This window comes from Kogia breviceps, chromosome 3, assembly GCF_026419965.1.
Source record: "Kogia breviceps isolate mKogBre1 chromosome 3, mKogBre1 haplotype 1, whole genome shotgun sequence".
Classification (NCBI taxonomy): Eukaryota; Metazoa; Chordata; class Mammalia; order Artiodactyla; family Physeteridae; genus Kogia; species Kogia breviceps.
In genome coordinates this window covers 185,843,541-185,965,436 of record NC_081312.1, presented here as the reverse complement: position 1 = coordinate 185,965,436, position 121,896 = coordinate 185,843,541, and the positions used below count along the sequence as shown (strand labels likewise).

Genomic DNA, 121,896 nt, shown 5'->3' with positions numbered 1-121,896 from the left:
GATAGATGATAGATACATAGGTGATACATGACAGATAGATAGATGATTGATAGACAAATACATAGATGATAGATAATAGATAGATGACTGATAGATACATAAATAGACAGGTACATACATAGATATAGATCGACAGACATAGAGAGATGATAGATAGGTAGGTAGATGATAGATAGATAGACATAGAGAGATAGATAGACAGGTACATACATAGATAGATAGACATAGAGAGATAGAGAGACAGATAATAGATGATTGATAGATACATAAATAGATACATACATAGATAGATGATAGATACATAGGTGATAGAGAGATCGATGATAGATAGATAGAGGCATTTTCTGCCTCTCTAGGGTGGAAACTAAGTCACACTGGATTTAATTTAGAAAAAGTAAAGAAATGTGATAGTTCTTGTGACTTGGGTACCATGGCACTTAGTTATGGATGTGACAAAGCTGATATATGTACAGGAAAATACCTTATGTTTGAATAATGTTTTATTGTCATATACAAGTTCTCATGCTCTACTTACGATCTGATTGTACCTACAAAGGGACCCATTAGTTTGGGTACAAAGCAGAGACAGAGTAATGCCAGCAGAAATTGAGGAAGATACCTAAAGAGCCCCAGACATAGTGACACCCTCACACAGAGAGATGTTTGTGTTTTCTGACTCTTACAGTGGAGAAAAATATTTTCTTATCTAGACATCTGCCTTGTTATAAGTATCTTCTTATTTATAAAGGCAAAACTTGTTTTTTTTCACTTTAAAATTGTCATTCCTGCCATATTGATCCAATTAAGTGAGCACATGACATTTTTACTTACACACACACACACACACACACACATACAAACACACACACAAATCCAGGAAAAGAGATGCCCACTTTATACTAAGTTGCTTTGAATTTTTCTTTAATATAGTACTTTTAAGGCTCTTTTCAAATTTAAAATATTATATTATTCTTGTCAAGCAAAGTAGACCAGTTTCTTAATATGGGCTTGGTGATCAATTCACTAGTAGCTAAAGCATTAAAACTACAGTTGTCTCATTCCTAGATGTCCCTCTCTTTAAATAAATTTGGGCCATTTATTTAAAAGCACAGAGCCTGGTACATGGTCAGTCCTCATTTAATGAATGACTACTGACGGTTATACAAAAGAACTTTTCTAAGAAACAAGAACTGAAGAAAATGAGGGCTCGTGGCCATTTAAGTGTGGCTCGTTTATTTTTATGTTTATTTTTTAGAGGTTACATACTGAATAAAATTCAGAAATAATAAGTGTACAATTCAATGAGTTTTAACCTATACCTATAGCCATATGCCCACCACACAGTTACGACGTATATTACAGAATATCTCTATCGCCCAGAAGTTTCCCTTGTACTGCACTGTGGTCAGTCCCCCCGCCCCCTCCCCAGCTTGGGCCCTGGTGCCAGCGGTTCCTTTGCCTTTACAGACATAGACTCACGTAAATAGAATAACATATTCTTTTGTGTCTGGCATTTTTATTTAACACAATGTCTTTGAGATTCATCCATACTGTTGTACCAGTAGTTCAAACATTTTGTATCCCTCCTCAGTGCACATTTTTTTTTTTTTTTTTTTTTTTTTTTTGCGGTACGCGGGCCTCTCACTGTCGTGGCCTCTCCCGTTGCGGAGCACAGGCTCCGGACGCGCAGGCCTGGCGGCCATGGCTCACGGGCCCAGCCGCTCCGCGGCACGTGGGATCTTCCCGGACCAGGGCACGAACCCGTGTCTCCTGCATCGGCAGGCGGACCCTCAACCACTGCGCCACCGGGGAAGCCCCTCAGTGCACATTTTTATGGATAGATCACAAGTTATTTGTCTGTTCACCTGTTGACAGACATTTGAGTTGTTTCCAGTGTCTGTTCACCATCGATTAGACAGCTATAAACTTAGGAGCACAATTCTCACATTTTCATTTATCTTGGATAAATACCTTGAAATGGGGCTGGATTTGATGGTGAGTATATCCTAAACTTCATAAGAAACTGCCAAACTGATGTGCAAAGTGGCTGTACAATTTTACATTCTCAGCAGTAATGTACACAAGTTCTGCTTCCCTTCCGTTCTCATCCCCAAATGGTAGTGGCCACATTTCAGCCCTTCTATTGTTTATGTTCTAGCGTCTGATCTAAGGAAGCTTGGACTCACCCAAAGTCACAGAGATTTTTCTCTTTTGATTTCTTCTGGAAGTTTTCTAGTTTTAGCTTTCGCATGTAGAACTGTGATCCATTTTGAGTGAAATTTTTGTAGAGGGTGAGGCAAGAGTCGAAGTTCTTCTCTTTCCACGTAGACAGCCAACTGTTCCAGCACTGTTTGTGCGAAGAGTATCTTTCCCCTACTGAGTTACCATGGTATCCCTGGTATCATCACAACATCATCTTTTTCACGAAGTCCAATCTGATCTCCTTCTGGCCAGTCTTTCCTCACTGACGACTATCCTTCCCCTACAGTCAGGGTTGGGCTAAAAAAATAACAACAACAAAAGTCAGGAGTTTGGGATTAACATATACACACGACTATATACAAAACAGATAACCAACAAGGACCTACCGTATTGCACGAGGAACTCTACTCGGTATCTTGTAATAACATAGAATGGGAAAGAATCTTTAAAAGATTTATTATATATCTGAATATATAATATATGTGTATATATACATATATATGTACATCTGAATCACTTTGTTGTACAACTGCAACTAACACAACATCGTATATCAGCTATATTTCAATAAAACTAAAAAAAACAAAATCCCCATAAAGCTTCTGTAGTGGATTCCGTGACCCATCACTCAGCTCCCTCGTTAGGATGGAGTCTCTCGCTCCAGCTGCAGGATGTGTGGTTGGGGGAATGGCTCCAGCTGTGTCCCTCACCAGGAGCTGCTCTCACCTATGGGAATCAGCCTGGCCCAAGCCTCGTCTCCTCCCTGGGGACAGCTCCCATCCAGTGACTTCTCAGGGCAAGTAAGAAGGTCTGGCCACCTGGTGGGACAGCTCAAGATGGGGCAACTCTGAACGGCCCTTTCAGCTCCCAATCCCCCCATGGGATCAGCTGCAGCCCCTGGTGCGTCTGCATGGCCACCCATATCCCCCCTTCCCCCTCCCCTCCCCCTCCCCTCCCCCCTCCCCCTCCCCTCCCCTCCCCCCTCCCCTCCCCCCTCCCCCTCCCCCCTCCCCCCTCCCCTCCCTCCTCCCCTCCCCTCCCCCCTCCCCTCCCCTCCCCCCCTCCCCCCTCCCCTCCCCCCTCCCCTCCCCTCCCCCCTCCCCCTCCCCTCCCCCTCCCCCCCTCCCCTCCCCTCCCCCCTCCCCCCTCCCCCTCCCCTTCCCCCTCCTCCCCTCCCCCTCCCCCTCCCCTCCCCCTCCCCCTCCCCTCCCCCTCCCCCTCCCTCCTTCCCTTCACTCTCTAACAGGTACTGTTCCCAAAGTACTCCTCATCTGAATGCTGCATGCAGATCTCAGGGCTTCAGTGACTGTATCTTAGGGGAGTCCACTTTTGACCATCTTAAAGCTGATTATATTATCTCTCTGCTTAAAATCCTTTGCCTACAGACTAAGGTAATCACTCCTGCATTTGGCCTACAAAGGCTTTCATAGGCTGGCTCCAAGCCTCTCTCTGTCCTTGCCTTCCTCTGTCGCCACAGTACTATGCAGCCCTTGATCTGAGAATTTACCATCTAACCTTGAAACTTATTTGTTTACCTATCTGACCCTCCTACTAAATTGTGAGTTCCTCTAGGCAAAGACTGAATTCTGGGTCCATGTGCCGTCTTCAGTGTGGGTTATAGATGTTCAACACATTTTTGGTGAATGGATGAATAATAAATACAAACATAAGCCGGGCACTATAAAAAAAAGTACTAAACACTTGGAAATTTTTGCTATACTTCTTTCCTGATATCTTATACCTAGAATATCACGTATCTTCTTTAGCAGAGTCTATGATTTGTTTAAAATCTTTTCTGCATTCTGGACTACCATGTTGGCCAGTAAAACAAACCCTAGGCAAACACTTCAGGTGTTTGAGGTGAAATGAGATCCAAAGCTCAGATCTGTACAGTTAGTTATGTCTTTAAACCAGATCTTGGGGAGGAATGGGGGGCGAAAATGCCAATAATGTCGAGAGAGAGAAAGTGCTGATTAAAAACTGGATTGGCTGGTGAGAGACTGGAAATTTTCTTCCCGTTCCCAAGAGGCTTATTTTTTATCTTTCTTTTTCACATGGTAAAGTGGCAAATTAAATTGCAAAGTTAATTCTCATCACTAAGGAAGGGATTCCAAATGTATTAATTAAGGATTGCTGAGCATTTAAATTTTATTCATGAGAATGAAAACTTTAAAATAATTAAACAATTATTTGTTCTCTTTTACAGATTTATGTTATTATAAAATACTACAATTTAACATCGAGTGTTCAGGCTCTAGTTTCCAGAGACTTGGGTGACTATTTTAAAACGAGAGCTGTGTTTATTGATACATTTGATTTTATGAATTATGATACTGGAGTTCCCTTGAGAGATGATGTTCTCTTTTCTTCCAAGATGAAGTCCTTAACAGGATGAGATCTTATCTTGCAGGAAACCATGAATTCACTGTGGAGAAGAGTGATTTGGATTTGCTCTGGTAGAACATAAAGTACATTCTGAATGCTTTACTGTCTCTTTCAGTGATTTATCTTATGCATGAAAATAATCTTTAGCCTTGTTCAAAACAGATGAATCTATCTTTATAGAAACTGAACAGTCGTTCTGCAAGAAAACCTATAGGAAAAACAAAATGATTTCTTTTTGGCAAGGTAAACAGTATTGTATCTCTGACTGAGAATCACGGTATTTAAAGCTGAGGTCAAAATTCTTATTTTAGACAGTGAGGTAGCCATTGGAAGAGTTGTCTTCTTTAAATTATTGTCTTCTTTACAAGGAAATGTTGAGATTATAAATTCTACATTGTGAAAATGGAATCCGAAAATAAAATTCGAAACAATTGAAAACTAAATATGTTTCTTTTCCCCAATTTGCCTCACCTTTTAAAGTTGAGTTTGGATTCCCTCTGCTACTCCCAGTCAATAAGCTACTCTAACTCCCAGATAATATTAAAAATATAACTGGGCTTCCCTGGTGGCGCAGTGGTTGAGGGTCCGCCTGCCGATGCAGGGGACGCGGGTTCGAGCCCCGGTCTGGGCGGATCCCACGTGCCGCGGAGCGACTGGGCCCGTGAGCCACAACTACTGAGCCTGCGCGTCCAGAGTCTGTGCTCCGCAACAAGAGAGGCCCGCGCACCGCGATGAAGAGTGGCCCCCGCTCGCCACAACTAGAGAAAAGCCCTCGCACAGAAACGAAGACCCAACACAGCCATAAATAAATAAATATTAAAAATATAACTGCCTAGAAAGGAAACAACGTGGGAAGTTAGGGGGCTTCAAGCAAAACTAAATCTTAGTGCTTCATCAAATGACACCGATAATCAGAGGGGTTATGGAATGAAATCATGGGGGTTTTGTGAACAAAAGGAAAGCTTTAGCTTTTTACATATGACAGAGAAAACGCGTATAGGCCCACGTTGTCCTGTCGTCACCTTGACGGACAGAGATCGTTATTAACAAGAGTGTAATACAGGCATCCAGAGAGTCTGGAATTCTGTCTCTGTTCAGATTGCGATCCTGCCAGTGGCCAGCAGCTGTTTTAAATTTAAGAGGACAGGAGTGAGGTAGCGACATTTTGTAAGAAATAAATGAGACCTCAGTGCACACCAATTGCTGGTAAATTCAGAAAATGACAAACATTCTTCCTTGAGCAAGAAAGTTAGATCAGAAACACACCTGCAAAGATTTATCTTCAAAACAGCAAAGATGTTGCTGTGAAACTGAAATATTCTATTTTCACCTTTCCCCCCCAGTTTTTCCTTCAGGATGGTCTCCTGACTTCAGTTGCTCTCATAAAAATCTGAGAATTTTTGATGAAAATAAAACAAAACTCAGAACTTCACAGCTCAAAAGTGTCCACTTCAGTTTTAAAACCTAAGTCAATTTCCATTAACATTTGCTCAACAGAATTTTCTTCTTTTGGTCTATACTTTTTTTTTTTCTGTGAAAATAGTATCAACATTTTAAAAAGAATGAAACAAACAAAAAAACATTAAAAAGCAATCAAAAAGTGTACAGAAAACTGAACAGTTCTTAAGCCACCCAATAAAGGGGCTGCTAACACCAGAAAAAAATAGATAGCATGTCTTATGCTTTATCCTATGACTGGCATTCCAGAGAGTTGGTGAAAAACTTTGAACAAACCTCTTCTTTAAGTCAATTGTGTGAAGTTTTAAATGACCAACTTTCTAGTGTTTCTAAATATCATGTAATTGATGTGAATGAGAAAATCCGTATTTCTTAATAAACCTAATTTATAGAAAAACAAATTCCCCCAGGTTGCCATTTTCATTTCCTGAAAGAGATCCTCGTGTCTGTCCCTTGACACACTATAAACTATATGCATTTCTTATTTCCTTGTCTTTAAATCATAATTCAGGAAAACCTATGAAAAGAAGAATCTATGTTCAGAGGTAAAGTGAAAACTGAGATAAAATATAGGATAGTAATGGAGACTATACTTGATATAATTAAACTGTAGTTCTATGCCATAATTTGCTTCTCAAATTAGATGATCATCAAAATAGCTCTTTATATTTGTAGTTTTCAAAACTGTGTAGCATTTTTGCCACTATCAGGTGGATGATACACACACACACGCATGCACACGCGCGCGCACACACGCGCACACACACAGAAACCGCATAGGCTGAGATAAGTGAATTGAACTGATAAAATGAATTTTACGTCACTTGAATAAAGTTAGACTTTATTTAAAAGGCTACATAATGAATTAAAATAGAGCATCTTTTCAAATAAATCCAGCCCAGTTAAAAAGATATATATGTGTATACACACACACACACACACACACACACACACATATATGTCATTCCTCCTCATGAAAATTAGAGTTATAAACTTTACGGTATTAGGGAAGGTGAAAAAATAAATAATAGTAAAATAATTTCTATTACCATGGCTTATATTACTGCTTCCAAACATGATGAAAGATCCTTCGTGATTGTGATCATAAATGCCCAGTCATTACCCCCAAACTCCATAAAATCATAACCTAGAATTAAATCAACAAGAGCAAAACAAATAAGGAAAAATTCCTCAGGGAGCCAGTGCAGCTGTACTCCTCTCCTTATGGTAGGTTGGTTTTTTTTCCTATTGCTTTGGGATTGCAAAAAAAAGTTTGTCCCACAATGTTATTTCTATATAAAATGTGGGTCTGCGTGTGGGTCCTTATGTCGCACAATCCTTGGTGGTAGAAGATAACATCTTTACTTACCCTCTGCCAGTATTTTCCTGTGCACACAGAAGGTCCTTAAAATACAATTGAAAAAAACATACAAATAAATAATAACACATTTTGTCCTCAAACTTAATCTCAATGACACAGCAACAGCTGCTTTGAAGGGAAGGATTCAAGCAAAGCTAAACCACAGAAAACAGTTACTAAAACTTTAGCTAGTGCCTTGAAGAGGCCGCGATAACCTTTGATGTCCAGTTCAAGTCTTAAATCTGTGGGAGCAAAATGGCTTAGAAGCCCTGAAGCCCTAAACCGTGGAAATCCAATTTTGACTTAAATAAAAAACATTTTGTTGAAAATGGTTTCATACATTAAGAATTCTTGATGCATATCTTTTACTAATTTGTCTTTAATCTTCTGGAAAAAGGAATAATTTTGATATAATCTACATCACAGAACATAATGCAGTAACTCAAAAATATACAAAAGTAATTATTGCTATTAACAAAATGTTGGAGAATTTTTAAACTCTATGAAGAGACATTTAAGGAGACAGGATAAGCAACAATTCTTAAAACGTTAGAGTTCTGAAATGCATGCATATGCCCAGAAAAGTCTAGTTTAATATTAAATGTATCCATTTTTATGTATTTTGATTACTTACAAATATTTTTAAATGTGTGAAATCAGAATTTATATTACAGAATAAATGCTAATTTTCACAAAGTAGACTTACTTTAGGTCTATTAAGTGTGTTTAATCATTCAACAAACATCAGTCACATGCTCTTGCATGATACTGAGATACTGACTGCATAGTAAGACATTGATTTTCAAGGATCTTTCAGTTCGATAGAGGTGATAAGATAGTAGGAACAAGTAATAACAATACAAGAGATAAAACTCTAAATATTGTTCAATTTCAGTTATAAATATAAGTTCTAAATAAACATTTGGCAATGTAATTTTGAGCCATGACCAACTAGGTTTGCTAAGTGAATTTATATCTATAAAATGCCTGGAGCATGTGTAGTAAGTGCCACAAATGTGTTAACTATTAGCTATTTATTCCAGAAATATGGAACACGATGATTCAACCTTATGAAAAATGTCTAGTTTCTTACATTAACAAGAAAGAAAAAATGCATTTGTCAATATATACAAGAAACACACTTGATAAACTTCAATAACAATCAAACAAAAACCAAAACCCAGTAGCTATAGTGCTAAGAGGCAAATGGGTAAAGCATCATCATTAAAATCAGAAAATGAATAGGGATCGCTACTTTATCAGTCAGGGGTCAGTCAAGAGGCAGACACCACACCAGTTATTTTAGCAGAGAAAATTTAATATAAAGAAGTATTACCTAGGTGTCAACTTCACAAGGTAGCTTAAAAACAAAAAGAGAACTTGGGATCACAGAGGTAACAATTGCAGAAAGCAGCTACCACTATATATGATGGAGTGGGATCAAAAAGAGAAGTTGGGGGCTTCCCTGGTGGCGCAGTGGTTGAGGGTCCGCCTGCCGACGCAGGGGACGCAGGTTCGAGCCCTGGCCCGGGAGGATCCCACGTGCCGCGGAGCGGCTGGGCCCGTGAGCCGTGGCCGCTGAGCCTGCGCGTCCGGAGCCTGTGCTCCACAACGGGAGGGGCCACAGCGGTGAGAGGCCCGCGTACGGCAGAGAGAAGTTGGAGTTATTAAAACTTAGAAGCTTAGAGAAAGGCCTCGTGGAAATGAAACTCAGATGCCATGTATCTCTGAGTTGGGGGTGCAAAGAGGCGGTTCCTAAACATGTTAGAAAACTGTTCACGGGATTGTCCCACTGCTGTGGGAAGGAGCCTCTCTGTCAAGACGAAGCAGCATTGGCGGGCGGACACTCATCGAACAGGGAGCAAATAAGGAGTGACCCGAGAGCCAACAGTCCCTGCTTCCTTCTCCTTCCTGGGAGCTCTCTGCCAGTGAACTCTTTATCAGCACAGCTGAACAGGGAGCCACCTTGCAAAGCAAAAACACGGTTTGCTAACTTCCAGCCCCAGCATCACAAGCGAAGCAGCAAAGGGTAGGTTTGGAATGACGAGTGGTGTGTCTGCTGTCACCATCACTGTTCAAAAATTAGAAACCTATGCAAAAATTAGAAACTATGCAAAAATTAGAAACTATGCAAAAATTAGAAACTATGCAAAAATTAGAGACTATGCAAAAATTAGAAACTATGCAAAAATTAGAGACTCAGGCTAATGCTGAAGGGAAGAAAACAAAATAATAACAATCAACATAAATAGTGGGGGAGGGCAGAGAGAAGTCACTGTATTTGCAGAAGATGTTGTTATCCTTAGAGAACTCAAGAAACTATACTAAATTATGTTTTTCAATAGGACACTAAGGTATGGTGGCAAGATGTAAGATAAATATACAGATATCAATGGATTTTTCTCTGTACTTGTTGCATCAGTTAACTTTGTTCTGTAGCAAAACAACCCTGATACAATAGCAAACATTTATTTCTCACTGACATTCCATGAGGCCCGAGGGTTGGTGGTGGGAGATATTCTCCCATGAGCCTCTTGTGTCCCTCTGTGTCCTGCTGGGTATGCTAAGCCTTTAACACCCTGATCATGTTTTTACCCAGCCGTTCCTCAGGGTGGAGTTTGCAGGGAGCAGCCTTGAGGGAGAAGGTAGTACCAACCTCTGGGGCAAAGAGCAGGCTTGCTTACTGCTTGCTATGACACGATGGGATTTCAAGTTCACTGTCCCTCTCCTGTGATGCAAGCGACTTTGTGTTCAGGCATGTATCCGGGCCCCACCCTGGGAATGAAGACCCGGGGGGCCAACACACGTGCTGACACTCACTCTGGCTGCTGTCTTTTGTCTCTGGTCCAGGAGTTGGGTCTTCTGTCAGCACCCATGCAATGGGCAGATGAACGTCTTAACTTGAAAGTAAAGTAAAATATGACGCCCTTCACAGATCTTGATGGTTGGCAGCTACTCTGCTCCAAGCTACGGGTTGGCTGCAGGTCGGCTTCACGAGCATTCTTGTTCCAGGATCTAGGCTGAAGAAGTAGCCCCAACCTGGCCATGTTCAGGCCAGAGAGCATGGGCTCAAGAGGACAAGTGTTATCACACATTTGAATTCCAAGCTTCGATCTGCTGTGTTTATGTCATATATTCATTGGCCAAAGCAAGTCGCATGGCCAACACAAATGGGGATAGGATGGATGGATGTTTCATCTCTAAGAAGGTACTGCAAAGGACATCCAACAAGCAGACCCCTCTTACCATGGAGGAAGTAGATAATGACCAATAATACAATCTACCGTACTAGTGTTAACCACTTAAACATAAATGGAAAATAAAAGCTTTTTCATGACAGTAAGAAACTCTGAAAAATAAATAAATAAATAAATTTAACAAAGAATTACAATAGCTACATGAAAACCTCTTTTTCCTCTTGAAAGATGTAAAATAAAACCTCAGTAACGGAGTTCCCTGGTGCCCTAGTGGTTAGGATTCTGGGCTTTCACTGCCGTGGCCCAGGTTCAAGCCCTGGTCAGGGAACTGAGATCCCACAAGCTGTGTAGCCAAAAAACGAACAAACAAAACAAACAAAAAACACCCTAAAAACACCTCAATAAATGAAAACTTATGTTACTAGATGGAAATACAGTATGATTAGAAAATTCCTTCCCCATGTTAATACATTTTACTGCAAAGTGAATCAGAATCTTAAGTTTTTGGTGTTCTTTAAAATGAAAATGAATAATTTGTCTGTATAGTCTAGGGGGATTCCCCCATGGGAAGCTGGTAAGTGATAAAGCAACGTTGCCGAAAAATGTGCAATACGACACTATTTTTATAAGGTAAAAACACTATGTATTTGTGTGTTAATATAAATATGTATCTGCAGGAGCACGAAGAAGAGGGCGGGTACGTAAGTTGATTTACCTCAGAAGGATGAATTGGTAAGAGAAGGGGAAACGTTCTTTTTCTTTTTATATCTCTGTATTGTTTGATAACGGACTGAGCCCAACAGCAAATAAAGTCAGAGCATCATAAAGCTATTTTAAATCTTGTCTAAGTCTCCATTAAACAGTGGCATGTTTTAGGCCGACATGGGTAGACACACAAAACGAGCAAATATTTCGCTTCCTGGGCTCAGGTATGAGGGGAAACTAGGGGGTCGTCTTCCGCCATCAGCATCACTTTATTCTTCAAAACCAGCCTGGCGCTCTTGGAGACACTCCTCGTTAAAAAAGAACAATTTTTTCTATAAGGCAACTGAAGACGCCAGCCAAAACACAAATCGGATGAGCCTCACTCGTACGTCAAGGTTGGAAGCAGCTTATCGCAGACAACAAGCGCTCAACTGTTTTGTGCCTAAGTACACTGACCAAAGGAACTGTGTCGTCCCCACATGGGTATCATGGCATTATTTATTTTTTTAATTTAATTTTTATTTTTAATACTGGAGTCGAGTTGATTTACAATGTCGTGTTAGTTTCAGGTGTGCAGCAAAGTGAATCAGTTACACACATACATATATCCACTCTTCTTCAGATTCTTTTCCCATATAAGTTATTACAGAATACTGAGCAGAGTTCCCCGTGCTCCACAGTAGGTCCTTGTTGATTATCTATGTTATATATAGTCGTGGGTATATGTTAATCCCAAACTCCTCATTTATCATGGCATTTAAATTGGATTCACACAAACCTTATTTTTATACGGGTAGATCTTATTACTAGAGTGCAATTCTCTGTGGTATATAACATTACACAATATTAGAACATATTAAGAAAAACTGTAATGGCTGTAAAGATTTTGTATAAAGTATCCCTTTTAATCACTGGAGGACCAAACTTCAAAACGCTGGAGAAATTCTCAGGGAACAATTCATTCTGAGTGCTCCCAAAAGTTTCTTTGAGAGGATATTTCAAAGCTATTACAGAATTTTTTTCTCGAATTCTACAGTCGGGCATTAGAAAGTCTTACCTGCTGATGCCACATTTTCAAGTTTTGCAAAAGATCAAATCCTGGCTTTTTCCTCCCCTTAGTCTGATGCATCTTAGGACTGTCCTCAAGAACATTGTGCTACACCGTATCTTGATGCGTGACTTGTGGTTAAAGATGGTGTGGAAGTAAAGAAGCTGTTTCTCAAGCCTCTGGGGCTACAACCAAACCAATGATATCTTTGAAGCCCTTTCAAAATTCTTCTGAACAAATGAGCTTAAAAACATTGATAGGAATGTGCAGGGATGATGTAACATTGGATTCACCGTGAAGAATTCAGCAGGGAAAAAAATCAGATTTATTCACTGGTGAGCATCTAAAACCCTGCCCAGCAGTCTATGTGGACTACGCATGTCATTATCAAGGCAGCCAACCCCACGAAAAGTGCTAGAGTACACGCCTTCCTTTGTGAATATCTGAATGTTCGCGACGAAGTTCTTATGTTCCATCCTGAAGTTTATTAGCTATCAAAAGAGAAGATATTTGGCTAAAGAATGCAGGGGTCCTTATCTTTAGAACATCAAGGAAACGACTATTTCAAACTTTCAAAATGAATAACTTTCATGGGGGTTTGCCGTATTTGGCAGATATATTTGGAACTTTGTATGTGGAATCTGAAATTTTAAGCACTAAACACCAATGTTAAAGTGTGTTAAGTATGCTTCAGGCAGTGATAACTAAAATCCAGCTCTAGAGAGAACACATTATGGGTAAAAAATAGTCCCTCTCTTTCTTCTTTTTAAAAAAAATAAATTTATTTATTTATTTTTATTTGTTTATTTTTGGCTGTGTTGGGTCTTCGTTGCTGCGCGCGGGCTTTCTCTAGTTGTGGCGAGCTGGGGCTACTCTTGGTTGCGGTGCGCGGGCTCCTCATAGCGGTGGCTTCTCTTGTGGCGGAGCACGGGCTGTAGGCACGTGGGCTCAGTAGTTGTGGCTCATGGGCTCTAGAGCGCGGGCTCAGTAGTTGTGGCTCACAGGCTCAGTTGCTCTGCGGCGTGTGGGATCTTCCCAGACCAGGGCTTGAACGCATGTTCCCCTGCATTGGCAGGCGGATTCTTAACCACTGCGCCACCAGGGAAGCCCTTCTCTTTCTGACTTGATCCTTGAAAGTAATTTCAGGGGTGGGGGGGTAAGGTAAAATAACATCTAGTCTGCCTGCAAGATAAATTCAGGTAATATTTTCCTGATATTATGGCAGAAAACTCCATTTGGAAGGTTAGGAGGAAATTTTTCCTGACTTACGTTTCATATTTGCCAAACAATCCCCAGGAGAAGATTTGGGAAATCAAATTTGATTGTGTTGTAACTTCCAAAAATAATTTGGAAAAATTGGGGGTAAGACAAGTTTTCATTTTACCCCAAATAAGTGAGCTGTCCTTGTACACCCCTATCCAATTTTCATGACTGTATGTGTGAAACTCTTCTCTTTTTTAGTCTTTCTATTTGTGCTTGTGAAAACAAAGTAGCGTGACAGGCTTGATGTTAAAAGTGGCCTGTGTTGTGTTCCTGCTTCCAAAATCCCTTCCAAGCTCTTGCTTCCAAAGAAAGCTTGAGAGCAGGCTCCACAGTCACATAAAATCACAGAACTAAGATGAAAACTGTAGGTCTCTTAAGTTAAAAATTAAGTCTTTCTTCTAAAATACAATCACCTTTATGTATTGTAACTGTGACCTTTAATCAATTCTACCATTTAAAATGGACTTAAAGGAAACCATGGATTTGAACACAGAGTAGGTTAAAATGATTCTTGCCTCATTTTTTGCTGCTGCGGGAAATGGACCCTTATCCGTAACAATATATAGAGCTGATTGCAATTCCCTTTATGCTTCTGTGCCTTCTCAGATTGTGATTTCCTAAAATTCACTTTTCCTCGATTTATTAGCTAAGCAATTAATTCCCTGTCCTTCAAATCTCTGATTAAGGAAGTCCCTTGCTCTGGAGAGCCTGGTCCACATGGAGGGCCCTTTGCTCCGTTCTCCACCCGCTCCGTGTGGACCTTTTATCCTGACGCCTTCCACACAAGCTGCACCGCGTGCAGCCCAGGACCACATCGTATCTGATTTTAGACGGGCAGCCCCTCGCTGAGTGCCTGTTGCATATGCCAGTCTCTCCATGGACGTTTTGGTTGTCCAATATGTGTAGATAAATACATGCAGATATACATGTCAGAGAGAGTAGCCAGCGAAGAGTCAACGATTAGCTAGGTAGCGGGGATAGTGGGCGGTCAGGAGACCTTTACAGAAGAGGTGACAGCAAATAGGATTCTACAACTGAAGAGGCTGTGCCACATAGAGGGGTAAGTTGAAGGAAGCATGAGAGGAGAGACTCTTAGACAGGGAAAGGGTTAGGATAGGAAGGAAGGGAGGGTAGAAGGAAGGAAAGGGAAAAAGGAAAGATAGAAGGAAGGGTTGATACATGGATGGATGGACGGAAGGATAGAATGAGGGAGGGTGGATATTAAGCAAAGAGGCGAAGAAGTATGAGGAGGCCTAAGGCGACGGGGAAGGAGGGGACGGTGTTGACCTGGAGGGTACATGCTTCCTTCAAGAGGGGAGCCATTACCAGGCTTTTGTAGATTCTGCTCACGCAGGAATTTGGAGCCTAATATTAGCATATCTTTTTCTTTAAGAGAAGCTAGGAATCAGATATGAAATCTCCCACTTTTTAGATCTTGGTAAGAAACTGAAAGTCTTAACACAGGCTAGAAACACGCACCCTTGGGCTCAGTCTGCCAGCAACTTGTTTTGTGCCCGTAACAAGAAGCACGTAGACTGTGGTGAGCGAGTCGTCTTTCACCCCAGGTCAGTGGCCAGGTGGTGGTACGAGAGTTGCGTCGAAACACCCATGTTACCTCTGTGGCGTTCCCCGGCGAACCACGTGTCCTCATCGTGAAGGTCCCGTCGCTGGGAGAGCGCTGCTGGGTCTGTGGAGCGGCCCGAGGAATTCCACGCTCCTGAGTGGAGTGGAAAGTTCGGGAAAGACCACTCCCGATGGATTCATTTCATGCTACAAATGCACGACCGAAAGAGAAGGTGAAGGGGGAGCCACAAAGGCCCCACGGCCAGGAATTTGGGGGGAACACATACATTCAGGGCACCTGAGGAGAAGAAAAGGAAGAAGGTGGTGAGGAAAAGAGCTGAGGGAGGAAAGCCAATGAGGTCGCTTGTCACAGAGAAGCTCAGGTTATCCAGTGCCCTTGTTTCTATTAATAAAATGGCATGAAAGGTCATTTCAACGCCCATTAAATGATTTCTTCAGCCTTCTTTTGCGTGCAGGTTCAAGACAAACAATGCAGCTTAAGAAAGGAGGTGCGAGGCCGTTGCACATCTGCTTTGCTTTAACCTTTCTCCACAGGAAAAACAGTCCTGACGACTTGGCCCGTTTTTTAAACTTGGAATTGTCTTACATGGAGCTGAGAAGCCCTCACACGCAACGAGATTAATCTCGTGGCATTGAAAGCTTTGGAAACCTGGCATGGAATTTTCTTCTCAGACTGGAGATGCACCTAAGAAAGGGCTACAATGAGTAAACAGATATGGGGAAATGTGTAACCTCGTTAGCAATCCAGGAGACGCAGATAAAAGCCGCAACGATAACCTTCAGAGCCCGGGATGATGCTGGCTCCGAGAGCTGCTGCCGTGTTAGTATCTCTGCTCCGAGAGCTGCTGCCGTGTTAGTATCTCTGCTCCGAGAGCTGCTGCCCTGTTAGTATCTCTGCTCCGAGAGCTGCTGCCGTGTTAGTATCTCTGCTCCGAGAGCTGCTGCCGTGTTAGTATCTCTGCTCCGAGAGCTGCTGCCGTGTTAGTATCTCTGCTCCGAGAGCTGCTGCCGTGTTAGTATCTCTGCTCTGAAACACTGTTGGAGGTTAGTACAGTCGGGACAATTTCTCCAAAAAAATAATCTGGCAATGCATTTCAAGAGCCACAAAATACTCTGGTTCTGTAGTTTTTGCAGTTGAATTTGGAATCTCTACAATTAGAAAAAAACTACAGGTATAAATGTTTTTGTGTCACCTTTATTTACATGATATTCAGTGTGCTGTATTTCCATGATTATTCATTAGTTCAGGAGATTTTCTGAGGTTCGTGTCCCTAGAAGCGGAGCCTGAGACGGGGATTGTTTTGCAGTGATTCAGTGAGAGTGTTTGCAGGTAAAACCTGCAAGGGATCCAAGGGTCCGGGATGGGGCTGAGGAAGAAGCCAGGTGAACACGCAGATTCAGCTTGAAGTCCGACCTCAACCTGAGCCCAACGGGGAGCTCCGGAGCGTGAACAGTCCCACCGGCTGTCCCACCGTGAACAAGGGGCTGCCCTTTTGCACAGTGCAGGTCATTGGCTGAGGGTAATGACCTCGGGGGAGGGTGGGACCGTCCCTGCCTTTCCAGGTGAGGCAGCTCCTATCAACTCTGGAGGAGGGTTCGGCTCACAGCACCTAGAGGATGGATACCCCAGCCTGGGGCTGGGGGCCTGGACTCTGGCGAGCACGTCTCTCCTCTCCGGGTTGGAGATTATAATTGGTGTGTAGAACCCAGCTCAGCTCATCACGTCTAGTACTCCTTGAGGGCAGATCTCCTGGACCCCACGCAGGTTTCGTCACCGAACCCTAGTTTGTTTTCTTCTGGGAACAACATACCCCTTTATCTGCAAGTGGTTCTTCCACTGGGAGCTCCAAAACCCCACCCCCTCCCCTCCACCCCATCTTCTACCCCTATTCCAGCCATAGGTGAGTAGCTGAAGAGACTGACAAAGGCAGGAAAGAGACATTGGCAGATGTGAGGCAGAAGTGGGGCTCCCACAGGTTCAAAAGTTGGCGACTATGTCTGTTTTTCTCGTTGGGGCCAACGCGACGTATCACAGTAACAGAGCGCATGAGTCAGAAGGTTGTCCGGTCCCCCTGGGGAGCCTCTGTCCTGTTCTGGTTCAGCCTTTGGAGTGTGTGTCTTTTCGTCCAAAAGTGTGCTCCCCTATAAAAGCCTCTGAGTGACACCAGGCGCGCAGAATCTGGCTGGTCTTTTGTATACAGTCTTCTCAGCTTTAGTTTCCACTGCCAATCTTTTTGTTTATCTTCCATGCAATTTTAAAGAGAAATTGGGAGGATTCTCCAAGCTATATGGAATGGCCAGACTTCTGCCAAGTTAATTCAGAAGAGTTTTTAAAAGGAAAAGAAAAAGTGTTTGCACATTTGAGAACTTTTTTGAGAATGCCTTCGAAGTGATGTCTTTTTGCTAAAGACTTCCTGTTTAAACCAGATAGTCTTATTTCTACATACACTTGAGAAATAAATGATAAATATGCAAATGCAAAAGGAATAAGTGAAAAGCACTGAGGCTTTTCCACAAGAAGTCTTAAAAATACTCAAAAGACAAGGGGATCTAATGGAGGAATAGGAGCCAAAGATTACAGAGAAGCAGAAAAATTCAGGAAGAACTGAAGTGGTCAAGGGCGGAAGTTTTGAGTTCAAATCTCTGTTCTACTCCTGAACATCTGCAACTTTGGACAAGGTTACCTTTCCAAGCCTCAGTTGCTTCAACTGGATAATGAGAATGACGTTTCCTTCCTCTCTGGGCCAGCATGGTGACGGCTGGGGATATTTGCCCTGCAGGCTCTGCAGTCAGAACGCCTGGCTTTCGGTTGTGGCTTCACCACGCCCCAGCTGTTTGACCTTAGGCTCAATAAGCATTTTCAGTTTCCTTTCCTGAAAAAATGAGTGTAATGAGAGTACTTATCTTCCAGGGGATGATTGGAGAATTCAATGAGTTAAAACTACTGAAATGCTTAGAAGAATACTTGGCACATAACAAGCCTTCAGACAACATTGGCTGCTTCAATATCCTGTGATAAACCGTAATGGGAAAGAATAGGAAAAAGAATACGTGTGTCTAACTGAGTCACTCTGCTGTGTACAGCAGCAATTAATGCAACATTGTAAATCAGCTCTACTCCAATAAAATGAATTTAAACAACAACATTGGTTGCAATGCATTAGATATTATTATGATTTTTAAATTAACTAATATATATAAAGAAAATGATAAGTGGTCAATAAAGGTTAAAGCAAGGATTTGATCGGTACGGATTTCACAGCAAGTGTATATTATATATGAACAGCAGCTAAATGTTTCTGATTTCATGTCATCATCACTAAGGACAAATAACTCACACATCGCCTGACAAGGTAACTGAGGCCTTCTGTGCAAAATATTGACAGATCTGTCTAAGTTCATTATTAATATGGTGTATCTTCTTTCTTCATTTCTTTTTCCAAGAATATAACATATCCCTTATCTTAGCATGATGGATCATACTGACAAAACCGAAAACGAACCAGCCACTAAGGAACAGGCTTTAATCAAATTAGCCCTCCTCTCCAAGAAAGAAGGAAAGTGGGAGAGGGAGAGAAAGTCAGAGACAGAGAGGGAGAGAGACTGTGAGAGTGAATGAATAGGATACAAAAATAAAATGGTTTCATAAAGACATCAACATGTAACTTAGAAACTGAAGGCTACATGGTGTCTACACCTGATCTTAGAAACTAGTCAACACTGAATCCAGGCTACCTTGGATGAAAGGGCATTAGAACAGCATCTCATTTCCAGGCAAATGAACCTCTACGTTATCTTTTTGGTAACTTCAAGGCTTCAAGTAAGGACTTGCAATCCGTTTACAGAGATCGTAGAGACACATCGAAATTAAGTGTTGAAATGTGTCTTCCAGGTAAAGATAAGACAGGTGTTTCGGCTCTAAGGTGATGTGTTTCCTTACAAAGCTTTGTGCTCTGCAAAATGATTTACTGAAGGAACTGAGTTTATGAAGAAAGAAGATTACAGCAGGCCATTCTAAACTATGCACCCTTGTAATCAGAGCAGTATCAAAACAAAAATTGGTTCCTGGAATAATAATCTCCAGAGCCCAGTTAGGCAGCTCTCAGGGAGTCTAGAAAATGCCACAGCAAACGAGTGAGTGACATCCCGGGCGACGTTTACATCAGAGCAGAGCTGGCAGGGCTGCGGCAGCGCAGATCGGGGAGGCTGTGGGCTGCTGTGAAGGTGGGCGACCCAGGATCCGCTACTGCCCCAAGGCGAGGGCCACAGAGGCTGTGCCTCGCTTCTAGGGGAGGGTCTCCCAGAGGCCCACGATGTCTATTTCCTTAAAGGTACAGGTTATAGGTTCCTCGTGCTAGGGTGGTAATCAGGCTGTTTAATTTTTCCTTCTCTGCTAAAGGTTATCATTCTATTGCTGTGGTAACAGTGCCCCTTGCCCAGGAAGAGATCATGAACCCATGCCGTCTCCGGGTGCCGCTAACCTCCTTTCCTAGCGATCAACTGCATGGGAGAGTTAACTTGCACTGTGGGTCATCTAATGTGATCAAGATGGTATTAAACTGGATCCCTTTTTTAGAAAAATTACAAAGCAACTTGCTAAGAAGCAGGTTGCTTCTGGCTATGGGAAAGAGAGCTACCGTTTGAATTAAAGTGCTGGGGATCTCGGGGGGAAACTGAGACATAAGCACAGTGAGTGAGGTAGATGAAGGCCAAATCACAATAATAAGGCTTAATGCTCAGACGATGTCTAATCCTGTCAGCCCTCGGTATCTGTGGGTTCCCCATACACAGACTCAACCAACCACGGATCAAAAATATTCAGAAAAAGAAGTTCCAGAAGGTTCCAAAAGGCAAACCTGGAATTTGCTGTGTCGGTAACTATTGACAGAGCACTTACATGGTGATTTAAAATGTACAGGAGGATGTGCGTAGGTTATAGGCAAATACTACCTCATTTTATACAAGGGACTGGAGTATCCGTGGATTTTGGTATTGGCAGGGCTTGTGAAACCGGGCCCCCAGGGACGATGAGAGATCCCTGCACGAAGGGATCTTTCCGGGGATCTCTGGGAGTCCTAAAACCCATCATTAGCATTTTCCCAATTTCCTCCTCTCCTGGGGAGGTTGGGAGGGGGCGGGGGACGGAGCATGAAAGGAGTAAATAGCAGATGGAGATAGGAAGGACTGTTGGAGAGAGACAAGGAGGACCCCCCCCCCCCCAATTTGAACATCAAGGTAAGGGGCCTCTGAAGAGCCAGGAGCGTCCAGACCACCATGCCCGCCTCGGCTCCGGTTACAAGCCGAGGAGCCCGAGGGGCAAAGCGGCTCGGGAGCCTGTGCGCTTAGCATCTGTGGGTCTCCGTCAGCTCTTTCTACCTCCGTCCGTTTCCAGCTGTTTCCAGCTTCCAAAGGGTGAACGGATTGCGGTTGACTTCAGGAGCTTGAGAGCAGGAGGGTATTTGTGGCTGATCCCAAGGCTCAGAAGCCAGAGAAGGATGAGAACCTTGACCCCCAAGAAACGGGTGGGTGCAGAGTGGAGATCAAAGCCATGGGGCGAACCCAAGAAGCCTTGGGGGAAAAAGAATTCGGTGACCTCGGGCAGAGAAGCAGCCCAGGGGACTGCGGTCCGGAGGCTGCGCGCCTACAGAGCCCTCGCCCCCCTCCAGGGGCTGCCCCTTCCCTCGGAGGCGCTCACTGCACCCGGGGAGTGAGGGAGCCCTGCTCCCAGTGTCCAGGACGTGTGGGGCGGCTGAGGGGGTCTCTGCTCTGGGAAGAGAGCCTCTGGACTCCCACGTTAGAACCGGCAGGCATAGTCTCCCAGAGGAAGTTTCCGGGTGTATAAGCACAAATAACGTAAGGGTAGAGACATGCCGGGCACCACTTCTAGCTCAGTGCAGGAAGCGGTGAGGCCGAAGGGAAAGACTGCAACTCCCGCTTATCGGAGGTGATTCCTGAGCCGCCAGGCGCGACGTTTGGCCCACACTGGTGCTCAGGCAGCCTGGAGCCTGGACGAAGGAAGAGCCAGCCCGGGCCTAGGACGGCAGGCGCGCACTCGGGTAACGGGAGCCGGCGCACGGCTGGCCTTTGGGCCGGCATCTCTCCGGGAGAATCTCCTCCGGCCACGGGCACTGGGCTCACCTGGACAAGGCAGACCCCGAGGCGCTTCCCCAGATCTAAGCCGGCACCCCTGGCGGCGAGGCCCGGGAATGAGCATAGTAACAGCCGCGCCAAGACTTTCACATTCTTCTGCGTGTTAATGACGGAGAACCCCTGGTTTAGCTTGTGTTCTCTAGAAATCTGGGCGCCTGGATGATAAATGGGAACAACTGTCCAATTATTTTCCAGAACTCTGAAGACTCTACATACACTTGAGAAATAAATGATAAATATGCAAATGCAAAAGGAATAAGTGAAAAGCACTGAGGCTTTTCCACGTGAAGTCTTAAAGATATTCAAAAGACAAGGGGATCTAATGGAGGAATAGGAGCCAAAGATTACAGAGAAGCAGAAAAATTCAGGAAGAACTGAAGTGGTCAAGGGCGGAAGTTTTGAGTTCAAATCTCTGTTCTACTCCTGAACATCTGCAGCTTTGGACAAGGTTCCCTTTCCAAGCCTCAGTTGCTTCAACTGGATAATGAGAATGACGTTTCCTTCCTCTCTGGGCCAGCATGGTGACGGCTGGGGATATTTGCCCTGCAGGCTCTGCAGTCAGAACGCCTGGCTTTAGGTTGTGGCTGAAATGATTTTCCACGAACAGGCCATGCATAGGGTCATAACCGAACAGATCTCATCCCAGTTACCACGCCCCTAACGCGCACAATCGCCATTGTGCTGCTTGGTAATTAGGCGTCACTGTGAATGTTTCCCTAAATGATTGCGATTCATGTGGTTTTAAAACGTGTCAAGCCAGCATTTCTGCCATCAGCAGGGGAGAGCGGCAGGAGCTGCCGGAAGGAGAACATCAACTCTTACGAGCACAGGATCCAGCTTGGGTGCGCCGTCCCTGCAGCTGGGACGCCCACGATAGGAGAGGTCATCGCTTCCTTTCCCGTCTGGAAGGTGGAGCCAGCCCCAGTCTCGGCCTCCTGTGCCGTGTGGGTGTTCTCGGAAGCCCTAGCTCCCCGGGCCCTTCTCAGAAGCCCAGCGCGCTGACCACTGAACTTCCCAGGGCCTGCTCGTCTCTTCCCTGGGCTACCTGGGCTGGGGAGGAGAGTTGGGTCGTCTGCCATCTTGAGCAGAGCACAGCGCGAAGATAGATGTGCAAGATTCACGTCCCAGGACAGAAGAGCCACAGGCTGTCCGGTCCAGGCCTCTCATCTTGCCGGAGAGAACGAAGCCTCTGCGGATCAGAGGGACTCACCTGAGGGCACAGGACTCATTCAGGGCGGCCCTGCACCCGGACTCTGGGTCCTAACTCCTAACGCAGTGCTGCTTCTTTTGCATCTATCCCTGAGCTGGTGTGGCTCTGGCTGGGCTGAGCATCTGACTCACAAGAGTTGTGTACCAGGCGCAGCTGGGCCTGGGAATAGCTTTCTGCTCCTTCGCACAGCACCAGATGGCTCCTCTTAGGCGTCACTCCATTTTACTGGCGTATTAACATCACAACTTGGGATCAGCGTTGGTGGCGGGACCGTAAGCCCTTGGGAAAGCAACATGGCAGAGCTCTTACTTTCCGTTCACGGTCTACTGGACATCATTTTTTGGACTCCTATTTGTTATTTTCTAGCAAATGTTCTTAGTGCGGCCAAGGGGACCAAAAATAAATTCCAACACAACTTGTGGTAACTCTGAGAAGCTGAGGTCATGCAGCTTGGAAGTACAGTGAGGTCCTGGGGACAGACGTGGCTACACTCAGCCTGGTTACATTGCTCTGTGCTGAGGTCACCAACAGGGCTGGGGACTCTTCCTAAGAGACGAGACGAAGTCCCTGCCCAGAAGGACTGTTCCCAGAGAAGTTTCTGTATTGTGCAGAAGCGTCCTCAAGCCTATCAGAACTTTCCACTTAAGAACAGCCATGCCCCATAACAGTCTAAAGGTGGGGGAAAAAATCATCAAAGCCCTTCTTATTTCTCCACCTAGTTACCAAATAGCAATGAAAAGCAAAGCAAGGCTTGTGTTTTAAAAAGGCACTTCTGTTCTTCTTCACAAGTGATCTTCTTTTCAGCCTAAGTGGATGTGAAGATGTCAACCTGGCAGGTGATACAGGCCCTTTACCAGAGTTTATCCTCAGCCCGAAAAAGCTCCCAGAGACATCACACAGGTGTGCTTACCTTCCGTCAAGTGATGCTCTATTGTTCTATGGGGAAAAAACCTTTCAAGTGCCTGTGGTCTTTAGCCAAGGACGAGCAATTTGGCAAGTTTGCCAGGACAGGCTGCTAGATAATTCTTCTGAGAGAATGGTGGAAATCTTTGACTCTGCAGGTCTTGTCCAAGAAATCCGCAAGGGTCCCACGTCACTATGAACTCCCCATTTTTCTTTTTGGAACAAGTAAATCATTCTGTCAAGAATAGATCCTATGGTTGCAGGGAGGAGAGAAAAAATTTTCTAGTAGAAATTCAGTCATCACTTCACTTCTCTGCAAGAACGAAGTGGGGAAAGGTGTTAGTGGCATATAACCAACGATAATAGCTTCAGCTATGTGAACCTCTTTATATATCTTGGAATTTTTGAAGCTGAGGTTGTCTGTGCCAAGATACACTTGGGCAATACAACCTGAGAAAACAAAGTTTTAAATAAAGCACTCTGCCATCCTTTTCTAATGACACATGCAATTTTTGTAATAGACCGAGCTTACGTCTTTCCTTCCAGCTTGGGAGAAGGCAACATCATCTGAGTCTGGCCCCAAATCAGGAAGAAAGCTGGGCCTGGCTTCACCCCTGGGTTCTCCGTGGCAGCTGGTCCAAGAGGCAGACGGAGAAACCATACATCACCCCCTTAAGCTGAGAGTTTTGGGGAATCTGTTCCCGTTCCCTTGGTTTCTAAATATAAATATGTGCGAAGATTTGAGCTGGGAATGGGCAATGCTCTTAAGTCATTCTGGACCCCAAGGAAGGTGGGATGAGCTCTCCTTCATCTGCAGAAATTACCTGGGAAACTCCAAGTCATCTTTCTGTAGGCTGATCACAGTAAGAGCTCCATTTTCTCCACGAGAGCCAAACTCAAAGTTAATATGATTTTCTACCAGTTTCAACATTCTAATTAAATACCTGGCTTTATTTTTTTGGAAGAAAGAAAGCAGAACCTTCATTTCAGTCATAGAAATAACCGTATCTTTGGCTTGTATTAAAGGCTGTTGGTCTCCCAAGCTCTGTTTGAAATTCACAACATGGGAATTTACAGAATTTTCATAAAAGCAATTGAAGTTACAGTGTCTCCATGAACTCCCAGGGTGTACTTCTATTAACAAAAGCTGTTTTGCTTTACTCACACCTGCTCGGTTCTCCATGGGGGCTCAAGCGATACACATTCCAATCGAGCAGCGTCAATAAAATCAAATAAAAATTAAGTTCCAGGGGATGGAATGGAGATACACAACATTACCACACAAAGTCCATTTGAAAAGAAGCTGAATTATTGGAACTGGTTTTCTAAGCAGAAAACGGTTACAGAAAAATAGATTTTTCAACTGTAAATCATATAGTTTTGACTTGGTGGAATTCTCTTTCTGCAATTCTAACACGTCTTCTTTCTCTTTCTGTGTGTGGGGGGGCGGTTGAGGGAAGGGAAGAGAAAGGAACAGGGACGGAGAACATTTGAAAGAGGTAGAAGAGGGACTTCCCTGGTGGCGCAGTGGTTAAGAATCCGCCTGCCAATGCAGGGGACATGGGTTCGAGCCCTCGTCTGGGAAGATCCCACTTGCCTGTATGCATGCCACAACTACTGAACCTGCGTGCCACAACTACTGAAGCCCGTGCACCTAGAGCCCAGCCCGTGCTCCGCAACAAGAGAAGCCACCGCAATGAGAAGCCCACGCACCGCAACGAAGGGTAGCCCCCGCTCGCCGCAACTAGAGAGAGCCCGCGCGCAGCAACGAAGACCCAACGCAGCCAAAAATAAATAAATAAAGAAAGAAAGAAAGAAAAAGAAAGAGGTAGGAGAAAAGAGCTAGCGAAATAGGAGTTTCTTTTTTCTCTTTGAATGATCCTGGAAAGAATTACAGAGCTGTCACAAAGTCTGCCTAAGTGAGTGTGTTTATACTCATTAGATTATGGTCTTAAGAAAAGAAAACTCATGTTTCCTTACCCAAAGTGCATAAATCCCACTTGTCTTAAGAGGCCTTCTCTCCGTTGGGAAACAAGGTAAGAACTTAATTCCCCGAACTGCCAACACGTTCATTTTCAAACACAGCATGAGCGTGGCTAAGGTTTGTCCTGAGAATCACAGAACATCCGAAGCGTTTGGCATTAACAGTGTCCCTTCCACGAACACACACACTCGCGCGGAGCACACAGAAGCACAGGTGAGAGGCGCGGTCCCCGCCTTGAAAGAGCTCCCTCCTTTGGGGGAGCAGGAATGTGACAGATACATGCGTGAGCGGAGCAGTGGTTTTGTGAGAGGGAAAAGTGCCTTGTTTTTCACAACCTTCTGGCTGTTTTTGAAGGAAGGGGGGATCCCAAAGCGACCGTTTAGGGGGAGGTGATGGGTGTCAAGATGCAGGGCTGGGGAAAGAGCTGTTGCTCTGCCCGGGAAGGGGGCATATTGGAGGGCGGGGGGTGCGGGGAGATCCCGGAAGCAGGAGATGCTGGCCCAGAGGTGTGAAGGGCAAGAAAGGAGAGCAAGGTGAGGCCGCCTGTGGCTGAAGAGAAGCTCTGGAAGGGCACCAGAGATGCACGATGGGGACTTTTCTTGATTTTTAAAAAATTGAAGTATAGTTTATTTGTATCATTTTTTTAAAGATTCCACATATAAGCAATATTATATGATGTCTGTCTCTGTCTGACTTCCTTCACTCAGTGTGATCATCTCTAGGTCCATCCATGTTGCTGCAATGGCATTATTTCATTCTTGTTTATGGCTGGGACACATACAGACTGAAAGCGAGGGGATGGGAAAAGATATTCCATGCAAATGGAAATCAAAAGAAAGCTGGAGCAGCACTTCTCATATCAGACAAAATAGACTTTAAAATAAAGACTGTTACAAGAGACAAGGAAGCACACTACCTAACAGTCAGGGGAGCAATCCAAGAAGAAGATATAACAATTGTAAATGTATATGCACCCAACATAGGAGCACCTCAATATAAGGCAAATGTTACTGATTTTTCGTTCATTCATTCATTCAAACGCCTTTCTTAAGCACTGCTGTGCACCAGGCTCTGTTAGATGCTGGAGACAAGGCAGACACCGGCCCTCAAGAGCCCTCCGTGAAGGGTCTCACTGCCTTGTGGAGGGCATTTTCTCCTGAAGAGGGGAGGGAAGGACTCTGAGATGTTGTCAAGGCTGGCACGGGGTCGGGGCACAGAGGTGCCAGGGAGCACGGCCACGCCTGCCCTCCTCACATGTCAGAGGGGTGTCTGCGAAGGATAAACCCAGCGTGCTGGCTCTGATCTGTTGTCATTGACTTGATGCCCGAGAGTTGAAAGCATCGAAGTGTAGGAAGACCGTGCACATCTGTCAGGAATGTGGGGGGAAGGGACAGTTTGCTTTGGAGGGGGTTAGTGACTTCTCAACGTGTTAAGGTGACTTTACCTAATTAGCTTGTTCTTTCACCTTGGTTTGGAACAGTCTTAGGAGTTTAATCCTCCAGAGCAGCTGTTCTCGACAGAGGTGTCCCCAATAAATTGGAGTGAGTTTGGAGGGGCGCTATAATTTCTTACTAAAATTACCAAAAGTGGGCAAATGAAGCCAACAAAATGTTTAAAGTGAATATAATAAAAATGTGGATACTTAAAAACAGCACCCGCCCCTGAAAATAACAACTCAATCTTCTCTACCACTGTAACATGTGACAGTTCAATGTTTGTGTTTGCATGCATAACCCAGTGAGTGTTCCCAGCTTGGTAGCTATAATTCCACTCCTTTCTGTCCCTTTCAAGAAGGAAATGCAAGTGAATACGAGAGAGATTATTGTAGGTGTGATTCTCCTTAAGGCTACTTCTGGGCTCAGTGGGAAGAGTGTGTGGTTGATTGGTAATGTCTGTCTTGGATACAGGAAGGGAGTGTGGCAGTGCATTTCCAGGTATTTGCCTTTTTGAGTGAGATCATTTCTATGAGTTCCATGGTGTTGCAGCTCTTTAGTGTGCTTTGTGTTCTAGTCACCTATATTGTCGTCATCTGGAAAACTCTATCTTACACAGTTTTGATTAACTCATCTCACCTAGCCCAGCCCCATCCTGCACCAAAGGGGCTCAGTAGATGTTGTTAGAATTCAACTGACTTTATATACCATTTAGCTCAGTGCTTCTAACCTGGGTGCTCTCTTAAAATTATGGGATGATTTTACAAAGGCAATGCCCACGGCAACCCCTGTGCATATAACACTCAGTACAGACAAGGTACACAAAATATTTTTCTCAGTAATTGTCCTAATAGGAAAGAATACATTTTGATCAGTAGTAAAGCTGTATTCAACCAGAAATTTGGGGGAATTGATTTTTTTTCAGAGCCAGTTCTTTTAGGAACCCATCGAGCACACATGGCCACTTTCCTGACTTGGGAAACACGGTCCAAAGGGCCAAAGGGAAGCTGGGCAAGCACCTCATAGTCCTTACACTAAAGATTATTTGGATGGGGGAGATTGGGTCAAAATTGTACGCATGCAGGTGGCCACCAAAAGTTGCTCTTAAATACATACATACATACATACATACATACATACATAAATAAGCAACCAAGCTGGGCTCTCAGAGAATTTTGCTGATAATGACCTCTTTATGAAAAAACAGGTAAAGAAAAATAAATGGAATAATTGAGCATTCTGGTAAGCCAGGAGCAGATAATTCTAGGCTTTTCTATATCTAGTTGCCCAAACATGGATAAGAAATTAGAACCCTGAACTACTGAACATCTGATGTAACATTTAGTCTTTCATGGCTTGCCGGTCCCATGCCTGGATCAATTGATTTAAAAATCTCACTTCCTGGTATTTATGGTTCCTTAAAGCTTCCTTCTTTTAGCATTTGGAAACAGCCAGTAACCACCTTGAAGAAGGCAGCTCCACTTGTTCTGTAAACTTACCTCCAGCTTGAAGAATTGTATAAAGCAAGCAAATAAATAAAAATAACTACTACTGCAAGATGTTTGAAGGAAATTCTTCTTTTGAGAGGTAGCCTAATGTCAGGGTTGAGAGCATGGAATCTGGAGCCCAATTACCTAGGTTCAAATCCAGCTCCGACATTTACAAGCTGTGACCTTGGGCATGTCTTTAGCCTCTGTGCTTCCCTTTCCTCACCTGTAAATGAGGATAATCTCAGAAAATATTGCATATCCTGGTATGTGGACAGTATGCCTGGAAAGTCACTATAAGGCATGGCTGGGGCACTGCATCACCTGATGTGAAGTCATTAAAATCATCCTTAAGTTGTCCTTTTCTAAGCAACCAATTAAAAGTTCTCCCTGAATAGTGGACTGACTGCTCAACATGCAAAGATCTACCATGTGTTACTGTTCTTTAATTATAGATGAACGACATCATTGCTAATTATCAGAGAAATGCAAATCAAAACTACAGTGAGGTATCACCTCACACCGGTCAGAATGGCCATCATCAAACAATCTACAAACAATAAATGCTGGAGAGGGTGTGGAGAAAAGGGAACCCTCTTGCGCTGTTGGTGGGAATGTAAAGTGGTGCAGCCACTATGGAGAACAGTATGGAAGTTCCTCAAAAAACTAAAAATAGAACTACATATGACCCAGCTAACCTACTCCGGGCCAAATATCTGGACAAAACTATAATTCGAAAAGATACATGCACCCCAATATTCATAGCAGCACTGTTCACAATAGCCATGTGAAGACATGGAAGCAACCTAAGTGTCCATCAACAGATGAATGGATAAAGAAGATGTGGTATATATATATATATAATGGAATACTACTCAGCCATAAAAAAGAATGAAATAATACCATTTGCATGGATGGAGGTAGAGATTATCATACTAAGCAGAGTAAGTCAGAGAAAGACAAATACCGTATGATACCACTTTTATGTGCAATCTAAAATATGACACAAATGGACTTATCTATGAAACAGAAACAGACTCACAGACGTAGAGAACAGACTTGTGGTTGCCAAGGGGGAGGGGTGGGGGAGGGGTGGATTAGGAGTTTGGGGTTAGCAAAGGCAAACTATTATATAGAGAATGGATACACAACAAGGTCCTACTGTAGAGCACAGGGAACTCTATTCAATATCCTGTGATAAACCATCATGGAAAAGAATATGAAAAAAGAATGTATATATGTGTATAACTGAATCACTTTTCTGTACAGCAGAAATGAACACATAGTAAATCAACTATACATCAAAAATTTTTTAAAAAATTATAGATGAGTGCGGTCCGGTGCCCACCACATCCACACCGAGAGGGTCAATTCTCATATACACATGGCCTTTCCAGGTACACGATCCACAGTTATGTTTCACTGATGACCAAATTCTAAAGTCTGAATGTCAGCCAGTTCTTTAAAGTGGCTCCAAAATTCTTTCATACAAAGGTGATGTGCGTCTAGTGTCCATTCCCGGAAGCAGAGTGGACCCGGACGGCAGGCACTCCGGCTTGAGACCTGGCACCAGGGAGAGGCTGGACCCCGGGCCCCAGCAGCCGTGAGGCGCTGTGGCAAAGGGACCAGTAAACAGTGCAGCTAAGGAAGGAAGCCGGAGGTCAGCCTGACGGCAGCAGTCTCAGACCACAGGTCAGAGGAGCAGGAAACAGGTCTAGGGCTGTGACCTGGACAGTCAGGACCAGGTGGGGAAGGGAAGTGGCCAGCAAGATGGGCCGAGGCAAATAGTCCAGGCTGCAGCCTGGGGGCACAGCGAGGACGCCGGGCGCCTTTTGGATCAGCGCCGACAGCACGAGGTGGGGGCGGGCCTTGCAGTTTAACGGATTTGCAGATGACTCTGCTTGAGGGATTCTGAGGTGCAGTATTTATGCTATTTAATAACCTGGGTTGGGAGGGACTTCTCATTTCTTCAGAAACTTCACACAGACCTTTTGAAGTTTGAGATTGAAGGAAACGGGCTCAAAACTTAACCTCCAACCCCTTCCCTTCTCCAGGCTTCCACACATCAATGAAGGATGCCTCTGGGGACAAAACTCCCTTAAAGTGACATCACGTGAGCGACGGCGGCATAAGTCACGTGAGCGACAGTGCTGGACATCACGCAGCTGATCACGTGAGCGACGGCGGCATAAGTCACGTGAGCGACGGCGGCATCAGTCACGTGAGCGACAGTGGCGGGCATCGCGCAGCCGAACGGCCGAAGTTCGCTCCGCTCACAAGGCTGCTGTCGTACAAGGCGGAAGTCGCGCACGCCAACCTCCTGCCCATCCAGGACCTTTATTCTTGCCTGCAGCCCTTGAGCCGCTTTGTGGCCAGCAGCGCCCTGCTTTCGAAACCACTCACCTTATGACGAGTAGCAGCGACAGCTATGCCCACGTATTGAGTCGCAGGTTGTGCGAATAGATGATGGGATCCTTGCAACAGTCCGCAGGGTAAATGGCATCATTATCCCCGTTTTATGGATGAGGAAACTGAGGCTCCTAAAGGTGAAGCCACTTGCACAAGGGCACCGGCAATGGGCAGATCTGGAATTAAATCCAAGTCTGTGGCACCACAGCCCGGGCTTTTGACCGCTCTGCTGAGGTTCTAATGAGAGTGGGTTACAGCTGCTGGTGGATTCATTACACCCGGGGAATGTAAGTTTTAGGCCCTGCTCTCAGGGTTTATATTTCAATACAGATGTAATTTATAATTTTAATTTATAAAACATAAAACTGTAAAATATTTATATTTAATATATTTTAAATTCCTATGTTTTTTGGTGATATGCGGGCCTCTCACTGTTGTGGCCTCTCCCGTTGCGAAGCACAGGCTCCGGATGCGCAGGCTCAGCGGCCATGGCTCACGGGCCCACCCGCTCCGCGGCATGTGGGATCCTCCCGGACCGGGGCACGAACCCGTGTGCCCTGCATCGGCAGGCGGACTCTCAACCACTGCGCCACCAGGGAAGCCCTAAATTCCTATGTTTTATCTTCAGTTGTGGAACAAAAGTTTAGGTCCCAAATTATTTTGTTATTTTTTCATTGAAAGTATAGTTGACTTACAACGTTGTGTTCATTGCTGCTGTACAGCAAAGTGACTCAGTTATACACACATAAATTCTTTTTCGTATTCTTTGCCATGATGGTTTATCACAGGACACTGACTATAGTCCCCTGGGCTCTACAGTAGGACCTTGTTGTTGATCCGTCCTCTATATACCAGTTTGCATCTGCTGACCCCACACTCCCAGTCCGTCCCTCCCCCCCTCCCCCTCCCCCTCCCCCTCCCCCTTGGCGAGCACAGGTCCGTTCTCTAGGTCTGTGTGCTGGTTACTGTTTTGGGTCCCAAATTAAAAGGATGGGAGGCAGGAGGGAGAGGGCTGGGTGACAGAGGGGGTGAGGCTGTCTAAGGCCAGGTGTGCTGCAGGGGGGTTGGTTATCCTTTTAGGACCACCGGAGTGAGTGCTCTTAAAAGGTTGGGAGGCTCCGATCCACTTCTTCCGGAGTCTGGGAGGAGGAGCAGCTCTGGGCTGCCCGGGCCCCTGCCAAAACTATTTTCAGAGCCTGCACGTATTCGGCCATCGTTCTCATCGACGTGCCCTGTGGCCTGGAGCACGCCGTTCCACCCCAGCCCCGAAACCTCAGACAGACTCGAGCTCCGTGCGTGGCCTCCTGCTCGCCATCCGCTGCCCTCCCTCTGGACCCTCCCCCTTCCTCATCTGGCCCACGTGATGCTGCTGGGAAGAAAGACGGCAAATGCATTGCATTTACTATCCAAACACGCTACACATCTTAACTCGTTCGATTCTATTTCCTGAGCATTCCAGAATTTTTTTTCTAAATAATCCTCTTTGCTCTCATCCCAAAGGACGTTCTTAAGTTCCTTCTATCTTTTCTTACTTCTGATGACCATGTTTTTGACAACCTGGCGTGTCGCTAGAACGCGGCCTTTCTGTCAACAGAGGCGCATGGCTGGGCTTCCTCCGGAATCGGCGTCACCCCTGCCTTGCTCCTCTGCCCTCCCACCCACCTCCAAGAGCCCTGCTCTAGGGCATTTGCCGCTCTTTCCAGGCCTCTGAGGCGCTTGCCTGTGAATTTACTTCTATTTTCTTCCACGACCCTTCTTTCCTATCGACCCCATATTTGCAGAATTGTGACCGTCCCGCAGAATTGGCTTTAAACGTTGCTTCTCCTACTTCTTTATCTTAAAGGCATAAAGTCATCAGCTCTGAAACTCGATGCCGGCCACAAACTCGGCCTCCTCTCCCTTCTCCCTGGCTCAGCTGCGGACCAGCATGTAAATTGGGAAGGACCGTAAAATAGCGAGTGACAGCTGCACAGCCCACACGCTGTCACTCCTGTCACACTGAGGAAGGTCTGTGGCTGGTCTTCTCTGCTTCCTTCCATCCCCTTCGAGAAAAAAGAAAACCACTCGGCAGACTTCCATCGACCTTGCCTGGCCCGCGGACAAAACAAAGAAAATCTCTTTACAACACACCATTAAGTCACCGTGGTTTTGATAAATATGAGGTGTGCTGAAATCAGAGATCATAAACTTGGGAACCGAGAAGAGACTGCCTGGATTTAGTAGAACAAGCTGCTACAAGAAATCTGTCTTCTTAAAGTTAATTAAAGGAAGTAGAAATGGTCACGTGTTAGCAGAATCTAGCCCTCCAAGGAACAGTTTGTGAATATAAATGTAGAAATGCGTGTACAATTTGTAGGTATTTTGTGTATGGATATACAGTGTGTCTGCATTTATATACGACATCTTCTGGTTCAGAGGACCTAAAGAGACATTTCTCCAAAGAAGATGTACAGATGGCCAAGAGGCACGTGAAAAGATGCTCAACATCGCTAATTATTAGAGAAACGCAAATCAAAACCACAAAGAGGTATCACCTCACGCTGGTCAGAATGACCATCATTACAAAGTCTACAAATAACAAATGCTGGCGAGGGTGTGGAGAAAAGGGAACCCTCCTACATTGTTGGTAGAAATGTAAATTGGTGCAGCGACTATGGAGAACACTACGGAGATTCCTCAAAAAAGTAAAAACAGAGCCGCCATATGATCCAGCAAGCCCACTCCTGGGCATAAGTCTGGACAAAACTCTAATTCAAAAAGACACATGCACCCCAATGTTCACTGCAGCACTGTTCACAATAGCCAGGACATGGAAGCAACCTAAGTGTCCATCAACGGATGAATGGATAAAGAAGATGTGGCACATATATACAATGGAATATTACTCAGCCATGAAAAGAAATGAAATTGAGTTATTTGTAGTGAGGTGGATGGACCTACAGTCTGTCATACAGAGTGAAGTAAGTCAGAAAGAGAAAGGCAAATACCATACACTACCAATTATATGTGCAATCTAACATATGACACAAGTGAACTTATCTATGAAAGAGAAACAGACTCACAGACATAGAGAGCAGACTTGTGGTCGCCAAGGAGGAGGGGGGTGGGGGAGGGGTGGAGTGGGAGTTTGGGGTCAGCAGACGCAAACGATTATATAGAGAGACTGGATCAACAGCAAGGTCCTACTGTAGAGCACAGGGAACTATATTCAGTGTCCTGTGATAAACCATCATGGAAATGCATGTGGAAAAGAACGTACGTGGGACTTCCCTGGTGGCGCAGTGGTTAAGACTCCATACTCCCAATGCAGGGGCCCTGGGTTTGATCCCTGGTCAGGGAACAAGATCCCATGTGCATGCCACAACTATGGAACCCGCGAGCCACAACTAAGACCCAGCACAACCAAATAAATAAATATATATATTTTCTCTTAAAAAGGAGAAGAATGAACATATGTGTATAACTGGGTCACTTTGCTGTACAGCAGAAATTAACACCACCTTGTAAGTCGACTATGTTTCAGTTAAAACAAAACCCAAACAAAAACCCCAAAACAACACAAACAAAAAAATGCAGGCAGCGTAGTAACACCCCAAGCAAAGCTTAAGGCACGGCTTGGTTGTTAAGCCACTGGCCCCCATCTTGGAACCCCCACTGCTTTGTGCTGCTGGAGCTGGAACTCGGCACACTCAGCTTCTGCTCCGCTGGGTGCCTCCCGATGAGGCTCCACCAACAGGGGGCACTAGAGGGAGATCGGGGGGGGGGGCGGGGAGGAAGAGCAGGCGCCTTCCTGCGTGTGCTTCCGGCGGGCCAGTCCTGCACCAGGGCCCCTCCCCCCGGACCTGGACGCTGGCAGTTGAGTCCGTCAGCAGCTGGTCCCTGTCTCTGGCCCTTTCCCCACAGCCAGCTGCAGCCCCATCACTCCTCCCCTCAGAGCTTTGAGCCCTGGCCCTGCGGCTGTCCGTCCCCTCCAGGAGGTCCCAGTTCTGCAGCCCCTCCCCCAAGCCTCTAGGTCTGATGACACCCACTGCTTCCCTTTGTTCCTCCAGCCCCTGGGGACGGAGGCTGCTTCCTGCACTTACTACTCCTCTCTTCTTTCAGGGTCTGCCTTATGCATTTGGAGTTCTCTAATACCTGTTTAACCAATTTCTTATATTAAATTCTCTCTGCTACATAGTGTTGTTTCTAGTTTCCTGACTAGTTCAGAAAATTAGGAAATCAAATTGTATGTATACAGAAACAAGCGTATGGAGCTATGGAAAAGCCGACGGGGAACAGGAGAAAGTAACAGAAGGAAATTTGCCGAAATCCTAACACGTGGCTGGCTGTCTTAGAGAGTTAGTTAGTCTTATGGTGATTTTTTTTCTCCCTTCATTCCTACTTTTGAGACTTGTTTTGGTAAGGTGGCTACATGACTTTCGGAGTAAAAATATATATCTTTATATATTTCAAAAAAGAGGATTTGATGCCCGATAAAAGCCTATGTAGTCTGAAGAGAGATGGGTCTATAAAACCAGGTAAATTATAATCTGGGTAATGAACAGCCATTGCCAATGTGACCACAGTTCCACCGCGGGTGTCTTTTGAAAAAGAGAAGTGGTGTCACAGCTCTCCAAGGGGGGAAAATGGTACAGTTCAGAGATAACAAAATGAGAAGATTGATGTGAGTCTCCAGCAAATTCTACAACAGCCTATTGCATAGATGAGAACGCTGGGAGAAAGCTTGGGCTAACAGACACCGTATCATGCCAGATTCACCTCATTTCCTTCTTTGTTGGGTTATTATATGGGTTGATCATGTATTCACTTATTTATTCATTCGCTCATTCATCCGACAGGCATTAATTACTTAAATGTTCCACGAACTATGCTCCAGGAACTGTCCTGGCAATGAAGACAGAAATACAAGCTTCTCGTAGGAGAGAAAGGTACATGACATTCAGATGCTGTCGTCAACATATGTCCTAGAAAATAAACTGTTCCACTTTAAGCTTTTTATTTTACCTAATAATATGCAAAAGAGATATCTGTATTTTATACCTGGGCCTCACACACCAGTGCCCCCCAGCCCCTACTTCTGGTGGGGGATGGATTTCGGGGCCTGGGAAGGATGAGGGAGAGGGTTTGGGGTAAGGCCGGATTGGCACGGGTGGGGTGAGGGACGGTTCAGGGGTGGGAGGGTGTTAGGCACCATCTGGCAGCCACAACACATAAAACCAGGCAGCATATGTTTTTCACACTTGCTCATCACAGCACGGACCATCAATCGTTCTCAATGAGATGTCTGCTCACTCTCTTGACTTCACATGGAAATTGAAGGGTCCACGTATCAAATGCTCTGATTCCCCCCTAAAGCTGCAGTGGCCAAATGCATTCACTTCCTAGTAATAAACAGATTGAGCTGATTAGTAATGGAAGCCATTCCATTCTCCATATGGACACTCCTGCTCTTTTTGGTATTCTTTCCGATTTGATTGTCCTTAGTAAGTACACATAGGACATCAGAGGGAGGGAATGACTTGTCCACAGTAGGATCTTCTATTCTCAAATCTAAACTTAAATAAATTTCTAACTGTCCTTTGGGTACTCCCTGTTGTGTACACATGTCTTGGTTAAAATTCTAAAACTCCACTATGATGAGGGTTGAGAAGACAGGACTAAAATATTTTAGGGGTTAACCCAGATATGGATGTTCATATATCTTTATTCTTTTTTCTCTCTGATGATAAAGAGGGTGTACCCATACAAATTACAAGCCGATGGGAATGAATAAAGTAGAAAGTGAAAGTTTCCCACAATTAGCAATGGGGGGTGTTGGAGAAGAAATAAGAGAGGGGGGTTTCGTTGACCGTGATCCTTGGTAATTAACAGTGATTTCACTTTCCGGCTACAATAATTGGGATGATCAAAATGCTCTGCTTCAGGACAGGCAAGGCCCCCAAGCAAATCTTTGTAATAAAATGTGGTAAAGACTCCAGTGGAACAATAGCCAAGACATGGAAGCAACCTAAATGTCCATGAGCAGAGAGAATGGATAAAGAAGATGTGGCAGATACATACCATGGAAGACTACTCAGTCATAAAAAAGAATGAAATAATCCCATTTGCAGCAATATGGATGCAACTAGAGATTATCTTACTAAGTGAAGTAAGCCAGACAGGGAAAGACAAGAATCATATGATATCGCTTATATGTGGAATCTAAAATATGACACAGAGGAACTTTTCTACGAAACAAAAACAGACTCATAGACATAGAGAGCATACTTGTGGTTGCCAAAGGGGAGGGAAGGGCTGGGAGTTGGAGGTTAGCAGATGCAAACTATTATATAGAGAATGGATAAACAACAAGGTCCTACTGTAGAGCACAGGGAACTATATTCAACGTCCTGTGATAAACCATAATGGAAAAGAATATGAAAAAGAATATATATACGTGTGTATAAATGAATCACTTTGCTGTACAGCAGAAATTGACACAACATTGTAAATCAACTATACTTCAATTTAAAAAAACAAAACACTCTCATGGAAGATCAAGAAGAAAACAGTGAGCATCAGGGCAGGGGTGAAGAGGGATGTTTTGGGGACGTGAGGCTAAAGGCTGGTGTTAACTCATAGCTCCAGGTTACCATCCTTAGCCCTAAACAACAACCAATTAATTTATACTCTGCCATATTTCAAAACTATAAACTGAGGTATTAAAATGTATATAATACTGGAAGAGAAAATGAAAATAAGTTGTGAGCAGGGGGCAAGAGATTTAGGGTAAGAAAAATAAGATTAACCCATGAGTAAGTTTTGGTCCAAAATCAATATTTGTTGAAATAATACACAACAACCATTTGTAGGAGTTCCTATACATTTGCCAAACGTGGACCACAGCTTGGCCCCAAGCTTTCAGGTGCGCACATACGAACAAAGAGAATTCTGATCACACTGTCAATCACTTAATTACTGTACTTCATTAATTACTTAAATGTACCAACGAACTAGCTATGTAAAACACAACTCTTCACAGTACTGAGTGAGAAAGAATTTTGTCCCGTGGATCTTCATAAAGAAGGCACTGAGTAATACACGATGTGTCCCAGTGGCCTTTAAAAGTTCAAAAGGCTTACTTCACTCTGTATGACAGGCTCTAGATCTATCCACCTCGCTGTAAATAACTCAATTTCGTTCCTTTTTTATGGCTGAGTAATATTCCATTGTATATATGTGCCACATCTTCTTTATCCATTCTTCTGTCGATGGACACTTAGGTTGCTTCCATGTCCTGGCTATCGTAAATAGCGCTGCAGTGAACGTTGTGGTACATGTCTCTTTCTGAATTATGGTTCTCACGATGAGCTTTGTGAAGATGTTTCTATATCAACTGCCAAGGAGATGAAGTCAAAATACCATCACCCAATTCAGGAAAAGAAACTTTAGGGGAAAATAAAAACTATGTGGTTTGAGTATATAACTTATTCTCAATGTTCTATTCATTCATTTTTTTAGAACAAATATGTGTGGAGACTCCGCCGTGTTCCCGGCAATGGCAGCCGTGGAAAAGTACTGCTTGGATCGCCTGGCGTGCGGGGACCCAGCTGCTTCTCTTGCAGACTCACCACCACATTCGCACCAAGGCCACCGTCCCCCGAGCTGCTCCCGATCCAGTGACAGCGCACAGTAGAGAGGACCAGATAGAAAGAGTCCCTGCCCTATGGGAGATGACGCTACCGTGTAAGCCACGCTAAGAATTTGGAACTTTAGCCCTCAAAATGTTTTTATGTTTCATTTTGTTTTTAAATGCCCACAGCCTTAAAATAGGAGACTTTAAGCCGAGGAGTGTCACCATCAGGTTGATGGAGTTTGTCTGAGTCAGAAGGCTTGACAATGGATAAAGTTGAACAGGTGGCGGGAACGGAGCCAGCCCCGGGGCCCCATCTGTCTGAAGGCGGGGGCTCTTCCCTGAGTGTTACGGTTAGTCTAAGCTTTTGAATCACCCGCACTGTAGGGGGCAAATGCTGCTGAGACAGAGTCAGAAAACAGAGGTGGGAGGTGAGGAGTTCCTCCCTTTTTTTTTTTTTTCTGGAATCCATCGAGTTTGGGTGCAGCTGATCTGGATTTGTAAAGGTAGAGCAAGAAGAGGCTTCCAGACAGCCAGCAGGACGAAGTAGCTGCGGTGCGCCTCCTGTTCGTTCCTCGGGCAGCTCCGCCCCACAACCCCGGCCTCGGGCTTTGGACATCCTGCTTCCTCGCCTGGACAGCTCATCTTCCTTCCGGTCTGGCTAACTGGGGCTGATCTTTAAGTCCCAACAGCAATGTCCTTGACCCCAAGAACCCACTAGCTAGGCTGGGTCACGTGCACAAAATGTCCCCTATCACTGTTCACTTAGCTCACTTTATTTTTTATTCATTTTATTTTTCTTTTCCATAAAGGTTTATCACAGGATGTTGAATATAGTCCCCTGTGCTCTACAGTAGGACCTTGTTGTTGATCCATTCTCTGTATAATAGTTTACATCTACTAACCCCAGCCTCTCACTCCATCCTTCCCCCACACCCTCTCCATCTTGGCGACCGCAAGTCTGTTCTCTATGTCTGTGAGTCTGTTTCTGTTTCATAGATAAGTTCATTTGTGCCATATTTTAGATTCCACATATAAATGATATCATATGGTATTTGTTTTTCTCTGTCTGACTTACTTCATTTACTATGATCATCTCTAGGTCCATCCGTGTTGCTGCAAATGGCATTATTTCACTCCTTTTTCATGGCTGAGTAGTATTCCGTTGTATATATGTACCACGTCTTCTGTATCAATTCATCTGTTGATGGACTTTTAGGTTGTGTCCATGTCTTGACTATTGTCAGTAGTGCTGCTATGAACATGGGGTGCATGTATGTTTTTGAATCATAGTTTCGTCCGGATGTATATGCTCAGGAGTGGGATCACTTAGCTCGCTTTAGCAAGCTTGCTTGAAGGGTCACCATCTACGGTTGGACAGGTCACACCTCACAGTGGGGCCCATTTATCACATAGTCTGTGGGAATTATGTCCCCTGACGTTGGCCAGTGCACACCCTGCACAGCTGTACAGCTTCACCCTGATTTGCTTGTTTTGTACGCCTTCCCCCACTAGACTGGCGACTCCAGAAAGTCCCAGACCACATCTCTTAGCACTGTTGCTGGTAACGATTAAGCTAACAGATCTATCCTTGTTAATGCAGATCACGGTGAAATGGAATCTCCCCACTTGGATTTACTATACCTAAATTTTTCCCACACAATGTGTTTGTGATCAGATTTAAATTACTAAGGTCCTCAGTGACATCTCTGCCTTTTTGTTTCACGGGCTGTGGCATTAACGCGACCAGATTTCCCGCCCCTCCTATTTCCTAACAACCTTCGACAAACTTCTCCCTGGAAGGGCGAGCCTCACCGTTGCAGGGATGGATGTGAGCTGAGACGCGTTTTAAGGGCTCAGAAATCTGCTGACCGAGGATGAAAGGAGGGAGTTGAGGACGAGTCAGAAGGAGTTCCACCCCCGGCGTCGGCGTCCATCTCCGTGGCCCCTGCCCTCCCCACCTGCAGGGAGGCTAGCAAATGGAGTTCTGCCGTCGGGCGCATTGCTGGTAAGAAGGGAGGGTGGATCTGAAGAGGGCCCAGCAGTCCTGACACAGACTCGAAAGGGCGACTCTACTCGAACGCTGGGCTGAAGGCAAATGGCCACCTTCTCCCCACCCAGCTCGGAATGTCTCCATGTGAGACGAAGGCCATTGGCCGGGGGGGCCTTCTGTGCTGGCCTCTGGGGTTGAATAAAGGCCAGGTATTCTCCACATCTATTCTGCCAGAGGTTCTGCACACAGTTCAGAGAAATTTTCCTTTCTGGTGATTACAACCATCTCTGAAAACATGACCACAAAGGCATTCAGTCCCCAGAGACCCCCAAAGACCAATGATATATGGAAACAGAAAAGGTAATGTAAGAATTCAGGAAAATCATGTCCTGCTTCCTCCTGTAACTCAAGCAAACTACTTTCATAATTTAAAGCAAAAAAACCCAAAAAAACAAAAAACAAACCAACACCACAAAACCCTGTATGAAGAATGCCTTCAGTGAAAAGGAGAGCGTGAGTCAAGAGACCTCAGGCTGGGCTCTCGTTGGTTGGGAGAACGTGGCAAGATGATCGGAGGTCCCGTTTAAACGGCGGTTGGAGGGCTTCCCTGGTGGCGCAGTGGTTGCGAGTCCGCCTGCCGATGCGGGGGACACGGGTTCGCGCCCCGGTCCGGGAGGATCCCACGTGCCGCGGGGCGGCTGGGCCCGTGAGCCGTGGCCGCTGAGCCTGCGCGTCCGGAGCCTGTGCTCCGCAACGGGAGAGGCCACAGCAGTGAGAGGCCCGCGTACCACACACAAAAAAAATAAAATAAAAAAAATAAATAAATAAATAAAAAATAAACGGCGGTTGGAAATATGGAGCTACGATTTGGGGCTCGGGGTCCCAGGAAATGGACTTGATGGCTCATAGAGCAGAGGAGGAAGAGTAGTATAGAGAGAAATGACAAATTCCCAGAGGCTTCTGTTCACCTGCCCGGCTGTCTAAAATAGCCAGCACCAACCCCTGCCAAGTCAACCCATGTCTTCAAGGACCAATCAATAGATAATACAAAGCGCTCGTGCATTTGAAAAGAGGGATAATCTGCAACGAAGAAACACACAGCGAAGGTGACCTAAAATGAGAACTCTTTGGGAGAAAACATGCTTCAAGCTGTGCGTCCAAATATGTCAGTATTTACCATATAATTGAGCAGTGCTTTCTTCCCTCTGAAATTAAAGTTTGCAATTTAAGACAACTCACTCTGATGAAAGGACCATTTATAAGGAAGTTATTTCTGTGCAACGTTAATCATCTTAAGCTCGGGGTTTCTCCAGAGGGATGGCCACCACTTTGCTACAGGAAAGAAGCAACATTACTAGACGGGTACCCTCACTAACACTGTAAGATGGGACTTAGAAATATGATGGGCTCTACGACTACCCTGTGGGCCCCACAGTCACCCATGGGCACCATTATCTCCAGTGGAAAAGATGGCGACTGCTTTGGGTGCAATGAAAAGGAAATTAGGGAAAATGACCAGGCTGACGTGTTCTTGCGTGCTGACGGAATTCAAGGAAAAAGCCTTATTTCTGAGCAGCTTAAACAGCTGGAAGATCCTGACTGACATTCGCCGCCGTAATGACGACGGACTTAATTCCAGAATTTCACGTAACGGTGTAGCGTGTTGAGAAAAGTGAATCATCCTTACTCTTTTAGACACCCAGATAGGCATTAAGCATTTTAAATAATGCTCTTCAATCTAAAACGATTTGAGACTATCGATTGAGGCTCGGCTCTGGCAAAAACTGTGCCATCAGAAGAATTCTTTACATATCTCAACAGTCTCTGTTCCCAGTGAAGTAGGCATTCATTACGTATTTCAGTATTTTTCCCTTTCTCCCCCCAGCAGAGATTTTGCAAACATGGTACCAGGATCTCGCTTCTTCCCCGGCAGGCGGCACTAGTCAGTCTCTGCACACTTGCTGGCTCAGCCCGGACCAGCTTTCCAGAGATAACACCTCAGTGACAGGCCAGTGGGTCGGTGCTTGGCTGAAACAGAGTTGCCCTCCCTGTCCCCCAAGATAGCTCTACAGACCTGGTTTTAAAAGTTAGCTACGTTCCATATATTCAGCTCTACATGAAATATTTTCTCAGTAGGTTACTGGGAAACCAGATGTGATTATACATAATTAAAACTCCACCAATCTTTTAAACTCACACGTGTAGAAGATAAAATATAATTAAACGAATGGTCCGCCAACTCATGTATAAAGACCTGAGTGATACTTTTTATAAATATATTTTTGTATAATGGAGTAAACCCGTTAAGCACAGTTAAGTTTTATTGATCTGTGAAATATTAGTATCTGAGAGGAGCTCGATTCATCATACTTTGGAAAATTCAAGCATAGTTGACTTACAATATTATATTATTTTCATGTGTACAGCATAGTGATATGGTATGTTTACAGATTGTACTCCATTAAAAGTTATTACAAGATAATGGCTATAATTCCCTGTGCTGTACAATATATCCCTGTTGCTTATCTATCACACTTTAACACTGCACTTTTTGCCATGGCAGTAGCTATCATAACATCACAAAAAAATAATCGTCTTCCAAAAATAATCTTATCCAGGTAGGTTTTTGTTTTGTTACCATAAACTGCAAAGTAACTTGATTATTAGGTAAATTGTATCAGCAAAAGCTTAGCTTCTAGTGTCATGCTTTGTAACATCTTTATCCTCAAGTCCATTCCCAGAAAAGCCTTCCCCAGAAGAGGGTAACTTCCGGCTCTAAACATCAACAGCCTCAAATGCTGTGATCATTATTTCTTTCCATTGGAATAGTTGAACCATAAGCCCAAGGCTACTAAAAGCTTACACAGGTGGCAGGGAAATAACCCAAACAGGACTGGAAGACGTCTTAGCTTCTTTTCCATCCTTAACCTGGGGACCATCTCCTTCTCGGGATGTCGAAGAAGCTGGCAGGCAAGGAGGCCACCAAGAGGCCTCCCAGGGGGCAGGTGTGGGGCAGGCTACCTACTGTCCCTCCTGTGTCACTCTCTCCTGTCTCTTCTCTACTGCACCCCAGGAAGCAACGGAAGAGACCTGGGAGGTGTGAGGTGTTCGCTTAAGGAAAGGATTTGTGTAAAAGGGAAAGCCAAAAATCTATCACACACACACACGCTGGATGTAAGCCAACTCATTTTATTTTATTATTATTACTTTTTTTGTGTTACGCGGGCCTCTCACCGTCGTGGCCTCTCCCGTTGCGGAGCACAGGCTCCGGACGCGCAGGCTCAGCGGCCACGGCTCACGGGCCCAGCCGCTCCGCGGCACGTGGGATCCTCCCGGACCGGGGCACGAACCCGCGTCCCCTGCATCGGCAGGCGGACTCTCAACCACTGCGCCACCAGGGAAGCCCTGCCAACTCTTTTTAAAAAAATACTTTTATTTATTTATTTTTGGTGGCATTGGGTCTTCGTTGCTGCGCGCGGGCTTTTCTCCAGTTGTGGCGAGCGGGGGCTCCTCTTCACTGCGGTGCACAGGCTTGTGCTTGCGGTGGCTTCTCTTGTTGCGGAGCACGGGCTCTAGGCGCGCAGGTTCAGTAGTTGTGGCACGTGGGGTCTAGAGCGCAGGCTCAGTAGTCGTGGCGCACGGGCTTAGTTGCTCCGCGGCATGTGGGATCCTCCCGGACCAGGGCTGGAACCCACGTCCCCGGCAATGGCAGGCGGATTCTCAACCACTGCGCCACCAGGGAAGTCCAGCCAACTCTTTAAGGTACAAGCAAGGCACAGAGCACTTCTCCGTTTGCAGGGGACGTGGGAGCTGAGTGTTTGCTGACTTCTCTTTTCTGCTGCGCGAGCGTGAAGCCACCTGAGAGCAGAGCACTGAGCCCACCCATTAGCACTGTTGGGGGATTCGGCTGGATGTGGCCTGTTTTCTTAGCTGTAAGATGGGGTGATGATTCTTGCACTGCCTGCTCTGCAGCATCCAGGGAGGGGAGGAGGGGAGAGAAATGACATCATGCTCTGTCAGTTAGGGCAAGAGTCCCCAGAGAGCCAGCGCTACGTATTATTTTATTGTCATCCTTATCATCTTATGTCTATCTGATAAACTTCAGGACATACAGCTCTTTCTTGGATTCAAACAAGATGAAAGAGAGATTTCGATAAAGTGCCATCCTGTCAAACTCACCTTCTGGTTTATTCCCAGCCTCCACCTACTCATGGTTTTCAACCCCGACTCAGCACTCAGGATTAATCGTAGGTTTTAGTTTATTAAAAACATACATTTTCGAAGATCCCACTTACAAGTGATATCATATGGAATCTAAAAAAAAAGATACAAATGAACTCACTTACAGGACAGAATAGACCCGCAGACATAGAAAACAAACTTATGACTGCCAAAGGGGAAAAGGGGGAAGCGGGGGGGGGGGGGGGGGGGGGGGGAATTCGCAGGTTGACATTAACATATACGCACCACCATATATAAAATAGATAACCAACAAGGACCTACTGCATAGCACAGGGGACTCTACTCAATATTTTGCAATAACCTATAAGGGAAAAGAATCTGATAAAGAATATACCTTCTTTATTTAAATTTTTAAATTGAAGTTTAGTTGATTTACAGTGTTGTGTTAATTTCTGCTGTACAGCAAAGTGACTCAGTTAGACACATATATGCATTCTTCAAAAAGTATATTCTTTTTATACATATATGTATATATGTATAACTGAATCACTGAAACTAACACAGGAAACTAACATCTGAAATTAACATAACACTGAAAATCAACTCTACTTTAATTTTTTAAAAAACTGGAAAAAAATAAAATGAAATTTTCATTATGTACTGAATAAACAACAACAAAAACCCAAACATTTTTTAAACGTAGACAAGTCATGCAAAGCTTTAGCCCGGGACTGGACAGGACCCAGGGGGTTCTATTTTTAAAAGTTCCACTAGCGGCCCTGATGCTCAGCCGGGGTTGGGAATCACACACCCGGTGATCCAGGGCCCTTGTGTTAACCCTACGCTCCATTCCGACCCCAGATCTCTTTTCTCCCAGGCACACGTCTGGGTGCAACGGGCAGCGCTGTGGTAACATTCCACCGGCAGTGCCTTTGCTTGGCCCTGGCCTCTCCTTCTTTTCCTCACCTTCCCAGGAGAAGCTACCTTCCCAGCATCAATTCTGCTCCCGCCCTGCCTCCTCTTTCTCTACTTAATTGTTATGATGACTTGGAATAGGAACCGCCTGCAGTAAATGTCGGCTCCATCTCTCAGCAGTTAACAACTGACACCATCACCACGAGCAGTACAATGGCTAATGAAACACAGAACGAAATTTATTATACAAAAAAGATATAAGTGTGCATTTCAAGTAAGTGCCTGGGATGACATTTTGCTGAATTCCAATTTTAAACTCAGCATTGAAATTATGTGGGGTTTTTTTCTTTTCCTTTTTTTTTTTTGGTTCCAGGTAACAACTTCATTAGCAAGACATAGACTATGTTGATTCGTACTAATCCTTTTCTCTCGGGTGAAAATATTTTATTATCTTACATGGTTTCTCTCCAACTCACCCCATCACTAGCACGCATCATTTTAGCAGGGTTCATTCTAATCAGCTCAATGCTGGAGAAAGATTTTTGTGGCTTTGTAAATCCTTTTTTTTTTTTTTTTCCTGAGCTCATTTCTAGTTAAAATCTTTCTGTACGTTTGCTGTTAAAATCTTCTCTGGTGGGTACAGGTGAGACCATCAAACTGCTGACATCTAGAAGGCTCCCCTTCTCATTTCCCCTAAGTTTTTCAGCGCATTCGTGCAGTAATACTTCCCAGCTGGTAACGGACCCGCTTCTGGAAGAGGAAAAAGCAAGAAACCCGGCCTAGCTCCGCAGCTGCATGTTATTATGTGATTTCCAATTCACAGGAAATGAACAATCATTTAGTCTTGACAGGTACATCCAGAAACTCACTGTCTTCCTTTTCAACCCGAAAAAAAAAAAAAAAAAAAAAAAATAAGGGCCTGCAGAAGTTAAGCATTGAAGTCTGCTTCCTATTTTTTTTTTTTTTCTTTTTGCCAGTGTTATGAGGATATCTTGTGAAAGCTTTTGAAAACACTCTGGGAAAATGCTGCCAATAGGCTTAGAAACCGAGGAGGAAAAAAATAATCATCCGAAAAAATACTTTGTGTCCATGAAGATATGTAAGTGAGTGGTCCCTTGTGAGCTGGGCAAGTCTAGAAATATGTGATGGTAATTGGGGCATTAACCCACATGGCCTCCTTAGTAGAGTCTTAGACTGAACAGGAAAGCAAAGTCATCAGCAGCGGACGCAGCCCTAGGATGAACAGAAAGCAATTACAAATCTGCCAGGGAGAGGTTTTCTCTCCTTTATCCTGATGCATTGCTCCCTTGATTGAAAACAGTTCTATTTTCTGAATGTAGTTTTCCAAGGTAGGAATAAAGCAGCACTAAGTACCACTGCCCCTTCGCCTTGCAGCTTTTCAGAGCCCTACCGGGGAGCTGCCTTACTCTCCGCACCGTCCCGGTGGCCGGGTGGACGCGGGCTCCCACTGTACGGATGACACAGGGGGACCCGGGCGCTTCGCAGGCTGCCTGTCTCCTGGCTGGGGGTGCCGGGCCGGCAGCTGCCCCTGCTGGCTCCTCGGCCAGTGCTGTTTAGTCTGTTTAGCAGAGGATTTGAAAACACTGACTTCGGCTTAACTCGCTTTGCCCCCTCTTATGGGCCATCTGTGTGTGTCAGTCTTTATCTCTGGACCTGAGTCAAACTTCACTCCTTTCTCCCACCTCCTGTTTCAGAAGGAAAAAAAAAAAAAACACAAAAAAAAACCCCAAAGCCTAAATATGGAACGCACGTGCTTCTCAGCTGGGCTGTGGAGCGGGACTGGGGAGACGGGAACTGTCACTGGCCCTCTGTGTCCGGGCCTCGGGCCGCCTTCACACCTGGGTCCCCCTGGCACCGCTACTGGCCCCATCCTGAGCCCGAATCGCTCAACATTCACCTTCTGGGGCCTGCCTTTTCTCCAACTTCCGTCTTTTGGGGCTTCTCTGCATGTTTGGAGGTCGGCCTTACTGGCCTATGAAAAATGCGATGTGTCTCAATGCAGGGTAGCTCTGGGAGCGAGTCACAGGAGGATGGTAGGCACCTTTGGCGTAAAGATCCGGAATCTTCCGCCACCTCTACGACTGGACCGCCATGCGCCGCGGTGACTCACGGTGAGGTCACGCATTCCCAGGCGACGTTTATAGTAACCGGGAGGCCGAGTTATATTTGCAGGTGCCTCCTCCAAACTGAGCGGCCTCATTCTAACTCCGCTCCATGCTGCCCTGGCATCTTTTGAAGCCGAGCTTTGTGGGGTGAACAGGAAGACTACCACATTTTTATTATCGTTGGCTTCCTTTGCTGAATTAGCGTTTATATTTTCCCAGTAGAAATCCCCAAATTGAAAATAGAGAGGTGTCAGCTAGCACCACTTTAGTTAAGGTTGTGTCAACATTTCCTATAAACCTTGTTTTTCTAGGGTTTATAACTAGACCATAAAAATGTGCTCAGCTCTGAAACTTGGCTTAGAAAGGAAACCTGGGAGTGAATTTGGCAGAATTTGAAGAGGGGAAAAATAAGTCCAGCTGTTTTTAACATGCGCCTGTCCTGAAACGGAAATGATTGGAAGGCGCATATTCTCTTTGTGTGATTCAAATGGAGTTTCAGATTTAAAAAAAAACTCCTGGAGAGATTATTCCATTAATACGGGCTAATTGCACTTGTCAGTCTTGAGAGGAGACGTTAGTGGCTGAGGTATGGAAGCCAACCCACTGACTTCACATCTGCGGGTACCAGTTTTGGCAAAGCCGTTTGCTGCACATCATAACGTGATCTCGCAAACCATCCTCACGCCTTTTAGTGCAGGAAACCACCAACGTTTCGAAGGAAGGAATCCTTCCTGATAAGAGGTTAATGGGCCGTTTCAAAGTGCATGCTCGCTCCGAGTAGCACCCCTTTACTCATCTTTAATCTGCCGTTCACATTTACTGGATGACCCCGGAAAGCAGCTCCCGTAATGTTTGTAGGAGGGCAACATCCGATCCTTCTGAAAGTCTCCCTTTTCCTGTGGGCGGGGTTAGTCTTCTGCGTCGCCGGCACATCCCTTTGGCTGGGCTGGCAGGTCACCGGTACTCTGGAGGCAATCAAGCGACGTGCTGCCATGCGCCCGTGATGCCCTGGCCTGCATCTGTCTGCCTGTCTGTCTCTGGCCTTGGACTCTGGGAAGATGGCAGCCACCGGGGGCTGGAGCATCGTGGAGGAAAGGAAGCGAGTGCTGGACTCAACAGCAGGAGAACCGAGTTCCCGCATCCTCTCTGGCCCTTCCCGACGCCCGGCTAAGTTAGAGGCTTACGGAGGGGGTCCACTGAAGTCCCATAAGGCGCTTTGAAAACGGTAAAGCGTCCTCCAGACGGAAGCAGGTAGTGCCTGCCTCGGCATCAGTGCCCACGGACGCCCGCCGAGCGCGCTCGGGCGTGAAGGGACCCGCCCCCCGTCCGCGCACGCGCGGAAGGGCCTGGGCGTGTCCCAGCGCAGCAAGCCGCCGCCGCACGGCCCCATCGCGCTTTATTTCTCCTGACTGCATCTCTGCTTCCACTCCTCCCACCCACTGCTGAACACGGACCGCCGCTGTGAAAGGAGGATGATCCGGGGTCTTGGCTGTTCATGGACATCAGCCCTGTCTGGCCCTGGATGCCACTTTGATGTCACCCGCTCTGCCACCCTCACCCCACCCCCGCCTGCAACGTGACCTCAGGGCCTTTTGCGCGTTGCAGGCCTACCGGTTTTTGGTACGTTCAGGTTTTCTCTGAGGCTGGCCCCCGCTGCACCCTTGGGCTTCCTTCCCCAAGGAGAACGAAGGCTGCACACCTTGGCGCCAGTGATCTACGCTGAGGGCCGAGGGGCGCTTCCCCAGGGAGATCTGTGAAAGGCTGCGAGCGTGGTCAGTCCTCGGAAGGGCCCTGAGCCCAGTTTAATGCTGGCCTGTCGGCACCTTGAAATTCTGAATACATTCTTAACAAGAGGCCAGCCTTTCTTTTCTTTTTTTTCTGCGGTACGCGGGCCTCTCACCATTGTGGCCTCTCCCGCTGTGGAGCACAGGCTCCAGACGCGCAGGCTCAGCGGCCACGGCTCACGGGCCCAGCCGCTCCGCGGCACGTGGGATCCTCCCGGACCGGGGCGCGAACCCGCGTCCCCCGCATCGGCAGGCGGACTCTCAACCGCTGCGCCACCAGGGAAGCCCTGCCCATATTTTTATTTTGGACTGATCCCTACAAATTGTGTGTAATACCAGGTTCTGGTCCTGACGTCTTCCCAGCGGGCCCTGACGACTGGGAACAAAATCCTGCCGAGCTCCCGAGCCACCCGTGACGAGGGCTGCGGTGTCTGCAGTCACCTCTCCCGAGCAGCGGAGGGCTTACGAGCGAGTCTGCCTGCCCCAGCCTGGGCCGGCATCTGCCTCCCGTCCTGGGGCCCTCTCCCAGCCCCAGAGCCTCGGGTCCTCGTGAAACAACAGCCAGACCCTCTGTGCGGCATTTCTGGCCCTTTTCCTCCGGAGGCCTGGAGGCCGAGGTGGCCCCTTGTAGCGCCCAGCCGAGCCCCCTTCCAACACGAGGGGGACACGGGGCACCGGGGACCATCCCGCTCCGCAGGCAGCCTGCTGGGTGCCATCCGTTTACCCGGCCAGGGCTAACTGAGCGGCCACCGTGCGGCAGACATGACATGGGCCCCGGGGACACCTCCGTGCGGCAGACATGACATGGGCCCCGGGGACACCTCCGTGCGGCAGACATGACATGGGCCCCGGGGACACCGCCACAGGCCGGCAGAGATGCCCCTTCCCCAGGGAGTGCACGTCCCAGAGGGGAGAAGACAGACAACAGCCATCATAAATGCGTGAACCCGCGGGCTGGACAATGAATGATGCTGTGGAAACAGCCGACAGGTAAGGGACGGGGAGGGCTGCGTTAGGAGCTGTGAATTTCAGCGGGGAGCAGCGCTCTAGGCGGAGGCTACGGCTGGAGCAAAAGCCCCTCAAATGGGGTGAGAGGGCTGCTGAGGCCACGTGGCTGGGACGGGGGAGCGGGGGGAGGGGCCGGGGCCGGGCTTGTCACACCAGCTGGAGTAGTGGGATGCCAGGACCCGCTTCAAAGGATGCGTCCGGCTGCTGTGTGACAACAGACTGCAGAAGAGCAAGCCAGAAACCCGTCCGATGATCCAGAGGGAAACCGTGTGCTCCCAGGGAACTTTTTTTAGTTTGAACAGGATGGAGCGCGTGTCTTTAGTGTCTGTCTGCAAAAATCAAACTGGGTTCTGACGTGTGCTCTGAAGCACCAAGTCATGCTAGTCTGTGTCCCCAAAACGGACAGCAAGGAAAAAGTTGTCAGTGATCGGGGATGTGGTCTGAACCAGCCGGGAGGGGAGGATGGAGAGCCTCCCTGGGAGAGAGCCTCCCCTTTATCTGGGTGACCACAGTAAGAACCCTGCCTGGGGATGCGCGGCGGGGCCACCCCCTTCAACCCAAGGTCGGCCACACTCAGGCCCTCAGACCTTCTGCCCGGGCTGGGGTCCCCAGCAGTCGTCCCGTCTCTTCCCACTTCTTTCTCAGAGCCTCCTGCTGTGAAGGCTTCAGCAGCGTTTGCAGCTAAATCCATCCAACCAAGGCCTGGGAGGGTATCTCCTTAGCTAAAGATTCTTTTAAAAAAGAGCTAGCTTCAGACCTGGGGGTCCTTTAAGTCCACAGTTGGGGGAGGGTTCTTACCTCAGGCCTCCTTAAGACGCCTCCAGGCCTGGAACGCGTGTTCTCCAGACCCTCTCTCCTAGCAGCTGCATCTGTACTATTTGACTCACCCCTAAGCTTGTTTCAAACAAGCCCCTGTGGGCAATAACTCAAGTCAGTAAAACACCTCTGCAGGCAGTAAAACAGGGCTCCCTCTGAGGTCAGAAAGCTTCCTCAGCAAGAAAGGCAAGTGGGTGGTTCCTATAAGCAGGAAGAACAGCTCTGGGCTCCATGCCCTGCCCATCGGCACACCTGGCCTGCAGGTGCAGGTAAGCACGGAGGGAGGTGATGTAAAAAGGCCCGCCTCTCTCCCTTTTGTTCACCCCCATCGTCTTGTTTCTTCCCAATACATTGTCAGATCTGTTAATGAAAATGAAACCTTTCTCGCCGACCCCAGATTGCATCTGGAATCAAATAAGAACATTGCAAAAGTGCTTTGTAAACATGAAAGCACTCTCCGAAATGAAGGCAGCGTCATTATCTGGGAAAACAGTCTCCAGCATTCTCCTTTTGCATTTGGAAATAGCGTGCTGAATACCTTCCAAACAATTAAATCCCATCAAGCCGTTCAAATTGTGTTCTAATAATCTGCGAGGCTCTCACTGCATCTCTCTCCGGGGGGCGGGGGGGGTGCTGGGATGCAGGACTGGCTACATTTTCTGCTGTGCTGGGATGCTGGGTGATGGACCAAAAGTCAGAGCACCCGCTGAGCTCTGTACCTGGGAAGTCACCTGTCCTCTCGGAGGTGCCATTTCTTTATCTGTAGAATCTCCTAGCAACTTCACAGGGTTTTGGTACAATCACGTGCAATAGTACTCACGAAAATCCTCTCTAAATTGAACAGTACAATGCCAGTCGCCACTTCAAAGGCGGGTTCATCGACAAATGGAACCATAATTCTATGCTCATCAGCAATTTTCTCCTAATAATTCCAAGATCCAAGTGCAGGTTAAGTATAGGTTTTAGGGACCTCCCTGCCTTCTGTTCCTTTTGGTTTGTTTGTTTAGAAAAACAAGAAAGCCAGGTGGCTGGATCCTGTCATCATTAAGGTCTTTGAGTTTCTTAAGTGAGAAACCACATCCCTGGTCTCTGCGGTCACTTGAAATAACGAACAGGAATTAATGAATTCCATGTATGAGCAGCAGGTGAGAGAAAAGAGAAGAAAACTCCCTCAGGGCTTCCCTGGTGGCGCAGTGGTTGAGAGTCCGCCTGCCAGTGCAGGGGACACGGGTTCGAGCCCCGGTCCGGGAAGATCCCACGTGCCGCGGAGCAGCTAAGCCCGTGCGCCACAACTACTGAGCCTGAGCTCTAGATCCCGCGAGCCACAACTATTGAGCCCACGCACCTAGAGCCCGCGCTCCGCAACAAGAGAAGCCACCCCAGTGAGACGCCCGCGCGCCGCAACGAAGAGTAGCCCCCGCTCGCCGCAACTGGAGAAAAGCCCGCGCGCAGCAACGAAGACCCAACGCAGCCAAAAATAAATAAGTAAAATATAAATAAATTAATAAAAAAAGAAAAGAAATGAAAACTCCATCATTAAGAGCTGAATAACCAGTGTGACAAAAGGACAGCTACGTGAGGCGGGATGGGTTGCTGTTGCATGATATCGGCTGGACGGCTGGAGAGTAGCTGATGGTTACACCACAGCAGTCATGAGACGCTGTCGGGGCCTGGGGCTTTGGACGGCCCACACACTGTAGGGTCTTGGGACAGCTCTGCTCTGTCTGTGATCCGTTTATGGGCAAGCCCCCCAGCACGGCATCGCTGAGTCCCCGGAGGCAGGAGTTACTTGGCTCGGTCCCGGCGCCCTTGCTGGCTGAGGAGGCCACACACAGTAAAAACCCTGCCCCGTAAGGGAGTCACGGCCTGTGACTGGGTGCGAAGGCCCCCCCTCTCTCAGGGCACCGCGGGAAGAACAGAGAGGCCTACTGTGGAGCCCGCGGCCCCGGGGCCCGCGCTGACTCCAGCGTCTGCTGTAAACTGTCCCTTCATGGCCGCGGGCCCTGGTTCCTCGCCCGCCCGTGAAGACGCACTCTGCGGCGGGCTGGGGTGTGTCTGACTCGGGGCACCGCACGGCCGACGTGTACAGAGAGCTTTGCTGCGCCGAGCCCCGCGCTAATCGCCTTTCCACGGGCCACTGTATTTAGTTTTCGATAACTCTGTGAGTGCGGTGCTAATCTAGGACCTGCATTTAGAATCACGTTGGAAAAGAATAGAAAAAAGAATGTTTATATATATATATACACACACACGTATAACTGTATCACTTTGCTGTACATCAGAAATTAACACAACATTGTAAATCAACTCTACTCAATTAAAAAAAAAGAACCTGCATTTAGGACAGTCTAAGCAGTCCCTACTTGATATTCTACAACCCTAATCCACCAGAATCCTGTTCCCTGATTAATAATATAGGTCCTTTTGGTTCAGAATGCCAAAATATTCTTGGAAATGTCTGTATCTTCCTCGGTGGCTACAACAGATTTCCTCTGCACATGCAATTTAGGGGGAACCCCTCTCTCAGCTGCGGGGTATTATGTACTGACTCTGGCAAGGAAGGGAGGCCCACTTCGCTAATAAGCAGCTGGTTACAAGGTCAGTGCTTTACAGGTGTTATACATCGACCCTTCAAACAACTCTGTGAGATGGACTATTCTCTTCCTTTTCCAGATGAGGAGTCCAGGGCACAGAAAGGTTAAGTGATGGCCCAAAGTCACACAGCCAATTCAGGGCAGGACTGGATCTCAGTCCTCACCGCTTCCTTGGAAGGCACTCGCCAGCGAGGGCGTTGCTGTTGCCTGCATCTCACCCATCCTCCAAATGGTCCACGCCTCTGGCTCCGCTGCTTCCAAGAGACCTCAGAACACGGATCGCGCGCACACGTGGAGAGTGCAGGCCAGGCCCAGAACGCACTGGCTCTGGTTGATGGGAAAGAGGGAGGAGGAAGTTGAAACAGGCCATCTGCTTGCTTGTGACTCGTTTTGTTTGCTTTGTTTTGTGTAATTGTGGTAAGAATATTCAATATTCAATATTCAACCTACCCTCTTAACAAGTTTTTAACTGTGCAACACGTTCTCGTGGACTACGGACACCGTTTCCTTGTGACTTTTTACATAGCGGCAAAAACTGAATCGAGACATTTAATTCTCATCATCCTTTGACAGAAGCAGCCTGTGTAGGGAAGGTTCCTTTGGGATTTTATTTTGGGTTATAATAAGGACTATCTTGACCACAGATTCGGTGTTGAGGTATCATTTCGTAGGAAGGTCTGTCCAGACAGGCAGAGTCAAGACTTTAGCCTCTGGTAGGCAACTGGACCCTCAGCTTCCCCCCTACTGAGCTGGCATCCTCTGTGCCCCCCTTTGAACGGTCTCTGAGGGTACCTTCCAGTAGCCTAATAAAGTCTTGGCGGTGATAACGTGCTACATACTTATGAAATTAGGGTGATCTGATTCCGAGACATTTGGCTTTGTCTAGGGAGCTAGACGGCGCAAGTCGTTTCAGATAACAAAGGTCCTCGTTTCGTTCCAGGCTGAGTGCAGACGCTGATTCCCTCTGGAACCAGTGCACGTTGAACAAGGAAAGGAGCACCGGGCATCTCAACACCACCTGGTGGCTGGCTCCCTCTCCAGTCAACGGGAGTCCTGAGGACAGAGATGACGCCACACCATTACGGCGCTAATGGTGTCATTTCCTCGGGCCATTAGCGTGCGCGACCCAAATCGCCGCCAGACGCTCACTGCCCCAGCTCTCCGGGGTTCTTCTGTGTGACGGGCCTGTGAAAATTCACCTCCAGCTTCCAAATCAAGTAGTTCCGGGACCCCTGGGGTAAGTGTGTTTCCTCTAACCCTGCCCTGAATGTCAAGAGGTTCCCAGAGGAAGAATGGATACCTAGGAACAGAAGCAAAGAGGGGGGTCGCTTTCTGGAAAGACCCTGCGTGGCTATGCAAACACCGTACTCAGGGTGTGACCGAGCCAGGGCCGGGGGCCGGGCCAAAGCCGAGGTGGTCCCAGGCCTGGGAGAGGCAGGCAGGAGAGGGTGGCTGTTTGAGGGCCGAACCCGGAGGGGTCAGTGGGGTCTGGGTGGAGGCGTCAGGCCGGCAGTAGGTCAGGGACTGACTCTTGGCCCAGGGACTCCACAGAGAGAGGCTGTCCGTGAACTTGAGTTCATGCTCTCGTGGGGCACCCTGCTCGGGGGAGGCTCCCGACAAGACCTGTCCCAGGCCTGGCGGCTGTCCCCGCAACACTCCCACGGGGCCAGGTCCTTGCACGGAGCGGTACGGCTTTTACAAAACCGTCTGTGAAGCTCTGAAGGCCCCGGCGAGGCTCTCCTCGGCTGGAGGGAGGACCATAGGCCTGGTAAGGAGCCCAGAGGAAGCCGGCTGATTCTGGCGTCCTTTCCAGAGAGGAGCTAATCTCGGGACAGGGCGGCCTGGGGCGGACAGGTGACGGCAGGTGCGTCAGGCCCGACAGGAAGACGCCCCCTTCCCCCAAGCTTTGCTCTCCCGGATCTCCCCAGACCTTCAGGCTCAGGCCCCCTCCCTCCGGAAGCAATTCTGACGGGTTCAGCAGGACCCCTAGCCCTGGGGTGGTAGGGAGGAAGCTGCCGGATGGGCCTGGAGTTGCTCCTGCTGTCGCAGCCCAGCGGCCCTGGCCTTCCGTGGACTGACTCACATCACATTTCCACGCCTCCGACTTCCTGCGGGGAGGTCGGAGGGATCCCCTCCGGTCTGCCTTCTGCCTCGGCCGGACACAAACTGCTGCGTCACGGGTCCGTGGAGGTCTTCACCGCAATGATCGCGACTCTCATTTTTATCATTTCTATTTGGTTCTTTCTCAAACCTTCGTTGTTGTTATTCATTTCTTCTTTCCTAATGGTTTCAACATCTTATTTTATATTTTTTAAATGCTCACTGTATAGTCTCTTCCAGATTGTTCAGCCGTCTTCAGGTTTTGTTTCTCCCATGGTGTGTGTGTGTGTGTGTGTGTGTGTGAGTGTGTGTGTGTGTGAGTGTGTGTGTGAGTGTGTGTGAGGGGGGTGTGGGGGGGTGCGTGTGTGTGTGTGTGGGGGGGTGTGTGCTTCTTGTACAAGCTCATCCTCAGTGCAGAGCACCGTTCTCTGGGAGGCTGTGTGCCGTGGGCTGTGAGATCCGTGCCCTGGTTCTGTGCAGGTATCCGCTGGGCATCCAGCATTCTCCAGTTGGGACAATTTTTTCCTCAGCCAGAGATTCCCAATCCACGCGTGCCATGTCAATTCAGATTCCATCCCTGAATATGAAGTGCAAGATTGGCTGTTAATTTTATTCACAGTAGACATATTTTCCTACTCAGAGCTCTGAACAGGGCACAATGCTTTCTTAATACCTGTCTGGGCCACTGGATGGAGTTTCCTGGACCCCTTCTCATAAACCAGCAGCCCTTCAAGAGTCCTGGCTTTCAGCTGAAACCTCTCTTCCTTCTACTTTTGAGTAGACTCGGGGCCACGTTTCTTATCCATGCACGGGAATTAAATTCTAGCCATGCGGCTTCAGCTCAAGCGGACCATTCTGATTTGAATTCACTCTGCCTCTGGCATATGAGAGTTTCCATTTCTTTTTTAAACAATTCGACTTGCATTAAACAACAGTTTTTTAAAAATGCTATTCCATCCAGGATCTCGCTGTATTTGGGCCTGGAGGAGAGGATAAGTCAACACACGCCACCATGTTGCCAGAAGTCGAGCCCACGTACCAGCCTCTGGGGGTTGAATTCTGCCTTCCGCGTGGCCGTCATCGGGGGAGGTCTTGCTTTGAGCCAGCTGCTAACCTGTCCACAACACCGCTGTCCGCTAACTCTGAGCGTTGCTGCTCCCGGGACCTCTGATGCTGAATTCACCACACTGATTATATTTTGCATTCACGTGTGTCGACCGAATCGTGACTGCTTTTCCCTTCCCCTCTGGAGCACTTCTGGTGGCCGGCGACCTTCCCTCCGGAGAGCCAGCCACTGAGGGCACATGTCAAGAAAGGAACTTGGTTGATTAGAGCTTCTTTATTCTTTCTTCAGGCAGGCTGGCCGGACAAGAATCTTTCCCCATCTAGAATCATGTAACTTGGCGGGGGGTCGCAGATCCCTTTGGGGATCTGAAGAAAACAGTGCATCCTGTCCTGAGAAAAAAATGTACAGGCACAGAAACTAGTGCATGAATTTCAGAGCTTCATTAACCCCCTGAATTCCACGTTAAGAACTTCTGCGTTGGAGGCTGATTGTTCTTTGGTGAATGGGAACCTCGAGTTTTCTAGCCTTATTCAAGTCAACTCTAGTGAAAAACCTTCTTAAAAGGAGACCCTATGACATAGTAACAATCTTTCAGTTTTTCACTCCTTTGATGCCATCTCTTAAATTAATTAATTAATTTTTATTTTCGGCTGCATTGGGTCTTCGTTGCTGCGCGCGGGCTTTCTCTAGTTGCGTCGAGCTGGGGCTACTCTTCATTGTGGCGTGCAGGACTTCTCATTGCAGCAGCTTCTCTTGTTGCGGAGCACAGTCTCTAGACGTGCGGGCTTCAGTAGTTGTGGCATGCAGGCTCAGCAGTTGTGGCTCGCGGGCTCCTAGAGCGCAGGCTCAGTAGTTGGGGCGCACGGGCTTAGTTGCTCTGTGGCACGTGGGATCTTCCCAGACCAGGGCTCGAACCGTGTCCCCTGCATTGGCAGGCGGATTCTTAACCACTGCGCCACCAGGGAAGCCCTTGATGCCATCTTGAAACATAACAATGGCACACGAGAGTGGTGTCAATAATTAGTGACAATCTCCCATAAAAATCTCTCCTTCAAAGTACTTTTTATTAAATAATTGATGTTACCAGAGCATCATTTCCTCAAATACCACTTTCTGATTCAAACCTATGCCATCTACAGGGCAGAAGCAGCTTCACGAAATAAGACAGACTGATACAACATGGTAGAAATAAAGCTGGATTCTAGATTCAATATCTAGATTTGGGATCTTTGCTTTGAACCATCTAGTGACTTTGGGAAATTCCCAATCCTCCCGGGTTTCTTTCTCCTTATCTGTAAAGTGAGGAATTTGGACTAGATCGGAGGTTAACAAACTAAAACCCCCCAGCAAGTTCTGCCTATTGCCTGTTTTTATAAATAAAGTTTTGCTGGAACACAGCCATGCTCACTTGTTTCTGTAGTATCTGTGGCCGCTCTCCTGCCACAAGGGAAGAGCTGAGTCATTGTGACAGAGACCATATGGCCCGCAAAGGTGGAAATAGTTACCCTCTGTCCCTTTACAGACAAGTTTGCCAGCCCCTGACCAAATGGTCGCCTCCCCCTTTCCACCTCTTGATGACTCTCAGGCAGAGAACGCGACCCAGGCGCGTTCAAGGGCACAGGTGGAGTAGAAGCGAACGGCGGGTGAGTCAAGACACATCACACTGTGCTGTTGGCGCGGCGTTTTCCCCTCAATCACTGTTGCTCACGGAAGTCTAAGACACAGTCAGGTGGAGCCGCTTAAAACATCCTCATGAGCTCTAAACGGTTTCACCGTCCAGACATGGGTGACTCAGAACGGCCTCCTTCCGGCCTACCCGAATCAGTGAGGATTTAAAACATTACTCTGATAACACACCTTAACAAACACAATTAGGTTTAGGAATGACGGACAGGATAGCATATACAACCCCTTTTGCCCGGCGCAAACCCTGTTTTGAAATGAGCTAGAGCATAGCACAACCCCTCCGATGACGCCCTTCTGAGGCAGATGACAAGGGCGGGGTTCCCCTGACCGTGAACTTCCTGGGTGGAATATTCAGGAGACTAATAATATAGTCTGATGATCTGTGCGTCCAAACTGTGCTTTCCAAACATCGTGAAGCGGAGAAGTTGCTGTGCCATAGGGCACAGCTGCAGTGGCCCACGGCCCGGAGGCTAGGGTTTCCCAGCCAGTCAGACTTCTAACAATCTCATTAGCTTGGGACACATCTATTTTGTTTTAAACATCTTTATTGGAGTATAATTGCTTTACAACGGTGTGTTAGTTTCTGCCGTATAACAAAGTGAATCAGCTACACATATACACATATGTCCCCATATCCCCTCCCTCTTGCGTCTCCCTCCCACCCTCCCTATCCCACCCCTCTAGGGGGTCACAGAGCACCGAGCTGACCTTCCTGTGCTATGCGGCTGCTTCCCACTAGCTCTCTATTCTACGTTTGGTAGTGTGTATATGTCCGTGCCACTCTCTCACTTCGTCCCAGCTTCTCCTTCCCCCTCCCCATGTCCTCAAGTCCATTCTCTACGTCTGTGTCTTTATTCCTGTCTTGCCCCTAGGTTCTTCAGAACCATTTTTTTTTTTTTAGATTCCATATATATGCATTAGCATACGGTATTTGTTTTTCTCTTTCTGACTCACTTCACTCTGTATGACAGTCTCTAGGTCCATCCACCTCACTATAAATAACTCAACTTCGTTTCTTTTTATGGCTGAGTAATATTCCATTATATATATATGTGCCACATCTTCTTTATCCATTCATCTGTCGATGGACACTTAGGTTGCTTCCATGCCCTGGATTTTTTAAATTGACTCTCCTGTTCCTTTTCTCTTCGTTCATCTGAGGAGGGATTATTTGAACTAAGTAGCAAGAAGTGTTTTTCTGAAGTGAACGTATTTGAAAGCACTAAACTGAAAAATGAGACAGGGACCAGTCCCACAGATGCTTAAAATTCCAGGTCCAAAGGAGCAGAAAAATCTATCATTGATGCAGTTTTACCTTATGCTTTCAATCTACCTGAACCATCAGACTGCTATTTCCCTTTCTCTTCCAACAGCATCTTTGCATACAGCCACTTTTGTGTCTTGGTGCAGTGGAAATAGCATATTATGTGGGCCTTTTCTTAACTGACCCTGAGAAGTGATTTCCAGACAGCTTTGAGTTCAACATTGCTAATTATTAGAGAAATGCAAATCAAAAGTACAGTGAGGTACCATCTCACACCAGTCAGAATGGCCATCATTAAAAAGACTACGAATAACAGGAGAGGGTGTGGAGAAAAGGGAACCCTCCTACACTGTGGGTGGGAATGTAAGTTGGTGCAGCCACTGTGGAGAACAGTATGGAGGTTCCTCAGAAAATGAAAAATAGAACCACCATATGACCCAGCAGTCCCACTCCTGGGCATAAATCAGGACAAACCTATAATTCAAAAAGATACATGCACCCTGGTGTTCATAGCAGCACTATTTACAATAGCCAAGACATGGAAACCTAAATGTCCATCGACAGATGAATGGATGAAGAAGATGTGATACACCACTGGAATACTACTCAACCATAACAAAAGAATGAAATAATGCCATTTCCAGCAAAATGGATGCAACTAGAGATTATCATACTAAGTGAAGTAGGTCAGAAGGAGAAAGACAAATACCATATGATATCACTTATGCGTGGAATCTAAACTGTGACACAAATGAACCTATCTGTGAAACAGAAACAGAATCACAGACATAGAGAACAGAATTGTGGTTGCCAAGGGGGAGGGGGTTGGGGGAGGGATGGAGTGGGAATTTGGGGTGAGCAGATGCAAACTAGTACATATAGGATGGATCAACAACATCCTATATTGTTGGATGGTCCCACTGTAGAGCACAGGGGACTATATTCAGTATCCTGTGATAAACCGTACTGGAAAAGAATATAAAAAAGAATGTATGTATGTAAAACGGAATCGCTTTGCTGTACGCAGTAATTAAGACAACATTGTAAATCAACTAGACTTCGATTAAAAAAAAAGAAAGCAGCTTTGAAAAAAAACTCTCTCTCATCCGCCATTTTGTTCTCTTGGTGGCAACTGGAGTAAATTGCCCCAAATGATAGGACACGGGTGATGTCAAAGGACATGGTGTTTGAATCCCCCTCCACTTCCTCGGAATCATAGGGGATTTGGACCCCGACCCAGCTGGTGTGGTTCCTCGGGGCCAGGGCCAGAGCCGGGAGAGTAAACTCAAGATCCCAGGGCTGCCCAAACTGGAGGGTGCGCGAGACAGAAGCCAAGTTACGCCCCAGGAGCATGAAGAGACCTCTGTGCACCTTGGATGCGAGGCTAACTGGGCACAGCCCCCCGGTGAGGGCCGTCTGCAGAGTCCTTGGTGAGCCTCACGCCTGCTGCCTCGCAGCCACCACAGGAAATGTGACCTCGCCACACACACGTTTCATTTGAGGCGCTCTCTTTCTGGAAGGTTCCAAGCATCGCTGCACGCACCTCACCCAGCTCTGCTCTGCCCTCCCCCTCCGCTCCGCTTTAACTCCGTTCCCCAGGCTTTATGCTCTCCGCCTTCCAAAAGGACTCCGGCCCCCGACAGTCTCTCAGCTGATCTTCCTCATGGGTTGTGGCCCCAGCTTTTGCTCCCCTCCCCCCCAGCCCTCCTCACCGCTCATTCTGGCTGAGAAAACCGTTCTCCATCACGCTCGCCACTTGGAAGCAAAACCAACCCGGGAATCGTCGAGAAGGACGAGCTTCTCCTGCTCGCAGCGTTTTGGGGCGGGGCAGGTAGCTGGGACGTGGGTCACAGACGGGGAGCGGGGTGTGGCCACGAGACTTCAGGGCAGCTCGGCCTGCTCCGAACTTATTACCTTCTGGAGTCAACACGGACAGAGGCAAAAGAAGAGCAGAGCTGGCGCGAGGGCCCGCGCCGCCGTCCGTCACTTTGCTACCCTTGAATTTCTCTCTTGTTCCCGGTAAAGAAACGCGCGCGCTGCCGTGTTCGGTCCGGGAGCGCCGGTCCTCCTCACAGCCCTGCGCTGAAGTTCTTCGTTCCAGGCTTTACCTCTGTTCAAATCTTGGCTCTATAGTTTGCTTTACTGTTTATGTTTTCTTATTCAACTTCCTGGTCTAAACTCTGTGAAGTTCAACTCCGGCCAATTACAGTTGTAATACTTTCTAAATTAAGTGCTGGCAATTCCCAGAGTACAAACACCAAGTTTATGAACGTCCCTTACACCAAAAGGGCTGCCCCTTCTTGCTTGTGGGGGGCGTTATCAGAACCGCTGGAGAGAATCCCTTTCCTCCGTGAGGCTTTGGCAGCAGAAGGAGAGTTCCTCTCGTCCAGCTTTTTGCGTCGGAAGAATTTCCCAGAGAAACCATTGCACGTGGTGGTCTAGCTCCCAGACCAGCCCCAAAAATGGCCTGTTTCATCCATAACGCAGCTGGAAAAGAGTGGCAAAAAAAACCACAGCTGATAAAAGATGCTTTCGCTGATGTGTACTTGTTCATTTCCATTCGGGCGACGTTTACACAGCCACATTTATGGGAAAATGTTTGTGTTCCAAAGACTGATTTACAAACAAACTCTTGGAAGAAAAAAATCTCATCTAAATTTAGAACTTCCTAGATTAGCTCTAGTCTTCATCACGGATTTTTCCTTTCGTTTGCACAAGGCATCTGGGTGCGGGTTTACTGAGGCCATCTCTGCAGGCAAACGAAAACCATGAGGGGGCACCTGTCTGGAGTCAGACACCCCAGGTGTCCAGGGGCCAAGGAAAAAGGAGTCTGTGTAAGCAAGAAAGGAGTTTGGTTTCAACTTGGACTGGATTTTTCTGGATTAGTTTAAAATACTGTCATCACTCTGCCTGTGGAGAACTCACGTCAGATAGATTTTGCTAAGTAAATTCTACCTTTATACCTTCTCAATTATCTGATTTGTTGTGAGTATGAGTTTTCCTTTAAAAAAAAAAGCGAAATAGTACAAAACACAACTTCCTAATTGGCCTATCAGAGAGTAGTTCTTCGTAGTCAGGTGGAATGAATGTACATTGGTGGGATTTGCCCAGAATGCTTTGCTCCTGCAGTCAGTGACCATATGAGAGTGTGGGCTGGGGACCTTTCTTCTGCTGGGTTCACCTGAAGGGCGGAGCTGTTTCTCGAGTCCAGTTAAACCGCAACTGAAAAGGTTTCCTAGTGAATGTTGCTCTCAGGACACAGCCGGGCTCCCGGGCCAGGTGCTGTGAGGGTCCTCGCTTTCTACACCAACTCGCTGAGCAGCCAAGGTGTGCCTGTCACTGCCACTGAAGCTCTTTTGTTCGGCGGGCTTGCAAGTGGCACTTTATTTAAGCCACAATGACTGGTAGAGAGGGCATTTCCTGATACTTAATGACCAACGGGAGGAAATGTGGGCCTGAGGCAATGCATATAATATGCTATTAAACTCTGAAATTTAAGAATGTAAAGAAAAAAATAATTACCTTCTTATGCATGTTACCATGGATACTAAGAATTGTTTATAGTTTTAGTCTTTTCCTAGAGGTTAAAGTCTAGGTGGGCAACCAATAGGGAGGAAGAACTTCAGGCTCAATTTCCACTCGCTTTATAACGTCTGACGTGACCTAGTTAGGGTACGTTTCTTCACGAAGGCGCCCATCAGCCCCAGAGTAGGATATGTAACGAGTGATATGGGTTGCCGTAATAAGTATTCATATTTTATTGAACACTTTGGCAATCGGTATATAAAATCAGCTAACCTCGTAGAGAATCACGTTCTGTCTCCCAGCGTGACGGGAACTTTCACACCATTCTTTTCCCCCCCAAGAATGAACCGTTTTTCAGTCTTCAGACTCTGCATGCACGTATTTTATGCGTTAGTTCCAGAAACACTTTTTCAGTCGGATCTATTATTATAGTGCATAACTCAGAGATTAACATTTAAGCATGAAGGAGAAAATACGCAGAGAAGCACCTGATACTCTATCATTTACACGGAAGCTATTTGTTCTATACTGTTTTGAATCTTGGAACACTTTCTCTTTTCTAAGTCTTAGGGAAAGATAGGATGGAATTAAATCAGATTCACAGCACTGCAGAAGTGCTGGCCCAGATTAATGCCACTAACTCCTCATCTATTCTAGGGATAGAGGAACTCAGGAAAACTTAGAGACTGAGTTTTATGTACAACTCCAAACTTTATCCCACAAATATTTTCCCCACAGTTCTTAGCACGATTTATCTGCTTTTTTTTTTTTTTTTTTTTGCGGTATGCGGGCCTCTCACTGTTGTGGCCTCTCCCGTTGTGGAGCACAGGCTCCGGACGCGCAGGCTCAGCGGCCATGGCTCACGGGCTTAGTTGCTCCGCGGCATGTGGGATCTTCCCGGACCGGGGCACGAACCCGTGTCTCCTGCATCGGCAGGCGGATTCTCAACCACTGCGCCACCAGGGAAGCCCTATCTGCTTTTATTTTTCTTTTTTCTATCATAATCAAATATTTATCAAATATTTAATCCGGGAATATCATTCATTCATTCATTCACTCATTCATTTATTTATCTTATTTATTTATCATGAGCCAGATCACAAAAGCCTGCAAATGAAAAAGCCAAGTTCCCCTTTGGAGAAGTCTGTCTGCTAAGGAGTCAGGCATGGAACGTAAATTACAGGTGACCCTAAAGCAACGCAGGTTTGAACTGTGCAGGTTCACTTATCTGCGGAGTTTTTTCAATGAATATTAGAGTACTGGAGATTCAGGACAGTTTCTCAGAGGAGGTGACATTTACTTTAGATGTGCACTGTACAGCCCTATACATAATTATAAAGTTGTGATTATTCGTTTCCTTAACTATTCTCCTGCAGGAATACAAAGATGGATAAACTCTTAAAGAGACTATAACTCAGTTGGGAGTCAAATATAAAAATTTGATAGTGGTTATGAAGCCCATTTTAATACACTTCCCCTCCAGATTTCCCCCCCAATACTCATATCTATAAACAGTGCTAAATTTACATACAGAACTATGTCTTGATGGGAGGGAGGGTAGGAGTCTCTGGAAAAGGAGGTGGACACCTCCCACGGTGTTCGTTTCCGCACTGAAATGCAATGCACAAGCTCTACACTTCCTGTCTTCATAAAAATACCTGAGGAGAATCCTGACACCTTTCTTTGAACGATTTTTATCTGTAGACATCCAGCTCACACTCAGTGCCCGGTGTGATTTATCTGGGTCCCAAGAATCAGACTGTACAAGTCAGAAGCATAAGCTCTGCGTAGGAGGGAAATAAAGGAATCCGAAGAGAGTTCATTAGGGAAGGCTGTCCCCTTAGGTTTGAGCAAAACCTCTGGGGATGTAACGAACATAAATTCACAGTGAAAGGCTAGCATGGACGCAAGTGGCCAGACAGTATCCAGCCAGTCCTTGGGGGTTACAGAAAGCAGATCAGCTTCCCTGGCACAGAAGGGCTGGCTGGCTGGGAAGTAAGGAGAACTGAGATTAAAAAGATAAGTGCAGGGGGACTTCCCTGGTGGCGCAGTGTTTAAGAATCCGCCTGCCAATGTAGGGGACACGGGTTGGATCCCGGGAAGATCGCACATGCCACAGAGCAACTAAGTCCGTGCGCCACAACTACTGAAACCTGAGCACCTAGAGCCCGTGCTCCGCAACAAGAGAAGCCACCGCAATGAGGAGCCCGTGCACCGCAACCAAGAGTAGCCCCCGCTCGCCGCAACTAGAGAAAAGCCCGCGTGCAGCAACGAAGACCCAAAGAAGCCAGAAGTAAATTAAATAAAGAAATTTATTTTTTTTTAAAAAAAAGATAAGTGCAGGGAGGGGAACAGATGTCCAATGGCCCCTGTCGCTAGCTTGAGGAGTATAGATGGATCGATCAATTCCCACTGTCCTCGGGACTCTGGGTCACTTTCCCTGATCTCCACCCCTAGCCTCATAGCGCTTCAAAACGCTGTACTGAAGTGATCTGTTTAAACATCAGTCTCTCCACTTTCCCCGCGTCCCCAACTCAGATCTCTTGCCATCCATATGCAGCCACTTCGCCCTACAGTGCGTTCAGGGCCCAGCCCGGAGCCCGCCAGGACTGCTGCCTGAACCTGAAGCAGACTTCATTTACTCAGCCAAGAGTAGCCGAGGGTCACCTGTGCCAGCACTCTTTTAGCAGCCAAGGAAACAGAGGTGAGAAAGATAAACCATGTCCCTGATCGTCTGGAACACACAGGCCGCAGGGAACCATTCTAGACACGTACACACAGCAAACCTGGAGAAAGTAAGGAAGATTGTTTCGGATCTGAGTCAAGTCAGAGACTTCAGCTGGGGGCTGCTGCCTTATTCCACCTGTGACTATGCGAGGAGCTAAGTCTGGCTTGACGAGAGGGCCTAGATGGTCCATCCAATGGCCAGTCAGAGCTGGAAGTGACAGAGGTGCCAATACTGGAGAAGTGTACTATCATTTTCAACAGTGGCCTTTTCAATGGAAAGTTCCAAGGGAAAGGACAAGCACCAGTGCAACTGCAAGTATGCTGGCATCCAAAGGTGCACTGATGAGGCCCCCGGGAGGGCTGGGTTCAACACCCCCACAGGCCGCCCCCCTGGGAGACGGCCTGGCCTCACTGAGCAAGCTCAGGGCAGAAGCGGCTCTGGCTCAGGCTCTGGCAGCGCCCGGGCTAGTCACTCCCCTGAGCCGCTCTGTCTTCCTGGCCTCTCCTGCCCGGTCCACGCGCCCCTCCCAGCCTCTGCCGCCCCCGGGACGGCGGGAGTGCAGCTCACACGGCAACCCTCAAAGCTGGGCAGCGTGAGGGCTTTCGTTCTTACAGCCCTCCCAACCAGAGACGCTCAGAGCTGATAGGATCGTGCAAAGCACGAAGAGCTGAGCTGCGGATGGAGGAAGGTGGGGAGGGAAGACGGGAGGTGGGGCTCCCTGGGACCATGTATAAGGTCAGCATCCCTCGATGAATTAGCCCTCAGGCCCCTTCCAGTAAAAGATCTGAGAAGCCGGATATCAAGTGCAAAAGCCAGTTCGCTTGCCTCGGAAGGATCGTATGAAAAGGGGAGAAGTTCTCCGTTCTTTACTCAAGTCCAAAGAAGAGGTGAGGACTTCCCTGGTGGCGCAGTGGTTAAGAATCGCCTGCCAATGCAGGGGACACGGGTTCGAGCCCTGGTCTGGGAGGATCCCACGTGCCTCGGAGCGACTGAGCCCGTGCGCCACAACTACTGAGCCCGCGAGCCACAACCGCTGAGCCTGCACTCTAGAGCCCGCGAGCCACAACTACCGAGCCCACGTGCCACAACTACTGAAGCCCGCGTGCCTAGAGCCCGTGCTCTGCAACAAGAGAAGCCCCTGCTCGCCACAACCAGAGAAAGCCCGCGTGCAGGCTTTCTAATGGGTCTTTCTAACGAAGACCCAATGCAGCCCAAAATTAATTAATTAATTGATTTAAGGGGAAAAAAAAAAAAGAAGAAGAAGAGCTGAGCCCAGCTTCCACGGCATCCTTGCCGGAAGCGGCCCGTGCACGTGGCCATTGAGGCTCATGACATGTGTCAGCAGCGATCGCGTGTGCATTTTCTTCATGCTGGTCCTCTCTGTGATGCTGAGGCTGTACAGAGGAATAGGCACTGGAGTGTGGAGTTAGTATAATCAGTGCTGAGTTGTACCAACTTGTCGGAGGTGGTTTCCAAACGACTTCCTCAGATCAATAACTTTCGGTCGTGAAAGAACGCAGAGGAACCACCTTGTTCTTCTCCCAAAGGGTCCCAAGATGAGATGAGACATTTCTTGCGGATGAGACGAGAGCTGAACTTGAAGGGTCGAGGAAGCCAAACGTGCCTTGCTGATTTGTCCAGGCACTCAGACCGAAGTGGACACGTGTGCGACCAGATGGCAGGCTGGGACAACCGATTCTACCTTTCTGATCAACCCTGAGTCCCCCGAAACCTCCACAGGGTTCATGGAGCTGCTGTTGGGGGAATACGGAGTCATAACCCAAGAAAATATTCAGAGCGGTTTATAAAAATTAATGTTTTTAAGCTTCTGCAGTTGCCCGCTGAATGCGAACCTCGGCATAGATCCGAATGATTGCACATCTGCCTTATCGGTGTGGTTCGGTTTCAAGGACTGATTGAACAAGCCACACGTGCAGAGGAGGCACAGAACCTTAGGATTCCGGCCATGAATATAGGAATCCACAAAGGTGCTCAAGTTTCTGACCGTGTATCAAAACTCTGGGGAATGTTTGCATCTACGTGGCTCTGTGCAAATGCATTCTCTGTTATGAAATGGCTGAGATCCAAACTGAGAACTGCGAGCAGGGTCGGAAATCTGGCCTCTGAAGTGGGGTGTGCTCAGCCTGCTAAGTGTTTAGGAGCTCTCGGGAAGGGGCCCCTTTGCTCCCTACGTGTATATTTTAACCAAAATCAACTGACAGCTAAAAAAAAAAAAAAAAAAAAATCAATGGACAGCGGGTAAGATGTTCATAATCACAGTTCGGTGTTAATGAGATGGGGTACTTTTCATAACCCAAGTTTCGTCGTTCATTGACCTCACCAGCCTGTAAATACAAATGACCTCATCTGGTCACGACCCAAGTTGCACGGGCTGTTGTAGGTCGCGTTCCCAGGGAAGTAGCTGATTAAGGGCCGCTCTCAGGATCGATACTTGTGAAGGGAAAGGTGGAAGCAGGGTTAGACAAAGGGAGAAGTGGGGGCGTGGCACAGTCACCAGCCAACCCGCGTGGGGCGCTGGGCCTGGGGCGGCCTTTTATAGAGTCTGCCCAAATTAGGGCAAGAGGGCCTTTCAGAGCGGGTTGTCACTGGAAGGAGGTGTGATCTTCAGATCACCGGGCAGGTTCCTTCAGCCGCGGCAAACTCCACCGGCTAACAGCGGAGGGCCGCCCTCTGACGGCGCCCCCAGCAGCTGGCGGCCGGAAGGAAAGCGCTCATCCGTCAGTGCCGAGGCTCCATCAGTCAAAGGTTTGCCCCCACAACTTCCGGTTTAGTCAACGCCTGGGCCCCATGTGGCTCAGAGACGCTCCAGGGCAGACACTGGAAGCTTCAGCAGAGACGTGAGGTGAGGGCAAGAGGCAGGGCCCTGTCAGGTGGCCCCTACAGGAAGCTGCTCGGAGCCTGCATCAGTGGCTGCAGTAAAGGACAAGAGATGCCCAAAGGCCCTGAGGTGATACCCACGAGGTATTCCAGGTCTAACACTGGATGCTGCTTTAAGAGCATCTTCTTAGTAGGAAGACGAATACCATACTTCATATGTGGAATCTAAAATCTGACAGAGATGAACCTGTCTACGACGCAGAGACAGACTCAAGGACATAGAGCACAGACGTGTGGTAGCCAAGGGGGAGGGTGTGGGGGAGGGAGGGACTGGGAGTTTGGGGTGAGCAGCTGCAAACGAGAATATAGAGGATGGATAAGCAACAAGGTCCTCCTGTAGAGCACAGGGAACTCTATTCAATACCCTGTGATAAACCGTCATGGAAAAGAAGATGAAAAAGAATGTGTGTGTGTGTGTGTGTGTGTGTATAACTGAGTCACTTTGCTGTACAGCAGAAATTAACACAACATTGTAAATCAGCTAGACTTCAATAACATTTTTTTAAAAAGAGCTTCTTAGAGAAAATCTTTTGATCTTTAGCAATCCCTAAGTAGTGACCCCCCCCCATCCCCCTGCCAGTAAGAGTTATGTGATGTGAGGATATTTGAGCCACGCACCGTTCTGGGCATTGAGATTCTATTTATGTATAGAGCCAACATTTGAAAAGTATGTCCTTTGTTTTCCGTTTCAAAGTGTGACGCTTCCTGAATGCATCGGAGATTACATCTGAAAACAGATTTACGCCAAACATCTTGTCTGGCAAACTCCGCACAAGTTAATGTCCTTGGCAGAAAATAAACAGTTGAAGGAGTGAAACTGTTCAATGTTACGCATGTGGGTAAGAAGCCATTTCTACACTCATTTTCAGAGCACCTCTGAACTCCCAGAAGCAGCTTTCTTTTAGGCTGACCGGTTTAAGTGCAATTTTAAAACAATGTGAATTTTCCCACTGTCCTCTTACCTACAACCCCTGAAAATGTTTCTTCTCTGAGAATCCAGTCCTGATTTTTTTCATGGTCAAATTAAGCTGCAACCAACAAGGCAAGATCCTATTTACCTTTCGTTGTAAGTAGGTCTCTGCTGTTTAAAATAGTGCGGTCTTCTGGATCACAGCCCTGATGCCGAGGAACTTAGCACTCGGCTACTAATCGGTCCTGGAAAATGGACTGCGGGCAAAATTTTTGAATCTTGATATACAGCTGCTCTGCCCCTCTCTTTGAGAATAATGGGTAACGGAATCACAACCGAATTTACTTGGAGAGCTCAGCAAACGCTGGTAAAAAATTGGACTTCTACTCTAGAGCACAGGGAACTATATTAATATTTTGCAATAACCTATAAGAGAAAGGAATCTGAAAAAGAATACATATACGTATATGTACATATACATATAACTGAATCACTTGGCTGTACACCTGAAACTAACATAACCTTGTAAATCAACTATACTTCAATTAAAAACGTAAAAATCTCAAAAAAACTTAAAAAAGAATTAGAATCCTTCTGGCCGGAAGAGCAATGATGAAGGTGCAGAAGGCATCACTTGAGTCCCAGAGGCGACGGCGGAGCAAATCTCACCTCTCAGACCACAGTCTTCTGTGACCTGTTCTACTGACACTTGACTTAAGTAGTTACGTTAACCTACTGGAGGTTGGCCACTCAACGTTTAATTTATGAGCTACTAGCATTTAAGTCAAATGTATGCTTATCATGCTTATCTTAATATAGCTTAATATAGCTGACTCCTGAACAACCCAGGGGGTGAGGGGCCCCGACCTTCCATGAAAGTCCGAGTGTAATTTACAGTCGGCCCTCCGTAACGGAGGTTCCTCTGTATCTGCAACTCAGCATCCACGGGTCAAACGACCCGCTGACCGTGCAGTACTATACTTATTGGGAAAAAAAATCTGCGTATAAGTGGACCCTCGCAGTTCAAACTCATGTCGTTCAAGGGACAACTGTACATACCAGAGTTTTAAAAGTTATAACAGCACAGAAATTCGATACTATTATCTCTCATCGCAAAGTGCCTGAGGCACAGAGAGGCTAAGGAAGGCCTCCAACGTCACACAGCTAAGCAGTGGTAGAGCTGGAGTTTAAGTCAGGTAGCACCGGCCGCTGAGGCCTGCCTCTTTCCTCCACGTCCTCGATTCTCCCCTTATCGTCAAACAACGAGAGAGGGATCTGTCCCGGGATGTGACAAAGAGGCCAGGATGAGGGAGCCAACCTTGACGGGGGCAAATGAATCCCGTCTGCCTCTCCCATGGCCGGTCCTTCCACCCCCGGGGCCCAGGAGGAGATGGGGGAACCGGGGCAGTGAAGTTACCATTTAGCTCCATCCACACCCCCAGCTGCAAAGTGTTACTTAGATGCTCCTGGTTGGGACACAGCACAGCAGGCCAGTCAGGGCTCTAAACTCCTTGCGGTTCCGAAACCTGTTTGTCCTGCCTCAAGCCCTCTCCTCAAACTCACTTCACGACGGCACCCCGACCTCACCGCGGTTCTGCAGAGAACAGCTCTGAAATCACCGAGCTGCAGAAGACCACAAAAATAATACATTCGACACCACGGCTACTCTGTTCCAGCTGGATCCCCCCGGGGGGGGCAGCCTGGAACACTCACCACCTGCCCTCACACCCAAAGCGGCAACTCTAGCAACGAGTTGCTCGCTCACTTAAGGAAAGCCTGATTTTCCTTCAGCCCAACACGTCCTTTAGGGAACACTGGGCCGGGTACGGAGACTCTGTCCATGATCAGAAAGGCCGGTTTCCACCTCCAGAGCTTTTACCCTTGAATAGGGCTGATGAACATTGCCCAGCCGGACTGGTCAGGAGTATTTTTTTAAAAAAATAAAGTGCCAGGTGCTACAGGATCACTTAATAGGAAGGCCTTCTCTTATGGAGGCACCAGGGAAGTCCCGTTTCACCCGAGGCCTAAAGAATGAACAGGAGATAAACCGATCTGGGGGGGAATCCATGCAGAGGGACCCGCGTCAGCAACAGGCCTTCTCCTGCTAGGCTTCCACCCCGGCTTCCCGCCTCTGCTGAGACCCCTTCCCTCCCTAGAAGCTGGCTTTAGGGACCCCCCCCCCATTTCCTGTCCATAGCACTCATCACCCAGAGTCCTGGTTAGCTGTTTACTTTTGCACAGCATCCCTGGGAAACGGGCCACACCCTGAGGCCTGGGTGTCCTGTTTCTTTATTTCCCTCGTTCACAGGGACGGACGCTCCATAAAATGTCTGTGGAAGGAGGAAAAGCAGGGAAGAAGGAAAGAGGGCGCAAAGCGATGACATAACACCTCCCTGCCGGCCACAAGTTCATTCTCCACAATGCCCTGGTCTCAGTCAAATGGAAAACGACAGCAGTTGGAGCCAGTGGTCCCAAGGACCACACCCCGAGCCCTTCGCACGTCTGTCTAGCGTCCAAACATGTGTGTGAGGCGGGAAGACAATGAAGAGTAAGATGCAGCGTCCGTGTTCAGGGAGCTTACGATCTAGGGGTGGAAACTCCACAGAAACGCAATCCTCTCAGCCGTCCATCGTTCCGCCCAACTATGAAGCAGAAGAGGCAGGACGAGTTTGGGTGCCGCCGTCCAGGCAGGCTTCCGGCCTTGCCCGCTGGCAGCCGGCTTTACAACTGCCCGCCGGGGCCCTGCACGAGGAATCCCTGACGGATGCCTCTCTCTGCTCGCCGCGAACTTCCCCGCGCCTTCGCCAGCTCTTCCCAGCGGGGGCGGGAGGGCCCCAAACCCTTCTGTCCGCGGGGCCGCCCGACCCCTCCCCCTCGCAGGGCGGGACCCGGGTCCGCCCCGTCTGCAGACCTGGGACGCCTCCGCGCGCCCACTCGCCCGGCCGCCCCTCCCCCGCACGACGTCACCTGGGTCACGTGGGCGACCCCCGCCCCCGCCCCGCCGGACTCAGCCTCTCGGCCCCAGATCCGGGGGGGCGGGCGGCGCGTCTGCTCGCCCCCCCCCACACCCGCTCCGCGCAGCCCGAGTCGGCGCGGGGGGAGGGCCCTCTGGTGAAATCGGAACCGGGGCTCCGAATGAAGGGGAGCAGATGTCCCTGTGTTGCTGGGAGGCCCGGGTGGCCTGCTGTTCAGACGGCGGTCGTCGGGGCGCTGACCTTCCGGGGCCGCCGTCAGTCTCCGTGCAGATGGCCCGCCTGCCGCCCTGCCCGCTCCTCCGCGCGGGGACCGCGGCAGCCGGCGGGTCGGCGGCCGGAGGGAGCCGTCTGCGTCGCGGGGGGGGGGCGGCGGGGGCGCCGGGCGGGGGGGCAGGGCCGGCCCCTCGCACAAAGGAGCCCCGGCGGCGGCCCCTCGGAGGACAATGCAGCCCCGGGGCGCGGGGGGCTGCGCCGCGCTCCAGCTGCCTCTTCACAGCGAGGCCTGCAAACGTGCCCACTTGATTCTAAATCCTCTTAGGCGCTCGCCGTGTGAACCGGGAAGGGGGTGGCCCTCCGAGCCTTCGCAGCCCCAGGCCTGGAGCCCAGGCGCTCGGCGAGCGGTCTGCAGCGCGCATGCAAATAGCGCCGGCGTTTTGGAGGCTTGGCCAGAGTCTGCAGGCTAACCCGCAAACGCCCCGTCCGGCCCTTCAGTGCCTTGCGGGGTCCTGAAAAATGTGAAGGGTGTTTCCCCTGGAAGGACTTCCTGCTAAGTGTTCAGAAAAGCCAGCTGAGCTGTGCTAAGTCATTAGTCACCCAGGTATTTACACTGTTTTTCCTATTTCCTTTCTCTCTTGGCCTCTGTGGTCAGTGGTATAAAATTCCTAGGAACTCCCACCTAAACACCAGCTTCCTGTTTATGCTCTCAGTGGCTTTAATGTTAAGCTGTTGAAAGCAGTTGACCAAGTCTCTATGAAATGACCAGTAAAGGTTCGCAGGTGAACAGAGAAAATGAAACAGAGAAAACCCAAATGGGTAGGTCAAAGGTTCGGGTTCATTTTTAATCACGTATGTCAGAATCACAGGGGGAAAAAGGTAAAAGTGAAGTGTAATTTGATGCCTCAGATCGTGGCTCAGTTTCATTTGGCCCCGGTGTCTACAGAAACCTGTAAAATATGATCCGCTAAACTATGAACGTTTTCGTTTCTAGCAGTTAAAGGCCTTTTTTTCTAATGTGGCATGACATTCTTTTGTTATAGAAGGCTAAAGTTCGCGCGACAGCACAATGTGTGTGCCCGCTGTGTGTGCCTTACGCCTCCCGGGGCTGTTCTTGCTTAAGTTCCTGCAGCAGAATGTTACATTTACGCAGCTACCTGAATTGCAGCCTCCCCGACCTGGAAAGAACCGTAAAGGGCAGCTCACCCAGCCCTCTTCTGATGCAGATTTCCCTGTAGGACTCCCACCAAGTGAAGGATAGGGTCCCTCTGGAATTCCCTACATCAGAAGAACCTAGGGGTAAGACGGGAATAAAGACGCAGACCTACTAGAGCAGGGACTTGAGGATATGGGGAGGGGGAAGGGTAAGCTGGGACGAAGTGAGAGAGTGGCATTGACATATATACACTACCAAATGTAAAATAGACAGCTGGTGGAAAGCAGCCGCATAGCACAGGGAGATCAGCTTGGTGCTTTGTGACCACCTGGGGGGGGGATAGGGAAGGGGGGGGATAGGGAGGGTGGGAGGGAGGGAGACGCAAGAGGGAAGAGATATGGGGACATATATATATATATATGTATAACTGACTCAATTTGTTATAAAGCAGAAACTAACACACCATTGTAAAGCGATTATACTCCAATAAAAATGTTTAAAAAAAAAAAGAAGATAGCATGTTTCCTTGACAATCTGATTTTTTTTAAGGTTTTCGATCCATAAAACTAAAATCTGTCTCCACTTATGGAGCCAGGCAAAATTAATCTAATTTCTCTTCCACATGATATTACTCTTCAGGTATTTGGAGGCAACTCCCATGTCCCCTCAGAGTCTTCTCCCAGTTAAAAACCTGCAGATCCTTCACCAGTTTCTGCCGTGGGTCTGAGTCTCCTGCACCGTCCGAGTATCTGGAGACGCTCCAGTGCATCTGGGTCCCTTTGAAACTGAAGATGGTGTTTCAATCATGCGGAAACGCAGCCTAGGAGGCAGCACGGGAGGAATATGGCTTAAAACCAACGGGGAAAAGCAAACCATGGCCAAGTTATTCAGACAAAAATAAATTTTGATTTTCCATTTTAGTCTTTTTCTACTCTGTGGCAATCCTGCCCGACTCAGTTTTGAAGCCCAGGAAAGAGGGAAAAAGCTGTCTTGCTAGCTAGCACCGAGCCTTTCATGTTCTTGCATTTTATCCTCACAAAACCCCTCTGAGCGGGTACTATTGTTATTCCTCGTCTACAGGCTCCAAGGTCAAAGAATCCACCCAAGGTCACATGGCTAATAGGTAGCAGAGTGAGGTCTCTAACCTGTGACTTGCGCTTTCCATTTCCTGAAGCGGCTGCCCTGGAGCCCATAGTGAAAACGGAGGTCCTGGACTGGGTTTGTTTTTCAGCATGTTCTATGACATACAGCTTTAATTCAAGGCCAGTTCGTATACATCCTATTTATACAGTTACAAAAACTTTTGAAATGCAAGTTAAGTACTTTAGGGGGGAACGTTCTTTCTGGAAGCAAATGAAACAGAAATTCCAAGTGAAAGCCAAAAGTCATCCCAAACATGGTTTTATCCCAATGGCATTACTTAACGGTGAAGTGTTATATTACCCTTGAATTTCCTGCCTGGGCTCAGGATAGGCCGGGCCCTTGATGCCATTTCGATTGTCCATGTATCACGGCAACGCCATCGCCCCTGACTCACGCGGGCCCTCCAACATGTCAGTTACGTAAGAAGAAGGGTAGAATGTTTCCCATGCACGCGCTGTAATTGTTTTCGTGTTGCTCAGCCTCCGCCAGAACAAACGTAAAACCACAGAAAGAAGATTGAGATCAGCCTCTTCATTGCCTGGCTGTTATTTTACAGTTTTAGGAGGGGTTGGACATCAAACACTTGAAACTGTCATCCACACATTCCTTCTCGGAATAAAGCAGCGTTGGCGGGGACCCCTGCTAAATTATTTTCTACCCCCAAATGTTGGAAACTTGTGCCCTCCAGGAAAATAGTCTGCAGAAGACACACTGAATTAAGGGAGTTAGTTCTGAGAAAGTCTCTTGCGGTCTATAATAAACTGGCACATGTTGACATCTGGCCAGATGGATTCTCCGCCTTAGCAGGGGTGTTGCTTGGATGTTTAGTTTTTCTGATTTGTTGGCTATTATAAATAGTGCTTGAGAGAATTTTTTCTTACTGCCGTATCTAAAGAAGCACCCACCCCCCCAAAATCACCGTCCCATAAATCTGTTTATTTTCTTCACAGTACTTATGGCAGCTTAATGCTCTATTCCTTACACGTTTGTTCACGGTCTACCTTCTCTTGATCACGACGTGTGCGTAAATCAGGTAACCTGGTCTACCTTGTTTACTACCTAGCATACAGTAGGTCCTCAGGAAATGTTTTTTGAAGGAATACATCTTTCGTGGATGTATATGTTGCTCTTACACAATTTTCTCCTTCAGATTACTTCTTTGGGTCATCAGATTCCTAGTGACAGAAAGTAGGACACAGTTGCCAGGGGCTGGGGGACAGGGGGAGCGGGGAGTTCGTGTTTAATGGGTGCAGAGTTTCAACTGAGGAAGAGAAAAAAGTTCTGCAGTTGGATGGAGGTGATGAGCACACAATGTGAATACACTTAATGCCACTGAACTGCATGTTTTTAACTGGTTAGAATGGTAAGTTTTATAGTACCTGTCTTTTGCCACAAGAAAAATAAATGAATCCTTTGAATTGAAATTCTTGGGCTAAGGGTAAGTGTGTATATTTTAAATTGGGGTATATGTGACTAAACTTTCCTCCAGAAGTGATGTCAGTTTACATGCCAGCTACCAATTCATGAGGATAAGCATTTCCCAGCACGCTGGCAACATTCTTTTCTCAGTCTCTTGATTCTTTGTATTTGGTAGGTAAACACACGCACACACAACTGTTATTTGTGTCACTATACTTATTATTAAGAGTTGAGTATATTTTTATATGTTTGGCATTTCTTCTTTGGTAAAAAGCTTATGTGTTTCCTTTCCCATTTTTATTGGCCTATTTGTTTCCTTTTATTGATTGGTAGAAGACCTGTGATCAGTAAAAATATTAACTCTTAGTCTGTTATATAGTTTGCAAATATTTTTCCCAGTTTATTATTTTTTCTTTAATTGTTATTTGTAATTTTCTGCTGTATGAAATTTAAAATTATGTGCTGTTATCAATATAATGTTGGGACGAAAAAGTCCCTTCCTCGTTCCAAGATTATAAAAATAGTCACCTATGCTTTTATCCAGTACATTTGTGGCTTTGTATTTTTATATTTGATGCATCTATATGTTGATGGTAAACAGTAAAGATCCAACTGAATTTTCTTTTAACAGGTAAGTTATTCTATCATCATTTATTATAAAGTCCATACTTTCTCTCAGTAATTTTTTTTTTTTTTTTTTTTTTTTTTGTGGTACACGGGCCTCTCACTGTTGTGGCCTCTCCCATTGCGGAGCACAGGCTCCGGACGCGCAGGCCCAGCGGCCACGGCTCACGGGCCCAGCCGCCCCGCGGCACGTGGGATCCTCCCGGACCGGGGCGCGAACTCGCATCCCCTGCATCGGCAGGCGGACTCCCAACCACTGCGCCACCAGGGAAGCCCTCTCTCAGTAATTTGAAATGGCATCTTTTTGTTGTAATAAAGAGCCATATTCTGAGGCCCATTTCATTGCTCTATCTATCCCAGCACCCAGACGTGCTGTTTTACGTACAGCGAGTTGCCAATATATTTAGACGGTGCTTATTGCCATAAATCTTATACTAGTGACTAACCTTTAAGAACTGATCCATTATTGGAAAGATTTTAAATTATGTATAATTGTAAGTTGGAAAGGTAGAGCCAGACAGAGAACTTCCTCTCCTGGGAGTCAGCAAGGAAGACGCTTGCACAGACCGCTGACAGGAAGGAGAGGGCCCGGCGGGGGTGACGGGCACAGCGTCAGGTCTGCCCTTGTATCCAAATCACACTCCCCAGCGAGATTAACTCAGGTACCGTGTGGCGGACGGAAAGCTGGGGGGCTTTGCCCTCTTGGTGCACTGAGTGGTCTCCTCTCTGCTACGTATTAGCTTTGTGGTCTTGGGTAAGTCACTAAAGCAATCTGCTTATCTCAAGGCCAAGAACAGCTCCCAGCGCGATCATTCTGTAGGTCAGACTGTACATTCAGATGCACTCTGCAGAAATAGCATCTCTACACATTTATGACCGTCGTTATCATCACTGTGGCTGTAGGGGAGCCGGTCGCCGGCGCGTGTCCTCCTGCCTTCTGCCCGCTCGCCTGCATCCGGCCCGGCCCCCTCCCTGTGAGACGCGCCCGTCCTCCGAGCAAGAGCTGCCGCCAGAACGGCGAGGCCCCGGGGCGGCCGGCGCGCGAGGGCGGGTTCCCGGGCAGGGGCTCCGCGGCGCCTCTGGCCCAGGCCGCCGCTGGCTGCGCGCGCTCCGTCTCTCCGCACTGACAGTCTCCACTCGCTGGGCCTGTATCGTTTGCATCTCCTTTGCGGGGCAGGAGGAGGTCTTGGTGTCCGTGTGGCCCTCGGCCTAGACCACAGGCTCCCCCCCGGCTCAGCCGGCGAGCACTGCGCGGGCGGCCCCGGGACAGAGCAACGCCGGGTGTTCGGGGCGCCGCGCTCTGCCCTCGCTCCTCGCGCGCTGTCACGGGTGTTCGCGGTGACACACGATCGCACCCCATGGGAGGGGGTCGGACGGACGGAGAGTTGGGGCACTGCTGGTTCCCTAACGCTGACACCATCCCGGATGTCAAGCCCTCACCCCTGTGGCCTCTAAGCTCTGACAGTGACCCGTCCCCAGCCCGGGTCGGTCACTCCCACGGGGAGAGTGTGGCGCGCACAGAGTGACGGTTCAGTGGACGGCAGAGAGCGGACGTCGGTCACTGTTACTCCTCTGACCACGGGCTCCGCAGGCGGGGAAGTGGGGTCTTGCGACGCGGGGAGCTGCTGCGCCCGGCTCTGCACCCCCACGCGCCCAGCCTGCGCTGATTCCGTGCCCTCCAGCCCCTCTGGGCCCCCGGCCTGGCACCTGGCTCGCTCTCTCTCGCGCGCGCCTTTCTCCCCTCCGGATCCAGCCCACCCTTCGCCCCAGCCCCTGCCTTTCCTCCTCCAGTTTGCCAGGGCTCCTCACGCCCTGCCTCCGTTTCTCTGGGTGGTGTGTCACCAGGCACCTCGCCAGGGTGGCGAACAGAAAACCCGAGGCGTGTTCAAGGCACCCCACGCCCAGGCAGGACGTGAGGGCCGCCAGCCCGCGGGGGGTTCTGTGCAGGACGGGCACCCCGCGAGCCGTGGGCACAGCCAGCCCTGGAGCCCGCTCGTTAGAGGGAGGCCGGGAAGCGCCACCGGCACCTCCGCGCAGTCCTGCGGTGCCCGCGCCACCGACTGGGAGTCAGAGGTGGGCGAGACAGACGTGGTTCTCAGCCTCCTGGGAACTCAGTCCAGCGGGGGAGACAGAGAAACACCGCGAAACTCATGCGTAAACAACCCGGTGTGGTGAGCGCCGTGCAGGCGCGGCCGGGTGCCGAGGTCGGGGCCAGGGGGCCCGGCCTGCAGGCCCACTCAGACCTGATGCCAGGGAAGCCCTCTCTGAATGCCTTAATCCCACTTTCAACGTGAACTCTTTTCTCATCCTATACAGATGCGGCAAGACTTCCATCAGCTCCTCTTACGTTTTGCGACTTTCCTAGTGACAAAAACAAAACCAAAAACCGATCACCAGGTGGTAAGTAGCGAAACCTGCAAAAGAGAGCATCCCTTCCGCCTTTGTTTGCCCTTTGACACCTTTTCCTTGGTTGCCTTGAGGCCTGGATTAATTTTTCCTGGCCCAAGGCCCATGCTAATTTACATGGCTATTCTATACCGGGGTCAGATCCTGGAAGACAGCAGGCCTGGGTTCACAAACAGAGTCACATCGATCAAACAGCCATGAGCTCGATATTCTCAGGCAGAAGAATGGAGGGTAATGAGAAACCCTCCCGCGGCCTGAAAGCTTGACTCACCAGGGCTGCCCTGTGGTCAGGCTGATGGGTAAAGCACTCCATCATCCTTATGTTCTCCTTGTCAAACACTTGTGGGATTCCATTTGGGGCTTTAGACATGTAATTATGGTTCCCATTGTTTCCAAAGCCAGAATGAAACCTCAGATGATACGATTAATTGTGAGCTAAGTGGAGTGCCCTCTTTCATTGTATGCCCTCTTCCGCGACGGTCATACAAACCCTCGCTTCGTGCAGCAATACCGCCGGGCCGCGCTAGTCCCTAAAATCCACGTTAACGTTCTCACGTTCAGCTGTTGTTCCGAGCGGGGAGCTGGTGGACTGACTTACAGCTGGGGCTAAAATCCACTACGGGGAACTCCATTCGTTCACTGTATCTGCTGGCGTCATCAACAATTCTTCTGGTCACTGGCAGTGTTTGTTCATTTGTTCACATATTCATTCATTCGATCAATCAACAAAGACTATTATTTTAGGTCTGTTACGTGGCAGGCACTGTACTAAGTGCAAGGTGAAAAGGCAGGGTCTCTGAACTAAAAATGGAGTTGCCATATGACCCAGCAATCCCACTCCTGGGCATTTACCCAGACAAAACTCTAATTCGGAAAGACACGTGCACCCCTATGTTCCTAGCAGCACTATTCACAACAGCCAAGACGTGGAAACAACCTAAGTGTCCATCGACAGACGAACGGATAAAGAAGAGGTGGTATATGTGTACAATGGAATATTACTCAGCCGTAAAAAAGAGTGAAATAATGCCACTTGCAGCAACATGGATGGACCTAGAGATTATCATACTAAGTGAAGTACGTCAGAGAAAGACAAATGTCATACGATATGACTTATATGTGGAATCTAAAATATGACACAGATGAACTTATTTATGAAAGAGAAACAACCTCACAGACACAGAGAACAGACTTGTGGTTGCCAAGGGGGAGGGAAGGTGAGGGAGGGAAGCAGTGGGAGTTTGGGGTCAGCAGCTGCAAACTATGAGGCATAGGATGGATAAACAGCAAGGTCCTACTGTAGAGCACAGGGAACTATATTCAATATCCTGTGACAAAGCATAACGGAAAAGGATATGAAAAAGAATATATACGTGTGTCTAACTGAGTCACTTTGCTGTGCAGCAGAAATAAACACAACATCGTAAACCAGCTAGACTTCAATAAATTTTAAAAACCTCGAAAAGGCATGGTCTCTGGCCTCAAAACTGCCTGGCTGGGAAGGGCTCCACCTTGGGGCAGGTGCTGTATCCGAGTCACCTGGACATCTTCTGAAGTCACATATGTCTGCTCTTCTCACGCCAGACTCGTCCGAGATTCTGAATTGTCGGGTCCAGAGAGAGGCCCTGGCGTGTGGATTTTGAAAAAACAAGACTCCTACAATAGTTCCGATTATACCCTCGGGTGATGAACCACTGGTCTGGTGATTTTTCCAGAACTCTGTAGAAACCAGCTCCTTTTGGTGGGGCAGTCAGGCCACAAGCCCCTCTTGGCCCAAGATGTCAGGAGCTGCCCTGGGCCGGGGGTAACACGGGCTCCCGAGGGCCTGTTCCCAGGCACGGGGTCGGGCCTGCACCGGCCACCTGCTCTCATGCCCACTCTGGCCGGGGCGTCTCTGCTGGAGTCTGTCCCTGGCCGGGGGCGCCCCTTCGTGCTGAGCTTACCTGGTCCCCTGACTTCTTCCCTGGCTCCGAAAGCCCGCCTTCTGGGGCTGGCTCTGAGGTGACACCTCGTGACTGTCTGAGCTCCCCTCCCAGTGCCGTGGGGACCCAGGGCGCCTGGCTCTGTGGGCTGAGCAGTGTGCAGACGCCGAAGCGGTGAGAAAAGTGGCATTGAGGGAAGCTGGGACGAAGTGAGAGAGTGGCAGGGATGTATACACACTACCAAACGTAAAATAGTTGGCTGGTGGGAAGCTGCCGCATAGCACAGGGAGATCAGCTCGGTGCTCTGTGACCACCTAGAGGGGTGGGATAGGGAGGGTGGGAGGGAGGGAGACGCAAGAGGGAAGAGATATGGGAACATATGTATATGTATAACTGATTCACTTTGTTGTAAAGCAGAAACTAACACACCATTGTAACAGTTAAACTCCAGTAAAGATGTTAAAAAAAAATCACATCATAAAATGTATATTAATATTGATCTGGATTATGATACAAGTTGTTATAACTGAAGTTGTGGGAGTAATAACAATTATAAATTAAAAATACCAATTTTGGGAATTTCTCATTGAGAATTAACCTTAGCATCCCAGATGTGCCCTAGCTAGATATATCTGAGTCTGAATCCTTGCTCTGCAATGTGCCTGCCATGTTACATTAAGCAAGATATGAAACTTGTACGAACAGCTGTTTCCTCATCTGTAAGATGGTGCAATAATTATCAAGACTAGAATACTTATGTTAAATACTCAACACCTCTTGATATTTCATGGCCATCCAATAAATGCTACCTCATTACTATTTTAAAAAAAAAAAAAAAAAAGGAAGAAACGTGGCATCGAGGGAAGATGTGACAAAGCTCAGAGGAGGAGCTGGGCGGGGAGGCCCCGCCACGGAGGAAGCTAAACAGAGACGGCGAACGGGCTCTGACAGCAGCTTCCGAGCGCGGGGTGGGCGTGGGAAGCAAGTGCCTTATCCAGAGCCCACAGGTGGGGGGCGGGGCGGGGCCCTGAAAGGGCTGGCGGAAAGCAGGCCGCGGAAGGGACGCAGCGCCGCGGGCCCGGGCGGCCAGGCTCCGGTCTGAACACCGCACGGTCCCCGCTGGACGGCCACTTTGGAGCGAACGGCGACGGTTTGCCTCGCGCAAGGCCTTTGCCAGCTCGTGAACTGTTTGGCTTTGTTTATCACTGCCAGTGTCACGCCTGATTATTTTGGACAGGACATTCTGGCCTGAACACGGCTGATACTGGGGACAAGTCAGAGGTGGAGTGTTCACCGGTTTACAGTGTACGGCTGCGCATGTAGACCGGGCCGGCCAGCCAGGGTCTGGGGTCCGTGAGTCTCCTGAAGGGGTGAATGCGGTCAATCCAGAAAGTCTTACTTAAACTACAATAAGCTGGAAAAGTACAAGTAGAACCAGAATTAGCTGGTGTATGTTTGCTAACTGGGGCGATTTGCTGGGTTTTGACCTTCAATCATCACGCCCTCTCGCAGCGCGCCATCCGTGGGTTCACTTGCTAGGCTTTCCCTACGGGGGTGTCACCGGAGATGCCTCGGAGGCCGACCCCCAAACCACGCCCCCTTCCTCATGGCCACACCCCCTGCCCCCAAACGCGGACCACCCGGCGCACATGCAGATAAAGTGAACGGACGGGCTCCCTGTCCCTCAAGTCGCCCTGTCGGGTGAGGGTGACAGCCACCGAGCACCTGTTCCAAGGCGATGGAGCCTGTGGTGGCGTCTGACCGGGGCCTTGAGGACGCAGAGCCGAGAAGCCAGGAGCACCGCTCTGCGGAGACCGGGGCGCACGATCAGAGCCGGGGAGGGCGGCCTGCGTGCCTCGGGGGGCGTGCACGGAGGGCAGGCCGGGAGGCAGCCCGGCGCCGGGGCCTGGCCCCTTGCTCCGTGAGTGGCTGTCCTGCGTGTGCCATTCCTGCCCCTCTGCCTCTTCGGCGTGAGCACGGTCCACCCGCAGCCGCCCTCCAGGGCCTCGGCGCAGCTGGAAGAGAGGACTCAGCCCCTTGTTCTCGGGAGACAGGGAGGGCGCCCGCGGCAGGCCTTTCTTTCTCTTCCTTTGGGCGTTGAAACGGACCACATCGAACTGCTGCCGGGATCCCCGTGCAGGTGTCCCACAGACCTGGCAGCACACGGGTCTCCTCCCGGTGCGGCCCCGATGGAAACACGTCCCGAGCCCTCAGAGGGGTCTGTGGCGCGAGGCTAAGAACAGGCGAGCAAAGCAGCCCAGGCTCAGGGATCAGGGTGCTTTGCAGGCCCCAGGAAAGGCAGCTGGAGCAAGCTCAGGCCAAGCCTCAGGGTCGTGAGAGACTTCCCAGCTTGGCTCCGGGAGCTGGGAGAGACGGGCAGGAAGTGGCGCAGTGGCCGTGTGCGGTCTGCAGGGCCAGCGCTCCCAGCAAAAAGCCTCCTACAGACGCTCTGGACGGTGCTAACCAGTTTAAAAAAACAAAAGAGTACGCACACACACACTACACACACACACACACACACACACACACACACACACACACAGCCCCTGAACAGCTCTCTGCTTTAATCTCCTTCAGTGGAAACTGGGATTTGGGGCAGAGTCCGCATAGCGGGTGGCCAGCTCTTGGTTTTCAGGGTCTTCTGAGTATGTATAGCCATCAGCCAGGCCGTGAAAAACACAACGTGTACCCTGATAAAGCCACACGTGTCCCAGGGTGACGGACTTGAGTGATGGCCAGATCCTGGAGCAGCAACTTCTCGGTGCTGATCTGCAAAGGACCTGGCCAAGCCGGGTGTGTGACGGTGCAGGAGTCCCTTTTCTAACCCCTCCCAGCCAACATCTCCCCCCTCCGCCCTTCCAGCCCTGGAGCCCGTCCCCTGATCGCTGGCATAGTTTCATTCAGGGGCCATGGGTCCGAGGGACTGAAATGATAATAGGTCTCAGTCCTGATTCAGTGTGTTCTAGGGCAGAAGAGACACCTCCTCTTTGCTTTTGAACTCCTTCCTGAGGAGGAAAGCAACAGCCACTCCCAGGAAAGCAGGGCGACAGAGTCACCCGTGCACCCCCAGGGAGCCACTTCAGGGCGCTTCTGTTAGCGCGAGGATGAGCTCTCTTCCAACCAAGTGTATGAAACCTGAGAAGCTCTGAGCACGTTGCCGGGACCGCACTGAGGGGATGACTCCGTTTTTTAGACTCTGATGAGGATCGTTACCGAAATACCTGAGGCAGCTACCGTCATCGTTTCGGAACACATACATTTTAAAAACATGGAAAGGCTCTACCCTTTTACTTTTCATTTCTTTATTTACCTTAAGCAAGCTACTTCATTTTCTCCCCAGCTTTGTGGAGATGTAATTGACAAGGCTTACTCTTTTCTTTTTTTTCTTTTTTTGCGGTACGCGGGCCTTTCACTGTTGCGGCCCCTCCCATTGCGGAGCACAGGCTCCGGACGCGCAGGCGCAGCGGCCACGGCTCACGGGCCCAGCCGCCCCGCGGCACGTGGGATCCTCCCGGACCGGGGCACGAACCTGCGTCCCCTGCATCGGCAGGCGGACTCTCAACCGCTGCGCCACCAGGGAAGCCCAGGCTCTACTCTTTAAATCCTCACTTAGAGGAAAAGATCTTAAACAGATTGTTCTCTTACTCTTTCCCGACCCGGAGAAGAGTCTTTCTTCCAAGTACGTCCTCCTTGACGGCTGTAAGATAGGGTTGACCGGAAAGGACCAGAGAGGGATTTAGTATTTCCTGAGCGACCGCTGGATTCCGGGTCGATGAATAGCCAGTGAGGCAGGATTCTAACGTGAGCAGGTCTCCTCCATCAGACTAGCTGAAGAAGCCTGGAGACAGGTAGCGTGTGTGAAGGCTGGAGCCTGAGGTCACGCGGTCCAGGTTCGTGGAGACGCCGAGTTACCTGTTCCATGGGTTTGTGTGGATTTCATGAGCTGACCCTCGAGCAGCCAGCACAGTATCCAGCACAGAGGACGTGCTCGGAAACGCGAGCTCCTTCTCCAGTTATATCATTCCCAACCCATAGCTCTGAAACCCAAAGTTTATGTTCACTAAACAGCGATTCATTTGGAAAGATAGACCTGGCATGAACCACAACTGCGGTACAAGAACGATGACTTGTGCTGATGCATATTTCGGGGGGGGAAAGGCACAAAGCAATGAGCAAATAGTTTGCCTTCGGTGGCCTAGAAACGCGCTACTAGGCTGTGCTCCCCTAGCGCTTGTGCAGCAGCAGAGCTAAAGCTTTTGCCAAGCAGGAAACGACTGCACTCCCGGGGGGGTCATTAGCTCACTGCGTGGATCAGGCTCTTACGTGATGCTTCTCCCTTTTATTCCAAAGAGATTTTTTGCAGTTGTTGCATTTAGTTCTAAAGACCTGAAGGGTTATGGGATAAATTTGCTTGTGGTGATGGATGGGCGTTTGGACAGCCCCAGGGCTTTGCTTCGGGGGCACTTTTATGAGCGCTGAATATCACCCAACAGGGAAAGAGCCCAGCACCCCAACTGAGAAGTGTGTGTTCCTCTCACGTTGCACGGAGACCGGGTGCCCAACAGATTGGTGACGGGCAAAGTGGCTGCCGTCGGCCATACTCTCACACGGAGGGACGAGGAAGAGGCAGGCCATCCGCTGCCCATCTGCCTTTAATTAGAAACAAAGGAAGTCAGGGCTTTCTATCCACTGGAGAAAAACTGCGAAACCTGACTAGCTAAACACTGAAAATCCCTGTCATCAAAAGTCCATGGGATTGAGCTTCTGGAAGGCCAGCCCAGCAGTAAACGCTGGTGACGTGCGTGTCCAGCTGGAGTGGGTGCAGAGAGAGAGAGCCACGGGAGGCAGCGTCCTACGCAGCTGGTACAGGAGTGGGGAGAGGGCCCTGCCTTGCCGCCTGCCCTGGAGCCCTCAGGCCCGGTCACGGGCCCCTCTGCTCTGATCTCCTGAGGAGAGAGAGGCACCACATATTTTTCCCTTTCCAGATGCGAAACCCAAACCTCGAGTCCAAATGTTCTCAGCCCAGGGAAAACGTTCTGAGACCTCAGAAAACTCATTCCCCCGGAGACCATTTTCCTGACTTGTAATTGGGTCGGTGATCACCCGTTTTAGAAAGGTTCGGGGTGGTCCAGTTTCCTCTGGGAACCCTGGAGTTTTCATGCTTTCAGTTTCCGGAGTTTTCTGCTGGCCTCGGAGTTCCAGGGAAAACTGAACTTGCTGAGGAAGGGAGCGCCAGCTGTTTGGCCGCAGAGGTAGTTTCATGCTGAGGAAAAGAAAACCCAAGTCAGATTTCAGATTCCTTCCCCTTTCTTTTTTTTCTTTTCTTTTTTTTTTTTTTGCGGTACGCGGGCCTCTCACAGTGGTGGCCTCTCCCGTTGCGGAGCACAGGCTCCAGAGTTGTGGCTCACGGGCCCAGCCGCTCCGCGGCACGTGGGATCTTCCCGGACCGGGGCACGAACCCGCGTCCCCTGCATCGGCAGGCGGACTCTCAACCGCTGCGCCACCAGGGAAGCCCCCCTTCCCCTTTCTTGATACAAGGGAGCTGGCCTGAGCACAGCCTCTGTGCAGAGGGAGGCTTTGAAAGTTTCATCCCTGGTACACCTGCATAAGAAAGATCTGAAAATTTCAGAAAGACTGAAAATTTCAAAACATTGTATAATGAGCTGTACATTTTTCTTTTTTTTTAACAAGTGTCATTAGATCTGCTGCCAGCACTTTGGGGTGTCAGAACCACTAAGCATCAAGCAGCACCCTCCCTAAGGGCCCGAGTCTGTTGTGACTGGGATGGTGTGAGCCTCTGATCTCCACACACTTGAACGCAGTCCTCTAATCTGAAGTATGCAAACTGGGTTTCCTCCCTTCAGAAAGATGATCCCATACAATTTGGTTGAGGAGCTATGCACATTTCACAGCAAGGGGATAGGGGCCATCCAAAAGGATGGAAATTGCTCAAATGAACCATTTGCATTTCCTCTCTTCCCCGGGGGGAAAATAAATGCAAAAACATCTGTTGTGAAAGTTAAAGTCTACTCTTCAATTCCTCCAACTTTCTCAGTCCTTGTTTTGTACAGCAGGCACTAACAGAAGGCAAGGTGGCTTTTTTTTTTTTTTTTTTTTTTTTTTTTTTAAATGCACGCACAGAGAATCCGAGTTACAACAAGTGGTCCAGGGCACCAGTGTGGAGACTGAGAATATCAAGTCAGGACGGTCAGCTTCTAGAACAAGTTGGTGGAGGGTCCCCGTGACAACAGAACTAATTTAGCAGTGTCAGCGGGCATCCCTGGGCAGCCTGGGTGGTCCTCCAGCCCGAGGGGTCATTACCCTGCTCTCTGTAACAATAAATGTCAGAAAGCACAGCCCATCCACGTTTCCAGCCCCATCAAATATTTCTCCTTCCAAAGGCAGGACGGTCGTGTGTTTCTTGAAGCTAATCAGGTGGAGACAGTTTGAGGTGCAGGGGGACAGTGTCACCCCTCTGAGGTCACTAGATTCAAGCCTTCACCATCTGTTCTGGGGGAGCCCAAGGAGCCCCCGTGGGCATCAGATGGGGATTTCCACCTCCCAGCTACAGAGCCACTGTGGGAAGATCCGGCAACTCCAGGTCCGGAGCTCCGTAACCAATTAGGGCAGGTATTTCATCAAATGCCAAACACAAGCTGGTTTTCTTCTTTCTCTTCAGAGTTGCTCTGGCTAATTTCATTAGGTCCCTGAGCTTGGCATCAAGACCAATTAGAAGAGAATAACGATAAAGTCCGGGAGTGTGCAGGGCTAAATAGATAAAAAAGCTGTCGCTCACAGATCCCAGTGGAGCTTTCTGGCAGGAGCCACTTTCCAGCATCAAAGCCATTTGGAACTTATCTATACGATGTTTGACCTTTTAGCTGATATAGCTGCTTTGGTCTGATCTGCAAAATACCCGAAGTTTTTCAGCCATGACCTTGGCTTCCCTCTCCTTTTTATTGCTCCTTTTGTCTCTCGAACCAGACTGTTCTCTGCGTGTAGTTTGGTTCCACTGGCCAAAGATGTTAGAAGCAAGGGCTGGGTTCAGATATGTCACTCAGCCCAGCCTCTTTGCCCCTCACGATGAAGGAGTTCTGTGCAAAGACCTTATCATTGCTGATCTTGGCCCGTTCCGACAGCCCGCCTGTGTGGGCCCCAGACAAGCCCCCGCTGTGGCCAGCTGGATGGGTGTCACCGGGGAACCCTCTCATCTCAGAGGGTCACTTCCTTTCTCAGGCTACAGCCACAAGAGCAGCGTCAACTGGGGCTGGGAAAGTAGGGCAAACCAGAACTGGAGGAAAACCAGGCAGAGTGTGTTTGGAGGCGTCTGTGATCCACAGAGAGCCAGATACCTCCTCTCTGTTGAGAGTGACTTGAGGATTATCTCCATTTTCCTTCAATTCCTAAAGGTCACGCACCGTGGTCCAAAGCATGTAATTCGCCGAAATCTGCACGGATGAACTAGGTTTTTGCATCCAAATTTCTTTTCTAAGAATCAGCGTGTTTCTCTCTTGTGATCTTGTGTCTCCAAACATTGCCAAGTGTGTGTGTGCAGGGTGTGGATACACTGGGGCCAAACCTGGGTTGCCATCTGTGTGCAGACGTGTTCCTCATATGTCCTCCTCTGCCAGTTTGCTGCCTGGAACCTCAAACAGGAAATGAAATCTTTCATTCTACCATCTGAGCCAAGGACTCTGCCAAGAGGAAAAGATGCTCGTGGAATACGTCCCACGAGATTTTCAATGATGTGCGGATTCTTGCCCGAGGTTAAGCTCTGAAGGAAGTTGGTGGCGGGGATGGGAAAGGGGCGGTCAAGAGCAGGCGGTCTGTGGGCCCCAGAAGAAAGAAAAGTGTATCTGGAAGGGCATCAGAGGGACACGCAGGAAGAGGAAGACAACTTCACCTACGCCACACCTTGCCCGGTCATCGGTGGGTTATTCTCTTGGCATCAGCAGAGCAGGCCCGCTGGTGAGGGCTCTCAGTGCACACCAAGGTCAACAGCAAACGAAGCTGCCTTTGTGTCCGGTTTCACCCTGAACTCTGCTGACCACCCTGCCCCCAGCAGAGCCGGGAGGAGCTGACTCGATCGTGAGATCCAGCTCCCATTCACCTGGTTATAGACACAGGGACGCAGCCACGGGTTTCCAAACCTTTGCTCCTGATGTGCCTTCGAGGGCAGGTGTCCACAGGCCCCTGGGTCTCCAAATTGGGAGAACTAATATTAAAGCAGCATCTGCTCTGGATCCAATCTCCAACCACCTGGCCCTTTCCATCAGGTCCTCCAAAAGGCCGAAATAACCTTTAACACGGTCTAGGAAGAGTATCTTATCAGAAAGGGGGCTGAAAGAAGACCAAACTACGTCCCCGTCTTCCCTTCCCTGACTTAGCCAGGCAAGCTCCTCCACTAGTCTGTTCTCCTCCTTGACGGCCCTGGTGGGAAGGAAACATCACAGACCCACGTGTAACCTTTTCTCATAATCACTTCTTAACTCTTTCGCCAACAAGTACAGGCAGAGCCCATGGTGTGTAAGTACAATGGAAACTCAACTGCTGAAATGACTGGGGATGTCCGTGGTCTAGACCGCCTGGGACCAAGTTGAAGAGACTGGATCCCAGCTGGTTGACTCCTCACCTTGAAAAAACTGCAAGAGTTTTGCCCAAAGGCCCGGCATCCCCCATTGTAATTTACAGTAGCCTATTTATAATATTCTATTTACAGTTCATCTACACAGAAGCAGCCTAAAGGCCCATCGACAGAGGAATGGATAAAGAAGATGTGGTGCATATATACAATGGAATACGACTCAGCCATCAAAAAGAATGAAATCATGCCATTTGCAGCAACATGGATGGACCTAGAGATGGTCACACTAAGCAGAGTATTGATAAGTCAGAAAGAGAAAGAGAAATACCATATGATATCATTTATATGTGGAATCTAAAATATGGCACAAATGAACTTATCTACGAAACAGAAACAGACTCACAGACGTAGAGAACAGACTTGTGGTTGCCAAGGGGGAGGGGGGTGGGGGAGGGACGGACTGGGAGTTTGGGGTCAGCAGGTGCAAACTAGAGAATGGATAAACAACAAGGTCCTACTGTAGAGCACAGGGAACTATATTCAATATCCTGTGATAAACCAGAATGGAAAAGAATATAAAAAAGAATGCATATATATGTATATATATAATAACTTTGCCATACAGCAGAAATTAACACAACATTGTAAATCAACTATACTTCAATAAAATAAATTTTAAAAATAACATAAAATATTGTGCCTATGAATACAATTTAGAGTATTTGGTTTCACTATATCAACATTTGTTTCAGCATAAATTAAAGCCATTTCATTCCTTGAAAAAGTGTACAATCTTATATACGTATTTAGGGTCTGAGTTCCAGAGTGCCTTTGAGTTCTTTATCATTTCATCGTTTTAAGAAATCGTATAACATATGGAAAGATTACTCACTCGACTGGAATCAGATTTGAAATCACTCTGAATATATTTCCTAACACTTCCTCATTGATTGCCTCGGAAATAAATAACCCCAAGCGGTAGCATCATAAGATTTCTCTTATTACTCTGCTTCTAAAATAAATTCCCAAGAAAGTGCGCAAAGTATCAAAATAGCATTTTCAATATCTGCCAACCTCATGCTCGCATCTCAGCAAGCAAGCATGCAACGCAGCGAGTGAGTAAACTGCCTCTTTGTCAAACATACATGTGGCAAATTGTAAGGCGGCTCCTTTCCAACTAAATTGTCTCGCACGCAGAGCAGCGGGGAGAGGGTTTGCTATAGGACCCAGGCAACAGCCCAACCTCCAGATGACTTTTCCAGGAGGGTATTGTATGACGTTCCTGGGAGAAACGACGAGATACTCGCGGTGACACGGCACATTTTCTTTCCGAATACCCCGCTCTCTTTAAGTGCGTTCGAGGCTCCAGAATGTGTACCTGACGGGCCACTGGGTCTCACACAGAGTCCCCGGGGTGCCAAGGAGTTCTGTAACCTGACTGGCGGCTGCGATTTCCACGAGGCCTGACCTCCTCTGGACTCACCCCGCATGCATGCTTTCCAAGAGACGCAGCCTCGTCTCGTCCGGACCACCGTGTGGGTAGAAAGCAGCCGGGCCCACGCACCCAGCAGCCACGGTCGCCGCGCACGGCCTCCGCCCGCCGCTGGCGGGGCGGCAATGGCTCTGCCTTGGCTGTCCTCACAGGGGTCTAGTGGCCCAGCGACCCGGGGCGTGGCTCACCCGGAGCCCAGGCTTGGCCAGACTCACGGCGTGCCGGGCGCTGTCTGCTCGGGGCCTTGGGGGTGACACGGGGGCCCGTGGCAGCCGTGCCCCACGTGGCCTCGGGCGGCAGGAAGGGGTCCCAGTCACCCGGCGCCCGCTGCGCAGCGACTCCACCCGGAGTGCAGAGACCAGCCAGGGGCCTAGCCAACGCCAAAGCCCCTCTTCGCTCACAAGCTTTCCCTGCAGACTCCCCAAATCCCGGTCCCCCAGGCCCCGTTTTAAATCCAGCTCTCTCTCCATTTCTCTCTACACCCAAGAGGATCCCCTGCCCTATCGAGCTGGACCTCTAGTTCCTGTTTTCAACGCCCCAATGCCCGCCTCTGACCCCAGACACTCTAAAAGCCTCTCAGCCATTATCTCCACGCTCAGTTCCACATCCTCCAATTCAAGGATTACCCTATAAGCAAATTGCTTTACCTTTGGTCGTGTCACAACGTCGTTCTCCTGCTCACAGCCTTGCGGTGGCTTCTCACGGCCTGGAGTTTCCTTAGCCGGGTGCCCCGGCCCGCTGCCTGTGTGTGTAAATAAAGTTTTATTGGCACGCAGCCGCACCCGTCGTTTACATATTGTTTACAGCTGCGTCCACGCTCTGACGGCAGAGCTGAGTCATTGCGACGGAGATCACGTGGCTTGAAACGCCTAAAATACGATTTATCCCTTCATAGAGAACATTGGCCGACCCCTGCTCTAAAACGTGGTCGCAAATTTCCTTTGCAGTTTCACGTCTTCAGAGCCTGGGCGCTCCAGCCTTTAGGGCCTTGATTTCCACTAGTCTGCCCTCCGCTGGGGGAAATGTACCCCCCAGGTCCATCCCAAGTGGACGGACCCACTCACAGACGCTTTCAACGCCGTCTCTCCCTGCTTTGGACCCATCACACGCCGTCGTGGCATTTTGCAAGTTCTGACTTTTATTGTGAATGTTAACGTGTGTTTCCCACCCCGGTCGGGTCTGGAAGCTCCCGGAGGGCAGGAGCCAGCTCTCGACCGTCTGAAGCTCTGAACCCAGCTCCCCGCAGGGCCTCATTCAATAGCTGTTTGGAGACTTACCTGACTCAAAAACCGGGAGTCTTTTCTTCCAGGGGCTTCCAGACTAAATCATCAACATTCTCCCAGATGCCCACGGGCACCCCAACACCACCCAATACAAGGGGGAGTTAGGGTGAAAAGAGACAGTGGTCTTAACTGATTTTGCTTCAAATCTCTTACTTTTGCAAATTAAAAAACAAACAAACAAACAAATTACCATATGGTAAGGGCCCTTCCCAGGGCTTTGGAAGGAGCCAGGGCGAGGGAGGGGCTCTGAAGGTCAGCTTTATCCGCTTCTCGGCAATTTGCCTCTGTATAGAGGAGTCCCTCAGGTGTGAAGGCTTTAACGCCGTTGCCTAGAGAGAGCTGGGCGGAGAGGTACGCGCTCTGTGCTAACGAGGGCTCCAGACACAGCTGGCACCCATACGCAGGCGTTCTCCATGGCAGGACAAGAGCCTTCTTCTACATTTTTTCTTTAATCTGGGTTTTTTAAATCCTGCAGGTTTGCTATGGAAAACAGTTTGGTAGTTTCTCAAAAAGCTAAGTGTAGAACTACTGTATGACCCAGCAATTCCACTCCCAGGTATATACCCAAAAGAACTGAAAGTAGGAGCTGGAAGAGATACTTATACACCCATCTTCCCAGCAGCCTTACTCACAATAGCCGAAAGGTGGAAGCAACCCAATGTGCATCAACAAATGAATGGATAAGCAAAGTGTAGGTCTATGATGGAAAATTATGCGGCTGTAAAAAGGAATGATGTTCTGATGCATATGATACAACATGCATAGACCTTGAAAATATTACGCCAAGTAACATAAGGCACAAGAGGACACATATTTTGTGATTCCACTTACATGAAATATCTAGAACAGGAAAATCCTTAGAGACAGAAAATAGATCAGAGTTTACTAGGGGCTGGAGAAAGGGGGGAAGGGGAAATTATTACGTAATTGTTCTGAGAGGTTCTATTTGGGATGATGAGAAAGTTTGAGAAATGTACAGTGATGACGGCTGTACAACACTGTGAATGTTGAATGCCACTGAATTGCACACTTAAGAATTGGTAAAATGGTAAATTTTTGCTATGCCTATTTCGCCACAATAAAAATACCAAAATAAGTGAGGTAATATCTGAGGATCAGAAATGAATTTGTTCAGTTCAGGTCATTCATGCATAAAAAGTATCTGGCAGAATCTTTTGCATGCAAATATTTATCTAAAATGATTGCCATCTCTGGAATAAGAACACTATAGAGCTCAGATAGAAAACAATCTCACAGGTTAACTAACAAGCCAATGAAAACTGATGTTAGCCTGCTGTGCGTTCACCAACCGCCCCGACACTTGTCAACCACCCACCAGGGACGCATTCAAGGGCAGTGAACACACAGGTTTCGAGAGATGGTGTGGCGTGTGTCTGCCAATGTTGTCTTCTAAAAAAGGAAAATTTACTCGGTGGCGATCTGCCTGGGCTAATTTCTTTCAGGTCCCGAACTCCCTGAGGTCTGTTTAATATGCCTCCTTGGCTGTCTGTATAGATCCTGACAGCCAGCCAGAGGTGAGGGGCACCCGGGCAGCCTCTCAGAGGTTCATCCAGAGCATGAAAGCATTGATAAGGGAGGATCACCGAGTGAGCAGCAGACCACAGCCGCGCGGACGTTGTGAGCCACTCTCTACATGTATTTGCTTCCCCTGCCCCAGGTTCCAGTTACCCTCTCAGCTGCTTCCTCTGGGACACATTCCGAGCCTGCATGAAGTAGGGTAAACAACGCTCGGTAGGACAACAAACTCTGAGATGGTTTAGCACCATCAGAGCTTTATTTTGCATTCCAGCACAATCTGAGACGGCTAGGCAGGTGGCCTCCTGTGAAGCTGATCAGGGATCTGAGCTCCTCCCATCGAGTGGGCCCCCATCCCCTTCAGCTGGGGGTTTGCCTGCGGATCCTGTGCACGTGGCCAGAAGCCCGGGGAGTGGGCTTGTGAGAGGGCCCAGGTGTGTTTCCTGGGCCAGGCCCAGAGGTGATGCACGTCACTTCCACCTACATCCCGTTGGCCAAGACTCGGTCACATGACCCCACCAGGCCGCCAGGGAGTCTGAGAAATAGGTTTGGGTGAGTCCACAACGGGGTTTTCCGCCACGGGGATTTTACAAGCCACACAGTCAGTGCCCTTCCCATCCCCTGTCCCACTTTATCCTCACTCCACCAGGCAACAGGCAATGCCTTGCCTTCCAAGGGTAGGAAATGGGAGAAACCTTGAACTCAAGGCTCCAGCCTGGATACAGGCTGTGGCCAGGAGCTGCACTCCCACTTTCCTGGCCGAGGCAGGACTTCTTTCCCTCGCGACCTGCTCTGAGCTCCAGGGCAGACTAGGCCAGCCTCTGCCCAGAGGGAGATCTGCTCAGAACATCTGGGCTCCAGATGCTGCTGGCTCCCCGAATGGCTCCAAGGGCAGGGGAAGGTATTGGTCTTAAGCCGTAAAATCCTACGAGGTCTGCTTTTTGTCTCTGAGAGCTCTTCTCTCCCCTTGCACTCTTCGAGGGCTGAGTTCAACGGAGCCAGCCTTCTTTGACAGCTGACGGGGAATTCTCCGAGGAGGACAGTTGATTTTGGAACAATTCCTGCTGTCAGTCCCGTAAAGCCCAGTCTTCCTGACCCACAGGACATGATGGCAATCGCACCTGTGTCTGCAGTTAGCCACTTGAGGGGCTGCACTGGTGAAAGTGTGTCCAAGGTTGAGCCGGACGGCACAGGAAAGGGCGCGCTCGCCGGGCTGGCTCTCGCGCTCGCTGCCCTCCTCCTTGTGGCTTTTCTCACAGGCCTGCGAACCTGTGCTGCCGAGGTGTGAAGACGCAGGTGGCAGGAGACACCTTTTGCCTCCTCTCAGTGTACGTTTCCACCCATACATCTGTCTTGGCATTTTATTTCCCATGAAAGCGGTCCTTGGGATGAGGTGTGCGTCCACTGTGTGACCTCTTAATTCATAGCAGGACTAACAACATGCAGAGCTGAGCAGATTCATAAATGGTCATTCATAACGGGAGGTGGGGGAAATGAAAGGCCACTGTGCACAACTTTAACTGTCCAAGGTCACGATCAAGAACGATCGCACCTTCAAACTTTCCTCCCGGTGTATCTTTCAGTCACACGGCCCTGAACTGGATGGACGGTGTGCTGACCCCAGGAGGGACTTTTTATGCTTGCACGTAGCTCTGTTACTAAAGACGCTTTACAGATAACTACGAGAGAAGTAAATATTTGTTATATGAATACAGTATATAAGAGCAGAGAGGCTCAAAAAGACACTTGCTTTAAGGTTAGGGAATGTAGCTCTCTCGTGTTCCGGTGAGAGGGCTGAGATCTGGGTTTTGGTTTGTTTTTTCACCATTTCTGAACATTTACCTCTTCAGGTTTGCTTCCTCTGTACCACAGTGGAGAAGAAAGGCATGTGCTTTGGGGGGGGATGCTTTCAGATGCAAGGGAGAGCATATCTGACCAAAAGTGAGGTTTATTTTCTCACATAGCCAGACATCCTGGATGTCGAGTCATGGGAAGGTTGGCTAGTTCAGTGGCACAAAAACATGATCTTTTTGCTCTGTGGTCCTCAGCCATGCCTCCTCGTAGCCACAAGATGGATGCTGAAGCTCCAGACATCACATCTTCACAGAACTAAGGCCAAAGGCTGCAATGTCTTTCCTCTTGTCATCCGAGAGAAATACCTTTCTTAAAATCCTCCAGCAGACTTTCACTTGTATCTCAATGACCTGAAGGGAGTTCATTCTTATCCTTAATGTAATCCTTGGCAAAGGGGAATGGGATTATCACAACTGGTTTAGACCAGTGGTTCTCAAACTTCAGCGTGAGTCAGAATCTCCGGGCGGTGGGGCGGGGGGGGCTTTACTAAAATACAGATTGCCGTGTTCCTCCACCAAAATTTCTGATTTAGTATATACTGGCGACGGGGCCTAGTAAATTTGCATCTCTAATAAGTTGCCACGTCATCCCCACTCCTGCCAGTCTGGGGACCATACTTTGGTGACTTTGGGTTTAGACAGATCTTGATTCATTTTCTGGGGCTGAGGGTAACGGGAGGACCACATCAGGACCAAGTCAGCAGAAGAGAGCTTGTTAGGTCGGCACCCAGTCCCAACCACCTCATGTTTTCCTGTATTTTTCCCTGCATTTTCTGTGTACATACCTAGACTCTCTTGGCCTTGTTTTCAGGACCACTGCAGATTAGATGGCTTTACCGAAATGTTTTTATTAATTTGATTCCTACAGCAAGTTTTTTCCTTCGGAAACCGACATAAATTCTAAGTCCACCGGTGTGTACTGCTTAAATTAGGTGGAGCTTAAATGATTTCTTTCAACATCTATTACCTTTTGGCCTTATCAGTCTTCACGTTTGTTCCGTCATCCCGTTTACCAGAGCCCGTCTGAAGAGCCCCACAACCCTCCTAGCTCTTAGCAACCTAAACACCTTTGTGTCACCAGCAAATTCTTTCACACTGCCGTTCACTTCATTCTCCAGATCACTGACAAGCATATCGAGCTAAATTACTGGAACTACCACCTTGAACTTCAGCCACTGGCAGCATCTGAAACACTGTGACAGCAGCCTTCAATCAGTGTATCAGTTTCTTACATGAAAAAAAAAAAATCCCTATTTGATTCCTTTATTTCCTGTGCAGAGTTTGTAGCAGATATATAGAAATAGATATAAACATGATTGTACAGAAAGAAACTTATCTTGTTGAAAAGTCAGCGTCAATGGCTTAACGTTCTGGAGATTTGGTGGCACTAAAGGTGGAGATTTGTTTCGAGAGACACAATCCCATGCCCAAAGAGCTAGCTACTTGATATCAGATTCCACCATTAGAAAGTCATTCTTTGGAGTAAATGAGCATCTCATTTAAAGTAAGTGTCTCTTGAAAGGTTAAGGTTACGAGAGCTATAGCCCTAGTCGTACGTACCAAGCTGAGCGTCAATCCATTTATTAATCCTCCTTTGTCCCAACTGTGATCTACACACTGAAAGGCGGAAAGATGGAAGCAAGGAACGGATTGACGTGGGAATTCAGGGTAGCAAACCTCTCTGGGAAGGAATTCCCAGTGGGCCCTGGGCCGCCGAGGGGGTGACAGGGGGAGCTGGGTGTGATGCTTGTACGTCACAAAAGGCCCCAGAAGGTAGCAGTGGGGACAGCGTGGGAACACATCTCTCACAGTCTGATCCAAGACAGCCCTGTTTAGTAGCTTAACGAGCATCTTAATAAGGATTAGTAAAGAGCACGAGGATGTTCTTATTATTAGGGGGATGTTAATACCTGAACTGCAGACCAGCCTTTCTCCCCTCACCTCTGTTGAGAACAGGCTGATGGGGGCCCATGCCTGTTTTTAAAGCCTAACCATAGTCCTTACCTCAAGCAAGCCCCACAGGGCCAGAATCCAAGGTGAGGACTTTTAGGTGATTCAGCAAAGGCCATACGGTTAATGGCAGAGCCAAGATTCGGTGGTCAGCGCTGTTTCTATCGCACCACGTGTTCTATAGGATCAGGGCTGCCGTGGATGGCCGTGCGGCCTGTGCACTGCACAAAGGCACCCAGGTGACGGGTGACAGGGCAGCAGGAAGCAGGGGTCCTTTTGTAAGGAGCACCAAGGCCCCAAACGTACTGGCTTAGGCTTTGCTTACTCCTTACTAGCTCTCATTTTCCTACAAATGAATTCACCCCTAACAGAGCAGAATTCTTATGTTTATGTTAGAGTTATTTATGCAAAATCGGTTCCTGTAAGGCGGGTTCTAGGCGTAAGGACGACTTGGGCTCCTCAGCGTCTTCCCGAGTGGCCTTCCTGCCTCAGTCTTGCCTCTTCCAGTCGCAGGGCCGCCACCACGTTGCCTCAGGTACAATGAACAAACGGCACACGGTGTGTTTTACACGTGGACCGTTTGAAATGCGAACCTGTGTGCATCCACGAAACCTCCCCACAGAGTGAGACCAACGTGCCCAAGCCCCCAAACGTCCCACCTGACCTTTTGCAAATCACCCTCCCACCCCTTCCTCCCGACGCAGGGAGCCACCCATCTGCCTTCTGTCCCCAGAGGTCAGTTTACATTTTCTAGTACGGTCTGAATGGAATCATACGGTCTGTGCTGATTTTTGTTTGGCTTCTTCGCCAGCATGATTATTCTTTATCCATGTCCTTCCGTGTGTCAACAGTTGGTTCCTTTTTTATTGCCAAGTACTATTCCGCTGCGTGGATGTGCCACGATTTGATTATGCATTCACCTGATATAACCATTTGGATTGGTCTTGGTTTTCTTTTAATTAAGTAGTTAATTAAGTAATTAAGCCTATTACAGACAAGTCTGCTATAGACATTTGTACACATGTCTTTGTACGGACATAGGCATTTATTTCACCTGGATAAATACCCAGAAGGAGAAAGCCTGGATCTTATGGAAAGTGTATGTTGATAACTATTTAAGAAAGTGTCAAACTGTTTTCCCGGTATCTGTGCCATTTTACATTGTGTGTCAGAGGTCTCGTTCGTTCGCATCCTGACCAGCAATCCACACGGTCAGTCTTTTTAACTATAGACGTGCACATAGGCACACAACAGTATCTCACTATGGTTTGTTTTTTTTTTTTTTTTTTTTTTTTTGCAGTACGCGGGCCTCTCACTGTTGGGGCCTCTCCCGTTGTGGAGCACAGGCTCCGGATGCGCAGGCTCAGCGGCCACGGCTCACGGGCCCAGCCGCTCCGCGGCATGTGGGATCCTTCCTGGACCGGGGCACGAACCCGTGTCCCTTGCATCGGCAGGCGGATTCTCAACCACTGCGCCACCAGGGAAGCCCTCACTATGGTTTTAATGTACATTTCCATAGTGCATAATGATGGTGAGTATCTTTTCATGTGTTTATTTGCTGTCTGTATATCTTCCCTGATGAACTGTATGTTCAAATCTTTTGCTCATTTAAAAACTACAGTTGTTTGTTTTCTTATTGCCGAGTTTTGGGAGTTATTAATATATTGTGGATACCAGTTCTTTATCAGATATGTGATTTATAAGCATTTTCTTCTACTCTCTGGCTTATCTTTTCATTTTTTGACAGTGCCCTTTGAACAACATTTCTTACTTTTGAGGCAGTCCGATTTATCAATTTTGTATGTGTGTGTATTATTCTCTTGCTGTTGAATGTAAAAAAATCTTTGCCTAACCTGAGGCCACAAAGATTTTTCTCCTATGTTTTCTTCTAGAAATTTTGTAATTTTAGTTTTTACAGCTAGATCTCCAATCTATTTTGACTTACTTTTCGTATAAGTGCCAGGATTGGACTGGAATCATTTTTTGCATAAGAATATCCAACTGTTTCATCTGCGTTAGTTGAAAACATTGTATTTTCTTCTGAATTATCTTTACACCTGTGTAAAGAGACATACCAGAGAAGTTGACCATTGAGAACTGCTGACACCTGTCTCCGGTGTATCCCACAGGACACCTACCAAAAGAAAGAAAACCAGAAAGAGAGAGCCAGGATAGCGAGACGTAGGCGTTGCAACGCCCCGGCACAGGCTCCTGCCAATGCCACCTGGGCTCCTCGCCACTGTTAACCATTTGTACCAGCCTTGCCCCTCTGCACCTTACCTGCAGCCCTGAACTTTAAACCCAAGGATTAGGTCCAAAAAAAAAAACTTGACCTTATCGATGTGAGTCTATTTCTGGACTCTCCATTTTTTTCTATTGATCTTATTGTCTGTCTTGACACACCAATATCATACTATTTTAATTACTCTATTCTGTTCCATCGATCTATTTATCTATCTTGATGCCAATACCACGGTATCTTAATTACTGTCGTTTTATAATAAATATCAAAGTAACGTAGTATGAAAGCTTTCCTCCTATTTTTCAAAGTTGTTTTGATTTCCCTAGGTTCTTTATATTTCCAAATGAATTTCAGAATCAGCTTGTCAGTTTATACAAAAAGGATTCTGGTTGGGAATGCATTTTTTTCTACAGATTAATTTGGGGGAAATTTGACATATTCGGTATATTGAGTTATCTGACCCATGAAACTGGTAAATCACTCCATTTATTTAGGTCTTTCATTTCTCTCAGCAATGTTTTATAGTTTTAAATGGGCAGACCTTAATCATGTTTTGCCAGATTTATCCCTAGGAATATAACACTTTTTAATGCTATTGTAAATGGAATTTTTTAAAATGTCAATAGTGAACTGTTCATTAGTAGTATTTGGAAATAACGGATCTTTGTAGATGGATTTTACATCCTGCAACCTTTCTAAAGCCACTTATTGGTTCTTTTGGCTTTTTTTTGCAGATTCTATAAGATTTTTCTATATAGATGATAATGTCATCAATGCGTAAAAAAGGTTTTACTTCTTTTCCAATTAAGATGGCTTTTCTTTCTTTTTCTTGCCTTATCGATGGATCTAGTTAGAACCTCCAGTACGATACTGAATACAGGTGGTGAGTAAACATCGTTGTCTTGTTTCTAATCATCAGGGGAAGGTGTTCGGTCCTTCACCATACGTAGGAGGCTAGCTATACATTTTCCTCTGATAACCTTTATCAAGTAGAATTCCCTTCAATGCCTAGTTTGCCAAGACCAGGACCTCCAAGTACACATATATTAGACCACTTGAAGCTGTCCCAGAGTGCACAGATGGTTTATTGTTTCCAGTCTTTCTCTCCATGTTGCACTGTATTTACTTTCTATTGCTAAGTCTTCAAATTCACTAATCTTTTTGTCTGATCAGAACTACTGATCAGTTCTTTTGTTCTCTCTTTCCCACATTCCCCCTACCATGTGTTTGTTTTAAAAATACACGTTGCCAACAGCTCAGATGTGTGTGTGCTTTCACCTTCCCATTACACAGGGCTATCTTCCATGAGCTGCAATGTACAAGGCAACATTTCTGAAGAGAATACATCTTCTCTTAAAGTGTGTCAACTCACCCATGGAACAAATACACGAATGCAGGTTCAGCTGTGGAGGCCTGTGGGGCAAGTGCCTGACCCTACTTTCCAGCAAACTTCACGTTTTTCCCCCCGACTTCCTGTCCAGGGCTGCCCTGAAACTCTCTTCCACTTCACGTCCTCCCTTCACAGAGGCGGCCACTGGGGCCAGTGTAAATCCTGGGGGTCACAGCCAGGAAACTGAAGGTGGGGGAACCCAAGCAGTGGCAGAGTGAGGTTGGACTGATAACTTGAAGGAAAGGTCAAACTCCAAGTTTTTATACCTGGAAAAATCCAGGGCAATCGATATACATCAGGCTGACCTACACGCAGCAAAGCAGAATGTAACAGCTCTGACTTCCTGCTCTGTGCCCTGGAGAATTAAGAGAGCAAGAGAGGCATCTTTTAAACTAGGAGAACATCCTTTTAAATGTTGAAGATATTGGAGGGGTTCTTCCTCTTACAGTATCATTTACGCCATCACCATAGCGCTAAAACCTGGTATTTCTGGCAACGTGCTTTCACTATTACGTATCCATACAGAGAGCACGTGGGACTCTTCAAGCGGAACCTCTGTGCGGACCTTCACTCTGTCAACCTCTTTGCTCGGGTAGATGTATGTATCAATTCAGTTATAGAAACAGTAACTTAAATAATGGATGAGCTCTTCCTACTTTTCATAGACAAAGAGATTTAAGCAACCGAAGAAAAGGCGATTGTATTTATCGGGGTAAACACGCGTAATGTACGCAAAGAGGAATAAATGGAGACTAATGATAGGAAAACATCAGCTATTTTAATTTATCCAAGGTTCTTTTTCTTTTTGCAGTGGAGTTAGGAAATTGAAATGTGTAAGCCAAAACATTTGGAGTTTTAAGTCCTACGGTATTCTGACATGTGACGATTTTAGTCACATAAAAATTTAAATGTCTTGCTTTGGAAAGAGATAAGGCGATGGAATAAGAGAAGAGACACGCCTATGCTCCAAGGATGAATTTTAAAATGGTGTTTGACTCGCTCATTGAACCTTCGTGATCTGATTCATGCTACGAAACTGGCAAAAATAAACACTAAATGAGGCACTTGCGAATAAATAAAACATTGAAAGCTCTGGTCGAGGGAACTATACTGCATATCATTTGGTGAATCTCATTTCTCTGAAACTCTGGACTTTATGCTTTTATTGGCTTTCTCTTGAGAGTTTTTAGTCTCCATCTTTGAGTCATTATGACCGTTCAAAAGAAAGCCAGAATTCATGCAAAAGCACATAAAAGAAGACTTGATTAATTTTGAAATTATAGACACTCCAGGAAACAGTAAAGTTAACACACCTGGTATAAAACGTACTTGGAGCACTTTCTTCATATTTAATGGAAAATATATTCCACTGAGTGTTAACTCTGAACAACATGACCCAGAAATCCATTAATAGTTTTGCAGCTTATTGGAAGACTGAGATTTTACTCTCCCCACTCTAGCCGAGCATTACATGAAAATGATTATAAATTTCAACAACTCACCCTGAAGTCCTGCCAGTCAGGACTTTTGCCCCCGATCAGTGGAATGTACATGAAAACATAAAAATTTCAGCAATGTCTACAGAGACACTCCAAATTACTAAGGTATTAAATCATCTAATATGAGATGGATCTATGACCACATGGGAAGGGTCCCCGAAGAGGACGAAATATTTATCTAAAGCCACTGGACCACGGGACACAGAGTGGGTTTGTCATATGTTCAGTTATGTTCTCACTTCAGGGAGAGAGAATGCTGTGATTCCCTCTAAACTGAATTTTGGTTGTTCAACAAAACCAGATTATTACCCTGTACGAAGAAATAAGCCCATAAATAGCGATACAGACCTTGGGTTTTCCCCTCCTCCCTGTGAAACTTCTCTGGAATTTCCTGCTTCTCTTTTATGCAAGAGATTTCTTTTTTCCATCGTTCTTCTAAGGCTGATTGGTTTGTATCATTTTGGAACACGGATTTTTCTTTCAAAATATCAGATTAAAAAATTCTCAGCCTTGCGTTGTCTCATAAAGATTATGCTCTGATTAAAACCAGACCTGGCTTGTGGATCTGCTTTCATTTTTTTCCTGAAACACAAACAAGAGAAATTTTAATAAAAACATTCCACTTCCCACCAGGGATGCCGGCGATGGTAATCCAGGTATTACCCTATCTGCAAATATGCATCCAACACGCAGGGCCTGCATGGAAGTATTTCAAAGGCTTAACCCAAGATTTTCATATTAAGAATGGAACGTAGTATTATTTGATTCCTTAAATCCCTAATTTTGGAGAAAGGCACCTTTTAAAATGACCTGGGTAATGAGCTGGGACTGCTAACAGATATCCGGTAAGATAATGAGCTCACCTGTCTCCTTTTCTCAGTGCTTTTTACAAGTGGGGAAACGGCACCCAAAGACACATGAGAAAAGATGTTCAGTGCAGCGTTGTTTATAGCAGCCGCCAGCTGCGTGTAGTCTGACTACCCATCACCGGGGGGCTTGGGGAGGGTGCTAGTGGAGGGGTTGACAGCAGAAGCACTGGAGACCAGCTGCCTGGTTATGGATTCTGGTGCCACTACTTACTAATCCTGTGACCTTGGGCAAGTTACTTAAACTTTAGTTTTGTCCTCTGTAAAATCGGGATAATCACAGTAGCTAATTTTTAAGGCTGAAGTGAAGCCTGAGATAATAGCTGCTAGTATTCATAGCACCTAGAACAGTGCCTGGTACCTAACAGGCTCTCCATAAATATGTGTTGAATAAATACAAAGAGGGTGCAAAGTGCCCAGCAAACAGTCGGCACTCAAATGGTGGTTATTACATGGTGTGTCCATACAATGGCATAGTAGGCAGTGATTTTAAAACTTTATGTATCACTATGTAAGAATAAATTTTAAGATTTTAAAATATGATATAAATAAAAAAGCATAAGATGCTACAATTTTTCTAAGAAAATGGCCAACACATATATGCATACACACATTTTAAAAAAATATTTATTTGGTTGCACTGGGTCTTGGTTGCGGCAGTCTGGCTCCTCAGTTGCGGCAGGCTGGCTCCTCAGTTGCGGCAGGCTGGCTCCTCAGTTGCGGCAGGCGGGCTCCTCAGTTGCAGCACACGGGCTCCTCAGTTGTGGCACGCGAACTCTCAGTTGCGGCATGCCTGTGGGATCTAGTTCCCTGACCAGGGATCAAACCTGGGCCTCCTTCATTGGGAGTGCGGAGTCTTAACCACTGCGCCACCGGGGAAGTCCCAAAACGTGTATTTTTTTTTTTTTTTTCATGCGTACACATTCACACACTCAGAACCATCTCTGGATGCATCCGCAAGCACAGGTGTGCTTATTTTCCTCTGCACACTGTTTTGGCTTGTTTGGCTTCCCTATGTGGCAGGTGGTTTTCTGGGAAGCAGATTCTCTGAGCTGAGACTCGTGTGCAGAACATCTGTCAGGCAGTGCTCCTGTGGAGGGGAGGGCGGAAGCAGGATTGGATGGAGGGAGAAGTTGGTCTGCGATGGATTCCCAGCAAAGCCAACCCCTGGGGTGTCAGAAGCTGGATGGGCCCTCAGAGCTGCTCCAGGATGGGAGGAGGGGCCAGGCCTTCATGCCCCATGGATCGGGCACCGGATGCTGGCTGGTCCCGGGAGGAGGTGGGCCTGGGGTGAGGCAGTTTTCTTCAGCTGAGGCAATCCCCAAAGGGGGTCGACGGTAAGGGCCTTCTAGCACAGCCCCAGCAGCTGGGGGAGAAGTGGCTCCTTCTTGAAGGGGGATCAGGCAGCACAGAACGGTCTCCACAACATTATCTGTTCCCTCAGCAAGTGAGTGACACAGCTATGGAGGATTCAATTTCCAGTCTCGCGAGTCTGTGGTGTCACTGACACGTTGCCCCAGGGCTAGCGGCCCTCACCCCGCAAAGGTTTTCCCCACACCCCCCTGCCAAAAGTCCCAGGAGTTTTAACAGTTTGTTGAGCGATGGTCTAAGGGGTGCTTCCTGGAGAAATTTGGGGGTACTCACTGCCTTAATAGGTTACTCAATAATTGTTTATTATAGACCATAATTCGGGCACATGTCAGAACAAGACACTGAAATTGTCCAGTTTTCCTAGTTTAGCCCTTGTTAATATGCGCAGGAGTTTAGGGCTGATTCTCTGGACCACCAAAGGAGCATGAATATAATATAGAGCGGTGTTCCCAAAAATGGGATTGTGGGTGTTCCAGGGGGTACAAAAGACCCTGGCCCTCTCTTTATAGCAGGCGCATTTGCTATAGAAAGGAAATTTGAGAATTTTTACAGACACAAATTTTTGTCTTTAAAAAGGAAAGGTGGGCTTCCCTGGTGGCGCAGTGGTTGGGAGTCCGCCTGCCGATGCAGGGGACACGGGTTCGTGCCCTGGTCCGGGAAGATCCCACATGCCGCGGAGCAGCTGAGTCCGTGAGCCATGGCCGCTGGGCCTGCGCGTCCGGAGCCTGTGCTCCGCGGCGGGAGAGGCCACAGCAGTGAGAGGCCCGCGTACGGCAAAAAAAAAAAAAAAAAAAAAAAAAAAAAAAAAAAAAAAAAAAAAAAAAAAAGGAAAGGTAAGGAAGAAGTAAAGTTTCCCCAACATTTAGTAAACATATGAAGACTGGCCCCTTATTCGGCCCACAAGCTAGACCAACCTTATTTCCGGTCCAGTGGAAAACAGAGTCCTAATTCCACAGCAGGGAAGAAAGGAACAAAGCCGCCCCTGCTTTCAGCATCTTGTAACGCTTGCAGTGAGCTCTTCTTGGTGAACTGGAGTGCCAAGTAATATCAGCTAGTTTTAACTAAACAAATCTTCACAAAATTATTACACGGCATTGGCTGCTGACTCTTTTGGTGACACGGTATCCTGGAACAGAAAAAAAGGGCAATGATGGAACAACTGGAGAAATTCAAATAAAGTCTAGAGTTAATAATACTTTATTAGTGTTAATTTTTTAGTTTTGGTGGATGTACTATGGTTATATCAGATGTGCACATTAAAGGAAGCTGCAATGAAGGCTATATGGGAATTCTCCGTTCTATCTTAGCAATTCTTCTGTAAATCTAAAATTCTCTCAGATTAAAAAGTTCGTACAAAAAGTCTATTTGAAATATAGCTTTTTACATCTATTATTGTTAACAGTGAACACTGACCTAAGTGTTTAGCGTTCCTTTGCTCTAGCAGAAGATGACAGAACAAAATTATCGCGGTTGGCAAGCAGTTTAAAATTAAAATTCCAGACTATAAAAGACTAAGCCTCTTGTTTTGTTTGAAGTATATGGTTGTGTGATTCTCCATCCAGGATTTTTAAATAATTTACTAAATTTTTATAATATTTAGAAGCTACTTTTGACATTTCTTATCTCATAGCAAATACACCGTTAGAGAAACCGCAGCAGAGAAATAATTTACGTAAAGCAATAATGAAAAATGAAAACGCTCTCTTTAGTTAGAAAACCCTTTAGAAGACACAAGCAAAGTGTTAGAAAAAATTACAAACTGTGGGCTGATTGCCGGAAGAATGAGAGTTGAGAGGCTTCTAACACGACTCTATAATTGAGCGGCCGGATTGTTTCAATAATGAAATACCTGCAGAAATGCTTTCACACGGGCTGCCAAAGAAAAGACGCACCAGACAAAGATACATGCTCATCAAAGTATGGCTTCTTTAATTAGATGAAGGTGGTCAAAAAGTACACACTCCCAGTTATAAGATAAATAAGTTCTAGGGATGAAATGTACAACATGATAAGTAGAATCAACACTGCTGTGTGTTATATATGAAATTTGTTAAGAGAGTCAAGCCTAACACAAGTTCTCATCACAAGGAAAAGCACATTTTTTTTCTATTTCTTTGATTTTTTATCTATAGGAGATGACAGATGTTTACTAAACTTACTGCGATTATCCTTTCATGATGTATGTAAGCCACATGACGATGCCGTACACCTGAAACTTACACGGTGCTGTATGTCAAGTATATCTCAATAAAACTGGAAGAAGAAGATAAAGATAGAAAGAAAAAAAAAAGAAGTGGAAGTGGGGTGGTATCCATCTAAGTATAAGCACTCGTGGGGTGGCAGCTCGGGCAGAATTTAAAAACAGAAAGGACACCGAGGAAAACACCCAGACCCGGTCCCTCCCATGACGTTCATTGACAGCATCAGTCACAAGGATGTCACCGCAGCAAAAACACTGAACCAGAGATCCCCCCCAATGCTACCGGATGTCGTAAAAAAAAAGAAATAGGGGAACGACCACGAAAATCTCTTGTGCCCCCGGATGGCTGTAAGTTATCTGATGGCAAAGCGCTTAAAAACGTGATTAAATTTGAAATGGTCATTATTCTTCTACAAATACAAATGTTCCAAATATGCTGGCTTTTTTAGGGTGTGGTTATAAGGGGTTGACATACAGTCTGGCAGACATTTCCAAAAAGTAAATATGCTTAATCTATCCATTTGTGAAAATGATGTTAAAATGAGTGAGGAAGGAATAACTTTTGAAAGAAATTCATGCTACGGAAAGAGCATTTTGAAACTGGATGTTTGAGAATGTTTCTGATTTACATGGCGTTTACTGTCACAAATAATGTAAAAACTCGTATCTGCAAACATAAAAATTCTCGAAACAGAATTTTCGAACTTGCCCCCAGTTTTTCCAAATGAAGAATTCTATCACGTTTTAAATATGTTTGTTAGAAATGTAAAAAAGTGCCACACTTTCTAATTTTCAACAACATCAATTTGACATTCAGAAAAAATGGAAATTTACTAGCCCATAAGAAACCTTGGGATAATTAGTGGAGGGAATTAAAACATCAGTATCATAATTTAGGAAGTGCAGAAAGAAAGGGCACTTCTTCCACTTAAATCTACGTATCTTTGTGAAGCATGTTTTCATTTATTATAACTAAGTAAAAAAAAAGATAGCGAATTCAAAACCAACATCAGAAATTTGTTTCTTGTTTGTTTCACTGAAGTTAATTTACAATATTGTGTTAGTTTCAGGTGTACAGCCAAGTGATTCGGTTATACATACATATATGTGTGTGTGTGTGTGTGTGTGTGTATCTATATTCTTCTTTTTCTATTCTTTTCCATTATAATTTATTACAAGATATTGAATATAGTTCCCTGTGCTATACAGTAAATCCTTGCTGTTTACAACTTGGTTTTGATCTCGCTGTATCACAAAGTACTAAACCAAAATTTTCACTAATCAAAATCTTAAATCTTATTTCAACGTTTTTCCTTTAAAAACATTTTTTTAAAAATATTAGGAACATATTCATAATATGTTCCTACTAAAAAGCACAATGTAGTCTATAAATAAATACGGATATTAATATTCAATATTTTTAAGTGCCAATATTGGAAACACATGCTCAAAAGTGTCTTCCTGATAGGGGTGCATGACTTACGGTCTGTTATGGAGGATAGCTAATCAGAAACAGCAAAGAAGATGGGTTGGTTTAGTCCTTTATAAAATCGGTTGGAGACGGAACAGCACCATACACACACCAGGCCAATTCTAAGTGCGCCCTGGCCCTCTTTACGCCGAGCAAGCAGATTAGAAAGCTAGTTGCCCGAGTGCCGTCACGACTGTGCAGCAACGTCGCCTATCCGCCTTCGGCTGCGAGCCACGTTTGTGGAGCTCAGCCCGCGAGGCTCTGGCGCAGCAGGAGGTCGGGGGTCAGCCCAGGGACCCGGACGGTTGGCGAGCGCCCCGCACGGCGGTCAGGAAGCGGTTGCGCGCGTGGAGGTGAGGGCGGTGAGCCCTGGGGGGTTAAGAGACTTGACGGTGGGTGGTGCACAGGTGGCTCCCTAACCAGAGCCGGAACTGGGACGGTCCAGGCTCGCCTCTTCGGGTACAGCCTGCCCTTGAAGCGATAGTCGGGTGCCGGTCCAGTTGGACATTTGCAGATTGAAGGATAAAGCAACCGATTCAAAGCTTCAGCTGGAACTCGCTCTTCACTTGCAAAATCTCCTTTGAATTTTCCGGTGAGACTCATGCCACCGGCTTTACAGAGCTAACGACAAAAGGTCATTGTTGGGTTTGCTGGCGTCGCCATGTTGCTAGGAGAGCCTCTGCCATGGAATGTCTCGGGCCACACGAGCTTGGAGCCTCCACTCAGCCGCGCCGCGTGCAAAGGACGCCGCCTCTGCGCACGGGGAGTGAGACCGCGCACCCCAAGGCCAAGGCCAGGGCACCCAGTCCCCCCGGACTCTGTGCGAGAAGGATCGCAGACTAACACGAAAGTGCCCAAATCACAATAGGCTGCTTACCATATTAAGAAATCGGCGTATGTTAGAATTTCAAATATTATTTTGCCTTGCGGTACCCAAAGCTGCTCGTTTCTCCTTGGCAATAGTCATAGCAACGAGCAGTGAAACGGGCCTAAAGGGATATGAACTCGTTTTGCTGGGAACAGGCGATGACCTGGCCGCAACATTTGACCTGCCGGCCTTTGGGAACTCTCCAGGCACGTGGCGCGCGCGCGGGAAGCCAGGCCGGCGGCCTCGCGGGTCAGGTCAGGCAACACGCGCTCCGGCTCCGTATGTGGCAACGTGCTAAACGCTGCGCCGGGGTGCAGAGCACAGACCCATCTCTTCCAAGCGCCAGGATTCCAAGCGCCACACTCCTTCCTTTGTTATTTACATCCCAGAAGACAGGCCTCCAAGCGTGGCGTGTGCTTACGTATACATACATACGTATTTTCAGAGCGAGAGAAAACAGAAAGAGTAAAAGGAGATTTCTGACCCACCAGCTAACGTTTCTGAAAGGTCTGAAAAGTGCTTTGGGGAAAGCGATGTAGCTCTCGCTTAGAAAACGTCACCCACTTGAATTCTGAAATGCCCCTGCAATTGTGGGGGGCGGGATGTGTGTTGCAAACCCCCCAAAGCTGAGCGTGGTCGTCAGCTCTGGAGTCTCCCCGCGGCGCGCCGACGGGAGGCCGTGTCCCCTGCGGCCAAGGGCGAAGGGCACAGCCTCGGGCTCCCACACGCGCTTCTGAGTTCCCAGCACAGGCCCAGAGAAGGGCGAGGGCTCTACCCTCGGGGGAAACTGCAGAAAAAGAGAAGCGGCCGGGGAGGATTCTGGGGGGGTCAGAACAACGGGGGAACCGTCCACTGCACGAGCCCAGTGGGGCCCACAGGGCTCAGGTCCGCCCGGCGCCCCGCGCGTGGAGCTGAGCCCCCGGCCGCCCCGCCAGCGGGTGGTGACGCCCTGGCTAAAAAGCTGAGGGGCGCAGATGCCTTGGCGGAACCGGGGCCCGTCCTCAGCAGCATCTCCTCTCTAGGACCGTGTGCTGCCGTCGAGGCTGTCTGCGTGTCACGGCTGTCACAGGGAACGGTAATACCCGCACCACCTCAGGGACCGCGGCCAGGGACGAGGAGGGAGGCTCCTGGTCCCGCCGAGGCGCCCGACCCCCGAGGGCACCAGTTTGTCGACACACTGACACCCGGCACAGAGGTCAGGAAGCTCTGGTTCGCACTGCAGCCCCACCTCTGCTGGAGGCATGAAAGCCTCTGTCCCCCACGGAAGGATCTGGAAGGGCAGGCCTCTTCTGCGTGGCCCTGAGGTCGCGGTGCCAGCTCTTCCCCTGTTGGGGGACAGCAGAGACCACGCGAGGCCTGACGAAGGAGAAGAGACTACAGTCTGCAGTCCGTGGGGGGGGGGGGGGGAGGACCGGGAGTCCCTGGCAGGCACCCCAAGTGGGAGAGGGCACCCCGTGCCTGCCCTGCGCCTGGGCAGGAGCCGAGGGGAGCGCCCGTGGCCCTCAGTTTCTCAGCCCCGCGCCTGTCCTCCCTCCGAGAGGGGAGAGGCCCACGGGCAGGGCCCCCGTACTGCCTGGCCTGGATCCCGGAACCGGGAGGCGGACACAGTGGCCTGGAGGTTCCTGCCTCTCCTGTGGTCCCGCCACCGGCTGGGCCACCCTCTGCCCGCCTCCCGGGAACGATGCCACAGGTGAGGAGTCGGGGGCGAGGTGTGCGGCAGGGTTTGTATTCGGTAGAGGCAGGGAAGGGACAGCGGTGGGCCCGTGCACAGAGGGGGGCACGGCGAATACTCCATGAAGCGGGTAACCTCCTTCCCTCGCGTATTCTCCGGCCAAGAGGAAATCACTCGGTTCACGTACTGCAAGTAATCGCCCCGTTACCAAACCCCGTGGGCCTAAGAGCGTTGCGTGTACGCGGCTCCAAGAATCAGGCGCATGGCTTTCCGTGACGGCTGCTTTAGTAACTTCTGCCAGAGACTAAGCGGTAAGATTCTGTTCTTGCTTCCAGAGTCTCGTCAATGTGCACCGCACTTGATTAGACATTTTTAGTCTTCCCCGCGCCTCCGGATAACGGTGCAGGCGGGCACGACCATGTGTCACAGCTGCAGACACACAACCCAAGCCCGGAGACCGCCTGCCACGTTTCCTGACCGAGTTCCGCAGAAGCACCTTCCTTCCAGTTCCGCTCAGGTGCTTTCCGGCATCAGACAGTTTTTCTCACCCCCCGACTCTGTCCCCATCATTTATTTTAACTTGCTTTTATTGACGTAGAGTTGACTTAACAATGTTGCGTTAGTTTCAGGCATTCAGCGAAATGGTTTAGCTGTTGTCCCGTGGCTAAACCGAGTCCCACCTTGGAGGCTGACTGGTCCCGGAGCTCGGCTGTCCCCAGAGTCTGGAGCGACAGGGGGACGACGCACGTGGCAGTGGTTCAGAGGAAGCCAGGGCGCAGCTCCCGCACCCTCCTTCCGCCGTGATGCCTGTAGCACAGGCGTGGCGACGCAGACAAAGTGACGCCCGTCTCGCAGACGTAGTGACGTAGATGCAGGGACGCCTGTGTCACCACGTGTGCGGAATTCTCAGTGAACGAAGATGGAAGAAGGGATGTCAAAGGTTAACTCGCGCAGGTAAGAGAGAGGGGACGCTCCATAAGGTGCTGGGGAAGCGGGGTGTCCGCTGGGGGAGAGACTGGAGGAAACCATGTCGAGCAGGGAGGCGGGAGGGATGCCGCTGGGGTGCAGGGAGCTGGTGGTGGCTGTCAGCCCCGCCGCACTCACCTGCCCCCCCCCCCCCGAGCTGCGCCGGGGCCGTGTGGGTGGCCGCTCGCTCCTCGCACGCACCTGCAACTCCCTCCGGGCACACGGGCGAGGGGCTCCAACTGAGAAAACTGGGGAGAAAGAATCAGAGATGAAGCGCCATGGGGTGGCATTCGGGTCCACGGTGCCCCCGCGCACCCGGCGCTGCCCCGAGGCCTAGGAGCCGCCAGGTGTGAGTGCGGCCCCGGCCCTCAAGGAGCCGCTGCAGACGGGGCGGGCGCGGTCCGGAGCGGGTGCAGACGGGGCGGGCGCGGTCAGAGGCGCAGCCGCGAGCACGGGCGAGCCGGGACCGCGGCGGGCAACGAGCGGGGCGGCGCATCCTGCCTGCGGCCTCCCCTCTGAGCTTTCGCGGGGAAAATCAGGGGCCCGTGGCCTTCCCGACCACATTTAGACGTGAGAAACGCCCCAGTCCGATAAATCTCAGAACAGCAGCTCATTTCAGCGATTGACATGGCCAGGCAAGTGTGATCATCAGAAGCGTCCCACTTCGTTGCTCAGGAAACCGTTGCCCGCCCCGTCCCTGGCACGGCCGTCAGGGTGGCTGCGCCAGCAGGCTCTCCCTCCAGACTCAGCCAGGCTCCGGCCCACTGTGTCCCGCCAGCTTCGGGGACATAGGTTAAGCCTCCAAATACTTCCTCAAAGCCCCTGTGTACTGTTTTGAGGGAGTCACCCCATTATTCTGGGTGGGACCCACCGCTTAGCTTTCTCCCCCAAAATTCTCTCCTGTGAACTGCAGTTCCTTCCTCGGCCTCTGTGTCACCCTGTATCATCTGGAGGTGGGTGGTGGGCTGGAAGTAGAAAACCTGCCTTCATAAACATTCCTGGCAAATCTTGCAGCTCCTTTTGGGATACGTTATCTATTGCTTGTGGCCTCAGTTGAAACAGAGACTAAAGGTTCCAATTTAGCATCCTTAGCACATCCGTCGTCCCCCCAGGGCGTCACATGTACAGAAAATGGAAACATTTGTGTGGTCCTCTAGGGTCAACGGATGTGCTGTTGGCAGCTGGAGGTGACTGGCCAGGAGCTCCAGCTACTCCAGGCCCAGCTGGACACCTCAAGGCCCGAGGGCACGCCTGTGATCTATTTGCATACCTGCTGTGTGACTTCACGTGGGTTGGGAAGCTGTGCACTAGACTGTGCACGAGGCCTGGAGTGATGCAGAAGAGCAAACGGTTCCTTTGAGCTGTAGCATTAAGCCACCCAGAGGTGGTGACGCCTGAGCTGGGTTTTGAAGGATGAAGAGGAGTTCCTAGGCAGCCAAGTAGGGCAAAGGCATTTTGGATAACTCAGTAGCTTGGTGCAGCTGGAGAATTCAAGTGTGTGTTAGGTAGAAGGGGATCTGGCTGGGCAAGAGGCTGGAGACTCTGATTGTGCAAGGGCTCCTGGGAGCCCTCTCCCTCAAGACTTACTCACAGCTGTTACTTTCAGCAGTCTCAGTGTCACCTCAGCCTCACTCTTGGCTTTTTTTTTTTTTTTTAGTTCTCCTTCATAATTCACATCTAATGAATTACCAGGTTCTGCTGCTTTCACCTTTCAACTCTTTTTCACGTGACCCCCTCCACTCCTTCCCCGCACTCACTGCCATGGTCATACCCAGGGTCCTCTTTCACCCACCTGTAAAGGAGGACCTTTATCTCCCTTGCCCACCTTCCCCTCTCCCCATCCACTGTCTGCACTGCAACCACAGTGATGTTAAGACATCCAGGCCGCTTAACCACCCCCGCCCCCTGCAGTCACCTCACATCTCATTCGGCGAACCCCCTGCCTTGCCGTGAGCCTGCCCAGACGCACACGCTCCAGAGCCTGCTGCCTGTGGGACCACCACCCCCCCGTCCCCTCTGCTCCAGCCGCGTCAGCCTCCTGGCTCTTCCTCAGACTGGCCAAGCACACCTACCTCAGGGCCTTTGCACTCACTCTTCCCTATTTTCGGAGAGCTGATACCTCAAACATTCTCCTCTTCTTCAAAGTCTCAAACACCACTTTATAAGAGACCATCTGTAAACAAAAGCAACCCTGCCCACGACTCTCACCCCCCACCCCCGCTTCATCTTCCTCCAGAGCACTGATACCTCGTGGCCTGTTGCACATTTATTTGATTATTCCCTGCCTGGCAATCTATGAAATATATATGACTTATAGCCCCACTTTCAATACAATGTGGGTTTTACGGTAAATTAAAGCATATAATAAGACATGCAAACATAGAACAACATATACTTTAAATTGCATCTACTCCTGCAACTTGTTTATCTTTCCTGATCTTCTTCTGTGTACACATAAGTGCACATATATTGGACTGGGAGTTTGTGTGTGTTTTTGCCTGCTTGTTTTGTTTTTTCCTTTACAAAAGTGACACCCTGCTACGGACATCGTTATACAGTGTAATGTGTCTCAGAGATTTCTGTCATGAAAGTTAACAAGATACACCTTACTCTTTCTCTTGGCTTCTTACATAGGATACACCACGATGCGTTCGATTCATCACCTACTGGTTCACATTCGTGTTGGATTTTTTGGTTTGGTTCCACTGTATTAAAAACAATTCTGTCTACGAATAACAAATGCTGGAGAGGGTGTGGAGAAAAGGGAACCCTCCTGTACTGTTGGTGGGAGTGTAAGTTGGTGCAGCCACTGTGGAGAACAGTATGGAGGCTCCTCAGAAAACTAAAAATAGAGCTACCATACGACCCAGCAATCCCACTCTGGGGCATATATCCAGACAAAACTCTAATTCAGAAAAATGCACCCACCCCTATGTTCACAGCAGCACTATTCACAACAACCAAGACATGGAAACAACCTAAATGTCCATCAACAGAGGAATGGATAGAGAAGATGTGGTACACATATAAAATGGAATACGACTCAGCCACAAAAAAGAATGAAATAATGCCATTTGCAGCCACATGGATGGACCTAGAGATTATTATCACTAAGCAAAGTAAGTCTGATACCATATGATATCACTTATATAAGGAATCTAAAATATGACACAAATGAACCTATCTATGAAACAGAAACAGACTCACAGACATAGAAACAGACTTGTGGTCTCCAAGGTGGGGTGGGGGAGGGAAGGACTGGGAGTTCAGGATTAGCAGATGCAAACTAGTATCTATAGGATGGATCAATAGCAAGGTCCTCCTGTAGAGCACAGGGGACTATAGTCAATATCCTGTGATAAACCACCATGGAAAAGAAGATGAAAAAGAATGTGTGAGTATATATATGTGTGTATGTGTGTGTGTGTGTGTGTGTGTGTATATATATATATATATATATATATATATATAACTGAATCACTTTTCTGTACAGCAGAAATTAATACAACAATGTAAATCAATTATATTTCAATTAAAAAAAATCAAAAACAATTCTGTAATAAAACCTGTCTTCCTATATATATTGTTGATCAGGGCCCAGGTAGGTTAGTATGTATCAGGAGGGACATTCCCGGACTTGATTCCTAAGTCAGCAAATACGCACATATCACTGATTTATTAGAATCCGGTGCGACGGCTGTGGCCTCTGCAGCAGATGTGGCCAGTGCCTCACCTGCATCCCGCCCCTACCGTTGCCAGGCAGGCTGTCCTGACTCTTTGCCTGAGGCTTCCCAGGGCCACCAGAGCTTGCTCTGTCTGTGTGTGGACCATGGAATGAACACCCCAGAGCAGACTTCAATCGGTGACCCACAGGAGCTAAAGGACACGCACCCGTTGGAGGGTTAACTGTGCTTTGAGTCTTTCACTGGACCTCAGAGTTCCTTTGCTCTCAGTGGTAACCTGATTGACAGACACTCTTTGATTGACAGCCTTCCCTTTCCTACTAGCTCTCCTCCTCCTCCATTCCCTACTCATGTTTCTCAAGTTCACCACCAAAATGAACCCTCACACTCAAATCTCTGTCCTGGCGTCTGCTTCCGAAGAGCCAAAACTAAGACACCCTGAGTTATTTCTGGGGGAAGAAAGGAGTTTCTTCTCTAAATAAAGGTGATGCACGAACCTGGTATTTTTTAAGTATAAAAAGATAGAAAACGAAAGGTAAACATCTTTCACCTCCCAACCTCTAGTCTCTCTACCCAACAGTAATGCCTGTTCACTGTGTCCTTTATTTCTTTCCAGAAAAAGACATGACTACACAAATATATACACATATCCTTTTAACTTTACATAAGTGGAATAATTCTAAACACTGCCTGGAACCTTTTTTCCACGTAATGATATAGTCTTGGAGACCATTTTTATTTGCACATACAAGATCTTTAAGTAACAATTTAACTGCCTTATATTTTGTGGTCACCCCATAGGTTTCCAACCAGTCTCCTGTGAGAGAACATTTATTGTATCTAATATTACACAGGTACAACCTGTGACAAACGTTTTTGTACACAGACCTTAGCTCATTGAAAAAAAAATTATTTATTTATTCATTTTTGGCTGCATTGGGTCTTCGTTGCTGCATGCGGACTTTCTCTAGTTGGGGCTAGAGCGGGGGCTACTCTTTGCTGCGGTGCGCGGGCTTCTCACTGCGGTGGCTTCTCCTGTTGCGGAGCACGGGCTCTAGGCGTGCGGGCTTCAGTAGTCGTGGCTCGCGGGCTCTAGAGCACTGGCTCAGTAATTGCAGCACGCGGGCTCAGTAGTTGTGGCGCACGGGCTTAGCCGCTCCACCGCATGTGGGATCTTCCCGGACCAGGGATCAAACCCTTGTCCCCTGCCTTGGCAGGTGGATTCTTATCCACTGCGCCACCAGGGAAGTCCCTCAGCTTAAAAATTTTAAATAAATTCGTAACAGAACTGCTGGGTCAAGGGGTATGTGCGTTTTAACTTATTTTTCTATTTTAGATATTACTGTTTTTCCCTCTTGAAGTTGATTGCTTTGATTTACACTCTTATCAACAGTGTGTGAATGCCTGTTTCCCATGGCTTCCCTGACACTGGGGTTATCAAACATTTTAATGTTTACTAATCTGTTAGGTGAAAAGGCATCACATCACTTTACTGTGGTTTCTACTTGTTCATATCCTTGACCCATTTTTCAGTCAGATGTTTTGTCCTCTTTTTGATTTCTAAGAGCTTTTAATTAAATAATTTTTTGAGGTAACACTGGTTTATAATGTAATGTAAGCTTCACGTGTACAACATTACATTTCTACTTCTGTGTACCCTACAGCGAGCTCGCCACCAACATTTCAGTTTCCAGCTGTGACTGTATGGTTGACCCCCTTTATCTATTTTGCCATCCCACCCCCACCCCTTCCTCTGTGGTAACCACTACTCTGTCCTCTGTATCGACCTGTTTGTTTCTCTTTGGTTTGCTTTGTTCACTTATTTTGTTTGTTTGTCTTCTACATTCCACCTATGAGTGAAATCATATGGCATTTATCTTACTTTGTCTGACTTATTTCACTGAGCATAATAGCGTCGAGGTCCAGCCAGGTTTTTTACAAATGCCGAGATTTTATCTTTACGGCTGAGTAGTATTCTGTTGTATTATATACACCACGTCTTCTTTATCCATTCATCCGTTATGAGCACTTAGGTTGTTTCCATATCTTGGCTATTGTAAATGATGATGTAAATAATGCACACAGGGGTGCATATACCTTTTCTAACTAGTTTCGAAGAGCTTTTTCATTGAGTATGGCTACTAACCTGCTAGATACGGCACTTATAGTTTCTCCCATTCTATGAATTCCCTTGAACTTTTTTCTAATGAAATATTTTCTTACACAAAAGGTCTTAAATTGTTAAATCAAGTCTGCTCGTTCTTCTTCTTCTTTTTTTCCCCCCATAGTTTCTGGATTCTATATCATGCTTAAGTCTATCCTGCCCCAAGTTTATAAAAATATCCATCTACGTATCTCCTAGTTCTTTAAGATTTTACTTTTGCATTTAGGTCACTAATCCAGCTGGAGTTTATTTTTGTGGATTGTGTTTGTTGTTGGAAGAAACTACAGAGAAGTGGGAGTGGGGCAGAGAGAACAGGCCAAGAAGAGAGCGCTTGGGTGGTGTCTCCACTGATCAGAACCAGCTGATGGCCTTCCTAGGGAGCGTGAACTCGGTCCTTTTCTAGGGCTACTGTCAGTGGTGTGATGGAGCCAGCCTGGCCAAATTATTACATACAGCCATTATTATGGGTTGAATCCTACAACATCATTAGTAAATTATACTTCTATAAAAAGGTAAAAATATTCCAAATTCATCACTTTCTAATGATTTTACTGTGTTTTTTACCTATGCTCCTAAGGTTATTTACTTGTAACGGATGTAATACGGTGGAAATGCGACATAAGGAGATGTCTTGCTGGAAGCTCGAATAGGCCATGGAGGGAGTATTTATGCCATGGAAACAGGCAAATGCTACCAGTCAGAGTTTTTCTTTTTTCTTTGGGGATCCAGTTGTTAAGCATTTACCAGCACACCACTGACTTTGCCCGTCTCCAGATACGTCTATTCAGAGAGGAGCTGCCGTGAGGGAGGAACCTCAAGCATCAGTTGTGGAGTCAGACCGGAGGACCCTGAGATCCCTTCCAGTCCTAACATTCTATGATTCTGCGATGCTCATAATTACTCTCGATGGCTATGCTGCCAGGGGGAATTTAGCTCAGAAAAAATCTGCTTTTAGGGGATTTCTCCACGGTCTCCGCATTGCTAACCTGGATCTCATTTTGGTGTAATTCAGTCCCTTGATGAGTCCTGCACAGGACTTTTCCCTGTGATACCTCAGATCTGGAGTCCAGTGTGGCAACTCAGAGCTCTAGATAGAGTTATTAAACATCACCCCTCTGTTTTTCATTTGATATTGTGTTCTTCAAAGATGTGACTCCTCTTTAAATGCTATTAAAGTAGCCACAGTGTACTAACCACTTTACTTCCTCCCTGCCACATGGTGGCTCGTATTCTGTAGAAAGTTGGAGGAAAGAGAAGTAGAAGATGAGCTTGGGACCTTTTGCACCAACTCTTGGAGCAAACCGAGCCTTATTTTTTCCCAGGTGTAAACAAGGGCTTTTGTTTGGTCTTCATAAATCACTTTTTCAGAAGAAGCTAAGAACACTTAAAATGTACATAAAAGTCACCGGAAAAAATGTAATATTCAAGGAGCTCTTATATGATCTTATGAGAACCTTCTCACTTGGAATAGGAGAAAGTTACTTTTTTGTGCTTCAACATTTTCTTTTGAAGATAGAGAGACCTTTCAAAAGTGTTTACCACACATTTAGAAATCCCTACGGAATCAATTACAATAATATATTTATGCACTGTTCATCCTGAACCAAATCCATCTACCGTGTTAATAATGTTTGAGGGGGTGGAGGGTGCTTTCACCAAGAGTTTTCTCTTTCACAAATATTCCTTAGAAGCCATTTTGCCCGCACGTCACAGGTGGTCAGACTGCTCTACTGACTGTCTCCCAAACATTCCGAGCTAATTTCCAATGTCTCTCCTCTCCCTCTTCCTGCCTGAAATTATGTCTCTCCTCTTTTCATGCAACCATCTCAATTCTTGGAGATCCTGTGCAGTCTTTCCGTAATTATCCCCCAGTTCAGTGATGCTTTATTCTTCAGGACTCAGAACTCCTATTTTCTGTACCACTCACTGGTGCCTAATCGTACCTTCCCTTGTGACCTAATGTTGTTAAGTCCATTTCTACTGTGTATGGTTTTACCTCAGCATTTAGACAAGAGGGTTCTATCCTGGGATACACGGACCCCTTGAGACTTCAGGGAAACTGGGGATGTCATGAACTTATAAGTAAAATTTTGTGTGTATGTGCCTTTTTAGGGGCAAAATTTCTTATCTTCCATCAGATTCTCCAGGGGATTTTTTTTTTTTTTTTTTTTTTTTTTTTTTTTTTTGCGGTACGCGGGCCTCTCACTGTTGTGGCCTCTCCCGTTGCGGAGCACAGGCTCCGGACGCGCAGGCGCAGCGGCCACGGCTCACGGGCCCAGCCGCTCCGCGGCACGTGGGATCTTCCCGGACCGGGGCGCGAACCCGTGTCCCCTGCATCGGCAGGCGGACCCTCAACCGCTGCGCCACCAGGGAAGCCCCTCCAGGGGATTTTTGACCCAACAGTTTCGTCTCCTGGAGAACAGAAACTAGATGCTATTCTTTGTTGTATTTTCCACAGTGTCTTCAATAACTCAGCTCAGTAACTGAATGGGCACACGGTCGATCTAATGTTTCCACTTATTTGCTACCAGTGAATCCCTTATTTTCCAAACTAAGAAAGAGGGACAACATGGCTTGTCTGTTTCCATCTCACAGTTGAGCATATGTGGAGATAATAGACGTTTAAATGTTTGGAAAAATATAAAACAATACCATACAAGTATGAGAGCTCACCTTGAGACACGGAATAAAGGAATTCTGCACTGATGAAATTCTCTGTCACTTGATTACCTTTTAAGAATCTTCTAGAGAAGGAGAGCTTGGAAAATGTCTTCTCCCTTGACACCAACTTCGGCCGCATCTATTTTATTGATACCTCCTCTCACGCAACAGCTTGTCAATGAAAACTGCTTCATCTCCTGGCCATTACTCTCCATTCATTGGTGATTTTTATTTCCTGATTGACTCTCAGTCTCTCCAATACTATTCCCGCTCTAATGCTTCGTCATTTCAGTACTCTCTCA

At 47.7% G+C, this 121,896-nt stretch overlaps 1 long non-coding RNA gene across 1 annotated transcript; it reads right to left on the bottom strand.

Annotated features, from left to right (window-relative positions):
• Window positions 1-1,206: 1,206 nt before the first annotated feature.
• LOC131753261 (uncharacterized) lies at window positions 1,207-107,015 on the bottom strand. The gene is made up of 5 exons (XR_010839909.1): window positions 106,824-107,015; window positions 104,021-104,254; window positions 92,567-92,661; window positions 1,816-2,499; window positions 1,207-1,583 (listed from the first exon to the last, which is right to left on the bottom strand). It is a non-coding gene; the product is annotated as an uncharacterized lncRNA (long non-coding RNA).
• Between the last annotated feature and the right edge of the window lie 14,881 nt (window positions 107,016-121,896).